This window comes from Elgaria multicarinata, chromosome 7 (genome assembly GCF_023053635.1).
Source record: "Elgaria multicarinata webbii isolate HBS135686 ecotype San Diego chromosome 7, rElgMul1.1.pri, whole genome shotgun sequence".
NCBI classification, from domain to species: domain Eukaryota; kingdom Metazoa; phylum Chordata; class Lepidosauria; order Squamata; family Anguidae; genus Elgaria; species Elgaria multicarinata.
Genome location: NC_086177.1, coordinates 99,149,522 through 99,293,700, shown reverse-complemented (window position 1 = coordinate 99,293,700; position 144,179 = coordinate 99,149,522). Strand labels below are relative to the sequence as shown.

The 144,179-nt window shown below is 44.1% G+C and overlaps 1 protein-coding gene across 1 annotated transcript; it reads right to left on the bottom strand.

The window, feature by feature from the left end:
- Positions 1-38,935: 38,935 nt before the first annotated feature.
- FER1L6 (fer-1 like family member 6) lies at positions 38,936-127,397 on the bottom strand. The gene is made up of 41 exons (XM_063131329.1): positions 127,387-127,397; positions 126,295-126,377; positions 124,086-124,215; positions 121,550-121,604; positions 121,310-121,441; positions 120,657-120,719; positions 117,116-117,194; positions 115,069-115,225; positions 113,609-113,795; positions 110,382-110,574; positions 108,685-109,031; positions 106,764-106,872; positions 101,637-101,823; positions 95,921-96,041; positions 93,790-93,890; positions 92,310-92,400; positions 87,796-87,915; positions 85,403-85,555; positions 82,374-82,560; positions 80,834-80,958; positions 79,860-79,994; positions 76,413-76,562; positions 72,716-72,826; positions 71,810-71,971; positions 69,428-69,611; positions 68,314-68,432; positions 66,315-66,437; positions 65,065-65,104; positions 61,850-61,968; positions 61,357-61,488; positions 59,246-59,371; positions 58,262-58,389; positions 55,611-55,781; positions 55,234-55,394; positions 52,484-52,626; positions 51,255-51,343; positions 50,189-50,287; positions 45,087-45,328; positions 42,900-43,063; positions 40,129-40,229; positions 38,936-39,122 (listed from the first exon to the last, which is right to left on the bottom strand). The coding sequence occupies exons 1-41, from the start codon at positions 127,395-127,397 to the stop codon at positions 38,936-38,938; spliced, it is 5,517 nt and encodes a 1,838-aa protein (XP_062987399.1).
- Between the last annotated feature and the right edge of the window lie 16,782 nt (positions 127,398-144,179).

The window sequence follows — 144,179 nt, the reverse complement described above, 5'->3', positions numbered from 1 at the left end:
CAATCCACACACTGCCTCCTGCACAGGGTAGAGAACTGGATTGCATCCCAAATTCCCTTTGCCTATTCATATCATTGCAAACAACATTAGGGTGAGTAGCATCTTATTCTTTCTCTTCCTTCTGGCCTTTCCCTTGCTCTATATTGATCACTAGTGCAGAGAGATAAACAGGTCAGCATCGATTTGGACAGGGGAAATTCCTTCTAAGAAAGAACTCCCCCATCCTGCTCCTGGAAGCCAGGGATGCTGTTCTTCTTAACACATGAGCACTGCAGGCTCTGACTGAATATCATTCTGCCCAATCAAATCTCATGCTGATTCAAACGGAGACAGGAATGTCAGCAGGAAAAAGCAAAATGAAAGCCTTAGTAAGAGTGTGTGTGTGTGTGTGTGTGTGTGTGTGTGTGTGTGTGTGTTTTAAGTACAATCATACTGTGTTTGTTTTGGCCTCCCGAAAAGCATGTGTCTGAAAGATTTATGGGATGGGATGTATAGTAAAGAAGGATGTAAAATCTGCTTTGTGGAAAGATTCCATTTTAATGACTTATGAGGGGCTCGGGCAAAATGACACAGAAGTCAATGTTAATTGGATTCATGCACAGAGGAGGCCTTCACTGTGGAACCTGCTGCGTGAACAAGTCTAATGGGCTGATCCTGCGGAGTTGTACATTATTTGTCTCTCCCTCTAATGGAAACCTTCCCTCCAACTCTGGCATCATCTAGAGAACCAAGAGCCACTGGGGAACTGCACCCCAGCAACCCAGGAAGAAAAATCAGGGCAATACAGAGACTGACCTCACTTCCCCTTTCCCTGATGGAAAGAACTTTGCAACTAAGAGCTGGTGCCCGTGTTTGGCTTCGTCCCCCACCCACCCCAATCCCTTTTCCTTTTGTGTCATGTCCTTTAGTTTGTAAGGCTGGGCAGGACTTAATAATAATAATAATAATAATAATAATAATAATAATAATAATGCATTTTTATTTTCACAAGAGTTTGGGGGAGGGGTGGTTTAAAATTTTAATGTGGGTTGAGGGTTTTTAATGGAAATAGTTTTGTGTTTTATTGTAAAGCGCCACGATGTGAGAAATGGCGCGGTGGTGCTATAAAAACATTTTAAAATAATAATAATAATAATAATAATAATAATAATAATAATAATAATAATAATAATAATTCCTCCTCCTCCTGCCGCTCCTCCTTTAAAACACCTGGGTTTCTGTGCAGGACCATTAGGCAGAGTCATGGCAGGCAGAACCAGAGTGTAACCCAGAGCATTGGTGTAGAACCAGACATAATCTGGCTGGTCAGGAATGGAGGCGGGGCAGAACCTTGATGAAGGCAGAAAAGGCCTTTTTTTAAAAAAAGCTTCTTTCTGACCTCCGGTAACGCATAAGAAAACCACTCTTCTTCTCTTGTTTCTGATGCATTAACTGTTCAGCTTTCCTGGGTTCCTGCTTTATTACAGCCAGCTTTTGGCATCAGCTAGCTGTCACTGATGATCAGGCCTCCCGGGTTCTACCATTTTGTTAATGGAACATGGATGGCTCTTCTCCAGGCTCAATAGCTCTCGGGTAGTTACGATAAACAGTGGGACATAAGCTTCATTTTCCTCTCTTATATTTTCAAAGCAAGATTAGCTTTTATGTTTCAGCATCATTGTTAGTTGTGCGGTGTGTGCATTCCTTTTTAATTGCTTCTGGTAGCTGCCCATTCCCATAAAATTCCAACCACCCTTCGGTGTTTCTGCAATTAAGAAGCATCATTTGACAACGGAAGGTTTGGATAATCTCCTCTGTTTTATTTTTGCATTCAGCCTACATTGTACGTAACGGGCATTTACTTCCATATACGGTGGGAGCATCTCACTGGGTTCTATGAAAGCTTGGCATGTGGTTTGTTTTGGTGAGTGGCCCTACTGCATCTATTTGATGATGACCATCAGCCTGTATTAACGACCCCGTTCAGACAACACGCTAAACCATGCTGCTTAACCACCAATGGTTGAGGGAATGCATTAAGGTTAATTGAATGCTGTCTGAACTGGGCCTATATCTTTCAAACGCCTCCTGAAAACTAGGGATGTGCTCCGCTCCGATTAGGAGCGTAGAAGCAGTAGCGGATTGGCCTGCTCCGCCTTACCCAGAGGCAGAGTAGGAGCGGACCGCGGACCCCCTAGAAGCAAGGCGAAGAGAAGCGACCATTTTTCGGAGCTCCGAGTTCAGGCGGAGCGCTCCGGTCGCCATCTTGAAAACATTTCGCCATAGGATTGCATTGCGGCAAATAATCGCGCATAACTAGGTTGTTTTTGAAGCTATCGTTCTGGAAATTCTTGTGCACAGAGAGTCGTGGATGGGGGTCATTTTGAGACCACTCTCAACTTTCTGCGTGCTGTGGTTCACGTGCAATATTTTTTAAAAAATCGGGTCAACCGCGCGGCTCAAACTGCGTTTCGGCTTTTCGCCCATAGGATTGCATTGAGGGAAAGAATCGGGGATAACTGGGGGGGGTTTAAGCTATCGTTCTGAAAATTCTTGTGCACAGAGAGTCGTGGATGGGGGTCATTTTGAGACCACTCTCAACTTTCTGCATCGTACGGGTCGCGGGCTAGACGTTTTTAAAAAATCGGCGGGAAAAATACCTTTTTCAAAGGGCTGAGGGGCAGAGTCAGCTCCCGGTCATGATGATCCCAAAGTTGGAGGAGGGCATAGGCAAAACAGGTAACTTGGGATTCTGGGAAACTTCTCTTTCTTCATCTGAACGGGCTTTTCCCCGTGTTTTTTAACACAGTAGCCCCACCAAATGCACAAACACAACCTGAAATCATATACTAAGCCAAGAATAAGAGATAGAAAAACACAGCACTGCTCCCCACCCTAACCTTGGGGAACAACTGAATCGATGTGGTGCAAGGGGATGAGCTCCCCTAGGGCATCTCATCGTGGACGTGCCCCCACTCTCTCTTGCACTGGAAGGCCATAGAGCCTTCCAAAGAGAGTAAAACGGTGGAGCAATGCCTATCATGAGTTGAAGTGAATGGTCACTTTTCAGTGGTGGAGCAATGCCTGTTCTGAGTCGAAGTGAGCGTTTTACTTCTTCTCGGAGCTGTGGCTGTCAGTGTCTTGAACTGGCAGCTACTTCCCCCTCCCCCGGGCACGTCCCCCTATTGCTGGTAAAAGACAGATATAGCCTTTTAAAAAAAGTTCTTCTTGTTGTTTATTGAGCAACACTGCTGCTTTTAATTCCACCCCTCCTTTGTTTATTGATTGATTTATTCCATTTTATATGCATTACTGGCTTATCCTTGGCTCACTTCCTTATGCCCCCAGAAATGCCAGCTGCATGCCTGCCTGCCTTCCCTCCCTCCTCCCCTGCCCACCTCGCAGGGATGGTGTGTGTGGGGTGCCCGATTTTCAAAAATTCGCCAAAAATCAGGGGATGATGGGATTGCTTTGAAACTTGGCATGCGTGTGTATATCCCCATGAGGTGTCATGGTGCCAAACATGAGGTTTCTAACTTGAACAGAAAAAAAGTTGTATAATTTTTTAGCTTTCAATGCAAGCCTATGGGGGGGGGGGAAACGGAGCTCCGGATCCGGAGCTCCGGGCGGAGCGGAGCGGAAGTGGGCGGAGCGGGGGCGGGGCGGAGCGGCCCGATCCGGAAAATGGCGGATCTGCAAGTGAAGCGGAGCGGGGGGTCTATGCACACCCCTACTGAAAACACATGTTCTTAGACAAGTTTTCCATGGAGTATAACTTTTTCTGGTTTTATATGATTTTTTTTAAGTTTTAAATTTACCTTTGTAGATTATGGTTTTGATTGTGAACTGCCCAGAGAGCCTTGGCTGTTGGGCAGTATAAATATGTAATAAATATTTTCCTGGTCCATCCTGTGATGTCCTGCCCACCCGTGTCGTCTCAACTGCACCTCAGACACCCACAAGCATCTATCTACGCCACTAGCACCCAGGACCTACTTCAACCCCCCTGTGCTAATGATGTGGAGGGGGGTTAGGTCTATTGCTGCTCCTCCTGTCTCACCTTTATTCTTCATGCCCCACAGCTCAGCAACCTAGCCCTCAGTTTTCCATTCCGCTACCACCATTAATTGTTTTCTCCTCCATCACTTCTCCACAGACCACACCAGTGGTTTAAAAGTAATTAGAATTTATTAACGCAAGTAAGTGCATGTACAAACTTAATGGTTTCCTCAGTTGAAATGCATATGGTTACAAGGTTCTAAGCATATTGGTTTCTGTCAGTTCCTTCTCTTACAAGTTCCACTGTATAATACTACTGTCTATATATTCAACTATCTCATATAATCCTACACTTCTGTTCTTCACTTCACAGAATCATAACCTACACCCCCTCTCACGCACTTAACTATATATACATACATTTCTCCAGCTCCTCCCACTCTTACTCAGCCAATCAGCATTCCCCCTCAACCATCCAATCAGCACTCAGGCATTCAACCCTCCTTATGAACCCAACCTGTGGATACAAATCATAAGTACACTGAGACCTACTTACTACCTGGAAATTTATACATAATATAACCATTAACCTTGCAGATATTTACATTTATGTCATATAAGGCAGCAGAACATCACACAACCAATTTAAAAATCTCAGCAGCAAAGTGCTTGTCCTGAGGCCTGTCTTCATGGCGCCACTTTGCTGCTCTTTCTCTGTGAAACCCTGCAATATCGTTGCTGCGGGGTACGGGCAGGAAATCCCCACACCAGCAGGGAGTGCAGGATTTTCCAGCCATCTGGGTACAGGAGCTTGCCCAGGCTTCTTACTGGGCTTCCAGTGACCAATTACCAGTTGCCATCTGTCACGGGCCGCCTCCAGCTCAATGCCAGAGCGAGGTCACATGGCAGAAGGGCTGTAGTGACCTTGCTCTGAAGAAAATGTTGGGTTATGTCCCCAACTTTTTTATGTCGCAGCTTTGAGGAGGCTGTGAATCGGCGGCTGCGTCGTATAAGGCAGCATTGATTCACAGCCATTGTGGGGCAAATAGGACGTTCAGACCCCCTCCTCCGCCCCCAGATACAGAAGCATGCAGATTCATGCTAGAAGCATTTCTAGATAGAGGATCTCAGGCAGCTGAGCTAAAGAAGAACCTCTTCTGAGAACTTGGGGCCTTGCTAGACCTACCTGCGAATCTGTGCGGGAGGAGGGGCCAGCCCACACTAAAAGTAGCGTGGGCTGTCGCCCCTGTCTACACATAAGACGCGACAGGCTGCAGAAAGGACCCGTCGCGTCTGCCATTTTTTTTTAGTTTAAAGGGGCCATGTGCGCAGGAGCGCACCAACAAGAAAGGTAGGCTTTAAAAAAAAAAGAAAGGGTTCCCCGCTCCCCCCTGCCCCCAATTCCCCCCCGCGATCTCTGATCCCCCGCCTGCCCGCCCACCCACGATCTCCGATCCCCATCCCCCCTGGCTCCATTTCTCCCCCATCCCTCCCTGGTTCTGTTTCCCCTCCATCTCCCCCTGGCTCTGTTCCCCCCCCCCCGTCTCCCCACCCTGCCTTGATGGCCGCAGCACTCCTGTGGAGCACTGTGTGCTGTCCGATGCTTTTCCTGGCTACTCGTGAGTAAATGTGATAGCCGGGAAAAGCGGCAGAACAGGCTACACGCCCGTGGTCTCGGGCTCAGCCCGAGACTGCGGGAAATACCGGGCCAGAAGCGGTGCCGGTTATCCTGGGCCAAGGGAGGGTTACCCCTGCCTGAGCCCAGGACCCCCTGTGTGTCATCTGGATGCACAAGGGCCGAGCCAGGGCTCGTACCGGGCTACCCTGTTGTCTAGCAAGGCCTTCGGAGAGCCATGGACAGTTAGACAATATTCTGGATTGGTGGTCTGATTCCATGTTGGGCAGGTCCATAGAGCTTCTAGAAAACGATGAAATCTCAGGTCTAACTCATGCATTGCTAATTCATGAAATTAGCAATTGTGTGAATGGCTTTTCCAAGCAAAATAGCACCCCCACCCCCCGAGGAGTAGCCCAATCCAGATTAGGGCCCTTGTGTATGTGCACTAGGGGTTTGCTCCCTGCTGTGGTTGCAATCAAGCTCCTCCTCATGTTTGCTATTTTCATTGGAAGAGGGAAGCTCCCATTTGCACCAATGGAAGCTTTTCTTCCATCGTAAATAACATCCGGATTGGGACCAGAGTGGGAGGCAAAGCCCCTGTCTGACAGCTTGTCAACCCCTGTCTGACAGCTTCCTCCCCTCCCCTGCTACTTACTTTTCAAAAGCCACTCACAGCACTGCTGACTGCATGAATTGCATCATATCCGGTACAGCCCTGAATCTCAAACAACAGAGTGATCCGCTTGCATTCTGTGCACACAGCGTTGGCATTGGCAGTGGTGTGAAATGCTATTATTACTGGAGATGTAGATAACCAAGATAGCAGAATCCAGCTCTCAATTGCCATGGCGTGCTTCTTTTCTTCTTTTGCCTCGTGTGCTGTGTATGCCATTCCACTGATTTCTTTTGCTGAGCTGCCTTGATTTCCTTCCAGTTAACTCTAAGGGGTAAAAAAAAGGAACATTTTCATGTAATACATTTTTAAGGTTGAATTTTTAAGGTTGAATTTTTTTTTTCATACTAAAGAACAGAAGGTCAAACCTTTTCAGGAGATAGAATTTTCACAGCTGCGAGAAGAATCCTAAGCACCGGCAGGCCAGGGGGCAATTTCGATGTTACTTTCTAAACCTGGGTACAAAAAAAGGAACCACTCCTAGTAAAGATCATCTTCTTGGCTCGCCGCTCTGACCATGTTACTCCGCTTCTGAAATCTCTTCATTGGCTTCCAATTCACTTCAGAATCCAATATAAACTTCTCCTGTTAACCTTCAAAGCTTTTCACGGTCTAGCTCCTTCCTATCTCTCCTCTCTCATCTCACACTATTGCCCCGCTCATGCTCTTCGCTCCTCTGATGCCATGTTTCTCGCCTGCCCAAGGGCCTCTACTTCCCTTGCTCGGCTTCTTCCATTTTCTTCTGCTGCCCCTTATGCCTGGAACGCGCTTCCAGAACACTTGAGAACTACAAGTTCAATCGCAGCTTTTAAAGCTCAACTAAAAACTTTTCTTTTTCCTAAAGCTTTTAAAACTTGATGTTGTGCGGACTTTATACTGTTAGTTTTACCCTACCCAGTGCCTGTTTACCCTACCCTGTGCCTGTTTGCATTCTCTTCCCCTCCTTATTGTTTTACTATGATTTTATTAGATTGTAAGCCTATGCGGCAGGGCCTTGCTATTTACTGTTTTACTCTGTACAGCACCATGTACATTGATGGTGCTATATAAATAAATAAATAAATAAATAAATAATAATAATAATAATAATAATAATAATAATAATAACTGCTATGCATGATTATTGAGATGCCTGGCGCATTCTGTTTAATGGGATTTACTCCCAGGTAAGAATGCACAGGATTGCAGCCTTACGCATCTTGAATGCACAGGCTATATCATGCAGTGCCATTAAATGATATTGTATATAAGGTGTTGTCAGATGGTCGTTTAGTCCTAGAAATGACAGCGCGTTTGAGAAAAGCTTCAGATTCTGACAGCTGAGTTATTCCTCTTTGGATAAGAATAAAGAATTCATTACTGTAGTGCACTCTTCCTCAACCTCGTCTTCTCCATATGTTTTGCACCACAGATCCCATCATCCCTGACCATTGGCCATGCTGGCTGAAAGTGAAGGGAGTTATAGTCCAAAACACCTGGAGGGCATCAGATTTGTGAAGGCTGAAGTAGAGAATTACATACTTCCCCTAAATATATGAAAAGGAGGAGAGGGCTCCTGTATCTTTAACAGTTGTAACGAGAAGGGAATTTCAGCAGGTGTCATTTCACCTGGTGAAACTCCCTCTTCATCACAACAGTTAAAGCTGCAGGAGCTCTGCCCTCTTTTGTATCTGGTCAAGAGGGCAGGGCTCCTGCAGCTGTTGTGATGAAGAAGGAATTTCACCAGGTGCTGCGTGCATGCAAATGACATCTGCTGAAATTCCTTTTCAATACAACTGTTAAACATACAGGAGCCCTGTCCTCCTTTTCATAGGGTCACCCTACCCTAAATGGAGACAGTGCCCACTGGACCATCGGTTTATCCAAGTCATTTTTGTGGCTGCATAGCTTCCTTTTTCATGACCTGACTTTTTGGGAAGAAAGAATTGGTTGAAGAGCAGCTTCAAGGATGCTCCTCAAAACATGGCAATTGTTACTGGCAAACAGGTCTGGTCCAACAGCACAGGCAAAGATTTTAGACAGATAGCCACTCTACTCCGGGGTGGGTGAGGTCTTTCACCTCAAGGTTGTCTTTATAATATTGTCTGACGACTGGGGTTCAGATGACCCCCTCCACACACAAATGCATTGAACAGGCTAGCCACACCACTGGCTGCAGACCTCCCTGGTGGTCGTGCTCATTGCCAGCTCCAGGTTTTTGAGGGCCCTTGGTCAAGATACTTCAACAGGCCTCCTCCTTCAATCAGTCTACCTTCTCACTGCCATTGCTCTTCCTCCTCCTCCTCACCATTGTTACCACTTGCTTGCTTGGCAGGCAGAGGACCAGTGAGTAAGTTGGCAGTGGCATCTACTGCTCTTCCTTCTCAGCACCACCATTTTCTAGGCCGGAGTGGGAGACAAGTGAACTTACACGCTTTAATGGAGAAGTGTAACTCCAGCCTCTGCTGGGGGGTGGGGCTGCCCACCATGCCTACCCTTTACACCGGCCCTGGCCATGCTCCCTACCATACACATCTTTAGGGGCTACATACCCGAAGTATACATTGAGTTCCTGCACATGAAGGTGATCCTGATTGGGCCAGGATCCCTCCTTCTGTGGAAAAGCTCTACATAAATACATTAGTACTTGTGTAGAGAGTTGTGCTCCAAATTAGGGTTGTGTATCTGATTTCGCTGCAACGTGAATCCCAATCTGAATCATGCCCCTTCAGACCATTTTTGGCGCTTCCTGAGGTGGGCTTCCCACTAAAGTGTCCAGAATTGAAGGTGGACCCTGCCTGAGACTTCGTTTGTGATTTGGCTTTGGAAAGGCAGACAGCGGGTCTTCCTAAATAGCGTATTTTGCTTTCTTTCTCAAAACTTTGATGGTGGAGAAGGGGAAGTAGTGGGGTTGAGTGACTGACAGGTCCGCCTTCTAATCGTAGACCATGTTTTATCAGGGGCTCTCCAATCACTGTGCTTTTGGGGATGGCAAAGATGGATCTGTGAGATGGCCATTTTTCCAACACCACAAGACTTCACTATGAAAAAGGTCTTAGAAGAATGGTCAACAAAGAACATAGGGGTATAAGCACATCCTTTTTGGATTCCCTCACAATGTAATAACCCCCTATTATCTAATATTTGAAACTGTTCCATGTTTTCCCACCATTTCTCCTCTATTTCCTTTCTGGGGAAAACCTGCTAATGAAGACTAGCTGCATGGTGCCTTCTGATTGGTATTTCTAGGACCTCTTTATCTGGAAACCCCACAGTGGGAATGTTTCTGTGCCATGTCAAAATAACCTCATTTAAGCATGCTTTTTTACAGAACTAATTGCAAGTCTTGATTCCCCATGGGTTTCTTTGATTTAGCTGCTGTCTGGTTTTGTTATTGTTGCTGGTAGGTTTCATTTAAAATTGTTTTAGGTATTTAATTGCATATGTTGCGAATGAGGATCCCATGAGGTGGATAGTGTGGGACATAAATACTTTTATACAGTAACTATACATCAGTGAATGGATGAATATAAATAAAATGAGTGATAAAATGAGAATCTGTAACCAATTCTCCCGAGTGGTTAATTTACAGAAGTGTATATATAAATGCTTGGCAAAGTGGTTGCTGATATTGACTGGCCAGCTGTGAAAGATAACTACTCTGTTGCTTACCCACATTTCTGATTCAGTACTGAAATGTGGTAAGAACAAAATTCTCCTCACCCTTTTGTAGATTCCAGGGCCAAATTAGACAATATGGAAAATACGTGAATGCATTCATGTATTGCTTTTAAAAAAACATACAATAGGAACCATGGGGGGATCAAGGTGGGGGATTTACTCTTCCCTCCTCCATTCTGGCACTTCAAGGACCATCAGACCAGCATTTTATAGCACACTCATTACTGGGCACTCATGGATTTTCATGAGTCCTTTTCACGACGTCTGTCTTCCATGTTCCTCTCGCTCCTTCTGGTCATTCTCCTGGGGGAAAAAAGAGAGAGAGCCCAGAAAATTAGATTTTTCCTCCTACAGTGAAATGTGCCACCATTTCCTGCTGTGTGCAGGGAAAGCAGCTCCATAAAAACGCCCACTGAATGGGCCATGTGGTCTTTGTTTACTTCCTGTTTCTCCAGTGTGTGAAGGAAGAGGAAGTTGCTCATCCCTATTGTGGGACAGCAGCATGAGGCAAAGTGACAGGAGAAGCTCTAAGTAACCCATTGTTTGTGTTCACTCCATGTTTCATTTCTATGAAAGCCATAAGTCAGTTGTAAAGCACATGTTTTGCATGCAGAAGAAAATGTGTCCAATCCTTTAGACTGTAATCTGCAAACCAGCTAACAGGAAACTTTTTTTCTATAGTGCATCTTTATTGTCTTCTTCTCCTCCTCCTCCTCCTCCTTCTCCTCCTCCTCCTCCTTCTTCTTCTTTTTCTTCTATTTGTTATATTATATACCTTATATACCACCCCTTCACCGAAGCTCTCTGGGTGGTTTACAAAGATTAAAACATTGAACATTAAAAACAAGTATACAAAATTTTAAAAGCATAAAAACAGACAATATCCAGTTAAAAAATCTATTCTGGGATCAGTTAAAAAACTCAGCATATTCTGTTAAATGCCTGGGGGAAGAGGAAAGTCTTGACCTGGTGCCAAAAAGGTAACAATGTTAGCCCCAGGTCAAGACTTGGGGAGATCATTCCATAATTGGGGGGGGCACCACTGAAAAGGCCCTCTCCCTTGTTGCCATCCTCCGAGCTTCCCTCAGAGTAGGCACCCGGAGGAGGACCTTAGATATTGAGCGTACTGTATGGGTAAGTTCATGTCGGGAGAGGCGTTCCATCAGGTATTGTGGTCCCAAGCCGTGTAAGGCTTTATAGTTAAAAAACCAGCACCTTGAATCAGGCTCGCAAATGTACCAGCAGCCCATGCAAGTGGGCCAGAATTGGTCTTCTTTCATCATGGAACTCAAGGCAGCGAACATGAAGGGTCCCAAGGGATCCCCCATCAGAAAATAAACAGACCTGCTTACCTTCAGCAAAGTGGCTGCATCCATGAGACCAGGCAATCCATGGATTGTCTCAAAAACCGAGGCCCAACTCTGCTTCTGGGTAGTAAACGGGTGAAGGGGAAAGCCTAAAGGTGCGAGCTAAACCCACCCCTTCGATCAGCCTTCCCTGACCTGCTATCATCCAGGTTTCAGTCAGAACCAGAGCTTTATCACACCAGCGTTATACTGTGTAATCACAGCGAATTGCGTGTAAAGGACTCCGAAGTTTTCCATCTTATAATCTGCTTTTATTGTGAAGTACTCTGAAGTTTTCCAGTTTATAATCTGCTTTGACTGTGAAGTATTCCCTTGCATCCTGCTTTAATTGTGCTTCAAAGGCAATAGACCTGCCCTATTTTGATACTACTTTTTGAGCGAATCATTTGTTGTTTTCTGAGTGGCCACTGGGGGCGCAGGAGCAGGATTTGATATTTTTAAAGAAAAATTAAACAAATGCTTACATCTGCATAAGCTTTAAAGATAAAGACATCAAAATTGGCACAGTAATAGATATTAAGGAGAGCTTTAAGCATACCAAATTTGAATTGGATTGGGTTATCCATTGATTTTTTATGATTTTTTTACATTTCACTCCTTAAAGCCATTTCCTGGTATGCAAAGGATCTTAGGAGTGCTGCCGCCCGGCTAACCACCACCACAGCAGTGACTGCTTAGCGTTGTAGGGGATAATTCAATGGAAACAGGTACGTGGGATGAAGCTACCAGTCAGACCACTAAAGGAATTATCCAAGGTGTGTGAAGCACCTTGGAGAGCTCCTTTAGAATTCTAATTGAAACCTGGAGCAGATTCACTGCCCCACTGATATTGCAGCCACCAGCTGCCACTGGATTTATCTACACTGCTAATGAACTCTGGACTTCGTAAGCATATCTTCGGTTCCTAAAGACATTAAGATTACACACTGCTTGAATAGCATTCATTCAAGGGCACTTTGGGAGGGTTTGATAGACAGTTTCTCAGCACACATCGCTGCCCTTTTCTCGATTACTGAAGAGCTGCGGTCAGAGCACTGGCATACAGCTGTAATGGTTATATATTCCAAAGGTGATTTTTTTATCAGCATAATTATAAAAGGTTTGAAATGTCAGCGTCACCCTACAAAAAATTAAGATCTGAATTCCATATATGGTAGGCAGGCACCTCCTGGGATCTTCTCTGCGAAAGGTTTGCTCTTATCAAATAAGGCAGATAATAGCCATGTCCTTTCTGTGCACCAAGAAAGGTCTGTTCCACATGGCTACTGTGATAAGGGCCTCATTTCCTTCTCTTTATCTCACACCGGATAAAATCCTCAATTTGCAGCAGTTCTTTTGCCCCAGTGGCCACAGAGCGAACGCATGTGTGAAGAGTAAGATGAAATGGAATAACAGTGAGGCAAACTCATACCTGGTGTAATTCTGGCACTTCCCATGGAAATAAGTCAGAAAATATTCTTGTCTATTACAGCAGGTTAACAATGAAGTAGTAGAATTAATGATTCAAGATTACCACGCGTCAGTATGTCCAGGAATACAGAGCACCTCAAAGAAATTCTTTAAGAATTTCTCCCAGAAATCCAATATCCCCACTTTGCAGCATGTTTAAGGTCTCAGAACAAATGCCTCCCTCCAGTTTCTTTCCCCCGCAAAAATGTGTGTGTGTGTGTGTGTGTGTGTTTGTGTGTAGATTTCATCAATATTATCAGGGGGTGAAAAGCCTTCCTTTTGTTATTTTACTGCTCACATCTGAGCCTATGCCAGACTATAAATGGTCTTCAATGACTATGTACTAATGCCCAGAGTATGGGAAACAAACAGAACTTGAACTCTTAATACACGAAGGCAAATATGACTTGATAGGTATAACTGAAACTTGATGGGATGACTCCCATGACTGGAATATAGCAATTGAAGGGTATAACTTGCTCAAAAAGAACAGAAGAAATAGAAAGGGATGAATGATCTCAGGCTCTGATTCCTGCATTTGGGGGATTTCAGGAACAACACTGGAAGGGCCAGGTTGCTCTTCTAATGGTCCCAGTGGAGGCTGTCAGCCAAAGCCTGCAGTTCTTCGCCTGGCTTTGGCTGGATCCCGTTGTGCTGGCTCCCCTATTTGAGCTTAAAGCTCTTACCACCAGTAACTACACCTTAGAAGAGGCCTTTCAACCTATAAGAATGGGGGGGGGGGGGGAAACCACACAAAAGTCTGGAAACCACCAAATGACCAGTAGTCAGGGAAAATGAGGGGTGGTTAAAGGCAGGGTGTGTGGCTGCCTTGGGTAGTTTGGGTTCCCCTCAGAGTGCCAGATTTTGTCTCCTGACCTGACATTCTGCACTGCTGATATAATGGAAGGATAGCCCATACAATGCAAGGAAGATGTCTCCAAGTGCTTTCCCACGCTTTCTGGGGTAATTTTTTTATTGTGCACTAAATCTTAACTATACCTTCCACAAAATACATCATCATCATCATCATCATCATCATCATCATCATAATTTATTACCTGCCTCTCTGGATCAAGGCAGGAAACAGCATTAAATACAACAATACAGAAAATATAACTAAAGAAAAGGAGAAATAGCTACAGCAGTCATTCTCTTCATTTTTAAAGGGTGGGGGGAAAGAAAAGAAACAATATTCGTGTGAAGTTTGGTGCCAAAGGTATGAATTATGACCATGGGATGTCTAGCTTCACAGCTCAGAATAAGCCATAGTGTGTCAGTTTAATCATGTTGTTCTTCAAATAAATTCATATCTGGAAGGTATTTGCCATCCATGAGATTGTGGAGTCAGATATGTAATAAAGTGCTACCAGGTTGCTGATGGATCAACCTCACCCCGGGAAGCACGTATTGTATGAGTCAGTTTCTTAGAGATGGCAATATACATAACTTTCTTAAACCATAAATCTATGGAGCCACAGGAGGCATTTTTCCAACCTTGAGCGATGACCAATCGAGCAGCAAGTAAGAGGTAGGCCACTAGGGATTTACATAAAAGTGTTGAATTAGACCCTTCAAACAATGATCATAAATGCAATTGCAGGGATAATTCTGTATGTTGAACTGTGATCATACTAATCTCATCAAGAACTTCCCCCCAAAAGCTTCAGGCATGGGTGCAGCTCCACCACATGTGCCAGTATGTCCCCCTTACCAGGCAGCCTCATCAATAAGCTGGGCGGGCTGGAGTTAAATACCATCTCTGATTTACTTTTAAAGAGTTCTCACGGGTAAACACCAGTACTTAATGAAATGGGTGGGAAGACCAGAGATTGGACTATTTGACAGTGTCAATCTCTGTGCCCAAGTCAGATTCCCAAACATTTTCCAGACTTCTAAGGGGTGAAAATTGAAGATGTAAAAGTAACCTATAAATGTTAGATGCTATACCCTTAGAAGAATATGTTGAAAATAAAAGTTCAACGTGCTTTTTTAATTCCAATGAATGAAGGAACCATTTCCAGTTGTTCCGTTTTCTGCTGTAGTGTTATAGATCTTCAGAAATTCCCTCAAATATTTGCCTGCGGATCATGGTTTTACTGCTGAAGCTAGAACTGCTCGTTCAGCAGTTCCTGGCTTCTGCAGATTGAAATCCCTCATTTAAAAAGTTCCCCTGCAAATTTTAAGGTAATGTTGGCATTAATGGGAGACCTGGATCTCGCTGTAGCAAAGCCGTGCACAGCTGTTCAATCATTCCTGCCCACTTAATTTGCACTTTACTTTGATGAATGTCTCCCAGCCATGGAGGGTGCTTACAATCCCAGCTTATATATTGCGAAGAAGCCAAAAACCTTTTACTCTCTGTGTTCTCGCAGCCACGGTCCGGTTCAGCTGAGCAAAGCCCGGCAGCAGTTTAAAACCAAGGATGCTGAACTTACCTGCTCCGTGAACTGCTCAGCCTTTTTATATCTTGACAGTAAAGGATGCTAATTGGCTTTCATGGGTTTCCTTGCATCTTAGTGTAGTGGGGGAAAGAAAAATAGGACACAGGAACTATGGAGAGGCTGCAGATTAGTGGTAAGGCACATGTTTTGCATGCTGAAGGTCCCAGGTTCAATTCTTGGCATCTCCAGTTAAAAAAAAAAGGATCAGATACCGGTCAATGGGAAGACCTATAACAAGGGTGAGGAACCTCAGGGCCAGGAACCAAATCTGGTGCTCCTGGGGTCCTGACATGACCCACCAAGTTTCCCCAAGAGGCCCTTTCCTCACAGCCTGCCTTTGTTTAATGTTTTCCTGGCTTTTGTACCACTCCCCTCCATTCTAATAGCTTGGAATGCCTCTCTTAAGGCTTCATTACTGGCTGTAAGAGCATTTTGCATTTTGGCCACACCCCTTTTTGTCTTTGGCTCCTCCCCCATTGCCTTCAGCCTGCCCACCACTGGAATTTGGCCCCCGGGAGTTTCTACAAAATTAAATTTGGCCCTTGGGCTGAAACAGGTTCCACAGCCCTGACCGACACAGATGTAAAGAAACGGGGGCATGTACAGCTGTATCCACTGTGAGCTTTTCTACACGAGGCATTTAGTGCGCACTCGTGATTCCATACTCAAAGATGTTTACATTGCAATCCTCCAGTTTCACATCTGTTTTTTTCAGAGCACTTTCTTCTTCTTTTTTTAGAAAGGGGGAAATGGGGTATTATTTCTGAAAGCGCAGAAATACATCTCTGGTGTATTTGCGCTATTCCGCTATAGTACCACTCCACCCAGAGGTTATGTAGCAGAACAGCAAGAAAGGAAACTCTCTTTGTGTAGAGCTCAGATTGCAATTCTGCAATGAAACCAAAAGCAGACACAGTGATTAATAGCCTCATGTAGAAAAGCCCTTTGTGTGTGTATATGTCAACCCACCACTTTACCATGAACTCCTTAGATGGCCTTAGGTAAACCACTATCTCAACCTCAGCCCCATTGGCAATATGAAGATAAGCATGCTGAGCTACCTTTTAGGGTTGTTGGAAGAGTTATTGAGATAATGTATGTGAAGTGCCCTATGTATACGAATATGAGCAGTCTTAGTAGTAGCAGAAGTATTCATATTATCGTAGTTTTTGTTAAGATGACATATGCACCTGTTATGCACATGTATGATCTTGTATGCCCATTCATACCATGTTAACACATTACAGTGGGCACATTTTTTGATGAACTGGCCCTACAAGGGAAGTGCAACGGACTAAGGGAAAAGCTGGCAGAATGATACAAGCCAAACCTGAGTGTGCAAAGACTGTTACGGTCTTCATTGCATTCATCCTTCCAACAAATATGAGAAATGGGTGACTCTAATTGCTGTATTATACAAATGGGAAACTGAGACGGAGATAGTGTGATTTTGCAAGGATATGCAGCAAGTTGTCGTATGAGGTGGGAAGTGTGTGTGTGAATCCAGGTTTTCCCTCAATCCAGCATGCAATGTTGTTCTGCTCCTAGCAAGATTAGAATGGATAGCTTGAACAGCATGCTCTGGCAAGTGTATTTTGGCAGAATTATGCAACGAGCATATGGCAGTACAGTGCTTAATTGCTCTCCTACCTTCCAAAAGGTCACATTGTCAGAAAACACAGACACACACACACACCAGTCTTCAGAGATATCTATGTAGCTTTGCAGCTGCACCAAAGTTACACTGGGATGCTTTGTTATTTAAATGCTAATCTTCAGGCACTTCAAGAAAGTTATAATTAACTCTAATTGTATATTTTCAAAATAGTGAGGCAATGATTCTCCTCACTGGTGTGTGGAATTATCAGAATCAGAAGCAAGCGGACACCATCAGAAGAAAATAAGAAGAGCCCTGCTTGATCAGACCAAGGGTCCATCTAGTCCAGCATTCTGTTCACACAGTGACCAACCAGCTGCCCACAGGAAGCCCACAACCAGAACATACATGTAACAGCACCTTCCCTCCCATGATCATCAGTCATTGGTGTACATAGGCATACTGCCTCCAATACAGGACCTAGCATATAGCCATCAGGACTAGTAGCCTTATCCTCCATGAATTTGTCCGATCAAATTTGCCCATCATTACTCTTCAACCACACCTGCAGTCATTATAAAACTGAGCACCAGTGTAGAGATTTATACAGATTTAAAACAGCAAAGTTAAAAGACTAAGATGGCAAAAAGATAAATAACTGAGAAATAAAGATGCATGTAATGATAACCCATGATTCAATAACACCCCATATTCCACCCATACTCTACCCATACTCTGGATTATCATTACATGTGAACAAGGCCATTGTATCGGAAAAATGAAAAGATGCCAGAGACCAGTGGTAGAGCACATGCTTTGAATGCACAAGGCCTCAGGTTCAAATAGCAGCACTGGAAAACACCATTGTATGAAAGCATGGAGAGCTTCTGCAAGGGGTGGGTACCCTATGTTGTAGGACTGCAACTCCCACCATCTCTGACTATTGGGCATGTTAGCTGCGGCTGGTGGAAGCTGAAGTCCAATAATATCTGGACGGCCACAGATTTTCCAAAGCTGGTGTAGGCAGTTCTTTGCTAGAAGGACCAATGGCATTCAGTATAAGGCAGTTTCCTATGCTTCCAACACATCTTCCATCCCAAACATCTTGCAGAGAAGCACACTTGTGCTTTCCTTGATGCACTCAAGTCTGGATTATGAATGTTAATCAGGGCAAGGCTAGTGAACCGATAGGATGGTCTCTTGGTAGAGTTGATCAAATTGCCTTTTGGGGCGGATCTACACTAGTGCTGATTACATTTTTTCCTACCACTTAAAACTTTTTAATTTGTGTCATTTTTAAACGTCACAGGGCACACTCAAGTTATGAAGCGTTACTAACCTTTTGCTTCATTCAGTAGAGCAGGAGACACTGTTAGTTTTATCACTGTAGCTTGGTCTTTCTCTTTCTCACATGTCTCTTTGCTCCACCCACTTCATGATCTCCGTGCAGTACATAGATATATAATAGTGAACATAGAGTTACTCTTAAGCTTGCTTACGCCCATATACTGAGTTAAGATTAGATGCAAGTAGTGCGTTTTTTAAGCCTGGGGTGGGCGAAACTTCCTAGTAAACAGCTTCATCTCTGAGAGCTGTCTGTGACTCTTAGAGCTTTATCACACCAGAGTTATACTGTGCAATCACTGTGAATTGTGTGCAAAGGACTCCGAAATTTTCCAGTTTATACTCTGCTTTTATTGTGAAGTACTCTGAAGTTTTCCAGTTTATACTCTGCTTTTATTGTGAAGTACTCCCATGCATCCTGCTTTAATTGTGCTATAAAGCCAAAAGACCTGCCCTATTTTGCTACTAGTTTTGGAGCGAATCATTTGTTGTTTTCCGAGCGGCCACTGCAGGAGCAGGATTTGATATTTTTAAGCTTCAAATTAAACAAATGCTTACATCTGTGTAAGTTTTAAAGATAAAGACATCAAAATTGGCACAGTAATAGATATTAAGGAGAGCTTTAAGCATACCAAATTTGAATTGAATTGGGTCATCCATTAATTTTTTAAATGATTTTTTTACATTTCCCCTCTTAAACCCATTTCCTGGTATGCAAAGGATCTGAGGAGCGCTGCCGCCCGGGTTGTGATTTAGCTAGCAACAACAACACAACAACAACAATGCCAACAGCTTAGTGCTGTAGGGGATACTTCGAGGGAAACAGGTGCGTGGGATGAAGCTTTTAGATTTCTGCCTGAAACTTGGAGCAAAATTGCTGCCCCACTGACATCGGAATCACCAGCCTCGACTGATGCAGCTCTTTCACTGGAAATATAAATGCCCCCAGGAAAGCAGTTGGCTGACCATTGACATTTGAAAATTCAGTGATACAAAACAATAACGCAGTAAGGGGGCACATATGAAGACTTGCAACAGTATTTACACATAACAACAGAACAAATAAACCAATAGAGGGAAGGTAAATACACCAATGAAATAACGTTACAAGCATAGCATCATGTGACCCAATAAGTTATCGTAACCCTTTTGCTAACGTTTTAAACCATAAGTGTAGATCGTGCCTTGGTCTCTTACAAGAATATGTATTTGTGGTTCTATGAAATTATGGACAATCTGCCACCTTCAAGCCACCATGAGTTGTCTCTCTCTTCTTATTAAAGTCAATTGAAAACGTTGGTCAAAAAGGACTTCGTCTAGATACTGATTTAGAATTCATGGCCCCAAGCCAACTCTAGTTGCACTTTCTTGTTGATGACCAATGGTTCTGGGTGGAGACATGTGCCTGCCATCCACTTAAGATGCACGCATAAAGCTCAGTTGGGACATGATAAGCATTGTAATGTACATCCAGATCATATATCTACCTTGCTGGATTGGAGTGAACATCTCTTGAATGTTCCTTTCCATTAATTTCATTTTAGTGTGCGTATACATTTTTTAAAAATGTCACGTTCATTGACTGAAGTTTTCACTTTAGTTGACTAGAAAATACCAAGTGTGGAAAATAACCACGGTTTGCTAGCTGTTTTCATCTTGCCGATAATTGGGTACCAGAAACTGTTCCTGCTGCAGCTACGAATGAAAAATGCCACACATCGGCTGCAGGCAAATTCATCACGGACAACTTCTTTCTACAGGGAGCTGACCTACACAGGCGAGAGAATTAAATTACTTGGACTGTTGCTTTTCTCATTTCAAAAAACACTGTTTGTTCACTATCTTGTATAACTCATGTATAGTTGCCTCATGTCGCAGCTTTTTAAACTGCATCTGAGCTGGGAAATGTCTCCTAAATGTTTCTTTCAACGCTGATATATAGCATAGCTTCAAAGATTTTTTTGGCATATGATTAAAAAAATAAAAAATAGGGCATGCTATCGCTTCAGAATGCAAATGTCACTTCCCAAATCCTTTTTCAGCTGCTCACGCTCTTCTATGTCGCCAGCTGACTCCCGACCTTTTTGGCATCGAATGATCCCGCAAGGTCTGGAAAGCATTCATTATTCTGATTTATATTCAGACTGTCTGTTCAGTGTATGTGTAGGGAGAGCCCTCCCCCAATGCATTTATTATTGCATTTGTGTTTTTTAGCAGGAGGATTTATTTATGTATACGTCCAACACTTCACAGCTACACCACAGTGGGGCTCAGCATGTTATGGACTTCTTCCTGTTGGTTTAGCCCATCCCTCCCCAACCTGGTACCTTCCATATGAGTTCAACTGCAACTCCCATCATTCCCAGCCAGCATAGCCAAAGATGGAAATTGTAGTCCAACACATCTGAAGGGCACCAGGTTATTTCAACCATCTCTACAAATGTGGCTGTTTCTTCCTAGTGTCCTCCAGTGCTTTAGGTGACCATATGGGAAGGAGGACAGGGCTCCTGTATCTTGAACAGATGTAGAGAAAAAGGAATTTCAGTAGGTGTCATTTGCATGCATGAAGCACCTGGTGAAATTGCCTCTTCATCACAACAGTTAAAGCTGCAGGAGCCCTGCCCTCTTTAACTAGAGTGACCAGATACAAAAGAGGGCAGGGCTCCTACAGCTTTAACTGTTGTGATGAAGAGGGAATTTAACCAGGTGCTGCCTGCATATAAATGACACCTGCTGAAATTCCCTTTTCTCTACAACTGTTAAAGAAACAGGAGCCCTGTCCCCCTTTTCATATGGTCACCTTATTAGCGCTACAGTGACCATTCTTAAAACAATGCAGGAACCAATGTTAGGTTCTGGAAATGTAGCTGGTGGCATTTTTTTTCTGTATACTCTTTCAAAAGAAAGCAACTATATTTGAGAAAGCTGCATTGCCTCGTTTCAAGTTTCTGTAGAAGACATCGTTAAATTTAAGTTTCTGCTGTAAGATGCTTTGGTCTTCTCCTTTAACTACTTCTTCCCCTGGTTTCCAGGGACTGCTATAAATCCAGCTTAAACTAAAAATTATGGTCAGTGCATCTACCATATTTATTACACTGCCACTTCAAAACACAATCTCTAACAAAATCTGAAACATTACATTTTATTTCCCAAATAAACGATGCCCCACCTGCTTTTATTGCCTTCAGAACTATAAAAACTCTAATGATTTGCAGAGACATTTCTTTACTTTGATGCTAAGTAGTGATTCAATGATAATGGCTCTGGAGCGATATACTGGGGCTTTGGCCACACGGTACAGTATAGGATCCAATCCCATGCATGTTTAGACAGAAAAAAAGTCCTACAACTCCCAGCATCCCTTGGCTGGCTGGGAATGCTGGGAGTTGCAGGACTTCTTCCTATATAAACATACATAGGATTCTACCTTTGGCCTGGGATATATTGGCTTCCATTTCCTTCCTTTGGCTTGATGATATCACAGAGGGCTTTACAACAGGAGTACGTAGACCTAAAAGCAGAAAGAAGAGTGGCAGACGTGAAGGCACTTTGGATTGAACCCTACTCTTCCCCCCCCATCCCAGATCCTTATAATGCAGGACGCCCCACGGTCCAGTCCTCTGTGTATTTATTTATTTATTTATTTATTTATTTATTTATTTATTTTATTACATTTATATACCGCCCCACAGCTGAAGCTCTCTGGGTGGTTTACAACAATAAAAAATGGTAAACATTAAAAGTATACAAAATTTAAAAACCATCGAAAACATAAAAAACAGTATAAAAACAACAGTATCCATTTAAAAACAACAATTCTGGGGTTCATTAAAAACAAACTTAACGTTGTTAAATGCTGTTAAAATGCCTGGGAGAAGAGAAAAGTCTTGACTTGGCGCTGAAAAGATAACAATGTTGGCGCCAGGCGAGCCTCATTGGGGAGATCATTCCACAGTCGGGGGCAACCACTGAAAAGGCCCTCTCCCTTGTTGCCATCCTCCGAGCTTCCCTCGGAGTAGGCACTCGGAGGAGGACCTTAGATGTTTAGCGCAGTGTATGGGTAGGTTCATGTCGGGAGAGGCGTTCCATCGGGTATTGTGGTCACAAGCCATGTAGGGCTTTATAGGTTAAAACCAGCACCTTGAATTGGGCTCGGAAACATATAGGCAGCCAATGCAAGCGGGCCAGAATCGGTGTTATATGCTCCCCTGTTATATGTATCCCCCTGTGATCAAGAGGTCAGGGATGTATGAGAAATTCGTTTCAGTTTGTTTTGATCAGGATTTCACACAGTTTGCACCTTCCGGACTGAACACAGACTCAGATGCAATTTGTGGTCAAAGTTCGTACATTTCTAAGTTTGTAGTGTGATTCGTGGACTAAAAAAAAAAGGTGCCCAACAGCATACATACATTTCAAAATGTGCAGAAATGCACTTTAATCACAGGAGAAGACAGTATGTATACATTTCAAAATGAATACATTTCAAAAACTGCACACAACTGATGTGTAAATTTAGGGGAAATATGCATGGAAATACGCCTGGATTCTCATGTAAAAAGGAAAAAAACCCACAAAGCTCACAAACTGATACAGATTCCAGTTAGAAAGAACTTTGAGATGGAATTCAGAGAGCTCCAATTTGCCTCTATCAAGAGGCAAAGACTGAACTCTACACCAAGCAGGATATAACACTTTAAAAACTTTATGAAAACGGTATAAGTAATGTGTCCTGGGCATGAACAGTTGTCATAACCATTATAAACCGTTATAAGCAGTAGTGTAGATTCTAATATATCCCTCATGCAAGTGAACCATATGTTACAAAGTGAATGTCATATTTTAGGACAAACATATATGTTTCCTAAAGGTATTCCCCACACCCTTTGATATTGTCCTCTATGTTGCCACAAACGAAAGCTATTTTTTTAAAAATATTTTATACACTTCTCCCCAATACCAAAACAAATGGTCCGCTTCGACATACAGTGATTTTTTTTAAATTATGAAATGCTACTAAAGGTCGCAATTATCAATTCATCTTTATTTGCTTAAACAAAAGGTCACCTCAAAATGCACGGGAAAATCAACATTCGAGAATTTTGTTTAAACATGCCTGCCCTCCATTATATTCTGGGAATGGGAATGTCAGATAAAGAGGTAAGGGGTCCAATCCTATGACTGATTTAGACAGAAAACAAGGCCAGCAACCTCCAGCCTTCCCCAGCTATGAGGGTTTCACTTTCTGTTCTGTTGGAGCCCATCAAAATACTAGAATCCGTGGTCATCCCATGAAGCTGATTGGTGGGAGATTCCAGACACATAGTACTTCTTCACACAGCACATGGTGAAATGATGGAATTCGTTACCACAAGATGTAGCGATGGCCACCAACTTGGGTGGCTTTAAAAGAGGGTTAGATAAATTTATGGAGGAGAAGGCTAAATGGCTGATGGCTATTTGCAACCTCCTGTATCAGAGGCAGTAACACTATGTACCCCACTTACTGTGGAACATGGGTGGGAGGGTGGTGTTGCACTTGTGTCCTGCTTATGTGTTCCTGGTCAACAGCTGGTTGTCCACTGTGTGAGTGGAATTGCTGGACCACATGAACCCTTTGTCTGATCCAGCATGGCTCTTCTTAAGTTCTTATGTTCTTATCTTCTCACTGCACTATATAATAAGAGTATCTGTTTCCTTCTTGTTATTGCTAATGGGATTTCTTAGATAATTCTTCCCTTCATGAAGATGAGGATAAGCTGTATTAGTAGCCCTTGGCAAAGTGGATTGAAAACATGTCTGCGGTATTTGAGCACTATATCTGTTGTGGACTACACTGTCCTGCCTAGATGAGATATAACATGTCACTACCACAAGGGCAATTCGGTCTCAAGGAACTGAGGAGAAGGGCGGGAACCCAGAGCCAGTGGACGCCAAAAACATTTGCCTCAGCTATAGAAGTTTCCGAAACGAGCTCTGCGCAGGCGCAGAACCCTGGAGGACTGCCAAAGTCTTGCTCAGATCACAACAAGGAGTAAAAGTGCAGTCAAAAACAAATGCAAGTTGGCAATATAAGACAAGCACAATAAAAATAGCAATTGAGGAAGACACGGCTAAAAAATTTGAGGTGCACATCCCCCAGCCTGATACCCTCCAGATGCTTTGCACTACAGCTTTCATCAGCCCCAGCAAGCAGGGCAATTGTTATTGAAGATGGCAGTTGTAGTCCAAAACATCTGGAAGGCATGAGGTCGGGAAAGGTTGCTCTACACACTTACCAGGGAATAGGTCCCATTGAACTCAATTCAACTTAGTTCTGAGTACACCTGCAAAGGCTTGCATTGTAAGAGAAACCATAAAGACATGCTTAGATGCTTCACAAGGAGGCAACTGCCTGGGGAGACAGGCATAATATTCGCTGGAAAAGAATTATTATTATTTTTATAAAAAATGACTCATGCATCAAAATTGTTCAGAAATCTGTCCAAAACAGATAGCTTCTATATAAGATGGTATCCCTTTGTTTTCCATGTTAATTGTGGTCCTTGCATTCCTAACTACAAGGGTGACCATATTGAAAGGAGAACAGGGCTCCTATCTCTTTAACAGTTGTCTAGAAAAGGGAATTTCAGCAGGTGTCTTTGTATGCAGGCAGCATCTTGTGAAATTCCTTCTTCATCAGTTACAGCTGCAGGAGCCCTGCCTTCTTTTGTATCTGGTCACTCTAGCTAAAGAGGGCAGGGCTCCTGCAGCTGTAACTGTTGTGATGGACTTTCACCAGGTGCTGCATGCATACAAATGACACCTGCTGAAATTCCCTTTTCTATACAACTGTTAAAGATACAGAAGCCCTGACCTCCTTTACATATGGTCACCCTACTAGCCACTACAACCTTTTAGTGGGAATGGAGGGGGAAAGGAAAAAGCCTCCTCCCATTGGAAAAAAGGGAAAAAAAACAAGAAAAAAATGGTACTCTATGACTTATGATGATACTGCCATGGGGAGACCAAAGGTGGTGCGGTAGGAAGAACCAAAAACAGAAGAACCACAAATCCAAAACCCTTCTGGCAGGGATTCTGTTGGGACTAGGAGGCAGATGGAGTACAGTGGCAATGAGCTTCAAAAATTTGGAGCCGGCACTGCACTGATGATAATAGCAAAAGGGGTGTGTGTTAAGGTGACCATATGGAAAGGAGGACAGGGCTTCTGTATCTTTAACAGTTGCATAGAAAAGGGAATTACAGCAGGTGTCATTTGTATATATGGAGAACCTGTTGAAATTCCCTCTTCTTCACAACAGTTAAAGGTGCAGGTGCCCTGCCCTCTTTTAAATCTGGTCACTCTAGTATAGCTCCTGCAGCTTTAACTGTTGTGATGAAGAGGGAATTTCACCAGGTTCTCCATATATTACAAACGACACCTGCTGAAATTCCCTTTTCTATACAACTGTTAAAGATACAGGAGCCCTGTCCTTCTTTCCATATGGTCACCCTAGGGGATGTTCTGTGGGCAGAACAGATCCAAAGCCCTTCCATTTCCCTGACATGACCTTACAAGAGAGGAAAAGCTAAAAAGTGCTATGTTAAAAAAAGTTATTTCTCCTCCCATTGAGACTAATCAGAGTGGAAAGAAAGAACAGAACAGCCAAAAAGGAATATAAAAAACTGGAAAAATGCCTTTCTCTCTTTTGCTGTACGACCTAGACTTTTTAGCTCTGTTTGCCCTGGATTCTCTCTCTCTCACCTGTCCACATTGGATTGTCCTGCCCAGAAGCAGATAAGGCTTATAAAATTCTAGGATGCATCAACAGAAGTATTCTCAAGCAGCCTCACTTGCAGTACTGTGACCACTTCTGAGCACTGAGGCACAAGAATGATATCGGCAAACATCCCTTCCAGAGGAGGAAAGAAAAGGATGGTAAGAGACTGGAAGATTAAGTTGTATGAAAAAATCTCGAAAGGGTTGGATATGTTTAGCCTGGAGAAAAGATGTGATCTGTAGGAGCTGCAATGAGCATGACACAGCACTCCAAAACAAAACAAATGATCAATGATAGCACATCCCGTTTATGGATTTATAGATTTTTTAAAAAATTATAAACAGATTTTAAAAATCTGAAACGTTTTGGCAGAAAATGCCAGCTTCAGTCACAAATAAGAGTGTGCTACAATACTGCTTAGAAACTGAGCCAGAAGCCATCAGGAACAGGCCAAGCTGCTGTGGATGATGGTGGATGGCTGCCACGCCACCACCTCACACACAAGGCTTTGATGCGCACACCTCCCTCAGGCTAAGCACCACCACTTACATACCTAAGGAAAAGCAAAAAGAAAAGTATAACCTTTCCCTTATAGCAGAGAGAAAAGGTAAGGAGATTTGGAAAAGGCTTTTCTGTGAATATAGCAGGCTGAAGGTTTAATGTAATGCGTTCATCTATGAACCAATAGAGCAGGAGACACAGCCAAACTGACATGTGCTTTTATGGTAGCAAAATAAAGAAAATCTTTACTGTTGTTTACAGTTCTTAGTTGCTTCAAATGCTATTCAATTCCTGCCTATTCTTAAGAATACTGGTAGAAACAAATCTAATAATAACTATCCTTAGTCCTTCATCTACTCACTCCTCACACAATTTCTGACAAGAAATCACACAGCTAAACACATCTACCCTCCAACCCCAATCATCAACCGAACCTCTCAGACCACTCAGCTCCCCCATATATAGACTCCTCCCCCCTTTCCACAGCATCACCAGCCACACCCACTCAGCCCAACATTCCGCACTCTCTAGACATACTCACTCAGACATACCTAAGGGAATAGAAATGTGGGTAATGCCACAGAAGCCTTTAAGCAGACTTGGTAGTCACCTGTCAGGACAGCTGTGGTGGTGGATTTCCTGCAACAGCAGGAAGCTGGACTAGATGACCTTTGTGGTCCCTTCCCACTCTGATTCCTTGGCATAGCTCTGTACAGTATTCTGTAATTGCCCCTGGGTCAGTTATGATGACAGTTCTGTCCAATTCAGCCTTCTTCTTTTCTTTATTATAGTTTCATCTATAGAATTTGTTTAGGGGTTTAAAAGTTCACCTTTGCTCCACAGTGTATTTCTCGGGCTCAAAGAGGGTACCTTGCTTTCCAGCAGCACCGATACCAATAACTTGTTCAATTAGCAAGAAGATGTAGTTCTGCTGTAGCTGTAAGGGCAACCTGTGTACTGAATTTATTATTTATTTATTTATTTATTTAGAAGCGACGCTCTGGTACGAAGTGAAAACTGCAAAATAAACGATGCAAAAACTGGTTGTCTAGAATAGCTCAAAGGGGAAAACGCAAACCGTTTGAAAACTATCAATAATGTATATTCTGGCATTGTCAAGCAATTGCAAATTTGCCTTTAATGTTTGAGCAGCTGTTACTAAATGCAGCACAAAACATTAACATCCATAGGAAATTGTTTTTTCTTGTACATTAGGGACATATGGAGTCCGTCAGGGAGCCTTGGAAACTCTCTTTGCTGCCTAACCATCTTCAAAGCTTGCACTCCTAATATGGGAATGGCCCAATTGTAGATTTCCCAACCACCTCATGGACCAGTGTGGATATTTTGGTTTTTGAAATACCTCGGATGTTTCCTCTGAGGAAGGACTGCCAAATTCACCTCAATGGGGACGCTTTGGGAGAAATGTGTTGGTAGCACTAAGGACCTCAATGCAATCACAATTGGCTTGCATTCATCTGCAAGAATTTGGGTTTAGTTTCAGGGCGTCATCAGATGAGTGTTTTATCACACGCTTGTTACTGGCGACTCTTGGTTCTTCTTGGGTCCTTTTGCTGCTGCTGTCCGCCTTCCATGTATCTCCTGCTCCTTCTGGCTTTCTTTCTGTCACAAAATAGACGCCGGTAAATCCGTTGATTTTTGCGAAACAAAATGTGCCGCCATTTCCTCCTGGTTGCAGGAAAAGCGGCATGATAAAAATGGCCACTGAATGGACCATGTGCTCATTGTTTACTTCTTTCTTCCCATGTGAAGAAAGAGGAAGTATCATGGGAGAGAAGTCAGGGGGAAAGCAACGGTAAGGAAATATGATTCCACCTCCATCTGATGACGCTCTCAGTGTAAGCAGATTTACACTGTAAACAGATAATTGTAAACAGATTTTAAGGGCTGAATGCGATTCAGCCCGTTAAAAATAGTGATGTTAATGAAACATATACTTTCCAGGTGATTTGCATGCAGACATAGAACTCTGGCCATATGCTTTCATCTATCTGTCTATCTATCTGTCTGCCTGTCTGTCTGTCTATCTGTCTATCTATCTATCTATCTATCTATCTATCTATCTATCTATCTATCTATCCATTGCAGTCTTCAGTCATAATGATCAGGACATACATGTCCCTTGGTGCATCAGAGCTCAGTTTAACCTCATCCTGAGTACTAGGGTGCCTGCTTTTCCTTAAAACATCTGAAACTGGCAAAAGACAGATCAGAATGGTGCAGTTTTCCTACTCAGCATCTTCCCTCTCACACCTTGAGGATGTCCACATTTTCAAGAAAATCTTTAGTGAGACATGTGGATTGTGGCTAAGGGAAATCCTGTTGAGGATCTTAGTTTGGCATTAAAATAAAAGATTAATTGTGCACTATAATATCCATTTCTAGTCATCTCACAGGCTAGACGCAATGGTCTTTTTATTTATTTATTGCATTTCTATTCCGCCCAATAGCCGAAGCTCTCTGGGCAGTTTACAAATTTAAACTTGGCAGTTTACTGGTCCAGACCCAAGACCTACCTTGGACTCCCAACCTGCAACATGGGACCCACTTTCACAATTTTCTCCATGCCCAACATGGTGACAACAGCTTTGCTATGACCCATCTGGATTGATTTCGTGAACCACTTTTGGGTTGTGACCCACTGGCTGAAAACCACTGGGCTAGAGCAACCTTCCTCAACCTGTTGCCCTCCAGAAGTGTTAGACTACAACTCCCATATTCCCCAGCCAAGGTAGCCTTCACTTTGGAGGGGAGCCCCACATTGGTGCCATACTGGTGGAGGAGGATGAGATTTGTAGTCCAAACACATATGAAGGGCACCAGGTTGGAAACATCTGGGGTGGGCTGAATTTGTGTTAAAAGGCAATGAGGGTAGCACTATCACTTTGTGTGAAAAGGTAAAGAGATAGCACCACCTACTGGTGGAGGTGCTACCTGCAGCAGGTGCTATTTACAATGGTCATCATAACTACTTCCTTTTCTCTGTCCTGAATTTCCCACTATTTAAAGCTCCATCACACTGGGGGTTAACACGCTCCCTACCTTTGCTTCTCCGCCCGTGTTTTCATTCCTGAGTTACTTCCTCTTTTCAAAAGAGAAAGTACACAACGAGCATGCGGCCCATTGAGTCCGCTGTTCTAATGGCGCTGCTTCTCCTGCACACAGCAGGAGAGAGCAGCAATTCCAAGTTTTTAAAAAAAATGGACTTAATGAGGGGACTTTTTGTCACGCAAGGAAGGCCAGAAGGGGCAGAAGGGGCGCGGGAGGCAGGCGACATCATGTGAGGGACCTGAGCAAACTCCGTGAGTGCCCAGTAACGAGTGTGCAATAAAACACTCGTTGGATGGAGCTTCTCGTTTCACGGGATGACTCCAGGTTCTAGTATTATGAGAAGACCTTCCTCTGTCCATTTCCTTCACACGATGTATAATTTTATACACCTCTCTCACTTGCCTTTTTTTTTAGGCTCAGACCCCTCCCCCTCAAGGTTGAACTTTTCCTCAAAGGAGAGTTGCTCCACCCTTGTGGTAATTTTGGCTGCACTTTTCCATACCTTTTCCAGCTCTATAATACCCTTTTCAAGATGTGGTGACCAAAACTGTCCCTGCCTCCTTGGGCTAGCCATGCCCTCTGACATCCCGGCATCATCTGCAAAGGAAGGCTTCCACATGAGCAATTGCTTGTGTCTAGGGTCTCCATGTGATCCGCACATCCATGCAACTGGATGGCCCAACTGCGTGGAGCACCTACGTGCAAGCAACTGCTCATGTGTAGGGGTTCCTCTGCAGGCGACCGTGCTCAATGTGCAGACCACAGGATTGGAGCCAGCAGCACAGCCAGACTCCTGTGTCCCCACCTGGGTCTCCTGCACATGAGTATTGCATGAATAAGGCTACTGTCATGGGGAAGAGCTGGTCCGGGGCTTACGACAATATTCAAGGAGTGTAGAAAGAAGCCACACACAGCAGTGAGAAGGAACAGAGGGATGGCCTCAGTCTGGGGAGATGTCAGTGGTTAGCTGCAGAGTTTTCAGGTCTCAGAAGTTTTGTAAATAGCCAACCTCCCCCTGCATAGCCAGGTGGCCTGCGCCAACCCCTGTGCAATTAGGGATGTTTGGAAAATGTATTTCAGTTCATTTATATGCAGTTCACTTCTCCTGAACCTGAACACTGAGCACAATCTGTAGTGTATTCCCAAGCTAGTGATGCGTGCATAAAAAAAATATGCATGAAAAAGGTGTACTTTTCGGGACGGGTAAAGTATGCACAAACACATTTTAATAAACGGAAGAAGAATTCATACATTTGAATGCCAACCCAAGCTTGTGCCCAAATACACACTCGTGTACTTTGTGATTTTCACACTAAAAGAAGAAAAAAGAACAACTTTGCAATCTGATACAGACACAAGTTGGTCTGAGCTTCAAGATGGCTCAAAGAACCTGAATCAGAACCTGTATTTCTGATTTTCACATCCCTATGTGTAATTCAGTCTCTCTCTCTCTCTCTCTCTCTCTCTCTCTCTCTCTCTCTCTCTCTCTCTCTCTCTCTGTGTGTGTTGTTGTTGTGGTGGTGGTGGTTGATAGTGAACCTAGGACCCTTTAGCGGAAGGTCCTAGGTTCAAACTCTGGCAATTCCAGTCAGAAGGATCAGGTAGCAAATGATGTGAAAGACCCCTATCAGAGATCCTGGATTGCTGCTGCCAGCACACACACACACACACACACACACACACACACACACACACTCACACACACACACACACCCTGCATTTTCATATTTTAGTCAAGGGGTGGTGGTGTGAGTGTGCACTTTCCTCATTCAAATTCCACACTGCTCCCATTCGAACAAACTGAAAAACAGGTCACAAACAAAGTGATGAGCAAGCCAAACCGAGCTTCAATGTGAGAATTTCATGAGAATTTCGGCAAGCTCAAACAGTCTTGGTTCTCCCATTGTTAGCACCTCTGACCACTGGCCAAAAGCTAGAAGAGTGTTGCCATTTAAATCCTCGGCTTCTGGCTGAAAGGGATCACACCAGTGACGTTAAGCAAAGTTTCCTCTGCCAAGCGCCAACCAACCAGCGTCTTCTTCTCTGGAGACAATTAATAACCTTCCAGTAGGCAGTGGCAGATAGAATACAGTGAATAATGAATGCAGATAGAGAAAGATGGATTTCTTTGAAGCTGCAATGGTCTGGAGAATGATTCTTTATAAGCTCAAAGACAGGCCCTTCTGCCTCTTCCTGCTGCTTCTCCCTGGCCCGAACTACAGTAGCATCCATGAATTGCAGCAACAAGTGGATCTTCTAGACTACGGGGGGATGAGACTTGTGGCCCTTCAGATGTCATTGGAGTGCCATACCCATAAGCCCCAGCCAGCATGGCCAATGGTCAGGAATGCTGGGAGTTGCTCAGATCTGCAGGATAGGACCTCCTGGGGACATCATTACCTGCAGAGGTCCATTTGCTGGACATGTGTGATGCTCTCAAAGCGTGGAATTAATTCTTTCAAGAACTACGATTGGCCCCCACTCTTTTGGCTTTTAGAAAGGACATGAAGAGAATTTAGTCTTTTCAATTATGTAGCTGTTTCAGGGTGACAGGGAAATCTGAAGGTACTCCACTAAAACCCTCTGTCTGATGTGGAAAAGTGCACAAGCACCCGAAACACTCTGATCCCTTTCCCCCCTCCCCTCCTTGCTTTTGAATTTGGAGACACAGAAAGCCTCTTGTCTGGCTGTCCAAGGCTGTCCTGACCTCTTGGCTCCTTACCTGCCACAGTCACATGCTGCTTTTTCCTTAAACACGTCTGCTTTGAGTTTAGGAACCAGGCTCTGGAACACAGACATGAAGGCGCATCGCTTCATTGTTTATCACCTAAGTCCCCTGACTGGGCATTTTGGGAGGGCCAGAGCATATTCTGGACTGTCTATTCGCCCTTGGGGTGCTTATCAAAGAACAGAATGCAACATTTTGTATTGGTCATAGGCTGCCAAAATATGGCATTGTTTATGTAAGAATGGTTTTCGTTTATGGAACTTGTATGGGACTTGTGATCAGTCACAGGAAGGAGGAGGAGGGAAAAGTACGATTTCATCAGAGCAACTTTGAAAGTATAAAAGTATGCTGTATGTGGTTGATGGGCAGAGAGTTCAGCCTTCGGCTTGCTGGAGATGAGCTTTCTCCTACGTATGTAGTTTTAAATAAAGCCTATGAATCTGGACCCATTCCCTTCCCTACTGGATATCGGGAAATTTCCCTAACAAGGGCTTTAAAGTTTTCCTGTTTTAATGCTCTTTTTTATTATAGTTTTACGGTTTTATTGTTTTAAATTGTGGCACTTTTTTTTTTTTTTAGCAAAGAAGGGGGTATTTAAATGTTGTTGTGGATGATGATGATGACAATAATGATGAAGACCAGCAACATCTGGACAGCTACATGTTGACCACCTCCATCCTAGAGTTTGGGATGTATGAGAAATTCATTTATGTTTGGTTTTGAGCAGCATTTCCTCAACTCGCATCTCCTGGATCAGAATGTGGATCTGAATGCCATCTACGGCCAAAGTCTGAACAGTTCTTTGCTCGTGATGCAAAGCGCGCCACATAAAAAAGGATTTGAAGAATGTATATATTTGAAAAATGCACATGAAAAAATGTGTACATTTCAAAAATGCGCACAAACTGTTTAATCAATGGTGGGGGTGGTGCTTAAATTTTTAATGAGGTCGCAATTGATGCATCCTTTGGGGAAAATGCACATGAATTTTCATGCTAAATCCCTCCTTCAAACGAAAACAAAGCTCACGATCTGGTATGGCCATGAGTCAGAATGTGTTTTGAGATGGAAATCAGAAAACCTCTACAAGCCTGAGTTTTGCTGATTTGCATATCCCTACCTAGAATCTGAGCCGCCTGTTTGCTTGCCTCCAAGACACCGAGGGCCTCATTAAGGGTGATGCTAAATGCCTGTAAGCATTTAACAAGATTACACAACATGTAGTCCCACCAAAAATCACACACACACCCCTGCACACACACACACACTGGAGCTGATATTATTGCTGGGAGGCAAATGTCAATTGACACCAATGGAATCCCGTGTGTCAGCCAGGTCCTAATCTGTTGTTTAAATAAAATGTTCATGTCAAACGCTTACGTGCATTCAATGCCACATGCATCTTGGCTATGATGCTCTTTCTTGAGCCAAAAAGCGCTTCATTATCCCAGGCCGCTGATGCTGAAAAGCACACTTTGATGGTGCTGTGCCATTAGTGTGTTCTTTAACACACTAGGGGGAAAAGGCATCAATAAGCCTTAAATAAAATGATCTAACTCCTCCCTTGTTCAACTCTCCAGACACTAAGGTCATTATCTGAAGCCTTCCTCCTGCCAAATGAGGTGAGGCAGGTGACTCCTAAGGAGAGGGCCTTTTCAATGGTGGCACCCTGGCTGTAGAAGACCAGAGAGACTCACCTGGTGCTTACATCAGTGGAGGCTGGTGGCTGTGTTTGTTCTGAATCTGCTCCAGGTTTCACTCAGAACCAATCAAAATTCTGAAGTTGCTATCCAAGGTGCACCAGACTTCGACTGGTTCTGACTGAAACCTGGAGCGGATTCACAGTCCCACTGACATCACAGCCACCAGCCCCCATTGGCCTATGTTGTGCTCTTTTAGGTGCTAAGTGAAGGCCTTTTTACTCTCACAGACAGTTTAAGAACTATTTTAAGTGAGGTTTTTTTAAAAAAAAGATTACTGCACTTTTATTGCGGCTGGTTTTACTTTGGTTTTGATCTGCTGGAGTATTTTTACTGTGTGCGTATCCTGGTTTTTATTATGTGCTATTATTCTTGTGTTTGTTTGTATTTCACATTTGCAATGTATCATGCACCACCCAGAGAGCTTGGGTTTATCAAAAAGAGAAACCCTTCTCATTTGCCCATCTGTGAAAGAAATGAGGTGGGTGACCACACATGAGCATGCCTTCTCCACAATGGCCCCACACCTTTGCCATCCGAGGTCCGCCACGCTCCCTCGTTGCAGGCTTTTAAGGTGGCCTTAAAAATGTATCGTTTTACCTTGATCTTCTCTTGATATGACTGCTGTTGCTGCTGTTATTAACTTTGCTGCTGCTGCTGCTGGTTTTATTATTGGCTTTTATTGTTGCATTTATTACTATTTTACTGTGTTCCATGTTTTTATTGCTTTAACATTTTAACTGCTTTTATATATTTTATTGCTGCAAGCCATCTTGAAATGGCTTCTGCCTCGAAAAGGCAGCCGAGAAATATTTTAGATAGATAAATAAATAAGTGGGTTAAACAAATAAATACATCTTGGTTAAGAACTAGTAACAGCCGTTCCCGCATCTCAGTCTGCTGCTAAAGTCACCTGTCTGAGTGTCACTGGCTGATACCTGTCTCTTGATAAGGTGAAGGTTTTCCTAGCATGGAGACAGGAAAATATCACTTACAAAATTTCTGTGTTTTGAACAGATGTTACAGGAACAGAACCTGTAAAAAGGGTTAGCGACTCCATCAACCATGTCAGAAAAGTCAGTTCAACACCCCCCTTCAGCTGTGCAGCCTTAGTTAAATTAGGCAGTTAACTTTGCAAAAGCTTCTTGTGCAGATTTGGGCTTCACATCTGCCGTCTGTCTAGCTTTCTTTTAAAAAAGTACTCCATTTATTGTCAAACAGCTGGAGAATCTGTTGACAGGCATGTGGAGAAGATGGAGAGTGTCTGGCTGAGCTCAAGAAACGTGTTCCATGTGAAAGGAGAAGAGGAAGAGATGGATAGGTGACTAAGTGACAAATGGCCTGAGAAGGCTGGCCGTCTGTGACAGAAAACAGATGATGAGAAAATCCAGAATGTGACACGTTTTGAACAGCAGGAGCCAAATTATTCAAGGTGCTGGTGGTGCTAGCAAGAAAGAAATGAGAAGGAAGGAAGGAAGGTCCAAATGAAGTTTGTAGAACCTGCATTTTGTTTTGGTTGTGATCAGGAGCAACGGAACGCCAAGGGGGAAGCAACTGTTTAACCATGATGTGGGGAACCTCAGGCCCAGGAACCAAACCTGGTCCTCCAGAGCTCCCCAAATGGCCACACCCCCTTCCTCTGGCCAGACACCTTTCCCCCCCCCCAACCACCGATCCTTGAGTGCTTTCTCGGCTTTTGTGCGGCTTTCCCCTATTTGAAAAAGTTGAAATGCCTCACCTAAGGCCAACAGAGCTTTAAGGCTAAAATATGCTTGGGGGGGGGGATTTTTGGCCACACCCTTTCTGCTTTGGCCCCATCCACTATGGGAATGCAGCCCTTGAGAGATTCTCTGAAATTGAATTCCGCCCTCAGGCTGAAAAAGGTTCCTCACCCCTGCTTTAAGCCATCCCCTTCCTGCCATTTATCTGTTCAAACGTAGCAGCCCACTCCAAATGCTTTCCAATTCGTGTTTGCAAAAGACATGGGAGCCCCCGTAAGCCAAGTCTGAATACAACAGTTCCTGCGGGACACTTGTACTACTTTCATCACTGACTTGCACAGATGGCCCTATTATGAGGCAGAGTGAGGCACCTGCCTCAGGCTGCAGATACTGGGGGGCTGGTAGTGGAGGTGGCATTCGGAGAAGGGAGACTGGCCTGTGCCCCTTAAGCTAGCCTACTGCCCTGAGATGGAGTGGAGGATGTTGTCTCATCACCAGTACATGTGGAGGGGTACCATTTTGCCCTTTGCTCAGGCAGATAAATGTCTTGGGCCAGCCATGCTGTTTGGTTTTTTTAGATCAAAGCTTTAAAGCCAAATTCTGAGTTTGATCTATAGCTGTGGCCAATCCAGCAGCTCACGTTATTTACAAACATTCCCATTATCTCAGTTAGGCCATGTAACGTAACAAGCATTTCACCCTAACTCATACACATGTACTTAGGAGAGGGTCCTCACGTGGCTTACTTTTGAGTGGATTTTCGCATCCTTGGCTTAACTTTTTTCGACCTATCAGAAAGAACGAATTAAACTGCCCTTCTTATAATTTAATATGGGCTGTTCACACAACATGTTCAGTGATTGAGCTTGGGTTGCTATTGAACTGTGGGCTGTTTGTTGAACCGTGGGTTGTCATGGTGTCTGAACCCAGGATATTTTCTACAGGGTGGCTTTTTAACCATGCAGTGTGGCTTGTTAACCACCGTGAACAACCAAAAAACAAACCATGGGTTGTCAAGGCGGCTTGTTCAAGAAAAATAAGTCATGGTTAACAAGCCACCCTGTGGAAAATATCCTGGGTTTAGACAACACGCTAACTCACAAATCAACAAACAACCCACACTCAACTACTGAGTGTGGGTTAGTGTATTGTGTGAACCAACCATTATGTTTATCATTCTGTCATGCATCAGCTCTGTCCATTTACTACACTACATACCATCTCCTAGTTTTCTGTGCCTTTTATACAAAGGCCCATGGATTGTGCAAATGTTTTTGCATTTGCAGCAAATGTTCCCTCAAAGCATTTCTGAATTACCTTCTCTCTCTCTCCAATAATTTCCCATCTGTCCACAACTTACTTTTAAGAACTATTTTTGTCTGCGCTTACATTTTCCCCCATTTGTCACTCGCGAGTGTGTGTATTATGTTGGGTTTCTCTCTCACAAAATGAATTGAGCCATCAAATTTAAAGGTCCTCTTGCTTGTTTTCATTTTCATAAAAATCACATTGCAAACATAACATTACAATTATTGGTAAAAATTTGAAAAAAAATCCCAAATACAATACAAGCATTCCAGAATTTCACATACTCATTTACAATGAACGTAATTTCATACTTAATACACGATAGTTAATTATTCATACTGAAAAGTAAAAGCCATGATGCATTTCACCATCAGTGCAACACGGAGCTGTATGCATGCTGTTCTGTATGTATCATACATTTTTTCCAATTTCCACCCTAACATCACAACATGTGCCGTTTTTTGCATACATAGTACATGTGATCCAGACCTGATATCTCCCCCCACCCACCTCCAACATATAGACTGCAATCATTCTATCTGGTCTGTAGTGAGAAAGTTATGGGTGAGTAAGTTCAGCTGAAATCACAAAGACAAAACCAAAAGTGCTAATAATCCCCACTTAAATCCTTAGATATGATTTAAGCAAGCTTCTTCTTCTTCTTTTGAACTCTGCTCAATACTACTAGCCTGGAGTTCTGTGTGTGCTCCAGCACTCGCATAGAGCTCCTACATAAGCAGGATCTCCCATTCACTTCAATGGAGGGAAGAGCCATACATACATCTCTTTATGTACTGTATACAAAGACATCCTTTTCATTTAAGTGAATGGGAAGGCCCTTGGCCACTGGGGCTTCTGTATCCAAAAGGAATTAGTGAAATGGCACAAATATTGATGAACACTTCATGCGGATATTATTATTATTATTATTATTATTATTATTATTATTATTATTTGAAATCCAGATTTTGACAGCAGATCCAGCTCTTGTTGACATCTGATGGACTCCTGAGACCTTAGAAAGAAGTGTCATCCTTGTAGCTGGCCTCACTAGGCTTGAACTGGAGAGGTTGTGGCAAAGCATCTTATCGAAGCCTGCCTGACATACTGGTGTGGGAGCCCTGGACTGGAAACAGTGAGACCTACCAGAATTGCAGGTATCCAGTCAGCATCAAGCAAAATAAACCAGTTGGCCTGGATTATTTCCAATCCAGAATCAAGGCATTCCGAACTGTTACACTGAACTTTTGAAACCCGAACTTCAATTCAAAACCTGATTTATTTATTACATTTATATCCCACCATTCTTCCATTGTGGAACTCAAGGCGGCTACATGCGGTTCCTAAGAGGTCTCCCTTCCAAGCACTGGCCAGATCCAGACCAGCTTAGCTTCAGCAAGGTGACTGACTCCTGGGCCATCTGAACATGCCCTGGGACCAAAGATCTTATGACAGTGGCCTAGTTCTGAACCTTATGGTTGGGCTGTGACTTGGGAGATCAACATGTTTAAACCTGAATCTGCCCCAATCATGATGAAAGGGTTGAGGGTCAGGGGATCTGATAATAGCAAAAGGACTGCCCCTTCACTGCTCTCTGATTACCTCTTTGCAGACCCTCTCCCCAAGTACTTTCCTACAAGCTGAGTTCACTTTGAGAACCTTGGCTAAGGAGAAAAATGCCAGTGAGGTGTACTGTGGAGAGGAAAGCCACAGGAAGGGAGACGGTTTAGCATCCCAGGCTCCCTTGCTCAATCTCCTCTGGCTGTTAAAACTGGGTCTCAAACTCTTTCTCCTCAATTGGAGCAAATCTGGATTTAAACACCCTAAATTGCTCCTATCTTTGTGTTGGGTTTGGCCCTGAGACAGCAATCAACAGAGCTATGTAGTAAAGTGTTAGTAATATATTTGGACTAGCCTAAAAATGTAGCATTGTGTGTTATTCTGAGCACGGGTAAAATGCCATCTTGATTCATTTTTACTGACTTGCTAACAGCATGCATGATTCAGAGATAAGTCTTCTAAGAACTCCCCACAACAATCCTACGACTGATAGCGCCGGGCAGAGTGTAAATGAAAAGCACTAAGAATATAACCAAGATAATCAAAATTAGCCCAATGATGATGTATTTCTTGTAATTTCTCCAGATGAGGTGATACAGGCACTTGAAAGGATTCACAAACCAGGAGAAGGAAGTGTCAGGCCGGCTAAAAAAAAAGAAACCATAAAAGGAAAAATCTCATTAGTATTGTCAGATTCATATATATCCAAAAGTAATTGTATCGTCATTTTAATCATTGAAAATCACCGGAATTGAAAAGGGAAATGTATTTTATATTTCATCTCTACAAAAATTGGAACAAGATATGGATTTTCCAATTACATGTATTTCTTCTTTTAAAAATGCATACTGTAATAGCACTTTTTTTTTTAGATCTCTTAGATTCTTGCCAGATGTCTGAGTAATCAGTTAAGAAGTAGGGAGAAAAATAAGACTTAATGGAACAGCAACCTTATCCTGGGCAATGGAAAATTGTAACAACGAATACTTTGCACTCCACTTGCAGCTTAGGATCAGTTCACACCTTAATATTGTGGTCTGGAGCCACTTCCACATGGTTAGATGTCACGCTGCATAGGGCAACTGGACGTTCGGACACCACAGAAGTGTTAATATAAGAATGCAAAATTCACATGGATAGAGGGGCCACAATTAATTTGGCGAAACAACATGGGTTTTTCCATGTATCTGACTTCTGCTTTTCTCTCTGATGCCTGACCTGCAAGTCCTGGATTGAGCCTACTGTCAGCAGAAGAAATTGTGCTGGGTGGGTAGATGGGGAAAACTACATTTCCCAGGACTCCTTGTACCTCTCTCTCTTCCTCCATTAAAATTGGAATTGGAAAGGAACTTTGGGGCTCGTAATGGTCACCGCATTTTTGAAATGAGCATTGCAAGCCTCCCAAATTGATATTTCCGAGCTTGAGAATAGAAACGTTGGCTGTATCTCTAATAATTAGCATGTTTAGCGTGTATTAGAGTGTTCAAAGTGCTTCACATATATTATCTAGTTGCAAATAATGACTTAACCAATCTGCTCTGTTTCCGCAGCTATTCCCAGTTTTAGAGCAACCAGGCCCAGCTATTGCTCACAGAACTTCAATTCCTCAACTGAGTACAATAAAAAACTGACATGTAGCAACCTCACTTACTTGGGCTTTTCCAGTGGTTCTGGTTCCTTCCGAGCTTTGCCTACCGGATTTTTCTCTGCTTCCTCTGCTGTGACTAAATGAAATTCAGCTTCCACTTTGCCCTAAGTTGAGAAAGATACATCCATTTTCGTTCAGAGTATTTCACCCTCATAATGAGTTCTTCACTGGGATTATTCCACACCCACACCCACATAATTCATTAAAATATAGGAACTATAAAGTCATACGTTAAGATGACTCATTAATTAAATCACTTTGCACGTAACACTGTTACATTTATTAATAATAATCAGTGATGTGGAGAACTCCCTCTTGGTAAACTCGGATTTGGTCTTGGAACTGCCCCTCTTTCATCCCTGACCCCACAAATTATATTCCTGAAACTCAGAAAAGAGGTGAGTTTATTCCTGGCCCAATTCAGCCCCTATGACGCACCCAGTGATGTCAGAATAAGCCCGACAACATTCAATCCTTCCTCCAACACCTCCACGTGTTCCTTCTCCCCTCCCCCACATTTACCTTCGTTGCTGTTCAAATGGAAGTAGGAAAGTGAAAAATGGGAGTTCTCTATTCACCCTTCCCTCTCTGATGCCAGGCGTGCTGCTATGGCTGCACAACAGGTACAAGAAGGACTGGTAAATGTAGTTTTGCCACAGCTTCTGATGTCAGTAACTCTGAGGAAACTACATTTCCCAGTGTTCCTTGCCTCTCCCTCCCTTGCTCCATTAAAATCTGAGCTGGAAAATTGGGGTGGGTGGGTGGGCTTGTAATGTTGGCCTCCAAAATCCATAATTCTGAGCTAGGGGACAAAAATGTTGGTTGTTCCACTAATATTTAGCATGTATATCGTGCCATAGGGCATTCAAAGTTCTTCACATACAGGTGCAGCTGTAATTAAAGACACGCTGTCAATAAATATGGCTGCGGAGAAAAAGCTTGGCGGGTGAAATCTCAGAAGCCAGAAAGGAACTAAAAGCAGGACAACCGACAGTTGGGGGTGGGAGGGGGGAGTGTTGATTCCATGCCCAGCTGCTAAACTCTCTAGGCCAGGGATTGAAATCTCTCCCCATGGCAACTTGAAGTCTTAATCAGCTTGCTACCAGCTTCTGAGATTTCACCAATCAAGGTTTTCTCCAGATAGGGATGATGGTTTAAAATGTGCTGTTCTGAATACATAACAACAGAGATTTGGGATTTTTAATAATCCCAAATTGGATGGTGATTCTGCTGTATATGCATGTTCCTGATCATAATATCTTACTGCCTCCACTTGCAATTAAGAAAAGATGTTAAAGCAAGGATATTACAGCCAGGATATTAAAACAAGGATATATATACACATACACACACCTTTGAAATAATGATCAGAAAATTAAAAGAGATGAGACTCTGTATAGCCTGTGTTGTGAAAAATGTGGCTGAGAATAATAATATCATTATGCCTTAAGAGGCCTCAGAAGCCAAATGTAATAATAATAATATCGTTATGCCTTAAGAGGCCTCAGAAGCCAAATTTAATAATAATATCATTATGCCTTAAGAGGCCTCAGAAGCCTCTTAAGGCATAACAACCATATTGTGCTTTGCTCCAGGTAGACCGCACAGGGAGCTTCGGTTATTGGGCGGTATAAAAATGCAATAAATGAATAAAATAAATAAAATAAAATAAGAAAGACAATGTCCTTTCAGTCATGGTAGCTAATGTCCTTATGTTTCTTTCCCCCTAAACTACAAGACGTAGGCCTCATATATCCATTTGTTAAGGGCAGGGGTGGCCCTACCATTGGGCAAAGTGTAGCGGCTCCCTCAAGTGCCAGGTGCTGATGGATGGTGAGCAGTGGTGGGACGTTGGGAGAAATGAGCGGTGTGGGCAGATTGGCTGCCCTGGTCCTTCTAAGCTTATCTGCTCCAATCAGGTATAGTGGAGGTTGCTCTCCCATCACTAGTGCTGAAGTAAGATTCAACTTCATTATGGTGTAGCGGCTAGAGTGTTGGATTGGGACTGGCGCTATCTGGATTCAAGTCCCCACTCTGCTGAGACTGGGCCAGTCATGGAGTCTCAACCTAATCTACCTCACTGGGTTATTGTGAGGATAAAATGGAGAGGAGAGAAGGGTCACCTTGGGCTCCTTTGAGGAAAGGTAAGATATAAACGTATCAAATACCTAAATAAAGTGCTACAGCAATTGGCTTTTGTATGTAAAATTGGGGGGCACCATATTGTGCTTTCCTCCAGGCAGAAAAATATCTTGGGCTGGCCCTGTTTAAGGGTGTATTCTTCTGCTCATTTTCCTAGGACTTCTCCCTTTTTCTTCAACTCCCAGCTTCTAACTGCCCTACTTTCTAACCTCCTTCCAATTTTCCAAACTGCTCTCAGAATCCCACTGCCCAATCCCATCTAAGGAAAGAAACCCTAATAATATCATTCCCTCTATTGGCAATGTTCAAGTGGTGAGTGCCATTCCTTTCATAGAAGAGACTTGTAGCTTATGTAGCTAAAATGGCATAACCCATGCACAACACAGAGGTATCAATCAGCTTAGGCGGGGACCCAATTTGCAGAAATACACACAAAAACTCTTAACCCTTGCCCCCAATAAAAACTGAGCATGCTAAGTGGCCACAGAATGATGGCCGAATGTTGGAGAAAAAGAAAAGAATAATGGCGGAATAGAATGGAGTGTTTGGAATCCTGAGTAGCATCACTGCATTTTAACGTTTTCTGGCAGATCCCACTTGCTGAAATTCTAGGACCGCCGTAAGTTATTTACCGTTAGTTCTCCAGCTTTGATAAAAGGCCACCAGCCTCTGACCCGCTTCTGCTGAAATATGGAAATCTTGTTCTCCTCACTCATTGAGGTCACCATGCTGATGTCACAGCGCTTGGCAGATTTGGCTGCCCTAGGAAAGCCATTCAAGTTCATTTCAAGAGAGCCTGTGGGGCAGGGGGATAACATTATACATCGTTCAGGGGCCTAATGGGCAACACAACTATCAAAGAACAGCTTCCAGCTCTGATAAACTCAGTCAAGCTCGAAATACTTAAGAAGATTATCGTCTGATTATATCTCCCTGTAACTGCTTGTTATGATGATTAGACGAAGATGTAGGATTGCATATTAACACAGAACTGCCTCCCCTGCCTCTGCTAAGATGCTCCTATAGGTAACTCTGTATTCTCCCTTAAAGGGAAAAGCTGTAACTCAGTGGTAGAGCACATACTCTGCACGCAAAAGGTCCAAGTTTCAAACCCTGGGATCTCCAGATAGGGCTAAGAGAGATTCATGTCCGAAATGCTGTAGACCAGTTGCCAGTCAGTATAAACTGGTGCCCTCCAGAAATTTGGGGCTATTATTATTCTCTGGCGCCCTCCAGTTATTTTGGGTATCATCAGCAATCATCATCAACATTTCAATACTTTCTTATTTGCTAAAAAATAAATAAATAGTGCATGACAATTTAAAACAATAAAACCGTAAAACAATTTAACAAAACCAAGAGCATTAAAAACAACTACATAATTGAAAAGAATAAATTGTCTTCATGCTCTTTCCAAAAGCCAGGGATGGGGGACAATAGTAGTTCTTGAAGGAATGCATTCCACACTTTGAGAGCATCACACATGCCCAGGTAATGATGTCCCCAGGAGGTCCTGTCCTGCAGATCTGAGCAACTCCTAACATTCTTGACCATTGGCCATGCTGGCTGGGGCTTATGGGACTCCAACAACATTTGAAGGGCCACATGTCTCGTCCCCCCACAGCCTAGGAGATCCACATGCTGCTGCAATTCATGGATGCTACTGTACAATAGTTCGGGCCAGGGAGAAGCAGCAAAAGGGCTTGTATTTGAGCTTTAAAAAAATCATTCTCCAGACCGTTGCAGCTTCATAGAAATCCATCTTTCTCTATCCGCATTCATTATTCACTGAATTCTATCTGCCACTGCCTACTGGGAGGTTATTAATTTGTCTCCAGAGAAGAAGAAGCTGGTTGATGTCCCCAGGAGGTCCTGTCCTGCAGATCTTAGCAACTGCCAGCATTCCTGACCATTGGCCATACTGGCTGGGGCTGATGGAAATTGAATTCCAAAACCTCGGGGGGACACCAGGTTGGGGAAGGCTGGTACAAATGATACTGAACTAGATGGACAAGTGGTCCGATGTGCCCATGGACCAATAAGATGGACTAGATGGACCAATAAAGCAGTTTCCTATTCTGTCTCAACGTTCAATCTATCTACAGGTTTTGATGTCCATCCACTGAGTTTGAGCAGAGGTGGGGGTTGGCCAGGGGACAACCAGCTGGGTCTGGGAGTCCTGCGTTAATGGGGCCTTTATGGCTGCCATTGATGCAGTGGGGAATTCAGTGGGGATGCAGTATGCAAATTCTGGAGTCTCCAGAAATTGGCACCTCCCCCCTTGTATTCATGGTGGCTGCCATTAATGCACGGTGGAAGTGCGCAATTCTGGCAGCCAAGCACTTGCTGGGCCAAGCCAAGCCTCAGCAGCAGCTCGTGCAGCCTGGGGGGGGGGGGGGGCAATAAAGAACAAGCTTCTGCCAAGGCAGGCACAGGTGATTTCACCCACCCCAGGGGTTGGCCTGCCTTCAATAAACTGAAGGACTTTCTGAAATGATTTGTTCTTCCTTATTGCTACTACATGTGCTACCCCCATCTGGCATCAAGACCACAGTATTGTGCCCCCATGCAACAAATGCAGCATGTGTATACCTGCATGAGATTGCCTTACTACAAGGGGATGGCCACCTGGGATGCCTACCCATGGAGGAAGCAACCTGAATCTTTCCTATTTAACAGAACACCCAGCAGGCCTCAGATGGGTGGATTATTATTCCATCCAAGCTGGACATCCAAGGTGCTGTGGGAATCGGCACCAAGCAGCAACCCTGTTAGGCTTTAGTTCATACCCAGGCGGCTCCACTTAGTTCAAGGCTCACCCAGGAAATCGTCGGAAGAAAGCCTTTCGAAGTCCCACACCTGGAGCACCAGTTCTGCGGGTATTTTGCGCTCCGTCTTTTCCAAGGAGAAGATGTTCTCCCTTTTGCAGACAACCACTTGCTTCTCAGCCGGGAGATAATGGAATGGGTACACGAAACGCCAGTTGAAGTTCCCTTCCCCAGTCAAGGAGTTGTAATGTACATCCGTCTCCTGCTTATCATCTTCAAGGCCTTTCAACCACCTGTTGCATGTGACGTTGGGAAGCAAGTAAGAATCAAATGGGGTCAAGAAGATACTCCAAAGGGAAGTCCAAAAGGTAAACTTGTACAACCCTCTGTACCAAGGCAAGGCATTTTATGTCTAAAGCATTTTGGACGAGCATCTGTCCAACCTTTTCTTTTCTTTTTTAACATTTCCATGGAAGACAGTTCTACCATCTATCAAGACAGCCTGTTCCATTGTTCCATTGACCTTAAAGTTAGGATGATCTTCCCAACATTTGACCCAAATAGTTAACATTTGTATTAGGGGTGTGCACGGACCCCCCCACTCCGCTTCACTTTAAGATCCGCCATTTTCGGATCGGCCCGCTCTGCCCCGCCCCCACTCCGCCTGTGCCCACTCCGCAGACGGCGGCAGAGCCCGGTAAGGGACCAAGGGGGAGGGGGCCTTACCTGCCTCCGTCCGCGGTCCGTCGCCGTCTTCAATTGAGCCCGCGGTTCCACCAGGAAGTCTGGGCCACAAGTGCGGCCTAGACTTCCTGGTTGAACCGCGGGCTCAATTGAAGAAGCCGAGGGACCATGGACGGAGGCAGGTAAGGGAGAGGAGGGGGGGTTTACCGGGCCCTGCCGCTGTCGCCGCATGGGCGACAGCGGCAGGGCCCGGTAAACCCCACTTACCTTTCCAGCGGAGCTCCGGATCGAGGCGAAGGATCCACCTTCACCTCGATCCTCTTCGCCATGCTCCGCCGGCCCCCCAATCCTCTTCGCCTCCGCCTTAAGGTGAGGCGAAGCACCCCGCTCCGCTCCGCAAGTGCGGCCCAGACTTCCTGCTGGAACCACGGGCTCAATTGGAGATGCTGACGGACCGCGGACGGAGGCAGGTAAGGGGGAGGAGGGTGGGGGGCGTTACCGGGCCCTGCTGCCATCGCCGCATGGGCGACAGCGACAGCGGCAGGGCCCGGTAAACCCCACTTACCTTTCCGGCGGAGCTCCGGATCGAGGCGAAGGATGCGCCTTCACCTCGATCCTCTTCGCCACGCTCCACCGGCCCCCCAATCCTCTTCGCCTCCGCCTTAAGGGCAGGTGAAGCCCCCCGCTCCGCTACTGCTTCTCCGGTCCGATTAGAAGCAGAGCACATCCCTAATTTGTATAGCACTTTCCATACAACCCTTACAATCAGCTTATAAGACAGGTCAGTATTATTGCAGATGGAGCGCCAAAATGAAAGTTATATTCAGATCATTTAATTTGGGGAAGTGGACATATGTGGAGCACGGGGAAGGGACGTGTGGAAATATGATGGTGGGAACAACCAACCCTGGTGACATGAGTAAGTTCAATGGACTGCGTAAAGAGAGCATATACTAGGGATGGGATGGTTCCTGATCATGCAGACGAGCCTACATGTATGTACAGTTTATACACGCCAGTTTATACACACCAGTCTTAAAATCTCTTCACTGGCTGCCAATTAGTTTCTGGGCAAAGTATAAAGTGTTGGTTATTACCTTTAAAGCCCTACATGGTTTGGCTCCCGGTTACCTGCGGGATCGCCTTCTCCTGTACAATCCGCCCTGCACACTCAGGTCCTCTGGGAAGAATCAACTTCAGTCAGTCAAAGTTAAGCTGATGGGTATTACCCAGAGGACCTTCTTTTCTGCTGCTCCCAGACTGTGGAATGGCCTGCCGGAGGAGACTCGTCAACTTAACAGTCTTTTAGCATTTAAGAAAGCTATCAAGACTGATCTCTTCTGGCAGGCCTATCCAATGGAATTTCAGGATGTTTTTAGGATGTTTTCACAATGTAGATTTAATTGTTTTATGTATTTTATATTTACTGTTGTTCCCTGCCTCGATCAAAATGGAGAGGCGGGTAAGAAATAAATTTATTATATTGTATTATTACTGTTATTGTTATTAGAATCTGTTTACACGATCTCCTGCAATCTTCAAGGTGGTTTGGTCTACAATGCCCATCATTGCTGAACTTTGGTGATGGGGTCTGTGTCTGACGGGGACTGTAGTCTAAAATATCTGGAAGGCTGGTCTACTGAATTCGACTTGGTTGGGAATGGAACAATACTGTTCTCCCACACTTTCCCAGAAAAGGTTCTGCTTAAATTACAGAGACTAGGGTCAGCTTTCCATAAAAGTGATATAATAATACAAATATTCTCAAGTTTTCTAGACCACCCCTCTCTAGGGGCATGTAGTTTTCTAATAACAAACTTAAGGATCTCTGGTAATTTTAGGAGGTTCTGCGTTGAACCAGGAAGTGCGGACCAGAAACCAGAATAGTGCCTGAAACTTTCTTAAACCTCAAGTCAGAATTCAGCTGTGCTGTGCTGCCTGTTACTTAAAACACATTCCCTTCATCTCTCTGCTGATTACGTTCTACAATTGCACTAAAAGGTAAGCCCTGTCAGGAATGTTAACAAAAGTGTTCAATGATAAAATCCTAACACGAAGCTATTAAAATTCCTTCCACCACCATGCGTTTAAGGAGCAAAAACCGCTAGTCATTGAACTGTGAATTACAACACATTTCCCAAAACATTCATCTTTGATATTGGTTTCCCCCACTCTCCTTCCAAACATTACTTTGTATCATGTGATTCCTTTATGAGCAAAGTCAGACACAATTTGGGAGAGTTGTGAAGCTAGTTTAGAAGCACCTGCTCACTACACCCAGCACAAAGACACCTTGCTTGGCACCACTTGGCTAGCACCCATGTCATCACTGCAACTCCCTTTTCTCAACACACACACATAATCCATAAGATGCTTCAGGGGGAATCGTTTGCTTTTTAAATATGGAGAAGGCTGGTGTGTGTGTGTGTGTGTGTAACTTAAAAATAAAAATAAAACAAGAGTGGGCATCCCACCTGAGGCAGGAGGGAGAAACACAACGGAAGACTCCAGTGTTTGACTAGATAGAACACATATGTCTGTCATATGAACTGGGATGCTCTGGAGAACCTGGGTTCAGACTTTGAGTAAAAAATCCACTGTGGTTTCTCTTTAAATATTACATCTGTCTTCACCTTCAGCTTATGGGTTGCACACATGTGATCCTGGCTCACAACCCTTTCCACACTGCATGTAGAATTTGGAATGAGTATCTGGTTATGTGAGAAGGCCCTCTCATTAGGCTGGCCACTTACGAATCGTCCAAAAAGAGGACAGAAGAGGGTGCTGATTTGCATAGAATTTGCAAAAGCCAATTTATATGCCAAGGTGCAGATTTAGGGGGGAAATGATTATATTTTCCATTTCTCACCATAGTGTGGAAGAGCATAGTGTGACCACGTGACCTGCATGCCTCACTTGGTCTGCTGTCCAGGTGCTAACTGTGGTTGGGTAGCTTCAAGGCCCCTACCTGCTCTCCCTTCTTATGGTTCTTTACTTTTAAACCAGACTTGGACTGGGCCACTCTTCAAATAGAGATCACCTTTGAAATAGAGGACAGTCCTTTGCCAGCCTTTCAAATAGAGGACTGTCCTCTGTAAAAGAGGGCAGATAGCTACCTCAACACTCATGCAAGCTTCCATATAGGGCCTAAAAACTGAAGCTTAATCCTGGTAAGATGGAGGACCTGTGGAATTATTATTATTATTATTATTATTATTATTATTATTATTATTATTTCCGGAAGATAGTATTCAACCAGTCCTGGATACAGCGCAAGCACGAATTTACACAAGAGTGAATGTGTGCAAGTTTGGGGAATTGGAAAAAGTTTGATTCCGCCAATGAGCAGACAACAAAACAAGAGACACCTGACAATCCACAAAATGCAGAGAGAATGGATTTTATTATAAAATGTGTATGTCCCTAGAATTCTGGGAGTTCTAATAACTATGGGCTGGGAATTATGTAGAGCTGTGCACGGACCCCCCCAAACCACTTCGTGGCCAGATCCGGAACTTTCAGATCAGGCCGATCTCCTTTGGGTCGATTCAACTGTCCCCCGCTCCGCTCTGCAGAGCGAGATCCAGAGGGGCAGATCAAGATTTTGCCCCCCTTCCCTACTTACTTGCCTCCACGGCAGACGGTGGAGGCAGGTAAGTGGGGAAGGGGGCCAAATGGTGGCCGAATAAGCCCCTCTCCCCCTGCCCCCTTACCTGGTTCCGCCGCCATTGCTGCATGGACTGTGGTGGTGGCGGAGCCAGGTAAGCCCCCCTCCCCCCACTTACCTGCCTCCATTGCAGTCTGGCACAGGCTTCAACTGAGGCCCAGGCCTCAGTTGAAGCCTCCACCGGACCGCGACGGACACAAGTAAGCCCCCCTTCCCCCTGCCCCCTAACCTGGCTCCACTGCCGTTGCCGCACGGACTGCAGCGGTGGCACCAGGTGAGCCTCCTCCCCCACTTACCTGCGTTCGGCACTCCAGATGGAGGTGAACCACTTCACCTTGATCCGCAGCTCCCCTGACCCAATCAGCCTTTGGCGGAGGCGGATCGGATCGCTCCACTCCAGATTCGCAATCCGAATCGGAGCAGAGCACAGCCCTAGAATTATGAAAGTTCTGGTCCAACATGTTTGGTGGGTGCCGGGTTGTTTGGGAGGGCTGCTGTATGAGGAGGACCTGTACAACCGGTCCCCTGCTACTTCAGAATTTTCAATTTAACTTGTGGAAGTGCAGGGCCTCATTTTCCATGTGTGCCGCTTCTTCTCTGCCTGCTTAATTCTAGACAGAGGCTGAATCCCTGATGAGCCATTGCAGCGAAATGCCGAGGCCACGGAGTTGTTATCCATACGCACACACAGAATTTGCTAATGTAGCCGTGACTCATTTTTGATGGCTAGCTCGGGCAATGAATTAATTCACCTGCCCATGAATAAATGAGGAGATCACAGGCCATGCCTGGGTGAACTTACCCTTTTACATAGATGTCACTTGATTTTTGTCCTGTGAAAATATTCTCATCCTCTAAAATGACATCTTCTGTATTCCAGATGATTACTCTCAGTTCATAACTAGGGAAGGGAACGGAGAGACAAGGGGATAAGAAAGAATAAAAAAGAACCCAAATGGAATGCAAAGTTACATCAGCTAAACACGGCTTGCTAATTTGTAGTCAATTATTATGGTCACATTTTGGGGGACAGATTCTAATACGGCATTATCTAAACAAAAGAATAGAATGCGGGTTTAAGGAAATGGGAATCTTGTCTCTTTTGCCTTTGATGTTAAAATAAAACAAATTACTGCCTTCATGGCTGACGGATGGAATGGAACGGCCCAGGGTATATCTACACTGTGGGTGGGCAGAAACAGTGACTTTGCTAAAAAATAACAATCATAATCATAAAATCGATCCAATAATTAGAAGAGAAATTATTTCGTGAAATGGCCCCTCCCTTACCTTTGTTTCTCGGAAACCTTTTGCTGATTGTACTTAGGATTATGTTCCACTGAACGCAATGGGGGCTTGCTTCTAATTACATGTGCAGAGCATGTACTCCTAACCTCCAATTTCCTCTTTCCCCCTCCTCCCAAACCCACCTGGCATAGGATGCCTTTGGTCACCTTTGGGATCCGCTTTCGAAGAAAGCAACGCTGGGAGTTTACAAGACGTTCTTGTAATTGGAACAAATAAACATTTAGCTCAGCATTCGTGCGGTCATATAATAGGATTCTACCACGTGCCACCCCGAGGAATTGAATTTGCTCTAACAGGGCTTCTAATATGATGAACTAAGGTTTTATACATTATTGGTATTTATTAACTATAGATCATCCTGGCTAGAAAAATGCTTGATTTATAGCTTAGATTAAAAACTTCTTGATACAAATTAGCTGCCATGAAGGCTACTTCTTTAGCGCTTCATTAATTCTCCGTGACAAAGTATATATGTGAGAAATGCAAAAATCCCTTGTGAAAGTAGTCTAAGAAAGATGCCGTTTATTAACAGGAGGGGAGGAGTGTGTGGAATGAATTACCCCTTGGGTTTTCTGGGTGAAATATCAACTGGTGTTCCCGGGAGAGGCATGTCCTTAGGAAATATATCCACCCACATCTGCACACGGCCCTTTAGGGAAGGAAACAGAATGAGATTCAGAATGAGACTTCAGTTTGGTTGAGAAACACAAAGTTTAAATTTCAGCCTCCTTGCCCTCTCTCCCACAGCCTGGGAAGAAATGCACCTCCTTGTTCCACCAGCAGGAGCCTCTGCTTGATCAAAGTCTCTTCTACGAACAGCAGGATCGAATTCTGCAGGGCTGTTCAGATGTAACGTGGCTTTTGGTGCCAGTTGGTGGGACAAGCTATGGGTTAACTGAGGGTTGTTTAACCCATCAACAATCCCAATTTCCTTGGTTGGGACATCACAGTAAAAACCCTTAAATGCCACTTTCAAAGGTTATTACTGGAAAAAGGAAGTGGCTCACGCACACTGCACATCCATGCAATGTGTGAATAAATTCACCTACGAATTGCCTCTGAAAGCCACCAGTACATCTGAACAGGGTCTACATCTTCTGTAGGGATGGATGAATCTGTTAACTTCAATTCGTCTCAGTTTCTTACTTTTCCTTCATTAGGTTCATTCTGTCCCGTTCACACATCAGTCTGGTTTTTTTTATGAATATATATTTTCATGTGCATTTATCTAAATGTGTGCCTTTTTGTTTGCACGTTTCCAAATACATGCATTTTTATACACTTCAGATTTCCCCGAACATAATGTGGTTCTGTGCAAATATTATAATGTGAACTGAACAAATTTCTCACCCATCCCTAGCCATGAGATCCACAGAGGAAAGGTGGGAAGTGAATAAAAAGACAGAACAAATACAGTGAAGCCCGGTGGCTCTGATATTAAGGGGCAGTAAATCCCCTCCGGGGCCAGATCTACACTAAGCAGGATACAATACTTTAAAAATGGTTTGAAAACAGCATATGTAATGTGTCCTGGGCCTGAACAATTGTCAAAACCATTATAAACCGTTATAAGCAGTAGTGTAGATCCTGCCCAGGTTTCAGTATGAACCAGTCAAAGCTCTAAAAGACAAATACAGTGGAGGCTGGTGGCTCCTTTAGAGTTCTGACTGGTTCCAACTGAAACCCGGAGTGTATTCATTGCCCCACTGACATCAGAGCCACCAGCCTCCACTGGATAAATACTTGCAAGGTTTCCATTTCTGCTATCTATCTAGGTTGAAGCATTTACCTGTTCCATGCCAGGCTTGTCTTTATGATAGAGAGGCCGCGTCTCAATATGTTCAGGTACCAGTTTGCAGCCCACCTCTGGGATTTCATTCCAGGAACGTAAAACCTTCAGAGCAAGGTGTTCATATGATTCTACCGGTTCCTCTGCATGACAAAGCGCAGTACAAAAAGGAACAGGTGGAGTGGAGTTGGCACAAGAACTTTTGATGAAGTACAACAGTGGAAAAATTTGGATCATCTTGACAAAGAGGCATGGTATAAGAGCATGTGGTCTACTGCAGTTTGTGAAAAAAAATGACACATAAGTTACGAGCCCTACAAGGCAAAGATGACCCACTAGTATTTAGTGCTATATGGTGGAAATTCATTTCACACACAATTGATTCCGAGATGTTGACATATATGTTGAACACAGCTAGGGATATATGGACTGAATAAATGGGATGAAATTTCCGATATAGAATAAATCTATAGTAAATTCATAATAATATCAAGAATTTAAACAGGTAATAAGGGCAATAAGCTTCACTCCATTGTTGTCTTAATTCCCCCCCCATTATTATTATTACTATTATTCATTTAGGGGAGGGAGATAGATAGATATTATATTATACTATATTATAATGTTTGTGATATGTTGAATATATGAAAATCTTTAATAAAAACATTATTATTATTTTTAAAAATGTATGTGGTCACACAGCTCATTATTTTTATTTTATTTATTTATTTATTTATTTATTTATTTATTACATTTCTATACCGCCCAATAGCCTGAGCTCTCTGAGCAGTTCACAAAAATTAAAAACATTCGAAGTATAAAACCACAGTACAAAACCACAGTACAAAATACAATATAAAAGCTCAACCAGATAAAAACAGCAGCAATGCAAAATTACAAATTTAAAACACCAAGTTAAAATTTATTTATAGACTGTTAAAATACTGGGAGAATAAAAAGGTCTTCACCTGGCGTCTAAAAGCATATAATGTAGGTGCCAAGCGAACCTCCTTAGGGAGCTCATTCCACAGCCGGGGTGCCACAGCAGAGAAGGCCCTGCTCCTGGTAGCCACCTGCCTCACTTCCTTTGGCAGGGGCTCGCGGAGAAGGAGCCCTGAGGATGACCTTAGGGTCCGGGCAGGTACATTAAAATCTGCTTCAGTCAAAAGATGCTTCTACTCTACATAGGACTAACATTAACACCAAAGGGAGAAATCTCATAATATAGAGTCTTCAGTACCTGTGTATGAGAATGTCTAGGGAACAGTCAGAAGTTTCCTGCAGATAAGGAAACTACTGTCTAAAAGACTATGAATTGCTGTGAAGTAATATGGAATGATAAAAAAAAGAAACCACCCTGAAATATATTCTAAATATTTCTACTGTTTTCTGACTCAAAGAGCCTCGTGTGGCTCAGAGTGGTAAGCGGCAGTTACTGCAGCCGAAACTCTCCCCACGGCCTGAGTTCGATCCCAGCGGAAGCTGGTTCTCAGGCAGCCAGCTCAGGTTGACTTAGCCTTCCATCCTTCCGAGGTCAGTAAAATAAGTACCCAGCTAGCTGGGGGAAACTGCGACCGGGGAAGGCAATGGCAAACCACCCTGCTACAAAGTCTGCCAAGAAAACGTCAGTGAAAGCAGGCGTCACTCTAGGAGTCGGCAATGACTCAAGTGCGTGCATGAGAGGTTCCTTTCCTTTCCTTTCTTTCTAACTCAAGTAAAAGGTTAAATATTGAGACACCCCTAAGAAAATAATAATTGGGCAGGTTGGATTTCCAGTCTAAAACAGAAGTGCAGAACAGCCTGAGAGTCAAATTACATTTCAGAGAAGCTCTCAGGGGCCACATTTCATGGTAGGTGGGGCCAATGGCAAAAGGGGCAGGGCCAAAAACACCAGCATATTTTAGCTTGATGCTCTTTCCTGCTGCAGCTCCCCACTTGATCTGCAGCAAGTCGGGCCATTTCGCAGATTTTCCAAATATTTTCTGTATTCCCCCCCCCCCCGCAGGTTCCAAAACTTGCACAAATTCCTGAGCAATTTGCACAAATTGATTTTAAAGTGCACAAATTGTTCAGAACCTACAAAAAAAGGTGTGCAAAAATGTTCCCAGACTTTGGGGGAAAGTACTCCACGGAACTCTGTAGAATTAAAAGCAACAACCTGGATTTCCCAGCAACAGACATCCCTATTTGTAACTCTGGCCTAATCTACACCAAGCAGGATATTGCCCTATGAAAGCAATATAAAAAAGGCAGGAGCCACACTACTGCTTTATAGCAGTATTGAAATGCACTGACAACTGTTGCGGCTCATTGACACATACCATATACCACATCCTGCTTGGTGTGGCTCCTGCCTTTTATATACCACTTTCATATCGCTTCCATAATGCAATATCCTGCTTGGTGTAGATTAGGCCAAAGTCTTAGGAGAGGCATTTCAATCTTTTAGAATAAGGGGCAGAAAACTGTACAGAAGCCAGGAAGCCGCCAAACAGACAGTAGTTGGGGGACAGGGGATAGGGCCAGGGGAAGGGGGCTTGACAAAATTTAGCTTCCTGGAGGGCCAAATTTGGCACCCAGGCCTCCGGTTCTGCATTCCTGATTTAAAATTACTATACAGGGTAAATAAATAAATAGTGGTAGTCTTTTTTAATGCAATGCCCTCAGTGTGCTTTACAGAATGACAGAAAAGGTTGGGAGTATAGAGACATCTACTTGGTGCTCTAGATAAATAAATTACACGCTGTTACCATTCTCATCCTCCTGGAAAACGGTTTGCCCTGTGAAGACCTTGTTCCCGATTTGTATGTTTCCAGGTTGCATGTAAGGTCCACTCAGACGGTTATCTTTGCATAGCTTGGTCAGGATCTCAGTTGGCTTGGTGGCATCTCGCCAGGCGTTATATCCTTCACTGCAAACGAGAGAAGATGGTTTCAGACGGATGTTTGCGGTTGTTAAAGACCAACATTCTTTTCAGATGAGAGCTACTCAAAATGTCTATCCCTGTGAAAAAAGAACTACTGTAGATATACCTAAAAGCAGCATCTAAATTCTAGAAGTTTCTGAATCTACACAGGCTGTTCATTCAGCAATTACTCTTAGACGGGATGTCCAGAGAGAAACTCACATTTCGTATTGACTCTGTAACCCACAGGTAGCTCGATGCCTGCTGTAGAAACGGTTTTCCAAGTCAATTTTGGTTTCTCCAATGAGGTCATCTGAACCAATCAAGTCATGGTCATAGATCAGGACGGAAAGCAGAGATTCCTTGGGGAAAGTTGCCTGAATTTCAAATGACCTAATACCAGAATATGGATAAAAGTATGTCAGTTGACTCAATATTAGGCTATAGTTGGTCGCGAATAAGTCTCATAGAAATCATTGGGTCTTTCTTTTCAATAAAGATGCTTAGGACTGGGGTGTTGGAGAAATTAGCATAGATCTCAGTGTTTAAACGAAAAGGTCATCACAGAACTCCAGCGATGTTTGAGCTCTACAAAGTTCTTCTTGGAATGGCCTGGGATTTTTCTGAATTTCCCAGGCAATATAATAAAATAAAATTGTGAACTATTTGCACCTCTCCAGGCCAGGGCCTCCACTAACAACACTCCCTCAACCACATTCTCCCACCCCTTCCTTTAACTTGGTGGGGCGAGGTAGAGAGAAGAAGGAGGTCATGTCTTTTAGATTGTAAGCCTGTGGGCAGGGACTGTCAAGAAATACTTTTGTAAGCCGCCATGAGAGCCTTTTTTGGCTGAATGGCGGCATAAAAATCCTTAAATAAATAAATAAATAAATAAATAAAACAGTGTAACGGGTGTGGAGAATGATGGGAGATCTCCCAAGGGATCTTGCAACGAAAGGGGAAGTAGGTTGGTTGGGTGGATGGTTATGCTGTCGGGAATGGGAACAGTGCAGACAAATTTGATCCAAGCTGGAGAAGAATTCCAGGTCTCTTAAAGTTGGCTGTATCATTTTGAGATGGGCTTTATAAGCCTCTGCAATTTCTCCTCTGAACCTTGCTTGGGAGAACTTTGCTGGCATCTCTACAAATCAGTTATAAAAACAGCAACCAACAAGAACCAAATTCAGGAGATGTTATATCACAGCTTCCACAGAAGGCATAAGAAAGAGGCAAAATGGTTAATTCCTGAAGATATCATTCCAGTTGTTCACCACATTTGCATCAACAAACTCTTCTCTTAGCTTCTGTGGAGCCACAGCAAATTTATCAACACTGTTTGTAACAAAATATATTGATTAGGCAAGATATAAATTATTTTGGGGAAATCGTTGGGATAAGTCATACAGTAAATACATCTTTAGGTTCCACAATTATTATTATTATTATTATTATTATTATTATTATTATTATTATTATTATTATTATTAACAATATTTATATACCACTCAATTATCTAACACAGATTCCAGAACGGTGAACATAGGTATACACAGTAAACCTGTCTCCTGGACAGGGACAGCTTGGCCACAGTACTACAGGCATTGGTAACCTCAAGACTGGATTACTGCAATGTGCAGTTTTAAGGCTGCCCTTAAAACTGCTCCGGAAGCTGGAGCTAGTGCAGAATGCTGCAGCTCTAAATATGAATAAAAATTGTGGTAATGGGTTCAAAGAAACTGTCAACTAAATAAGTGTCTCATCAAGCATTTTTTCAATTCAAAACAACTTTTGTTTGGTTAAGTACCTATTGTTAACGACCTGCTGTTACATTGTTAATCAATTCTGGCACTATTGTTAAATAAAATGTTGCTTTGAACCCATTCCCCCAATTTTTGTTCATATTTAGTATTGCAGATTGTATGCTGGTTAGCACTACTTTGTTCTGTTTATTCTAACTGCTGCCTTCTGTTTTGTATGCTTAGAATGCTGCAGCTTGGTTGTTGTCCGGAGCTGCCCCTTTCCAGCATGTAACTCCTCTGCTGAGGGAACTGCACTGGCTGCCTATTCGCTACTGGGCCAGGTTTAAGATTCTTGTACTAGTATACAAAGCCCTAAACAACTTGGGACCAGGATACCTGAGAGAGCGCCTTCTCACCTATCAACTTGCCCGGTCACTGAGGTCATCAGAGGGCCTGCTCCTGGTGGTTCCACATAGACCTATCATGCGATTGGAGTCCACCAGGGGAAGAGTCTTCAGCGTGGTGGCCCCCCTCCTTATGGAATTCCCTGCCCCTAGAGGTCAGGCAGGCGCCAACTTTGCATTCCTTCTGGCACCTCCTGAAAACATTGTTGTTCCAGAAAGCCTTTCCTTAACGACCAGCCGTGGTTTATTTTGCATGCTGTTTCTTTTAAAAATGTACTTTTAATGTGTTTTTATTCTATTTTATTTTGTCTAGTGCTCCAAACTTCTGAATGGGGAGAGGCATATAAATATTGTAAATAAAATATATTCCTGCTTGTCTACAAATACCAAGCATTCCCTGTTTAACCCTAGACTGAAGAATTGTATCTTAGTTGGACTAGAACATGAGATAATTCTAATGCTTGTATACCTGATGTATATCTGATGCTGTATACCTGTTCTATGAGTAAAACACTGGCCTAAAATAGTGGGAGTTGCTGGATGAACAAGAAAACTGAAAAACTTGCAATTAGACAATGTGACGCATGGTCAAGAATTTAATCAGTGTTCCAAAGCATCTAAACAGACACGCATCAGTCTTGAACAAAATCACTTTGTCCCAAATAATGGGGGGAAATGTATGTACCCAATCCATTCAGTTTGGTCTATCACACAAATTAAAGGAACTGACCTTCCAAAAATTGGGTTTAGCTGCTTGGGAATGTAATTGTCTCGATCTTTAATTTCTGTTTTTCCCAGTCTGAGCACAATATAAGGGTCGGATTTGCCATCTGGGTCAGCTGGACTAAGATTAAATGCCTGCAGAAAAAGAAAAAGATAATTAAGAAATGCCAAACAATACCAATAGAGATGCTTTGTCAAGGCAATACTGACATTGGAAAAATATGAGGGAGAACAGGAAGCATGTATACCACGTGCTTCCTCTTCCCTCCTTCTGTTCTGTCCAAAACAGATCTACTCAAGATAGTTTGGATATCTTCCCGCAAGGTAGGATCCAAAAGCTCTTGTTCAGTATATATGAAGAATCAGCAGGAAAAGGATGCACAGGTTCCTTACGCTTCCTGTTCCCCTTGCATTTTTGTTATATCTAAAGCCACTCTGTTCAAAGGTTACAAAGAAAGAAGGAGGAGAAGGAAAGAAGCATGAACAACCTGCCCTTCTTAGGAACATTGGAAGTTCCATTATACTGAATCAGACCATGGCTCCATCTAGCCCAGTACTCTCAACACTGACTGGCAGCAGCTCTTGAGGGTTCCAGGCAAGATTCGTTCCTTGCCCTACCTGGAGAAGCTGAGTTTCGAACCTGGGACCTTCTGCATGCCAAGCATATGCTCTTCTTATACTGAGCTATGGTCCCTCCATCTTACTTCCTTATGTTTACCATAGCATCAAACGGCACTTGGGATCTCAGCTATGGTGAGATCCATGAACTCCAGAAAACTCACTTGGGGCTCACAGATTTCACTGTTATTAAGATCTACAAGTCCCTCATTAAACATTACAAAAGACGGTGATCGTGGAAGTGAGGTTGTTCGCTCTTCTGCTTCCTTTTCCCCTTTGAACTGATTCTTACACAAGAAACAGAGAATCCTCATTATTTTGAAACACGGAATCTTAACAATCGTTGAAAGCTATAATTGGGGTTATTACTTACTGCCACAACATAAATTCTGATTAGAACTTTCACTGAGTGATTCGGAGGCAGGCCCTGCAGAATCCTAGGCTGGCCTCCGTCTCCTGAGTAGCATTCTTCTGGGTTCTTGTATATGCAGAAACAGCCCTGTCAACACACAGCATGCATCTAGTTACTACTAGCAAACCCCAAATCAGAAAATGTAGACAAAATGTCAAGCATGTAATTAGCATTTGGCAAATGCTGCTAGGCTTTTACTTTGGATTGTACTTGGATACTGTTGTTTTAAACTTTTACATTTTTATTGTATTTTATGATGCATTTTGTGGTTTTAATTTTGTGGCGCACACACACACACCCAACACCAAGAGCTTCAGTTGTTGGGTGGTATAGAAATGTAATAAATAAATTAATCCAACCTTATCACTATTCTATTAGTCCTCTGTTTCAGGACGGAATCATATAGTATTCTTAGGCCCTTCCTGGCAAGGTATCCAGGTTTCCAAGAACTAAAGGTCTTGTGTTAAATGGATAAATCAACAGTTGTGGGTAGTAAACTATATGGTTAATGCTCCAATCTTCAAACCAGAGTTTTCCAATTAATTTGGTGAGACAACTCCAAATTAAACCCCTAAGCCTATAGATCCATCTACAAACCTAAAGTCTAGTTTGTGGCACCCACTCTGGTAGTAGTTTACTAAACCTAGTAAATGGGGAACATATTGTATGAATTTTTAACTCCTTTTTAAAGACATTTTGTCAGTCTGTTCTAAGTCAGCAATGAGGCTGAAACATGCAATTTTAACATGCAATGTATGTGTGTTGGCATAAGACAGGGTGGTCGGGAGAGTGGGGGGAGGGTCTTCAACTAGGCCTTGCAGCAGCCAGTTTCACCCCTTAACCTTCTGTGCCTCCAACTATCTGATTCTTCAGCAAACCAGGCAGATTAGACCCTGTGGATCAAGACTGCCCCTCTAGGCTGCCGTTCTAGCCTAATCACAGTCAGCTGTCCTCACAGACCAACAGTAGGGTGACCCTATAGAAAGGAGGACAGGGCTCCTGTATCTTGTAACAGTTGCATAGAAAGGGGAATTTCAGCAGGTGTCATTGTTTTACATGGAATCATTGAATAGCAGGAGGTTGGACTAGATGGCCTTGTAGGCCCCTTCCAACTCTGCTATGATAGCAGAGTTGGAAGGGGCCTACAAGGCCATCGAGTCTTGGGCACCTGGTGAAATTCCTTCTTCATCACAAGGTTTAAAGCTGCAGGAGCCCTGCCCTCTTTTGTATCTGGTCACTCTAGTATAGTCCCTGCAGCTTTAACTGTTGTGATGAAGAAGGGGTTTCACCAGGTGCTGCATGCAAACAAATGGCACCTGCTGAAATTCCCTTTTCTATGCAACTGTTAAAGTTACAGGAGCTCTGTCCTCTTTTCCATACAGTCACCCTCACCAATGGGGAGACTCCAGACCTTATAAAGCCCTCACATTCTGAGCAATTTATTTCACTGAGGAGCCAGTATTGCCCTGCCTGGCATCTTTGTCTTCTGCCTCTGGCCCCATGGATCCTCATTTTCTTTTGACAGAACAAGGGGACAGGGGAGGCTGCAGCCAAGCCTGGAACTGAGTTGAGGCCTAATAGACAAGGCATTGCACCACCTCCCCTGGCTTATACAGCTGCCCTTGGCTCCATCTTGGGTGATCTCTTGACTCTGCCTCTGGTGATCCACCCTCTGCCCCACCAGGCACCAGCTGTCACTGCTGCCAGGATTCCCACCTGGGGCAGCAAACTGGGCTGTGACTCCACCTCAGGCAACAGACCAGTGGAACCAGAAGTGCTGAGAACCACTCCAGGGATCAGCATCCTAACCAAGTCTGAGACAGATTCTGAGTAGGAAAACACCTCAAAACCCAACAACACAAATTTAAAAACAAAACTGAAAATAAAAAGGCCTGGGGAAACTGAAAAGGTCTCCACCTGGCTCTGAAAAGAACACGCAGACGGCAGGCAAGGCTAACCGCGCATCTCCCCGTGTACGCATGCACACTTTAGAAGGTTACTGAGAAACATGAATTTCTGTGCAACACAGATTTCTATATATCACAAAGTAGTTAATTCACCCCTAACCATACCTTAAATTTCCCTACTATCCTCTCCTCATAGTCGCTGTGATCTTCTTCTGTCGATTTGCCTCGGAAGAGTTGAAATGTTTTCACCCAGTCTTCAAAGTTGTTAAATTCACTCTCCAGGTCTCCATCATAAATCTTTGGAACAGATTGAACAAGAGTCAGCATTTCACAGTAAGAAAAAGGCCTAGCTTGCTCCACTGGCAGAACAGGGCTTCAATTCATTAAGTAAAAGAATTTGGAGCAGGCAACCAGGATAGAATCTTGTCCAAACTCCACTACCATTTGTGTCCATTGGTTGTGCATTGAAAGCCCTGCTATATCCAAAACAACTGCCTGCCATGTGGAATCTGCTTGATTGGTCAGTCCCATGGTGGCTGCAATACACACCAGGCTGTTTTGTTTTACACATCAGCTTTATCAGCTCTGCTGATTGTCCAAGTCAGATGTCCACATTAGCAGGACAATCAAAATCTGAAACGATCATAATAAACTCTACCTCCATGGTTGCTAGATTTGGAGGTGCCTCTTTCACTTTCTTCTTGAGCAGTTTATCTTTCTTCTTTCTGTCCGGTTCATCGTCAATGTTGAATGTTACGTGGCCAGCGGTCTCCTTTGCTATAAAGGTGAATGGACAGGTTTTGCAGTTATAATGTCTATGTCAAAGGATGGACTTCAAGGCTTACATCACCCCGGGATTTAAAGATTGCGGTCCAGACACTTTACATAGCTGGAATTGTAATTGCAGTAATAATATGATGGCAGAGTCTCCTGAACAAAAATAAGGCAGTGGGATGGTCACAGCATCATGCAGATCTAGCATGGGGGACTTCAAGCCCATGGGCTGAATATGGCCATGGTGGCCCTCCACCTAGCCTGCCTCATGCCTTTCCCTTGCCCCAGTACTGAAAGAGAGGAAAGGGCGTATCTCTGATTTGCAGCAGATCGATGGCTCATTTCCATTGTGCATCAGATCAATAAGCGTCTTTCCCCTTGTGGCGTTACCCACATTTCTATTCCCTTAGGTATGTCTTTTCCAAATCTCCTTACCTTTTCCCTCTGCTATAAGAGAAAGCTTATACTTTTCTTTTTACCCCTTCCTCAGGTATTTAAGTGGTGGTGCTTAGCCTGAGGGAGGTGTGCTCGTCAAAGCCTTGTGTGTGAGGTGGTGGCATCACACCCTCTCTCAGTACTGAGGGTGGGGAAAAGGGCTTATATCCCATCTGCTGAAGATGAAGGATAAGTCCTTTCTCCTGCTCAGTGCTGAGAAAGGGAGCCTGCATGGATGAATGGTGTGTGTGTGTGACTATGTACGTTTTGTTCAGCTCTTGTGCAATTTGCTGGAGCCAACCCAGAAGCAGTGTTAGAGCAGGACAAGCAACATTCTGAGCAGGGAGTTGCTGACCCAGGGTCTCCTCTAGAACAGGGAGTGTGTGCTTGTGTGGTTGTAGTTTGAGAGGCAAAGAGAGGCCACAGCTAGACCTAAGGTTTATCCTGGGATCATCCAGGGTTTGCCCCTGCCTGAGCATTGGATCCCCTGTGTGTCACCTAGATGAACAGGTTTGACCCCTGGACGATCCAGGGAAAAACCTTAGATCTAGCTATGGCCAGAGTTGTGCTTCCTATGTGATGTGCTCTCCCAAGAACCACCGACTCCCGAGTTCCTTGTGCATAGGCAGGAGGGAGAGAAGGCTGGTTGGAGGATGGCAGGACACAAGAATCAGGTTACAGAGAAGTAGCAGCATTAGTCTGTTGCAGCAAAAGCAATAAAAGGTCTTGAGGCACTTAAAAACTAAGGGCCTGTTCAGACAACATGCTAAGCCATGATTAGGCTACTAACCCTTTTGCAGCAAATGGTTAGTGGGTGTGTTTAAACCACAGTTATGTAGCCACCATGGTTAGGAGTGGTTCACATGACACACTAAGTCAAGGACTACGCCACACACTAAGCCATAAGGTTAAGCTCAAAATGCTTAACCACCGTGGCTTAGCGTGTCGTCTGAACAGGGTCTAACACATTTATTATGGCATACTGTAAGTGTTTGTGGGTGAAAGTCCAGTTTAGATAAAGTGTTATGCAAAGTAGCAGGAACATCAGTTGCCTTTTACCATCCACCAAAGTTATTTTCAATACAGGAACAGAGAAGTGGCTTTTTGCAGCTTGGCTGGCCCATAAAGATATTTCACTCAGGTGGAGATGCAAATTCCCTGCGTGATTAAATTTCAGCAAGCTCTTAGCTGTACCAGTAATTTAACGATTACAATTTCATTCATCTGCAGCTTTCAAGGAAGACAATAAATTAGATCATATATATGATTTGATCTGCTCTTGCCCTGTCATCCAGCTGTCCCAGTATGTCGGCACTACAGCCTTCAAATACCAGACACACGAGCAGAGAGCCAAACCAGATGTGACATCAGTTGCCTGAAGGTTTTGTTATGAAAAAAGCAGCCATGGGAGAATCTGAGCAGCATCAGAACCCTTGAGGGTGGGAGGAAGAATTTAAACCTACACACAGTCGCTGTGATCTTGATAAAAATGCTCCCTGGCTACTATCTACATCAGGAAGGAAGCCTGGGAGGGATTTACAATGGAAAGCATGGGGTTAGTTTTCGTCATAGGGGTGAAAATATGAAGGGAATATGGTGGAACCCCATCACACGTCCAAAGAATGTGTGAGGCGTTGCCTGGCCTGGCTTGGCCCGCTTGCTATTGGGCCTAGTGGCCATGTTGCCCACCCCTTCCAGCACCATCCCTGTGATTGGTGCATGTAACAAAGAGTCCTACAAGAGCATATGATAGGCCCACAGAGGAGCTTCACGCATGTATGTTGGTATGTGCACAGAACCCCTTCTGCAAGATGGCAAAAGAAGGATTTGGCAGCAGGGTGGAGTGAATGATTAACAGGTACTCCTCCACTCTAATGCACGGGTTAACATGTGGGACTTATCCTAGAGATGAGTATATCAACATGGTAAGTGTAAGTCCAAATCTCCAAACCAAGTGCTTCTGTGGCACTCGCTCCCAGTTCTTCCTCTTGATGGCGACTTCTGAGAATGGCTTGTTGGATAATTGTAAAGAGATAATTGATAACTTCAGGGGTGGGCCAGGGGCAAACAAGGAAGAGCTTGTGCCAGGGGAATGAAGGACGTGTCCCATGAATGTGACATCTCTACAAATGGGCAAAGTGGTAGTTACACTGTGCCCGGGCAAATATGGCACTTGAGATGTTCGTCTGGACTGCAGTATGAAATCCACACACTCCCCAAGACAGATCCCGTCTGTCAATTACACACAACAGGACTCTGCTTATGAGATGCTTCTGCCGGTGGAGGGTTTTTTATCGCAATTTTCTCCAATTGTCCTTCTCCCCCGGTACCCACTGAAAATCTGCTCTGGAAGGTTGGAGGACCCTCCGAAACAGTGGGGGGGGGGGATGATGGTGACACAGGAGGCTGGAAGGGCAAGAGGGAATCTGCAAAAACTGGATCCCCCCCCCCACATTCCACCCATGGCAGCTTCCAGTGGATCGACACGAAAGTCCTTTCACAAATCAAAGGAGCCCTTCTGTTTACAGACAGAGCACTTAGGATGCAGGCTATTCACAGAAAAGTACGATAAAAGCAATATTTGCAGTTCCTTCAGTTAACAGGCTTTCATCATTAACCATGTTAATAAAAACAATGTTAATAAAAATGCAAATATTTACTCACTATTTCCTGGCTTTCCATCACTGAAATCAGGCCCTTTTACCTTTCAAAAGGAAATAAAAGGAGCGGACAGGCATTTAAAACATCAACGGAACTTTATGCTAAAGCCACTTGCATTATAACCCAGCTCTAAAATATCTATTTTTGTCTATTAAGATAGGAGTAGGTTTGCTTCCCTCCTTTGAAGAAAAGAGAGATATTTGAAAGGGAGCAATTCTCAGCTCATAGAAAACAATTTTCCCCCATTGGAGAACTATAATTAATGGTATTGAAATAGGTGAAAATCCATTAAAGAAAAATATTTTCTAAACTTTTTGATTCTTGAATTTCACATTTCTCCCCTGCTACCACCTATAGAGAAACAGTAACTATGCAAAACCTTGTTTTCCTGGCTTGCTTGAGGTAAATGGGGAGAATCAGGTATATAATTCCTTCTATTTCCGATGTTCAGGCTGTGAGTGTCTTTGCTTATGTCCCCAAAGTGGCAATGTCTATGCACAAGATGGAGATATCAGCAGGTCTGGTGGAACCTCAAAGTTTGAAAAAGTACCAAAACAATTTAAGGAGAAATAATCTGAGGGGGAGAGAGACCCAAAACCACTCAATGAGGACTGAGTATGTTCAATGGACATTGAGTGGTGACTGTTGGGGGTGGGGGGAAGGAAAGGGAAACTGAGGTGGGTATGGAGTGGAGTGGCTGGAATCCTGAACAGGATCACTCCATGCTGCAACATTTTATTGCAGTTCCCACTTGTAACCATATATCATCATACATAATTATTTGAAGGAACGCCTCCTCCCATATGTACCTGCCCGGACCTTAAGATCATCAACAGGGGCCCTTCTTCGTGAGCCCCTGCCAAAGGAAGTGAGGCAGGTGGCTACTAGAGGAGGAGGGCTTTCTCCGCTGTGGCACCCCAGTTGTGGAATGAGCTCTCCAGAGAGGTCCTCCTGGCGCCTACACTGTACTCCTTTCGTCGCCAGCTGAAGACCTTTTTATTCTCTCAGTATTTTAACACTTTTACTGTTCTAACTCTGTATTTTAATCTTATATCAATTTTGCTGCGTGGTTTTATCCTGGTTGTGCTTTTTATACTGTATTTTGTATTTGTGCTTTTAACCTGTTGGTTGTTTTATTATGGTTTAAATTTTTGTGAACCGCCCAGACAGCTTCGGCTATTGCGCGGTATAAAAATGTAATAAATAAATAAATAAACAGCTACTTATACATGATAAAGTTTCAGGGTTCTTACCTTTTGGACTTTTTGTAACGAGGCATAATACTTTGACCACCAATCAATAACGTTTTCAGCAGATTCATCGGCGATTGTTCTCTTCTTTCTCTTGGTAGAGCGACGAATTGATTTTCTCAAGCCCTAGGAAGGAAAAAGCTTGGGCTGATGAAAATGGCTATATTTCTGTGCATCCTGATCCAGAGATCCTCTTCTGTGCATGCACACACCTTCTGGGAACCTGCCGTGTCACTGGAAGAACAAATCCATGGCTCCGTCTTCCTCACATGGAAAACCATATAGGATCCAGATGTAACATCCCAGGCAGAAAAAGGCACCCATGCAGAAGGGGGAGATGGTCCTGCAGATCTGTTTCAGCATGTGGAAAGATGCCGATGTGGCAGGGACAACTACCTGCATCTTAATATGAATGGGGAAGCACCCACCCACATCAAAATACCATGCACAGAAGTAGCCATGGGCAAGACTTCAGTTCACATGGACTGAATTCTTCAGTGATGAAAACTTCATTGCAGAAGTACTCACTTTTCATCATTGTTTTGGCACAACCAGGAAAGACCTAGGTCTCACTTCCCCTTGAAGTCTGGATGCACTGCCTATCCCCATTTATGTACTTGTATATTGTAATTTATAAAATAAAGGACCAAAACAACACGAAGAGCAAAATAAAATTTTAGTAGGGCATTAAAACTGAAGAATGACCAAATTTGATACAGAATTTGATACAGAAGCCTGACAGAAGAGAAACAGACTGTTCTGAAAGTAAAGAATGGTCCAATCTCACCTCCCTTGGGATGTTGCTCTCAAAAAAAGGCCCTGTCTTGAGTACCCATCACCCTGGTCCCTCTCTTTGTGTAGTGGGACGTACAACAGGACCTCTGAAGATTATTGTAAATTACAAGTAAATTCATGTGGAAGGAGGCAGTCCTTCAGATAGCCTGGCCCCAAACTACTATAGGTCAAAACTAGCATCTCGAATTGTGTCTGCCTTTACTGGAGGTATCAAACGTGTGAAGTGAGCCATTGTAATTTTCCCCGGTTGTGACCAGAGCCTTGTGCGGAGATTATTGTATTAGGATCTCACACACTAGATCCTAGGTTTTGCCATGAAGCTGATTGGTGGAAGATTCAAGAAAGATAAAAGGAAGGACTTCTTCACACAGCACATAGTTAAACTATGGAATTCACTACTACAAGATGTGGTGATGGCCACCAATTTGGATGGCCTTAAAGGGGGATCAAACAAATTCCTGGAGGAGAAGGCTACTAGTTCTGACGGCTATATGCTACCTACAGTTTCAGAGGCAATTGCTGGGGAACATGGGTGCGAGGGTGCTGTTGCACTCATGTCCTGCTTGTGGATTCCCAGGGGCATCTCATTGGCCACTTTGTGAACAGAACGCTGGGCTAGATGTACCCTTGCTCTGATCCTGCATGGTTCTTCTTATGTGTCTATGTTGTATTGTTGGGGGGGGGGGAAGACTTGTATCTTTTCTGTCTTGTGAACTGGATTCCTGTTCTGTATCACACATTCTGATTAGCCCTTAATCTGACATAAGAACATAGAACATAAGACATGCCATGCTTGATCAGACCAAGGTTCCATCTAGTTCAGCACTCTGTTCATACAGTGGCCAACTAACCATTGGCCAGGGATGAACAAGCAGGACATGGTGCAACAGCGCCCTCCCGCCCATGTTCCCCAGCAACAGGTGCACACCGGCCGTTTTATTCTCAATTCCTTTTCATGCATCAGCATTTACACAAAACACCTCTTTATCCCCCAAATAAGTCATAAGGCAAGGAGACTTGCAGTCATAAGGGTTGTGACATTTAACATGGAAGAATATTCTCTAGTGGACAATGCAAAGAGCTCCAAGATAAGGAAGCAGCCTACTTTTTCTTTCCCATCTTTTGTAGGTTCAGAGGTAGAAGATGATGCAGGTTTCAGTGAAGGTGTTGGTGTCAGTTCAGGTGGTGATGGAAGTACAGGTGGTACTGCTGGCTCAGGCTCGGGGACTGCTAAGACAGGTGCACTGTGTTCCACATCAATGTAGACATGATCTGATGGAGGCTGTTGAGACTGTGGGGGTTGAAATTGTGCTGGAGCAGGTGAAGCTGGAAACCCATAAAAGTATAGAATTAGATGAGAACAGTAAGAGAATGCAATCAATATACTAGATATTGAGAGATTTATGGCAGGGTGGGCAGAAGGTAGATCAGTTTGTAGATCTCTGGATGGAGTTGAACAATAAGGGTTTCTGATCCCCGGTTGTACAAGAATAGCAGGAACTTAAAAAGCTTTTTGCTCCTAAGTTAGGTTGCTGAAAAAACACAGTTGGGAACACAGATAATCTTCTACTGTCACATCTACTAGAACTAGACTACCAAGATCTCAGACAGAAATCTTTCACTCCTCCCTGACATTCCTTAAGTGGAGATCCCAAGGATTCAACCAAAGACGTCACTGTGCATGCAAAGCCAATGTACATTTATTTGACAATGTTTGCAAAAAAAAAGACAGGAGATCTTGAAAGTACTTGATAGGTTGTCACACAGAGGAGGACCGGGATCTCTTCTCGATCATCCCGGAGTGCAAGACATGGACTAATGGACTCAAGTTACAGGAAGCCAGATTCCAGCTGGACAACAGGAAAAAAAATTCCTGACTGTAAGAGCAGTACAATAATGGAACCAATGACATAGGGAGGTAGTGGGCTCTCCCACACTAGAGGCATTCAAGAGGCAGCTGGACAGCCATCTTTCAGGTACACTCTAAGGTGGATTCCTGCATTGAGCAGGGGGTTGGAGTCGATGGCCTTATAGGACCCTTCCAATCCTACTATTCTACAATCTCTGTTGGGGAATTATAATAGATATCTACACAAGGAACCTCTTGGAACACACACAGAGATATTGAAAGAAACCTGTTGTGTTGGGTCACACAAAAGGGCCCATTATTGCCACATTGTATATTGACCATGTTGGGTCTAATACAACCCCCTGCAAAAAAGCAGACCATATAAATAATCCAAATATTTCCCATGAGAGCTTATCCATGTAATAATATATAAAGATGAGGCTCCTGGGTGCTATCGCTTGGCACATCTTACCTTTGTCCAGTTCTACAATGTCAGCCTCTTTTGCTGCTGATGCAAGCGGTTCCTTCGGCTTATACAGGAACTGCTTAAGGCAATTGATGGTGTGCGTCCCAACCAGAGTGCTCCGGCCGAAGGCTCTCCAGTCGACAACACAGATGCTGAGCGGAGGGTGCAGCAGTTCGTTTTCAGGTAGTTCCTAGAAGAGGAGAAAGCACGACTCTCAATAATAATCCATGATTTGTCTTCTGTGACATTTATCAGCATTCACTCAAGGGGCTCGCTGAGAATGTTGCATTAACTTGAGATATATTTTCTATCTAATCTAGAAGCGCAGAAGAAAATCTATGAGAAATTTGATTTCACTAATTAAATTTATTCCCCCCCAATTTCTCTTAATCTTTTTATAGATGAGTGGACTCATTAAGATCCTCCAAATTCATTCAGTGGCAGAAAAAAGTAAAAGCGCCTCTATTGAGAAATTTCACTAATTCTATTGAGCTGCCTTCAAAATGCCTGCAATCATGTCATGGGGTTAAAAAAATTACTATATGCCACGTGCTGAGTGGTAAGACTAATTGTTAGCAGAACCACAGCACACAAGATTTAAGTCTTCCCTTGCCAGCTGTGATCCCACACTAGAGGCACTCAAGAGGCAGCTGATCAACCATCTGTCAGGGATGCTTTAAGGTGGATTCCTGCATTGAGCAGGGGGTTGGACTTGATGGCCTTATAGGCCCCTTCCAACTCTGCTATTCTGTGATTCTATGATTCTATGATCTTGGTGAAACTTCCCAATTATCATTAGGGAAAATACTGGAGTGAACGCTGAAGGGCATTGGTGCCAATGGGAAGGTTCCCCCCCCCACAATGATAACTGCTAGGAAGGGAAGACTAGAGTGTCATCAGATAGGGGGTGGGGATCATGGTTCCCTACTGTGACATTGCCTCCTGCTGCTGTCCTACAATAGGACAGACAGCTTCCTCTTTCTTTACACAGGGAAGACAGAGAAAGAAAGCAACGACCACGTGGCCCATTCAGTGGGCATTTTTATTGTGCTGCTTCTCCTGCACATAGAAGGAAATGGTGGCAAGTTCCGTTACAGCCCCACAAAACATGGATTTTCCGGGTCTTCTTTGCAACGGAAAAACAAGCAGAAGGAACGGGAGACACGTGGGAGGCGGATGGCGTCGTGAAAAGGATCCATGAAAAACCGTGAGTGGCCAATAAAAAGTGTACAATAAAACACTTGTCTGATGAGTCCCTAGATCTCGCTTTCTCATACTGCAGCTCCGGTAACCATCTCCACTCCTGCCCCCGGGCACTTAATTTTTTTAATACCCACAATGTGATTACTAATCACATCATTCATGTTGTGTGTAGTGAGGCACTCAGGGTGGCATAAATGGGTCCCCCCCACCACATTTTATCCTCTCAATGACCCTGCGAAGGTAGCTTTAAGTAAAGAGGGGGTGACGTACTTTAAGATCAGAGTCAAAATCTGAACCCAAGTCTCTCCAGCTCCAATATAACACTTTCATTCACTGCATGTTGCTGGATCTGAACTACCTCCTAGGTTATTCGTTGTGAAACATCACCTCCACGTTTTCCAGGTTTTTTATGGTATTTTTAAAAAGGGACTAAAAATCTAATTAGCGGAGAGTTGCATGTATGTAGCCTAGCTACAGTCATCCATTTGATAATAACCTTTCGTTTGGATTACTGTAATGCAATATACATGGGGCTGCTTTCGAAAATGGGCCAGAAACTTCAGATGGTCCAAAATAGGGCAGCCAGATGGTTAATACGAACTGGCCATATTATGCAAGTACTTTTCCATCTGCTCTGACTGCCAGTCCATTTCTGGGCCCAAATCAAAGTGCTGGTACTAACATTCAAAGCCCTAAATGGCTTGGGGCTAGGCTACCTGAAGAATAATTTCCTATATCCACCTGCCTGGACCCTAAGATGAGCTTTCAGTGGTCCTTCTCTGGGAAGCCCTGCCAAAGGAAGTGAGGCGATTAATTACTAAGAAGAGAGCCTTTTCTGCTGTGGCACCCCAGTTGTGGAATGAGCTTCCCTGAGAGGTACGTCTGATGCCTACATTGTGCTAACTTTGGCACCATGTGAAGACCTTTTTATTCTCCTAGGTACTTTAGATTTTCAGTTTGTTTTATACCTGGTATTGTACTTTAAGTTTGTTTATTTTTTGCACTACTGCTAGCTTCTGTTTGGCTATTATCTTTATACTGTAGTTTCATCATCTGTATTTTATTGTCTTCCATTTTATGGTTTTAATGATTGTGAACTTCCCAGAGAGCATCAGCTATGGAAGAAAAACGTAAAGAAACATAAAATAAAATAAAAACATAAGAAATAAATAAATAAATCTGTACCACTTCAAACCAGTCTGCCAGGACATTAAAATTGGGATTGTTTTTGAAGCTCTGGATAACACATGATTTCACTCCTTTGCTGGCGCACTCAATGAGTACTTGTGGCCGATCCACGGAAAGGAGCTGCACCTTCTTCAATTCACGAAGGCCCCAGAACAGAACCTGCCGTGGGAAGAGTAATAAGGCTTAACATGTACATAATTCACTTCAAGGGCTTCAAAGGGATCCATATCCATTATCTGAGTAATACTTACAAGAACCTTGTAAGGCAGGCCAGTATAGTTATTCCCATATTGCAGACATAAGGAGAGAAGGGATCATTTCCATAGTACGTGTCTACAACAGCCCTATAGCCCAGGATAGTCTCTGGATTGTCCCTGTGCGTCCACGTGATGTACAGGGGATCCCGGGGGCAACCTTGGATGAGCAAGGACTTTCCCGGGAATATCAGGAACTGCAGAAAACCCATTTTCCCCCGCGGTTCTGGGACCATCCCAGGAGGGTTATTTAATCCTCTTGGGTTTGAATGACATAATAATAGTCCCAGGTTCTTATGACAAGACAAGCTGAGGCCAGATTTGAATAGGCAATATGGAACCCACAGGCACCGTAGCTCCCCATGGTTCTCCTGTAGCTTTAACTGTTGTGATGAAGAGGAAATTTCACCAGGTGCTGCATGCATTCAAATGACACCTGCTGAAATTCCCTTTTCTAAACAACTATTAAAGATACAGGAGCCCTGTCCTCCTTTCCATATGGTCACCCTAGTGAAGGCAGAAAAAGCAGAACTCACTGCATGGCAGAAAAATGCTCACTTGCTCCTAATTGAAAATATTTCCATACGTAGCCTACAGGTGGGCAGAGAATTGTTGGTGAATGATGACATTATATTCTTTATTAACTCACCTCTACTCTGTATTTACTTAGAACGGGTCTGATGTTGGTTGGGACTGGGTAGATTTGGCTGACATCTGCAGGATCCACAGGCGGGAGGCTTTCGGGGCCAGAATCAGGAACCTGTAAAATGAAATCATCTCAGTATTTTATTGTTCAGCTGTGGCGCTTTAAAAAGTACCCTGGAGATTCTTACTGTAGACAAGCCCACCACAATCTTGGTTTATAAGGAACAGTGGTTATTTTTCTATTTATACCGAAAAGATCAGATATAGGATGTTTGTACAGTATGTGGTGGGTAAAATGTGTCTAGTGAAAGGTTATTATTCATCCTTATTAATTTGTATAGTCTGGCATTTTAATACAGCCACAGTCTATGCTGCAGTCGCAGCAATGCGTCTGAAATTACATCTTCGATTTTAAGGGCAATATGGAATTATCAGTTGTGGTTGGCCTGTTCCGTATTCAATCCCATCTGCTGAACATTAAAGACTCTAGAGTCTTTTGGGCATTCACTCTGTTTGCATTAATTGTACCTAAAATTAGGCGGAAATTTTGGAAGCGTGACAACATTCAAAGGCTTTAGAGAGCCTTTTTGTTCTCCATAGAGCAAATCATTGGGTATAAAATCTCTGATAGTCAGTGTTACTGAACTACCAGAATCCACTGGTTGAAACTAATGGCCTAAAAAAGGGAATTAATTCCCTGATTGCTGCAGTGGTTCATGACTGGAAGATGTTCCTTGCTCTCATCTTCCACCCACCCTGGCCCCATATTCAAACCCAAGTGGTCCTACAGAACTTGGGGTTTCATTCATTTACTCATTTATTTCAACATTTCCGCCCCATCTTCTTATGAAAAATAAAACAAACTCCAGGCAATTTACCAATAAAAATATAAAACATGCTAGATTAAAACAATGCTAACATTAAGATGAAACAAGCAAACGGCAGGGAAAACAGCATCATACAAGCCGTTAGCAACAGCAAATTAATGACGCAATTCTATCCGAAACTCCGCGTGAATGTCAGCTAAGGATGGCGTGAAAGTACACGTTTGCCCTGGAACTCCCAGGTACACCCATGGAAAGCACCATAGGTGTAGGAGTACTGGCAGAACTCCCATCAGTAGCAGGGGCCAAAACGGGGAATTCTGGAGTAGATATGTGCACACAAGCCGAGTTCCCCCCTTAACGGGAAGCGATGAATTGTGGGGGCAAGCAGGCTGGCAGCAAAAGGAGAAAGGCTGGTAAAGAGCAGCTGTACACCCCCAGCAGTAGCATCTCCTTCCCAGGAGGGGACTGCTGAGCCAATCAGTGTGAAGATGGGGTGGGGCCAAAGAAACAGGGCCAACAGAGTGAGATCCCTCCTTTGTTCTACCTCCAGTTCAATCTGAACCTCCCAAAGGCAGACCAGGACTGCAGTTGCCCATACAAACAAAGCTTGAGTTCCCCTTCTCTAAATTCCACCTCGAAGTTCATTCTATCTCATGTCCGTATCAGACTGCAATCTCTGCCTTTTCTTCTCATGTGAAAATGTATATTTTCCTAAATGGACGCATCATTTGTGCCCATCTTTGAGATCTACTCATTATTCTCTCATTGATTAAAGTTTGTTTGTGTGTGTGTGTGTGTGTGTGTGTGTGTATGTATGTATGTATATATATATATATATATATATATATATATATATATATATATATATATTATCATGCATTTTTTTCAAAAGTAGGTGTTTTGTTGAACACATTTTGGGGGTCTGCAAAACATGCTGCAAGCTCAGAAATATACACACGTCAATGACACATTGCATTCTATTCAGAATTTGTGAACTGGGTAAAACAGATTAAAAAATGAACTGAACTGAAATAAATTTCTCATACATCCCTATTTTCGGGGTGGCTGGGTCCATCTCTCCTTTGCTCCCTGAAAGGCACCTAGATCAAGCCCCTTAAGTGAATCAGCCTGAAGCTGATTTGGTTAATTTCCCTTCCATTGGTTTCAAAGGGAGGGGAAATTAAGAAAAAGAAGAATGTTTTTGGATTATGTAAATACCATCCATTGGTGAAGACATAAGGTAATCATTACTACCCAGCAATGAAAGTGTTTTGAATGTTTACAGTTATAAAGTTAAATTATTTCTCTGGAAAAGGTTAAGGAACTGACAGACATTCTTCAGGGATATATAAATTTTGAATATTTTATTCCTATTAAATGGGTTCCATCTGTTTTCTTTTATTGATCGAGATAAGGTGAATGGTAGCTTTTATAGCTGTACAGAAAAAAAGAGACTTTAACACCTTGCTGGAGCGCACAAAAGAACTGTCTCGATATACTGGAGAGCCACAGCAATAAAAGGCAATAAATCATATCATTTATAGAACAGCCTTTACTGAGAAGAATCCCAAAGTGGTTGCAAGTAAAACAGAGAAAAAGGCCTTCTAGACCTTTGAGGACTCATAAAGCAGGCACTAGTTAATTACTAAGGATGTGCACATCAGTCTATGTCCAGTCCCTGACACTTTTGCACATGTTCACCCATAAATCTGCTCCATCCAATTTCCACCCTAACCTGTGCTTTAAAATAAAATCCACACAACTCCCACTTGATACATAGTTAAATATGCATTTTAAACTGTTTTCTCCCAAAATGTACATTTCCAAGGATCCAATCCTATTGGCTCCGTTCAGACAACACGCTACTCAATGGTGTTGTCTGAACTGGTCAAGAGGGCAGGGCTCCTGAAGCTTTAACGGTTGGGAGGAAGAGGGAATTTCACCAGGTGCTGCATGCATATAAATGACACCTGCTGAAATTCCCTTTTCTATGCAACTGTTAAAGATACAGCAGCCCTGTCCTCCTTTCCATATGGCCAACGTACAAATTGCATTGAGGGGACCTATTCAGGCTAGTCTAAAATGTTTAATAAACAAACACACACCTGTTTAAAATTGCCTCTGTGCGTGCGCGGGCATGTGATTAAATGGTTTTTATACCACATACAAAGTATTTTTAAGGTTTTTAATCTTTGTAAACCACCCAGAGAGCTTTGGTTATTGGGCGGTAGAGAAATGTAATGAATGTAGAGCTTGCCAGAGGATCCGTGGTGAGAGGACTTGAAGAGGAGTTGCTCTACCTGGGTCATCTTCAGGTATGTTTTTGCCTTGCCCAGTCCAGCCCATCTCCAGAATAAAGTCCACCCGAGTTCTACTTCCCCCTTCTCACATTTCCTAGCCTTTCTGGGCAGAGAATTCCAGAACCTGGGGCAGCCACTGAGAAGGCCCTGTCTTGCATCCTCCTGATAATGGTTGTACCCAGAGAAGGACCTCTTCACCCCATTTCAATAGTAAGATTGACTAGATCACATTGTTAAACAGTTTCGAGTCTCATCAGTTTCACAACTAAGAGATGCTTTCCACTTCTTTTTAAAAAGACTACATATGTGGAAATATACTCATCCTTTACAAAGATGAGTTGTGTTGTTCTGCCTTGAAAAAGCTCCTGCGAAGAGCAGATCTACACTGGAGGCTTCTGCTCTTAGTTTAATTTGCAGTCCTCCAACAATGTCTGTTCCTTTAAGCAAGTATTACAACCGGAGACACTGACTTCAAGATGCAAACATTACCATACCTGCATCTCCTTGTAATACTTAAATTTCCTCCATACATTCACCAATAAAAACATTGATAAGGAAATTATCCTAAGCTCACCTGCAGAAGCTCAAATGCAGCAAGAAGATCTCCCCCAGAAAGATTTCCACAGTAGATGGGATGGTAAGTAAGTTTTGGTGGCTCATATTTCTCACCAGCCAGTGTCGTTACAGGGGCAGCCATGGTTGCACCAATATATTCAGACTTCCCCTAGATGTTTCAAACACACACAGCATAATGTCATTTATCTGCATCTTCTACAGGACCAGTGTGGCATCAGGCAGAACTTTGGGGCAGAATAAGCAAGATGACCCCCAAACTGAGCAGCTTGGGGTTATCATATTTTGAACGTCAGTGACATAACACACTAAAGAGTAGGGGTGTGCACAGACCCCCCGCTCCGCTTCACTTGCAGATCCGCCATTTTCCGGATTGGGCCGCTCCGCCCCGCCCCCGCTCCGCCCACTTCCGCTCCGCTCCGCCCGGAGCTCCGGATCCGGATCCGGAGCTCCGTTTCCCCCCCCCATAGGCTTGCATTGAAAGCTAAAAAATTATACAACTTTTTTTTCTGTTCAAGTTAGAAACCTCATGTTTGGCACCATGACACCTCATGGGGATATACACACGCACGCCAAGTTTCAAAGCAATCCCATCATCCCCTGATTTTTGGCGAATTTTTGAAAATCGGGCACCCCACACACAACATCCCTGCGAGGTGGGCAGGGGAGGAGGGAGGGAAGGCAGGCAGGCATGCAGCTGGCATTTCTGGGGGCATAAGGAAGTGAGCCAAGGATAAGCCAGTAATGCATATAAAATGGAATAAATCAATCAATAAACAAAGGAGGGGTGGAATTAAAAGCAGCAGTGTTGCTCAATAAACAACAAGAAGAACTTTTTTTAAAAGGCTATATCTGTCTTTTACCAGCAATAGGGGGACGTGCCCGGGGGAGGGGGAAGTAGCTGCCAGTTCAAGACACTGACAGCCACAGCTCTGAGAAGAAGTAAAACGCTCACTTCGACTCAGAACAGGCATTGCTCCACCACTGAAAAGTGACCATTCACTTCAACTCATGATAGGCATTGCTCCACCGTTTTACTCTCTTTGGAAGGCTCTAATGGCCTTCCAGTGCAGGAGAGAGTGGGGGCACGTCCATGATGAGATGCCCTAGGGGAGCTCATCCCCTTGCACCACATCGATTCAGTTGTTCCCCAAGGTTAGGGTGGGGAGCAGTGCTGTGTTTCTATCTCTTATTCTTTGCTTAGTATATGATTTCAGGTTGTGTTTGTGCATTTGGTGGGGCTACTGTGTTAAAAAACACGGGGAAAAGCCCGTTCAGATGAAGAAAGAGAAGTTTCCCAGAATCCCAAGTTACCTGTTTTGCCTATGCCCTCCTCCAACTTTGGGATCATCATGACCGGGAGCTGACTCTGCCCCTCAGCCCTTTGAAAAAGGTATTTTTCCCGCCGATTTTTAAAAAACGTCTAGCCCGCGACCCGTACGATGCAGAAAGTTGAGAGTGGTCTCAAAATGACCCCCATCCACGACTCTCTGTGCACAAGAATTTCCAGAACGATAGCTTAAACCCCCCCCAGTTATCCCCGATTCTTTCCCTCAATGCAATCCTATGGGCGAAAAGCCGGAAACGCAGTTTGAGCCGCGCGGTTGACCCGATTTTCACAAAAACATAGCCCGCGACCCGTACGATGCAGAAAGTTGAGAGTGGTCTCAAAATGACCCCCATCCACGACTCTCTGTGCACAAGAATTTCCAGAACGATAGCTTAAACCCCCCCCCAGTTATCCCCGATTCTTTCCCTCAATGCAATCCTATGGGCGAAAAGCCGAAAACGCAGTTTGAGCCGCGCGGTTGACCCGATTTTCACAAAAATATAGCCCGCGACCCAGACAACGCAGAAAGTTGAGAGTGGTCTCAAAATGACCCCCATCCACGACTCTCTGTGCACAAGAATTTCCAGAATGATAGCTTCAAAAACAACGTAGTTATGCGCGATTATTTGCCGCAATGCAATCCTATGGCGAAATGTTTTCAAGATGGCGACCGGAGCGCTCCGCCTGAACTCGGAGCTCCGAAAAATGGTCGCTTCCCTTCGCCTTGCTTCTAGGGGGTCCGCGGTCCGCTCCTACTCCGCCTCTGGGTAAGGCGGAGCAGGCCAATCCGCTACTGCTTCTACGCTCCTAATCGGAGCGGAGCACATCCCTACTAAAGAGCCCCCCTGCCTTAAGGTCTTTAAGTCCTGAGTCTAAAATTATCTAACTGCACTACTAAACTGGTCGTCCAAAAGTATCGTGATTATTAAGCGTTTGGGATAAACACAAGGGCTATTTAGGGTAGGACACAGCATTATTAGGGTGGCCAGATGCAAAATGGCACAGGGCTGTTGCATCTTTAATAGCTGCTTAGAAGAGGAAATTTCTGCCGATGTAGCTTGTATGCCAAGCACATCTCCACCTCCTATGAGCATAAAGATAAAAAATATATGTGTGGAGAGTACCAAGTTAAAAAGCCACAATGGAAATAGCAGGACTTCTATTAGTCAAGGGCAGAGTTGCTAACAAGCCAGTGTATTTTGCTGGTCTTCCCAGTAAAACAATGTAATCAGTGGGGGCTGGGGGCTCCGATGTCATGGGATGATGAATCCGCTCTGGGTTTCAGCCAGAACTCTAATGGAGCTAACCAAGGCACTGGACCCTCCCCTCACCAAATAGATCCAGCATCTTGGATAACTCCTTTAGAGTTCTGGCTGAAACCCAGAGCAGATTCACTACCCCACTGACATCAGTGCCACCAGCCTCCACTGAATGTAATGTACGTAGGAGACTTACCGGAATCCAGATTTTGCCAATTTTCCCTGGTGACACTTCCAATTCCACGAGAACCTAGGCTCAATCCATTGCCCAACTGGTTTTACCATGGCTGCACTCCATAAACGCCAAGGTAGTAACTTCAATCACATTCATTTCAATGGGTCTACTCTAAGTGTAATGGGTCTACAAGAGGCAGCTGGACAACCATCTGTCAGGGATGCTTTAGGGTGGATTCCTGCATTGAGCAGGGGGTTGGACTCGATGGCCTTGTAGGCCCCTTCCAACGCTGCTATTCTATGATTCTATGATTAAGTGGGAATAACATTGGGTACTGCTCCAAATTCCAATCTGATTCTGTTCCTGTTTCTTAGGAAATCAAAAGCTGGTGCTCCTAGTGAACAGACAGGGCATCAATGCTTTGCTTAGCTCCTTCCTCATCTTGGGTAGAAGCAGAATAAATTATATGGAACGCACCTAATTATTCATAATTGATACATTGTCTGTGACGCTGTGCTCTATTATAAAGGGTCAGAAATTTGCATGCACAGTTAAAAGATTTTTAAAAAACCAAAAACTCTGCATGTCCAAACATCAGTTGCTATTTGGCCAATCATATAGATATAGATAGACAGATAGATAGATAGATTTAAAAATTAATTAAAAGAGGGAAGACATCTTTACCACAGCATCATCGTCGTAGAGCTCTATAACAATCGCTGGGGGAAATTCTGTAATTTCTTTCCCATCCCCGTGAAGCACAATATTATTAAACAGCAGCATCTGATTCCAGGTAGGAGACAAAGTCTGTTGAATGATCTGAAGGGGGAAAGTAGTGCATGAAAAAAGCAGCAAAAATACCAGTAGAAGCTTGCCAGACGTCTTCACTCTTTATGGGCAGGCACAGTGAAAACAATGAAAGGTCCATGGTTTTCATTAAAGGGTGAATGGGCATTCTGTGTCATTTAATAGACCGCTTCCATGTCCAAAGTTACTGTCCAGTCCTTAAACTTCTTCATTCTCAAAATAGCTTTGTAATATTATTACTATTACTAGAAAAATCATTCATTGCAATGGGTGGAACGCGGGTCAGGGAAGGGCTTGTACATTGGACAGATTCCTGGAGGAGAAGGCTATCAATGGCTGCCTATCCTGATGGTTCTATGCTACCTCCAGCATCAGAAGCAGCAAGCCTATGTACACCACCTGCTGGGGAACAGGGGTGGGAGGGTGCTGTTGCACTCATGACCTGCTTGTGGGTTTCCCCTGGGCATCTGGTTGGCCACTATGTGAACAGAATGCTGGACCTTGGCCTGATCCAGCATGGCTTTTCTTATGTTCTCCTATGGCATGGGGCAGGGACAATGCTTCCAGCTGTGGTGGGGTTGTGCTTGAGCCTGTGTGGATTGTGGTTCCAGGGAGGAACCCAGGAAGTGATTTGAGGGCAACACCCACAGCTTCTGGCTTGAGGAGAGAGAGGCCACAGCCTGGCAGAGCTCTGTAGAAAAGGCTTTGTTTAAATAAAACGTAGGTTTGTTTGAAAGGCAGCGCCTGTTTGAGTCAGTGGGGTGGGGTGTAGTGCATCCACATTTGGAACATCCCCTAACACACACACACACACACCCAAAGAAATGCAACAACAATACTTCCTCCTTTACTTTTGTGGTCTGGCAGTGTGAAACAAATGTCACTTTGGCAAAAGGATCCGAAAGTCCACTGCTATCAGCCGCAATAAGGCCCCTGGCCTGGTACATGTGAGCTCTCAGCTGGAAGACATTCTTGGCTGTGTAAACACAACGGAGAGAAGTACAGTATCACTTGAGGGGAATCAAAGTGGTCCAACCTGCCTCAGTGCAAGAAGTGGGATGGAGTCAGAGAGTTGGAAGGGCCTCCAAGGTCATCTAGTCAACCCCCTGCAAATACTACTGGAAATCTACTATAGCATCCTTGGCATCATCCCACATCTGCTCCTCACTAAATGAGTTGTGAGATCAGGTCTTGACAGTAGAGTTATGGCAAGGAGAGGAGAAGGTGTCTAATATGTACAACCAAGGCTAGATCTACACTACTGCTTTATAGTGGTATTGTAGTGCACTGATAACTGTTGGGGTACAATCCACATCCCATATACCACCTTCATAGTGTTATATCCTGATTTTTATTCCACGTTCAGAACGATTTGACACAAGGTGTAGATCTGGCCTAAAAAACTCTCCAAGTTTCTGAAATGACGATTACAATGCGTTTGTTCTGCTTATTAAAGTCCCCTTTCTACATTACAACAGTACACAGAAGCCAGGGTCTTCTTAATCCACCACTGTGGATTCCCACCATCTTCTTAATCCACCAAAGTGGATTTCCACCAATTTTTTCATCCACCACTGTGGATTACCACCATCTTTTTCATCCACCACTCTGGATTCCTACCATCTTCTTCATCTACCACTGTGGATTCCCACCATCTTCTTCATCCACCACTGTGGATTCCCACCATCTTCTTCATCTACCACTGTGGATTCCCACCATCTTTTTCATCCACCACTCTGGATTCCCACCATCTTCTTCATCCACCACTGTGGATTCCCACCATCTTTTTCATCCACCACTGTGGATTCCCACCATCTTCTTAATCCACCAAAGTGGATTTCCACCAACTTTTTCATCCACCACTGTGGATTCCCACCATCTTTTTCATCCACCACTCTGGATTCCCACCATTTTCTTAATCCACCAAAGTGGATTCCTACCATCTTCTTCATCCACCACTGTGGACTCCCACTGGCTTCTTAACTTACTGCTGTGCTAATGCTTGGAAACCCAGAACTACTTGGGTGGCGCCAATTGCTTGGATCTGTTCCACCCAAGCACTGCATTCCCTCCCTTGAGTAGAGACAATTAATGGAGAAGGACCTGCACAATTGGCACCAGACTTGTGGCTCCAGACTTCCAAGTGGTAACGCAGAGGTGTGGAATTAGCTCCTACACCATTAGAGTAATGCATGAAGGAATGACCTCACTGGCAGTTGAAAGGGTTATACTTGAACCCTAATATATTATTATTATTATTATTATTATTATTATTATTATTATTATTATTATTTTTAAAAACCAAATCACTTTTTGAGAAGAAAATGTGATCATGCTGTATGGATATCTTACTACTTGTATCCCTTCCTCTAAACTTAAACTATGACTTACTTTTGTAGGTCAGACTGGCAGGTGGAGGAGCAGTGTGGCGCCCAGCACTTGCTGCCAAAGCTGTTTCTGTTTCATATCCAATGGGCAAGTTGTCCAAAATAGTGTGGGCATATTTGGCTGAGCCAAGCCACAAGTATGTGTCAACCTTTCCGTGGACATTCCAGCCTGGAGGCCGTTTTCCTGGCAACTGAAGAATGGAAGCAACCAGCAGGTTAGGTTAAGACATACACTACGAAACATTTTTAAATGTTGGGACAAGAGTCATAGAATCATAGAATAGTTGAGTTGGAAAGGGCCTATAAGGCCATCAAATCCAACCCCCTGCTCAATGCAGGAATCCACCCTAAAGCATACCTGACAGATGGTTGTCCAGCTGCCTCATGAATGCCTCTAGTGTGGGAGAGACAACAACCTCCCTAGGTAACTGGTTCCATTGTCATACTGCTCTAACAGTCAGGAAGTTTTTCCTGATGTACAGCCAGAATCTGGCTTCCTGTAACTTGAGCCCGTTATTCCGTGTCCTGCACTCTGGGATAACCAAGAAGAAATCCTGGCCCTCCTCTGTGTGACAACCTTTCAAGTATTTGAAGAGTGCTATCATGTCTCCCCTCCATCTTCTCTCCTCCATGCTAAACATGCCCAGTTGTTTCAGTCTCTTGTTTCCAGACCCCTGATCATCTTGGTTGTCCTCCTCTGAACACGCTACAGCTTGTCTGCATCCTTCTTGTGTAGTGACACAGAACAAGGTTTAATTTCACATATTTGTATCCCCTCCCTTCCTCCAGGGATCTCAAAGTGACATATGTTCCCAGAAATCTCCATTCAGTTATGAAGCCCACCAGGTGACCATGAGCCAATGATTACAGCTCACCCTAACCTGCCTCACAGGTTTTTTAGGAAGATAAAATGGGAGTGGGGCAGGAATGGGGTGGGTGAAGAACTATATATTCATTTATATCCTCAGGATATGAATGAATAGTACATATTTCTGTCTTTAAAACTACCAAACTGCTGTTCACACCAAACACACACACAAAAAACACACATCTGCCTCCTCACCTTAGCTTGGGGAGGGGTAAGTCATGGCTTGCCCATTCAGACACAGGGGGGCTGTTCACACAACACACTAACCCACACTCAACCACTGGCCCACACTCAATCCACCCAAAAACCTCTGAGGCAACTTAGGCTGAGGAATAATGACTGGCTCACGGTTACCCAATAGGCTTCATGGCTGAATGGAGAGTTTTGGGAACATATAGTTGAACCATGGCTTGTTTGTTAAACCATGGATTGGCGTGTTCTCTGAACTCAGGACATTTTTCACAGGGTGCTTTAACCATGCACCGCATTAGGGTAGTGATTTGGACCGGAGCTCCCACGCCTGCTATTTACTTAACAAACAAACATACAAGTAATTGTTAATTTAGTTTACAAGGCTGATCGAAAGCTGGATTAAACAATTACAAACAAAATAGCAAACTTTTTAAGAGCTTCTGACTGTTTCCGCCTCAAACTGTGCGTAAGACAGCTAACTCCCTCTCTCCTCCTTGTTTCAGAAAGGAGGAAATAAAACCAAATGATAACTGTTAGCTTAACTGGACTTGTTTTTAGTCTGCCAGTGTGACTAAACATGTCCAATAAGTGAGATCTTTTCCGCTTTGTACTTTAATCAAAGAGCAAACATTCCGCCAAGAGAGTTATCTGAAATGGGCTCCTGGCAGGTTTGCCTTGGAAGTGCTTCCGAGAGTTATCCTGATTAGCAGGTAGACATTTCGTCGAAGAAAACATGCTCACTGTTCTTTCATTTGGAGTTTCAACAGCTGCTCCTTCAATTGTTTGGCTTAATTAAACAAGGCCGTTTATAGAATTTGGAAGAGATTTTTTTATGAACAAGTATTTAAAAAAAAAATCCCAAAGCCTCCTCCTTAAAATAAATAATGTATGAATGTTTACCCAGTTGCCCTATTGGGACTAGAAAGTCTGCTTCTGCCTAAAGTCTTTTTAAAAATTATTCTGAATCTTCAGTAATGACTATAAGAAAAGACAGAATACGGCAGTAGAGTTGGACTCAGAAGATGCTGCTTTCAGAAAGCTCAGTGGAAGTAATTGCAGAGAAAATGCACCTTGTTAACTGCAGTGAGCTATGTGGCAGCGGCAGCATTGTTCTCAACTCCCACCAAATGGTGGCTGACGTTGGGAGGTATATAGGTAAAGACCTATGGAGTATAGTTCAAACTCCCTAAAATGCTAAAAACGCAAATTATCTTATGAGATGTTTTTATAGATTCAACGATGGAGGCCCGATTGGCGCCAACATTGATTGCATTTCGACGCCAAGTAAAAACATGGCTTTTTAACAAAGCCTTTGATGGTTAAACTCACTGGCACATGGTTTTAACTGCATCTATTGCTTTTAAATTATATATTCTTTTAACTTGGATCATGGTTTAATTTGTTTTTAACTGTGTATATTTATTGTTTTATACTGTATGTTTTTATCTGTACGCCGCCCTGAGATCTTAGTGATATAGGGCGGGATATAAACTAAATAAATAAATAATAAATATATTTAGCAAATGTGCGCTTTCACAACAGTCAGAGTGACAAATCGACTATTACAATATGAAAAGTACAAAATCAAGGTTCCAAATGCAATAGCAAATCAAGTAATAACAAATCAAGATGGGGTCCAGGGGTCCATCTAGTCCAGCTACCCATGGAAAAGCCACAAGCAGGACAGGGGTGCAACAGCACCCTCCCTCCCATGTTCCCCAGCAACTGGTGCACATAGGCATACTGCCTCTCTCATCTCTCTTTCTCTCTCTTTGGCTCTCCTCCCTCCCTCCCTCTGCCAGCTCTTGTGAAATTAGTTCAACAGCTGCTAGTTCCCCGCCCATACTTTTTTTTATATATAAAAAAGTAGGTTCCCCCCCCCCCTCCCCAGCATACATTTCTCTGGCAGTCTAAATGGAACACCAGCAACAATGATGTGCTACTTAAAATCACTAGAAGTTTCTCAGACTTACTTTCAAGAAGTGGGTTTTAATTTTTCCACAGTGTTTGCCTCTCTGCTTGTTCACAGGGGAATATAGCAAGTCTTTGGCGGGGACCCTGGCGTATGCAACTCTTTTGTTGTTGCTCAGCATCCAGATGAAGACATCAGGCACCGTATGCTGAGGCTGGAAAGAGACAGGCATGGGCTTTGAGCGTTAAGGATGGCATCAGGCTCCCAAAAGGTGTGTTTCCTTAGGAAATCAGCGGTGTTTTTTTTATTTTGTGAATGCCTGAGTCAAAGAACAAGAGCTCAGCGCTTTTGTAGGAACTGTCAGGCTTTTCGGAGAGAAATAAAATACAGGCATAGTTTGAAAATGACAGAAATTATTCAGCCCACATTTAGGGCATGACACCATTGGTTTTCTACAGGATTCATATGCATCCCATTCAGAGTGAAACTAAAGCCTATTCAGTCATTGCTATATTGCATGAAAACAGAGCTCTACACAGATAGCTGAAGATGTAAAAGCTCTTTCAGACATTGTCAAGACCACATGGAGATTGGACACACATGATCCTGCTCCTCTCCTAATGCTAAGCCCTGTCAGTTACGCCCTGATCGTCTTTGCCATGCAACACAATCCTATGCATGTTCACTCAGAAGTAAGTTCCACTGATTTCCCAAGTGCGAAGGACTGCAGTCTTAGCTAACATCATATTTAATGCAGATGCATTTTAGTATTTTTTAATTATTTATGTAGTCTTCAACGTTCATATTTGTTAACTACTTTTCCACCATAGGCACTCAAAGAAATATACTGATTTAAAATTAAAAAAATTAAGCCTGTCTCAACAAATATTAGGCCTAATCTACACCAAGCAGGATATTGAACTATGAAAGTGGTATATAAAAGGCAAGCGCCACAGTGCTGCTTTAGAGCGGTATCGAAGTGCACTGACAACTGTTGGGGCCCATTGACACAGACCATATACTGCTTTCATACCGCTTTGATAGTGCTATATCCTGCTTGGTGTGGATCCTGCCTTTTATATACCACTTTCATAGTGCAATTTCCTGCTTGGTGTGGATTACCTGATGGAACACCTGATGGAACGCCTCTCCCGACATGAACCTACCTGTACACTGCGCTCAACATCTAAGGTCCTCCTGCGAGTGCCTACTCTGAGGGAAGCTCGGAGGATGGCAACAAGGGAGAGGGCCTTTTCAGTGGTTGCCCCCCGACTGTGGAATGATCTCCCCGATGAGGCTCGCCTGGCGCCAACGTTGTTATCTTTTCGGCGCCAGGTCAAGACTTTTCTCTTCTCCCAGGCATTTTTAACAGCATTTTAACAGCATTTAACAACGTTAAGTTTGTTTTTAATGGACCCCACAATTGTTGTTTTTAAATGGATACTGTTGTTTTTATACTGTTTTTATGTGTGTGTGTTTTTTAAAAATGTATACTTTTAATGTTTACTATTTTTAAATGTTGTAAACCGCCCAGAGAGCTTCGGCTGTGGGGCGGTATATAAATGTATGTAAATAAATAAATAAATTAGTCCAGAGTTACAAATAGGGATGTCTGCTGCTGGGAAATCCAGGTTGTTGCTTTTAATTCTACAGAGTTCCATGGAGTACTTTCTCCCAAAGTCTGGGAACATTTTTGCACGCTTTTTTTTTTGGCGGCAGGTTCTGAACAATTTGTGCACTTTAAAATCAATTTGTGCAAATTGCTCAGGAATTTGTGCAGATTGTGGAACCTGCAAGGGAGAAATGCAGAAAATATTTGGGAAATCTGTGAAATGGCCCGAGTTGCTGCAGATCAAGTCGGGAGCTGCTGCAGGAACTGAAAGGAAGTCATCCCTAGCTATTGCTGATCATCCTCACTTTTTCTGATGCTCCTGCTGTGAGTGTCATCGCTTATGTAGCCAAAAAGGCACCACCCACTCATGGGGGAGGGGCAAAAGTAGCCTTATGGGAACCCAGAGGTTTGCAGAAATTTTAAAAAAAAGCTTTAGGAATCTCCTCCACCCCCACCTTAAAACAAAACAATAAGGACTGAGCATACTCAGTGACCACAGAACACTGACAAGCTGTTCGGGATGAAAATAGGGAAGGGGGTGGGAATGGCATGCCGGGAATCCTGGAGAGTAGAAGTCCACTCCACACTGCAACATTTTGTTGCAGGACCCACTTGAAAATAACGTATTTCCAACGTATTCTCTGTTGCTGTAATGCTATCTCCCAATCAGAAGTCGAATCTCCATCCTTAGGAATTCATTTGACTATAGTAGGGCACAAGATATTCAAGATACAGCTTGTTTGGCATAGCTTCTTTATAAGCAAAGAGAGGAATGCTTGAGGCACAGGGGCAGATTTTGCTAGGAGGCTCCAACAGCCCAGAAAGTAAGCTGGAGGAGTTACCTCATCCACTAAGAAGCGAATCTTCTCAATAAAGTTCTGTGTCTCACGCATCATTTCATCGAGCGGGACCTTCTTCTTTTGCTGTTGGATGATCCCTTTGGCATCTTTGGACATTGCTTCCTACAAAAACAAAGAGGCAGTGTCAATTCCATGCAATGCTAACTCCACGCTATCCACTGGGGCATACAAAGAGCAGGGATGCACATTTTGAAATGCAGGAGCTCATCATAACAGTCCCCACAGCCACCTCCCCAAGGAGACTCCATATCTGTGCACACAGATCTGTAGGCACATGTGTGTGCACACACACACACACTAAAGAGCAGCAGTATATAGCACAATACCCATTTTTTTAGGATCAGATGATTTATTAGGATCAGCAAGCTGGCCCAGTACAGAGCAATGGTTAACACACTGGACTTTGACCAAAGAGACCTGAGATTTCATGGAACTAGGGATGTCGCGAGCACCCAAGTGGGTCCAGGAGTCCGGTGGACACCACCCCTGCGTCCACACCCCCAGACTCAGTCAGGCGCACTTGGCAAAAGTGTGGACCCCGTTGTGCCAAACGGAGCATCCATACCTTTACCCTTGAGTAAATGGGGTCCTTGCACCATTGACGTGACAGGGGGAAGTGTGCAATTTAGGCAGTGAGGGCAGAAGGCTGCAGAGCGCTCGTTGGGCCAAGCTGAGCCTCATTAGAGGCTTAGCCTGACGAGTGAGGGAAGGCGGTGACAGAGTGAGCATCTGCCGAGATGGGCACAGGTGAGTTCAGCCATCCCTAGATGGAACATGTCCTCAAATGTCCAAAGACCACCGCCTTAAGGTTATCTAGGAGTTTATTTTCCAAGCACCAGGGAGAAAGATTTTATCTCAATGTCAACAAACCAGTTCTAGCACTTTTCATCTCCATCAGGAACAGGTCTTTTGTTAAGCTAGTGGGGCTCAATGTCCCATTCAAGGCTGTCACCCCCAAAATGCTTTCCATGACAACAGGGATAGCTGACAACAATATATTGCTAGTGGGAAAATCTATTCTCTTCCACCATCCCCAAAGCTATGGTGAGAATTGCAGTTAAGTGTAGGGATTGGGCACAGCACCTGTGCAGAAGCACCCTAAGAAGATGTGGGAACTGGTTTGGAGTCAGATAGGAATGGGGTGAGTAGGTTGTCAAGCCGCCAAGATCACAGGAGATTGGTGAGAGTAGCAGAGAGGAGTTTGTCCAGATGCAGACTAATTAGAGGGATAATAGGAACTATTGGAATGTAGGATCATAAGGAGGAGGATTTAGGAGTAAGGAATCCAAGAATTAAATGTCAGGTCAGGAGGGCGGAGCAATGCTGTGTCATGAAGCTTTCCAAAAGGCTGGCAGTCCAGGAGAGGATCTTCTAGAAAGACACTCTCAGGATAGGAATGAGGCACTCAGGCTGCAACTTTCTATCATAGTGCACCTGCAGTCTAATTAATATTGTATTATGCAAAACTGACTAGAGAACTTAGCTCCATGATGCTCGTGGTAGATTCCAGTTGTAACCTGTGGCACTGTTGTTCTCACTGTGGCTTGAAAAAGTAATTAACTGTAAATCTATCTTGACGCTGTGACTACGAAAGAGACCAGATGCTTGGCGATTGACACTAAGCTCAGTGGGAACTGGGAAGTCTTGGAGAGGCAGTTGATGTCATCATCCCTGCTAATCAAAGAGTCTCGGTGCTTTGGCCCTGTGAGTCCTGGGGCAGATCCACACACAGGCTTCGGGACGCCCTGAAGGCGCTTTAGGGCGCCCCGAAATTGATGATGTAGACCCTACCTTAATCATTCCAAGAAGAGGCGGAGAAGGAGGAGGAGGAGGAGGAGGCAGCCCCGCATCGCCCCTCGCGGGGACAGGATGAAGAGTTGCCGCACCTGGCGGCTTCGCCGAGGAATCAGCTGCCGCCCACCTACCCGCTGGCCTCCTTTTGCCGTGAAAGAGCCACCCGGGCCCACCCAGGTCAGAGAGCTCGGCAGAAGAAGCCGCCGCCGGCTTCCGCCCGGGTCATAGAACCGAGCTTCTTCCGCCGAGCTCTCCGACCCGGGTGGGCCCGGGTGGCTCTTTCGCCGGCAAAAGGAGGCCGGTGAGTAGGTGGGCGGCAGCTGATTCCCCGGCGAAGCCGCCGGGTGCGGCAACTCTTCATCCCGTCCCCGCGAGGGGCGATGCGGGGCCTCCTCCTCCTCCTCCTCCTCTTCTTGGAACGATTAAGGTAGGGTCTACATCATCGATTTCGGGGCGCCCTAAAGCACCTTCAGGGCGTCCCGAAGCCTGTGTGTGGATCTGCCCCTGGCTCCACCACACTACTGGCAAGAAGAGATGACTACATCTTTCTTTGTCTTTTAAGAGAACTTCTTCCCAGTGAGTAGTAGTTTGAATCAAAGAATTCCTCCCCCTGCCACAGTCACAATAGGATAGATTAGATGTCAGTAGAGGAACTTATCTCTCTCTATATTTCTATCAGCATGATTGTGCATCACCAGGAGTTGAATTATTCAGAGGAAAACAAATTCTTCATTACAAGAATGATATCACGTTCTTTTTATCGTCTCCTCTTATCACTCCCTGGGTTCTGTGGAAACTTGCAAAACTGGGTCAATATTGTATGGGTTTTTTTTTATCAACATTGCTATTATGATGATGATGATGATGATGATGATGATGATGATGATGATTGCTTCTATGGTTACTTGTAATTTTTCTTATTATGTTTTTGTTTAATTGTTATATTTATTCCTTTGCAACTGATATGCCTTGAGCTGCTTTGGGTACAATCTTGTGGGAAAGCAAATAAACAAATAAATAAATAAATAAAATAAACATGTATGGAGATCATTTGAACTATTGTCACTGAATGGCTCAGTGCTCAATGACGCAAATCCGAACGGCTGAGTCGCCCCCGCTGAAAATATCGTGTTTAAATGGAGATGAACCCGGCCAGCTCAAGGCGTTTTGGTTTGCCACCCGAGGCAGGACGGAGCTGGCTGATTCTCTATACATTCTTAATTTCTCTGGGGAGCCAGCCATGCCGGAAGCAGCTCCCAAAACAGAGGCATGCAAACTACTTCTGGCACAGCAGGCAACTTCTCAGTTATGTCAATGTCACCGTAGGCGGCAGCTTAGTCTGACAGGAGGAGCCGCTCTCGATATGAAACGTCAGTTTGTGCGTTTGATCTCTGATGACTCTTTTACAAATGTAGATTTATCACTTTGCATCTCCTTCCAGAGGAAATGCGCAAGTCCTCACTTTGAATGTTAATGATGTGTGCGGAATCAAGAGTTGTGACCTCAGGTTCCGAATGATTGCCTGTTCCTGAATGGACCTACCCTGGAGATCACCAGTTGAGGCTCTCCTTCATGGCCCTCCCAGGTGTGACACAGGTGACGACCATGGAAAGGGCCTCTTCACTGGTAACCGGTTGTGGAATGCTTTCCTCATTACTCTGATGCAGCCTTCCCCAACCTGGTGACCTCCGGATGTTTTTGACTATAACACCCAGCACTCATGCCCATTGACCATATTGGCTGGAGCTGTTGGGAGTTGAAGTCCAAAACATCTGGAGGGCACCAGGTTGGAGAACGCTGCTGCAGACAATCCTGACCTAGAGGGGCAATGGACCAATTAGGTATAAGACAGCTTGTATGTACCTATGTGCTCTGTTTAGGAGATGTTCTTTATTTCGGAGCCCACAAGGCCCCTCATATTTTAAATCTTGAAGAACCAAATGCACTTGGCTCTTGGCTACGACAAGAGTGGACATTGTTACACAAGTTCAAGTGGCTTTTTCTTGACTTGTATGGAAACTCATCATGCCAAATTTGGAAGATCCAATTTATGAGGTATGTGAGCTCTGCCCGTTCTGCTTCAGGGCACAATCCTATGAACTGCACCCTCACTGCTTGGAAGCCCCTGAACTCAGGAGCTTGCGAGGTTCCTATACCTGCTGTGCTGAAGCCAGCAGGATGGGAAGAGCAACGCAGGTGATCGTCACCTCCCCTGCCCTCCGATCTCCTGTATTTTTGCATTTTCAGCCCAGCTAGCAAGGTGCCTCGGAGGGTGGGGGAAGGAGGCTGGAGGAGGCTCAAGATACCTTGTATCCTGGCCTCTCTGGTCTCCACCCCTCCCTGTCTACTGGAACACCCCCTTTCCTCCTCCTCGGGTGCTTTTCCATCCTTTCTGCATGGCTGTGAGGGGGAAGGGCCTGGAGTCAGATCTCCAACTCCCCCTTCTGAGGTTGGAGCGCTGACTCCAACCTCAGATGGGTTTCCCAAGCCATCCTATGGTCACTGGGATGCTTGCCAAGGACCATAAGATTGCTCTCTAAATGCATTAATCTTCACAGACAGCTCTTTCCTGTCATTTCCCTGTATATTATAAAGTTACCACCATTTATGAGACAGAGGTAACTTATGGTGGACAGATACAATAAGCTGTAGTGCCTTTCGAACACATTGCAGCAGGGATCCAAGAAACATGTCTCACGTACCAATTCTTGCTTACACAATGTCAGCCTCTTTTTGTCCAAAGCCGTCCGATTCATCAGCTTGGGTTTCTTTTCAGCATTCGCAATGAAAGCCCTGGGATGGTGACACAGAAGCAATTTTTGGAGTCAGTAAAAGATGTTATCATAATGATGGATAATAAAGCTCCTGCAGCAAAGTTCATTTATATAGCAGACGAGATGAGCCAGAAGATTTTGAGAGCTGGGATTCAAAATATATATTAAAATGGAGGCATCATTTATAGTTGTGAGAACCATAAAGAAGTGGAACACAATTTATATGGTAATATTTCAATATAAAATTAATTAGTTTAGGGGATATGTAACTACATTGCATCTCATCCACTGCGCACTACAGAGGTTTGAGCAAGTGAAGTCCTTTGTATTTGTGTTGGTGTTGCAGATTTATGCATAATATATTTGCAAGGGACGTCACTGATTATTTCCAATGAATGTTATGTTCTTCTGACAGTTACAAAAACTGGACAGGCAATCTGGAAATGCTGGGAAATGATCATAGGAAACAGAATTGAAAATATTTCATTGAATAACGGACTCAAGTTAAAGGAAGCCAGATTCCGGCTGAACATCAGGAAAAACTTCCTGACTGTTAGAGCAGTGCGACAATGGAATCAGCTACCTAGGGAGGTTGTGGGCTCTCCCACACTAGAGGCATTCAAGAGGCAGCTGGACAACCATCTGTCAGGGATGCTTTAGGGTGGATTCCTGCATTGAGCAGGGGGTTGGACTCGATGGCCTTGTAGGCCCCTTCCAACTCTGCTGTTCTATGATTCTATGATTCTATGAATAAAGTTGTAGCCAGAGACAGCTACATCTTTTTGCATTCAGCACAGGTTACAAAGCTAATCAAGCAAGGAACCCTTGGGGACTTCTGTCAGTTCACTTTTCTTTTCTTTTTTTTAGTGAACCAACCTGATTCACATTTCTTGACTAATATGCAGATCAGAATGCAATTATTCTTTCAATTTTGCACTTCCCCACATTTTAGGATACAGTTCTCGGTTCAAAAAAATATTACCATAATACCCAAATGGGTGTAAGAACGTGTGTTTCGGGTTCAAATGCACACACAAAAGTAGATTGTAGGATAAAATGCGTACACACATGTACATTTTAGGGTAGAGTGTGTAAGAAAAAAGTGTATTGCATGAGTAGAATGTATGTAAAAATATGTACAAAAAATCAGTTGTGAAAAATAAGTTAAAAATAATTCAAGTGCGTGTGTGTGTGTGTGTGTGTGTGTGTGTGTGTGTGTGTGTGTGTGCAATTGCAGATTCGTGTGAAACAGGACAGGATAGGATGAACACATGCAACACTGACACGGACCAGAAATGAATCCTGGGTACAACCACTTTTGTACATATCATCGATTACTTACTCACCTCCTGAGAACCGTTGCTTATCTATAAAGTACACTGTGAGCTTCTCCCGTAGATGCTCTTACCTACTTTGGTTGATAAAATCAGTTAGAGTGGACTTCATTTTCTCTTCTGATGCTATCTCTGAAACTTTGATCTGATCTTTCACTTGTTCCAAACCTTCTTCCTAAGGGAACCAAAAAGAGCAGTTACATAAAGAACATAAATGTCACTCGGAAATAGCAAGTGATGCTTTAAATTAATGCAATGAATAGGGGGAAGCTATCACTGGCTAATTAGCATGAGTGATCCATGATAATTGGTGCCAACTAGTTGGCATACATAACGCATTCAACTGAGAAATGAATTTATTTGTTCTTTAGTTCATTGTAGACGCAAAACATTTTATTTTAATTAATGGAGAGGTCTCCAGTGAGAGAGGGTTCACTGCTGAGTTCGTGATGTAAACAGTCTGGGGAAGCAGACTGAGGAACCAGCTGCCAATTTGACAGAAGCAGTAATGCCATAGGGAAGGGGGTGCTTAATTGTTTCCCCATGTACCACCTTTACAATAAAAATCCTTCCCCTCAAGCTGCTTTCCAAAGGTGGGTTGGGGGAATACAAGGGCCTATGTCTGGACAACCATCTGTCAGGGATGCTTTAGGGTGGATTCCTGCATTGAGCAGGGGATTGGACTCGATGGCCTTGTAGGCCCCTTCCAACTCTGCTAGTCTATGATTCTATAATTCTATCCCTTGTGAGCACTGAAATAGTTTTGGGGTCTCTTTTGAAAGTTAATATTATCAACCTAGGGAAAGAGTTGAGCACTAGGGCTGTGCAACTCTTCAGATCCAGATCTGAATCCCAAATCGAAGCAGGGCAATTCAGACTGCTTTGGCCCAAATCTGGATCAGCCCCGGATCAGGCCAAAATAGTCCAGAGTGGGTTGGACCAGGTCCAAAGCACTTTGGAGTGCTTTGGCCTGATCTGGGACAATGGCAAGCCATGGCCCCCTGCCCGCTGAGCCTCTGGGACTTACCTGACTTGTCCTTATGCCTGGCAGCTGCCCATCTTGCATGAGAGCCACAATTTTTAAGGAAGCTGGGGGTGTCTCTGTTATGATAGATCTACTGTTGCAAACAATGGCAGCTGTAAAGGGCCATTTCTGGAAAGGTATGTCCCAGCGGCTCAGGCAAGGGGGCGAAGGAGGAGGAGTCCAATGGACTCTCAATTGGCCTCGCACCCAGGTTTCCCAGGGCCCCAACAGTCGTCAGATGTTCGACTCTCGCTCCGGATCCAGATGCGAAGCAGGCTGAGGTGGAGCGGGGCCGATTCAGAAGCCCCAAATCAGGGGCTCTGTGGGAGGGAACCTTGAACCTCATTTGAGGAGATAGAGGAAGTTTTTTGCTACCAAGCATCACTGGGCATGTCTAGATGAGCCCTATATCCCGGAGTAGTCCCTGGATCATCCCTGTGCATCCAAATGATGCACAGGGGATCCCAGGGACAATCAAGGACTTTCCCTGGGATATCAGGAACCACAGAAACCCCAATTTTTCCTTGGTTCCAGGACCATCCTGCGGAGCATGGGCCGTGTAGCTGCTGCTCCCAAGTCATCCCATCCTCCCTGCGAGTAGCGGGGCACTTGAAATGGGCACAGAGCTACACAGTGGCAGTCCATGCCCATCAGGGGTGCGGAGCGGGGTCAGGACTTTGGGGGGGGTTACCTTTTGTTTTGTGGAGGAGTGTAAGTGTGCTCCTTCTCTTCTGTGAAAAAGAAAATGGCGGCCGCGCGACATCCTTCCAGGATGTCGTGCGGCTCTCAAGACCTGTACGCCGCCCTGAGATCCTAATGATATAGGGCAGATACAAATGTTTTAAAGAAATAAATAAGATGCCCAGGAAGGATTGCGGAAGCTGGTAAGTCTGCAATCCTTCCCCCTCCCTCCCTCTACACCCTATGGGGTAGACATGCCCGCTCACGCTATTGCAGAACAGAAAGTGAAGAGGACAGCTATTTTGTGATGCGAATGAGCATTCTAGCCAGCATAAACCATAGAAATGCATTGCAAAGCCAACTCAAGCACGAGCTGCTTAGGGACATTCACATGTAGGAAAAAATGCCCACAAATGTTTAGCAATTGTCTGGGAGAAGCGTGTTTCAGGAAGACAAGCTCTCTCTGCGTTACTCACTCGTGGATATTCCAGCAGACTTACCAGGAGATCTGCCATTTTCTCGAGGATGTTCGAGAAATAGAGCCTGAAGGTCTGGTCACCCCAAAAGCTCTTGATGTAGACGCAGGGCTTCTTCTCATCATAGGGCAAGTAATGATAGTTTCTAGCAAAAGAGATGAGATCCCATCAGGACTTTGGGATGTGCTTCTGAAGTGAGGTGGATGCACAAACCAGTTTAAAACAAAACACTGGTAAAGCCACAAAGATGGTCTGGTTCTCTAACCCTAAGCCAAGGACATTTAGTCCCCCAAATCTGAGATGTTGAACTCAAGGCTGGGTCCAGGTTTGTGGGGGCCTGGATAAAGTATCTTCTAGTGTCCCTCTCCCAGTCCGACATCAGGGCTTAAGTGACTGCAGTTGAAGCACTCTGAGCAGCACTGGGCAGCTGTGTCTAGCCACCCTTTTAATTCCCCAAAATGCCCCCAGAATGACACTCGGTTTGGGGCACTGTGGAAAACCGAAAGGCTGGCCAGATCTTGCTGCTTGGAATGCAGTTAAGATCAGATTTAAAGACTATATGAGAGTATCATAAAAGGATATTTGTGGATATCTTCTGAATTAATGTAAAACTTAATTCAGCCTTCCTCAACCTGGTGCTCTCCAGATGTGATGGCCTACAACTCCCTACCCAGTTGAAATTTTAAGCTGTCTGGCTGTTATTTTAATAATGTATTAGTTTTATATGTTTTCAATCGTTTTATGTATTTTATAGTATTTTTGTATTTGATGTTGTTCCCCCCTCGATCCAGAGGGAGAGGTGGGTAAGAAATATTATTATTATTATTATTATTATTATTATTATTATTATTATTATTTCTCCCAAACGGAATGGCTGGCTGGGGGATGTGGGGAGTCGTAGGCCAGCATATCTGGAAGGAACCAGGTTGAGAAAGGCTGTCTTAAGGAGCAATCCTATGCTTGTTTAGAAAGAAAAAGGCCTACAGCAACCATCACTCCCCATTCCCATGTTGGCTGGGACATGCTGTGAGTTGTAGGACATTTTTCTGTCTAAACATGCTCAAGATTGCATCTTAATTCAATTTCTTTGTTCTTTGACCTACTTCTAGACAACAATCATGTGTTCAGTGGCTGGGGGGACACCCCCTCCTTTTGGATTTTTGAAAGCCTGGTTAACTGGCAAAACTTAGGAATGGAAGAAAATGCCTTGGACCCAGTGGGGGCTGGTGGCTACAATGTCAGTGGGGCAGGGAATCCACCCCAGGTTTTGGTCAGAACCTGTCAGAAATCTAAAGGAGCTATCCAAGGGGAAGAAGCTCTTAGATAGCTCCTTTAGAGTTCTTGCTGGTTCTGATTGAAACCCAGAGCGGTTCACCCACTGAGCTTCATGGCCAAGTGGGCATATCTCAAACTGTCCAATTTTTTAAAAAAAATTGGACAGTTTGAGATACAGATTACAGCAGCACCTCCATTGTAAATGACAGCTCTTATTCTCTCCCTTGACAGTATTTTCTCTTGAATCCCAGCTCAGAAATTCCTTGCTTTGCACTTCCTCCTCCTCTTCGTCTGCAAAAATAGAATTCTCTACAAAAAGGAAGCAAGCTGGAGAGGCCAATTTGGCTGGAGGGACTCTATGAAATGGGCCATCCGTCAGATGTACAGCCTGGTGCGTTTATTCCAAGCCTTGCCCTGCCGGCGTGCAGTTTTAGAAGGCCCTTTTCAAGGCAACTTTGTTGGCCGTCAAAATCTTCTGCAGCTGTTAAATTGCTTTCCTTTCAGATGTTTCGCCTTTAGAAATGCACTCCCATACTACTAATTCTTACTCTTTCCTTTGGCTAATTGAAATGTATCAGGCATATCACTGTGCAGCTTTATATGCAAGAAAGAGGGAGAGAGAAAGAGAGAGAGAGAGAGCGTCTACAGAATGGGCTTGTTCAGACAACACACTAAGCCATGATTAGGCTGCTAACACCTTTGCAGCAAGTGGTTAGTGAGTGAGTTTAAACCGTGGTTATGTAGCCACTACGGTTAGGAATAGTTTACCCAACACTCTAAGTCCTGGTTCACACAACACGCTAAGCCATAATGTTTAACTCAAAACACTTAACCATCAAGGTTTAGCATGTCGTCTGAACAGGGCCGATGGTGGCGGTTGATAGCAAGAAGATGCTAACTTGTGTTAGAAAAAAGTTGAGTCTTGTTGCCATATTTGAGGAAGCCCTCAGGGACTTTTTTTAAAAGTATTGATTACATTTATCCCCTGCCTTCTTAGCCTTGCAAGGAACCCAAGGCGGCTTACATGATCTTCTTCTCTATTTTATCCTCACAACAACCCTGTGAGGTAGGTTGGTGAGAGTAAATTACACTGTGTTACATCCCTGACAGTGGAGGCAGCTGGCTCCGATTTCAGTGGGGCTATGAATCCACTCTGGGTTTCAGTCAGAACTAGCCAAAACTCTAATGGAGATATCCAAGGTGCTGAAACTATTTTGAGGGCAGGATTCAGCATGTTGGAGAGCTCCTTCAGAGTTCTGGGTGATTCTGATTGAAACCCAGAACCAATTCACATCCTCACCAAAATCAGAGCCACCAGCCCCTACTGCCCCCTGACGATATCATCACGGCGGGACCCAAAGTGGGTTTGGGGTTAACCAAGCTATGTTCTGACTGGGGTGTGGGTAGCTCAGTTTGCGAAGCCCAATTCCAAAATGAACTGGAAGGATCAATCCCAACTCAAAAGTGTAATAATTTCTGCAATGCACTTACTGCGTAACTTTTAAGGTTGGGAGCCACAACTTACCCATTATGCTCTCGGTTTGGGGTTGAACAAGAGATATAAGCCCCAAATGAGCAACGTCTGTACTGTCAGGCACCATTCATCACTGGGGGTGTCTATACACCACTGCTTTGTACTCTGATTCCCTCAAAACCCTGCAGCATCACTGCTACGAGATGGAATTGAGAAAGCTAGATGGCAGGAGGGAGCACAGATTATCCAGCCAAGAAAAAACCCATGCTGGCAGCCATTCAGCTCAACCTGCACTGGGATCCACCCCTAGGAAAAAACCCCAAACCAAAGCTCCCAGAGACAGATGAAAGGAACAACACCGTGGCATTGGAACAATTGGAAAAGTCATGGTAAAACGACGTGGCAGAAAAGCGGAGTTTCGGGGGATACAAGCCTGATGTGGCTGCGAATTAATGGATGCGTCATATAAACAACGCAGTACCACCGGGCAGCCACTATGGGGTTAATAGAATGTATTACTGTACAACCCCCTCACCCCCCGTTAGTGGTAAGGCTCTGTAGTAAAATTGGTACTATCCATCTGTAAGGAAACTGAAATGCGTAAGCAAATGTGGAATCTCTGTCTCTTCCATAAATTTTGAAGGGGGAAAAATCATTCAAATTATACTGAGCCAAATTGCAGGCACCCCCCCCCCCTTTAATCAATTATTGATTAGGATTTGCTAGAGGCCACTGGGTGCTGGTGCTGAGTCATGGGCTGCCAGGTGGCAACCTTCGAAAGAGCATGATTCTGCTATATATTCCATGCCAGAAACTCCTTTGGCCACAAGCATTCCATAAGAGAAGGGGGAAATGCAAAATCCGTAATACTTTTGCGCCTACATCAGAGAGATCTCATCAGCCTTTAATGAGAAGAAGGAATGGGATAAATATTGTAGCCGTCCAAATACAGCCGTTGCAGCTTTGAAAACGGTTTCTATTGCATCTCTTTAAATCTGAATTTCTATCTGGAGAAAACATAAAAACCCACCAGCTGGCTCTCCAAGATAATAGCCAACCATCTACATTCTCCATCACTGTCACGAGGTAAAATAACTACGTTCTTGGCAGACTCTACTTTTTATCGTCTTCTTTTTTTGGAAGACTGCAGTTAAAGACTGTTTCTCTTCCATTCTAGCTATGCTAAAAATGATTTCATTTCCATTGTGTTGTTCTTCTCAAGAGAGAGTCAGAAACAAACATTCCTGTGCTCTCTGAGGTTTCAGGATATAATATCAGGTCTAGAGATAAAGGGTCAGTGCAAATGTAACATTCCCAGTTTCCTAAGCCTGGGCTGTCCATCGCAGTGCTCCTGGTCGACAATGTGCACACAAACCCTGTTTGTGGCCCCCTGCACTCCCCACCCCCAATTTAAATTTTATTTATTAAGAATTTTTAATTAAAAATGTTTTTAAACTGGGAAGGTAGTATGCTGCAAAGTGAAATGCTGCCCGTCCCCCCAGCACTATTTTAATTTGGTTTCAAATGAGTGGTTTTGTGTTTTGGAACTAAGACCACCCCCCACTCTGAGTGTTTCGTTACCAGCCATGCCCACCATCTTAGCCATTTCATGAATGAGCAAGCTCCCCCATGGCAGCCATTTTGTCAGAGTAGCCACAGCACTCTCTTGTAATTCCAAATGCTTCCACTGACCCAAAAAGTTTGGGGACCCCTGTATGGCTAGGAGAACAGGAGCATGTTGGGGGTCTGGGTCTTCCTTGCACCTCTAATGAGAATTCCCCCTTCCATTCCGTGATTTGTTTTTAACCATGGTATACCATTACCACTATAACCATGGTTAGCACTGACCAGAATTCAAACCAGGGTTATGAGCGAATTAACATTACGGCCTGTTCAGACACCACACTAAGCCATGGTTGGGCTACTCTTGCAGCAAATGGTTAGCGAGTGTGTTTAAACTGCGGTTATGTAACCACCATGGTTAGGAATGGTTCACATGACACGCTAAGCCATAATGTTTAGCTCAAAATGCTTAACTACCATGGCTTAGCATATCGTCTGAACAGGGTCACTGACTGTTATAATACTAAGACCCTGTTCAGACGACACACTAAACTATGGTGGTTAAGCATTTTGAGCTAAACATTATGACTTAACATGCCATGTGAAACATTCTTAAACATAGTGGCTACATAACCATGATTTAAATATGCTCACAAACCATTTGCTGCAAAAGGGTTAGCTGCCTATCCATGGCTTGGCATGTTGTCTGAACAGGCCCTAAGTGTAATATGAAATCTTACTAATCTCAGTGGACTTAGTTGCTCCAAGTTCATTGCTCAGAAATTGTTCCACTGGCCCAGCTGATCCACACAATAGCATTGTCAGGTCAGGACACTACCTCCTGGTTCCAAATTTAGGCAAAAAATGGGACCGTTCACACAATCAAGCCACGCTGGACTGCGACATGTGCGGACAGCCATTTTGGATATTAACGCTGCTTGTTGCATCGTCTGAACCCCGTCAGAGTGGATTGTTGGTGTGGTTAATCAACCAACCAACAAACCACAACCCTAAAACAACCCATGGCTTCTGGATGGTTTGTTAACCATTCCAACAACCCACCCTTGCCAAATTTGGACAACAAGACAAGCTGCAGTCACCGTCCGAATATTTAAAAGCAGCCCAGCAAGTTCCAGCAAGCGCTGCAACCTGCCATGGCTTGAATGAGCCGTGGTGGGTTGCGGTGATCATGCAAACCTGGCCCATGTGCAGAAGAAGTGGCAGAAAGGCACTGGCATCTTCTCTAGCAACTAGTATCACTGAATAAAGAAGGTTTGTCTCTCTGCTCAAGAGTCTTGGTTCTAGAGATTTTTGTGAACCACCCAGAGAGCTTCAAGCTATTGGGCGGTATAGAAATGCAATAGAAAAATGAATAGAGCTATAGAGCAAGGCCAGCTTGTTAACCATGTACAAGCTTCAGGGCTCTACCTGTTTCCCTCAGTGATAAGTGGCTTCTCAGGGTGTGTGGTGGAAACTAGTGGCACTGCAACGTCATGTGAAGCATCTCCTGTCCCTTCATGTAACAACGGGGCACTTTCTTCTTCTTCGCCTTCGTGAGGCTTCTTTTTCCCCCCAGCTCCTGGTGTCACACCATCGATGACATTACCAAAATTCCCTGGAGATGAAAAAAAACCAGACTTACACGTGGGAAAACTCAAACTGAATAAGAGGTAAAGCACTGAACATGATTATAACCAGGTCCTTTCCCGTCCATTTCTTTTTTAAAACTATATTGAGAAATTTTTGAGTTCTGAATTTTTCAACATTCATTTGGTTGACCCTGTTTTTGAAAACTCATCTTGTTTCATTTTGAGGATCAACGTCAGGAGTCTCCATAACAACAATTTATGCAAGGCATTCTGGGAAAACACATGTTAGCTGCCAGTTGATGGCTACCAAGGGGTGCTCTGATTCTGCAGGCAGCAGCACACACACACACACACACACACACACACACACACAAAATTAAAAAAGAAAAGGACTGGCATCTCCATAAACCCTCTGTAGATTTTTGCCCTTCTGAAAAATCACCAAAGGGTCTCCCCTCTTCCAAATCTGCCACTTACAAAAATGAGGCTAAATGCAGGGAAGGGGAGGGGGATTTTTACTCAGCAAGTTTTACAGAGTGTTTGAATTCTCTGAGTTGTATCCAATGTTAGTCTAACTTTAGCCCCATTCATTTCAGTGGGTGAACTCTAAGAGCTTTTCTACAGTAGGCATTAATTGTGCACTCGTCATTCCTTATTCACAGTTGTTTATGGGTTCTTTAGATGACATCGTGATCCTCAAGTTTCACTTCTGTTTTTAAACAGCACTTCTGACAAGGAGTTTTTAAAGAAGGGAAAATGTGGTATTACTTGTGAAAGTGAAAGAAAATGCTTTGCATAAATATGCTATTCCTCTATACCACAGTGCCACCTAGAGGTTATGTAGGAGAAAGGCAAGAAAGGAAACATTCTTCATGTAGTGCTCTGATCTCAATTTGGTGATGTAACCAAAAGCAGATACAGAGGATTAACAGCCTTGTATGGAAAAGCTCTAGGTAAGACTAAAATTGGATATAACCATTCAGGACCTTGGAGAATTCCCAGTAAGAGCCCCATGCCAGACAGACATTGCTCCAACAGAGCTTTGAGCTCATCTGAGCACTGAAATACCTTCCTGAAATGCCCAAGCCCCACCCTTAGCAGAAAACTACCAGGAATTTAAAGGGACAGAAACCCGATTTTTAAAGTACGCACTCTGCACTGCAGCCCCTAAGTATAGCCTCTTTCATCTCTGCTTTCAGCAAAGGGAGGGAACTTGGGACGTTGGCTCCTTGCTTGGAGAGCCTGAACACCTGGCTTTATAGGCAGAGCCAGGCATCAAGTCCTCCCCACCACCACCACCACCACCGTGGGCCAAACTGGCCTCAATCTGGGTCTTTGTGGGATCTCTTCCTGGCCCAGTGTGTGTAGCCCACACTGGAAGAAGATTTCTCTCTCTCTCAGACTCTCTGGGCAACCTGTGGCCATCCCGATGTTGCTGGGCTACAGCTTCCATTAACTGTGACCATTGGTCATGCTCTCTAGGGTTGATGGGATTTGGAGCCCAACACCATCCAGAGGGCTCCTAAATTCTTGTTAGAGTAGAGCTTGGGCACTTGAAGAAGGTATTGAGGTGCTTCATTGAGCTCATAGCAAGGTTGAAGCGATGTTTGCTGGGAGTGCTCATTGGGACTTCTCCCAGATCCTGCAGAATTTAAACTCTTTGTAAAACTCACTGATCAGTGTTGGATACCTGGAGGGCTACAGGTGGTCTCAGGTATCCAGGAAATGGGACACTACAAACCCGTTGTCTAATCCTTCTTTAGAGGAAGGGACCCAATCCAAACCAGAACCCAGGAGAAGTTTTTTTAAAAAATCAGGAACAAGAGCTTGCTCTTTACGGTGCAAACACACAAATGAGTTTCAGCCACTCTTAAGTCCCACATTTAAGTAAATATTAGACATTTCCTTGTTTGCCTACAAGGCCTTTCCCTATACACCCAGTTCCTCAAAAGAAACACACAGGTTCATGAACACGCACAATGATAATGTAGGGCTTTTACCTTGCATATAAACAGGGTGGGATAACCCTGGCAGGGCAAGACAAATTAATCTGGGTGAAAGAGAAGCTACACTTTAATGACCTGTTGGTCTTTTCCTTGTGTTTGTATTCTGGTCCTAAGTAGGAATTAAGGTGTTCCTCGGGGCACACTAACTCCTACTCTGCAATGAAAAATTGAAACTGAAGCTGGCTACAAAGTGCATCTGATTCTCACTTGGGTTATTAGTGTCTGGCATTCCCACACTCATCAGATCCGATCCCACCTTTAAAGATGGGCCAAACAAAATAATTCCAGGAGAAATGTCACAAGTGTCGTTAACATTCTTTTAACCTTCTCCCAAATCTGTAGAGAGGTTTTGCAGAGAAAAAACTACCAAATTCACGTCACCTTTTGCTCCCTGGAGGGCTGTCCTACAGCCTGCTGTTGCCACTACTGCATTCCCACCCATCCAGAATGGCAACATGGAAGCAGGGTTGCCAGTCCAGGTGTGTGGTGTTGCCAGGGGAAGGGGAGGCTTTAGCCACCTCACGCCCCTTGCCCCAGCCACCTGAAGTGGGTAGCATCACTGTTTCCACCCTGCTAATGGCGATGCAGAAGCAATGTTCCTGGTCAGGGCACCGGTTGTGGAGAGGAGGCCAAAAGTAGAGTGCAGGGTTATTATTATTATTATTATTATTATTATTATTATTATTATTATTTATTTATTTATTTATTTATATAGCACCATCAATGTACATGGTGCTGTACAGATTACACAGTAAATAGCAAGACCCTGCCGCATAGGCTTACAATCTAATAAAGTTGTAGTAAACAATAAGGAGGGAAAGAGAATGCAAACAGGCACAGGGTAGGGTAAACAGGCACCGGGTAGGGTGAAGCTAACAGTATAGAGTCAGAACAAACTCAATATTTAAAAGCTATAGGGAAAAGAAAAGTTTTTAGCTGAGTTTTAAAAGCTGTGATTGAGTTTGTAGTTCTCAAGTGTTCTGGAAGAGCGTTCCAGGCATAAGGGGCAGCAGAAGAAAAAGGACGAAGCCGAGTAAGGGAAGTGGAGGTCCTTGGGCAGGCGAGAAGCATGGCATCAGAGGAGCGGAGAGCACGAGCGGGGCAATAGTGTGAGATGAGAGAGGAGAGATAGGCAGGAGCTAGACCGTGAAAAACTTTGAAGGTCAACAGGAGAAGTTTATATTGGATTCTGGAGTGAATTGGAAGCCAATGAAGAGATTTCAGAAGTGGAGTGACATGGTCAGAGCGGCGGGCCAAGAAGATGATCTTAGCGGCAGAGTGGTGGACAGAGACCAGCGGACTGATGTGAGACGAAGGAAGGCCAGAGAGAAGAAGGTTGCAGTAGTCCAACTGAGTGATAACCAGTGCGTGAACGAGAGTCTTGGCAGAAGAGACAGACAAAAATGGTTGAATCCTGGCAATATTATACAGGAAGAAACGACAGGATTTAGCTACTGCCTCAATATGAGGAATAAAGGAGAGCGAGGTATAAAAGAGAAGGATGGAGAGGGGGAGAAAAGAAAGACAAAGACAAGCAGGTGGCAATAATTCCCAAGGACTCACTTCCTTGGCCTAGTAGTTGCTCCAATGCTAAAATGTTTTCCTGGATGCATGCTGGAAGGTTCCCCCTTCACCATTGTTATCCAAAAGGTGCCTGGATAAAATCACTCTACTGCTCATTTATGAAGTGTGCATGTATGTTTGTGTGCACACACATGCACGTGCAGCCTCCAAGACTGATACTGGATACAACTCTCAGGGGTAAAAAGTTTGTACGCCTCTGATTTTAACTAGGGGGCTCTCTATACACATCGGAAGCCCCAAGGTGGCTTTGCGGTGGTGTTGCATCGATTACACGATGCAGCAGCCTCCTCGAAGCCATTGTGGGGCTTTCCAGAGAAGCCCTTCGTTTTAAAAGTCATGGACTTATCCCAACTTTTCAGGATGGAGCAAGACAAATACAGCCCTTCAGCCAACTAACCTCACCCCATCCTTGATGTGGAGGCATGGCCAGGCAGATGGCAACCCCTGATTGGTCACTGTCCGCCCAGGCGGAGAACAGGGGGAGGGGCAGCGAGCTGAATGGCCACTGGAACGCCCCTGTACTGCCTTCAGCAAGGGGAGAAGTGTCTCTTTTGCTGGGAAGTTTTGCAGATTGCAGATTGCAGAACTTTTTGCAAGATTGCAAAACTTTTGCAGATTGCAGGAGGAGCCTGTAAATGTTCATTTATCTGCCCTACAGTCATCTTTAGAATTGCTACAGAAGATTTTATGAGGTAAGGCTGTGTGTCATAGTTTTTGAAAGCGACAAAGGGGGGGAAACCAGGGAGGGGTGGGGTCCCAGTACCGATGACCACCATAAACTTTGCCCTTGTTCCTTGGCATGGGGATAACCCAGCGAAACCATTCAGGAGCGAAACCATGGGGTTTGGGGGGGGGATGTGGTGCCATCAAGACAGCCCCTAGGACAGCTTTGTAGTAATCAACAGCCCATTTTGGCTAGGGTGCATAAAATAAGTTAGGCAAAGATGCTGAGTATATAACTCCATGGCACACAGCATGACAAACCGATATTGGAATGCATTTGTATTGGATCTATGTCCAGGCCAAGATTTTTCAAGATTTATCTATCCATAATAGGGAACCTGCTTTTCAGAATACTTCTGTGTTGGTTCCCCGGTGAGCTGGTTCCCCGGTGAGCAGGTACATCTCACCAACACACCAGCTGTAGCCTCCAACATTGGGGAGATCCAACATGCTTCTTTCTGCACCCATGACAATATTTACCTTGGTCCAGGGGACTGAATGAGCAGAGAAGAGGAGGAAGCAGGTTTACATCAGACCCTCCAGACATTTCATTTCATTGCTTTGCAAAGAGAAGACAAATGTGTCAAGCTGATAGCAACATCAGCTTTGAGATTTTCAACCATGCGCTGGAAGAAAAAAATTCCCATACTTACCAACAGATACCTCAAAGCTTATTGGTTTATCTCCAACTTTCCTATCAATCATTGTAGCTTCAAAAAATGCCCCAAAGAGAAGAAATTCCTCAAATTGTTCTTCATGGATCTGGTAAAGGGAAAAGAAAAAGAAAGAAATTTCATTTATTGCAAACACTGCACTCAGTGATGGCAGGTATTTACTCAAATTATCTTACGAAGAGGAAATTAAGGGAACCACATTAATTTTAGTCTTCTGTTCATGAGTCGTGTCAAATTTCTGGCTAGCAATAATCTGTCATTTTCTTGGATTGTGACCTACTTCCCATGGCTGAGTTTGTGATAACCACAAGAAAACGCTTATCCATGTTAACTCCTGTCCACTCCAGATTGTGCCAGTCACTCAGCTTGTATGCTTTCTACCGCCCTGCACAGGTTTGAGCTTCTGCGTGTAATGCACATCCTCTACCATACACCTAAGATTCCTCACCTAACTTTAAAAATAATGCACCTGAAAGAAATCAAGCATGAGCAGATGAAAGAAACCAGGTTAAAAGAGAAAAGTTCAGATTCACCTCGTCCATGGTTTTATAGTGAGGGTCTGTCTTCATTTCTGAACTGAATGAAAACTGAAACAATGCACCCCCTTTGTTTCTAATTCATTTCTATGAACAAAGAAAGTCTTTTTTCACAGGAGGTGTTCCTGAAATTTACGAGAGACAGCCCCTTGTGTTTTTTCACAAATTAAAACCCCAGTCTAACGATACGGTATACATTTTAACCCAGGTGCACTTTATGCTGGTATTGTTAGTATTTTGGGCCTGCCTGTTTTTGCCTTTGGACCTGTTTGCCACTGGGATGTGGCCTCCAAGAGCTTCTCTCTAATGGAATCAGCACTTGGAAGGAAACATGCCGTGTGCCCCTGATGTATCAGTACTGCCTCCAGCTTCTTGTGGTGGTGGTGGGTTGGGGTGAGACATCCTGTCCCTCTGGGCTCAATACATGCCACATGGAGACGGCAATTCAAGTGGAGGATGCTGCTCCTTCTCCTTCCACATGGCACTCCTTGAATATTTAAAGAGAGTAGGTGAACTGGCAAGGACATTGAGGAGGAGGAGAAGGAGGAGGAGGAGGAGGGCCAGAGAGCTCTGGGCATCAGCAGCAGCAGGCGTCCTTCCAAAGCATGGGACAAGTGCTGACCTTTGATGCTGGCCCTGCGTATAATTCAAAATAAAACTTCAGTGGTATTATTAGAGGGATCTACGCTTGCATATGGACACAAACCCATGACAAACTTTTAAGTTGTTTGGAGCACACGTTTGACTGCCATGACTTTCCCAAAGGAACTCTGGGAACTGTAGTTTGGTGTGGATGCTGAGAGCTGTTTGTTAGAGATCGCCAAAGATCTCCTTGCCGAATCACCCTTCTCAGGGCTCCTTAAGGCAGAAGCTATGGCTACAGTCTCCTACATGGTGCCCATGCACACCTCTCTTGGTACCCACTAGGCTCCCTGCCCCTCCTGATTTCTATTTTATTTCTTAAGAGGCTGGCATACAGCAAAGAAAAGGGATGCTCTCCAGCACCATCTTTATTCGGGTTCAAAAGAGTGTCTTTGTGTTTTGGAGCTCAGACCCACCTCTGCCTTGTGCTTAGCTTCTGGGGGAAGTGACTTTTCTAAGTAGTTACAGGACTGCAGCCTTTGCCTCACTAATTTGCCTTCTGGAAAATTAGTGTTTTGTGGCCAGCCATGTCCACCATGACAGCCATGTTATGAATGGGCAAGCCCCCCAAGGCAGCCATTTTGTGACAGCACCCACACAACACTCTCAAAATTCCAAATGTGCCCACCGACCTGAAAAGTGTGGGGATTCCTGAGCTATGGTATCTAAACCAGGTGGGCCTCCAAGCCTAGTTAAATTAGATCCACATTTTAACAATTTACCTCAGGTGGCACATCAAAAGGTTCCACTTCCACGTCTGTTGAGTTTGTTTTATCTGAGGGGGGAGGGGACTTTCCATCTTCTGTCCCTTTGTCTTTTCCTGTCCCTTTTGAGCTTTTGGACTCCTTGTCCTTGGAAGGCAGCTTTATGTCCTTGATGATCTTCGAAAACTTTGACTCATGGGCACCTCCAGAGAGGATCTCCACAGCCAGCTCGATCAGGAGGCGTCCCCTGAAGGAGACGCCTTCCCCGTAACCTTCATTGAGCTCCTGGTGGTCATCCATCAAGGTGTGGTTCCTGGGTGAGCCATAAAGATTGATCCAAGCGGGCCCAAAGGTAGGCAAGAAACCTGAGGAAGACACACGTTCAACAAACAATAAGATGGGCACACACATGCACAGTTTCAAGCAGGCACGCCTATCTGCAAACAAATTTACTTTTTATTATTTATTTATTTATTATTGCATTTATACCCTGCCTTTTTCCTGCAAGGAACCCAAGGTGGCGTACATAATCCTCCTCCTCTCCACTTTTATCCTCCCAACTACAACCCTGTGAGGTGGGCTGAGAGTCTGTGACTGGCCCAAAGTCACCCAGTGGGTTTCCATGGACGAATGGGGACTAGAACCCAGATCTCCCGACTCCCAGTCTGACACTCAAGCCACTACACCACACTGGCTCTCATGGGTAGGTGCAGCAGCCTGTTGCCTGAAGAAGCAGATTAGCACAGCTACTCACTAGTAAGTTATTTATTTATTTATTTATTTATTTATTTATTTATCTATCTATTTATTTATTACACTTATATACCGCTCTCATAGCCAGGGCTCTCTGGGCGGTTTACAGAAATTCTAAAATTGAGGTAAAAACAAGTATACAAAATTTAAAACTCTAAAACACAGTACATACACACATAAAGCATTAAAAACCGATTAAAAACTAAACATGTGGGTAATTAGGATGTCTAATCTACAAGGTTTAAATCTACTTGTGTAAACTAACTACACAAGTAGATTTAAACCTTGAATTTTAAGGGACAATGATTCTCACCAAGTCTGCTTAGTGCATGGAACACTGTGGGAAATGTACTACTTCAATGACATGCTGATTTTCCATAGCAAAACCCTGTAACGCGGAGTATGACTCGTGTGAGCAGAGGAAATGATTTATTTGTACTTTACATGCCTTGTGGTCCAAGTTAGAGTTTCTATATGAAGTTCTAGCAGAGCTGGACCCTTCTGGGAGTGTGGTTTTTCTTCTCAATAAGGCGTGTGCTCCCAACAGGCCTGGTTTTAAAGGGAAATTGCTGCTTTTTTTTTTTTGCCACTGCCACCTCAGCGCTGCCAAATTTTGGCAGCAACATTGGTGGTGCAGCAGTGCCAATTTTGGTGGCAGCAGGGAGAGGTGTGACCCTGGTGAGATCCAGAGAGGACATTGCCACCTGGACCCTTGAATTTGCCCATCCCTGATAGATAGGGAATATCTGAAACATGTTAAGATACAAGATATACTTATTTAAATAAAGAAATGTCAGCCTCCAAATGCAAGCATAGATTAAAAAGTTTTACTGTGCATCCAAAGATTCTCAGGCTTGTGTTCTACTGGTCTTGCAGGAAAAAGAGTTCTATAAGGATCTTTACAGCACAGGTGCTTTTAAGAGTTCAGAGTTCTTTTAGCCAACACATGTGCCACTTTTTACCTTTATCACCATCCTGTTCATTTGATATCTTCTTCAAGTCTATGAAGTGAGTGGCTAAGGCCACGTCATTCATGCTTCCTTCATCCCACACCTGGATTTTGACCCTTCGGCACAGCGGGGGGAACATTTCCTTAAAGACAACTTGTTCATGCCACACGGGGTCAGCACAGTTCTTCTGTACTGTGGTCCGTCCCTAAAATGAAAGACCAGAGGTTATTTGGGGAATTTGCCCCTAAATCAGTGATGAACCTACTTCACAGAGAGTGGGGGTGGAAGGTTACCTTGAAGATGTGAGCGGCTTGCCTAGGAAGAATAGGCCAAGTGTTTCAAGAGCGTGGGCAGATCTATGCTGGCTGGAACTTGCTCATGAAGAGCTGGTGTCTCAGCAACATGTAGAGGCCTTCTGAAGGCTGGCAGGTCTGGACTTGCGCTTAACTCTGCTCCCTCTAAGGATCTGTCTACTTCTTAAAAGGCCATTGTCCAATTCTGGAGCCACTGGCTCCTACAACATGGAGGCAGTAAGTACTGTATTGGCCAAGTGCCCTGAGTCAAGTGCCCTGCATTGGACAGGTACCCTTCCATCAGCCTAGAAGGTCCTAGGGCAGCAAATGATGGGTTACTGGATGATGTTCCTCTCCTTCTGAGTTCTCCTCTGAACCAGAGGGGGTATCAAAGCTGAAGAACATGATACCTCTACAATCTTCAAGGGAGCCCTCCACCTCCTGCTACATTGATCTGCTCCCACAAAGTGAGCTCCCACCCTCCACCCCACCCGAGTGAGAGGGTTGTGGTAGAAGACAATGGAGCAAATTAACAGTGTGATCAGAATTGAGGCAGTGGGCCTGCTCACATGAATTTGAGCAGGGATGGCTAACGCAGTGGCAAGCATCTCAAAGTACTCAGCTGCACATGATACTAATTATGTGCAATAACTCTGGATCAAGCCCATTGAAGTGAAGAATCCAGATGGATAGCCTTGTCTTCTCTGTCAGCACATTCTGTACATCAAGAAGGCCTTCCAAATAAAGGCCTATTTGAAAACACCATTATCTAAATTAGTATGATTAGTGACACTTCATAATGTCTGTACTTTTCTGCAAGACAGCAAAACAGCTTCATTAAAATTAAAATTGCCCCTGATTTTTAATACATGTGGATGTTATCAATTCTGTCTGTCTGCAAGAGGAGAGATGGAAGTTTACACACACGTCTTTTTAGCAAAAGTTTGTCTTTTAAAAACAGCAACAACAAGTGCAAAATAGAATCAAAGTTGTGTTCAATTCAATGATAGCTGTCATGGGTTTTTTTAAGGATGCAGACAAACTCAAGAGAAGCCAGTGGAGTACAAACAGGGAAACAGGACATTTTGAGTACAGCATATAATGAGAAGTGGAAGAGCAATGGAGCCATGGTCTGAAAAAGGGTCAGGTGAGGGCTATATGAAAATTCTTGCTCTCTCTGTTGTCAGAGACAGAAACACCAAAAGATAAACGTTGCAGCAGAGCAGATTGGAACAGAGAAACTTGAATTCAAAACCCTGTTCTACTATAAAGTTCACTGAATAATCTTGGACACATCTAGGGTTGTCTGTAACTGGGAAATCTGTTCATTTTTTGGTTTGATGGAGTTCCACAATGTGCCTGACTCAGTTTACATTTGTGGGCGAAGCTGCAGGTTTCCCCTAAATTCCGGGAACTTTTTGCGGGTTTTTTTTTTTTTTTTTGTAACCTGTAATTTGCACAAACATCTGTACATATTGCAGCCGAATTTTGCACAGATTTGCACAATTTGCACAACTGGAATTTGCATAATTTGTGCAAATCAAAAAATTATAGAAAATTTGCTAAGTGGCCCAACTTGCTGCAGACCGAGTCGTACTGAAGTCGGGGGGGGGGGCAAACCAATGAACTTTTGTTGAACTCAATCCTTCAAATGGATTCCGCCAACATCCCTACACATCTCTCTCTCTCTCTTTTTCTCTCTCTCATTCAGCTGAGCCTATCTTACAGACTTGTTCTCAGGATCAAATGAGATAACCCTTGAACACCACCCTGAGATTTCTGCAGGAATGGTGTAAGGCCCATTAATTTAACTGGCCCTTCCTCCTATGTGTACTTGAGATTGTAATGTCAGTTGCATCATGTTGACGGGCTGCAACATGACACAATAGCCCTATTCAGAATAACCCCTCATGAGTTCCATCACCATGCATGTGGGGGGGGGCACTGCCTTGAGTAGCCATCCCCCCTACTCCATGTTAGAGTACAAACATCTGCAGGGAGAGTCTTTGCACAATCCCAGGGGATGTAGCTTGTCAATGCAGCCCTGCTCCCCCCTCATATGTTGATTGGACGTGTGAGGAGTCCTATCTTCTGAATAGAGTTACCAAGAGAGAATAATTTATCCTGAACCAAGAGAGAATAATTTATCCTGAGTTCCCACAATACACTGTTCTATGCTCCTCTTCTTATTTAGTTGAGCTTCATGAGTTTCCTGAAGCATCTTCCTGTCCACTATTGGAATCAGGATGCTGGGATGAATGGATCCTTCATCTGATCCAGCAGGGCTCTTAAGTTCTTCACAAATTGGACTAGGTCAATCACAATCACAGAGGAGGAGAGAGAGATAATGGGGGAAAATCTATTTGGTCTATTTCAGTCAGCATGTGAAACTGTGACCAGATTTGTTCAGACTGGGGATATTTTAAGAAGGGTTCAGCAAGAGAATGTCTACACAGTCAAACACTCTCCCTAGGGATCCCTGGGAATTGTAGTTCTGTGAGAGGAGTCCTAGAGAGCAATAACAAAGAATATTTGACACCTCACCAAACTATAGTTCCCATGATCCTTTAGGGGGGAGGGAGGCATGACAATTAAAAAATTATAAAAACAAATTTACTTTGTATTATGTATAAAGCCAAAACATAATTAGGAACTTAAAATTCAGACTGGGATTCCTTTCAATATTTAATCTTTCCCTTTTTATATATATTGTGTTTGGGAAGAAGATGGCATTAATGTAATAAGCTGGCGTACCATTTGACAACACCAAAATCGATTTTATTGCTAATGTACACTGAAGTCTACAATTCACTCAAAATGCATGGCAGCAATTTGAAGGGTTCACGGACTTCTCGTTGACAGTAATAGCATGAAGAAAACAGAAATTGCAAGCAGTCAACTGACAGGAAAATGCGACATTTTGTGAGTGCTACGGTCCCTGTTTACCATTTGACCCGCAAAGGTGACCACCACAAACGGATCGACGAGGTCCTTACTGTCACCCATGAATGCTTTGGTGACGTTGGCCATGATGCTAGAATTCATTTTGGGGAGCCCCTCAGCTTTGTAGATTCTCACGTAAAATCTGGCCCAGGGCCTTTCTGACGGAAATCCTTTAGGTATCAGGAGGTTCCTAGAGAGAAAAAGGAGAAAGGAGAAACATCATCTGATGAAAAGGTTGTGATTTCGAAAGGACGTGTGCACAGACCAAGGGCCAAACTCAGTGAAACGTCGTTCCTACAATTAGCAAATGTGTGAATGGCTTTTGAAAAATAAATAGCAGGCATGGGGGCAGGGGGAATGCAAATTGGGACCTTGGCAGTGGATCTACTTTAACCTTATGCCAACCCTGTCATCCTAATGAAGATCAGTCCTATGCCTGCTATTTGCTTTCTGAATGCCATTCATGCAGTTTCTTGCTCCTTCTCATCTATGTGTTCTATGTGTGGGGAATATCACATGTAGGGTGGTTACTTATCCATTGCCAAAAAAGAGGAAATCCTTCACCCAAAGAGAACAAAATTACCATATATTTACTTAAAATTGGCATATGCTGATTTATAGCGAGATATGCAGATTCAGAAAGAATAGCTTTGATTTAAATAGAAATACCATACATCGAACCATAGGGAGGAAGACTGTGACCATGGGCATGGCTAGACGAGGGGGGTGGAGGGGGACAATCTTATGATTTTATGATCGCAAGATCCTCCCCCCTCAGTCTACGTGCGTCGTGCGACGTCCTAGGAGGACAGAGGACATTGCAGCCGCCATTTTGGTTTATTTTTTAAAAAAGGAAAATGAGCGCACGGGCGCTTGAACAAAACTGTAAGTTTTTTTTTTAAAAAAAAACACCTCGCACTCCACCCCCAATGGGCACGGAGCTCCGTGCCCGGCTCCTTGAATTTACTCATGAGGAGCTGGGACAAACTGGGATGGCGGGCCACACCTCCCACCATCCCAGTTTGTAAAAACCAGGATAGAAGGTTAGGGTGATATCCCAGGGAAAGGGAGGAATCATCCCTCCTTGCTTCTGAGATCCCCTGTGTGTCATGTGGACGTACAGGGACAATCCTGGGGAGATCCCCAGGGTATCGCCCCATCTAGCAATGCCCCATGTAGGCCCAGCTCTTTCTCCTTATGGTTCTTTACCTTTAAGCCAGACTTGGCCTGGACAACCCTTCAGTGGGGCTGAATTTGGCCCCTGGGCCTGAGGTTCTGCACCCCTGCCATAGAGCTGGGCCCCTGTAGCAGGATGGATTTGCCCCCTTGGGTCAAGAATATGATAAGACAGCCTTGTAGTTCCATCACCGCAAGCCATTCTGTAGGCCTATGCACTCCAGTTGCCCTATATACCCGGAATCAGGGGGCCCGACAGACAGAAAGCAATGAAGCCATGGCTGTACTTCTCTATCTGTTCTTCTGCGTCGCTGGCTTTCTGGAGGGCTTGTATTGTGTCTCCTTTCCCTGCCACACTGATATCGCACTTCAGATATCCCTTGGCTCCTGTCCGAATGTCGCCAGGATCCGTGAGAAGGGCCCACTTGTCACAAAACTGATGACCTGGAAAAGCATACAAGCATGAATGGTACACAAGAGAGGTTTTGAAATCTCTGCCTCTCAAGGGGACGTGCGCATCAGCAGTCAACAAGTTATGGGCAATAACTACTGTATCTGCCATGCAAATAACATTGGGAATGCTCTGGAAAGCATCCTGCTTTCTCAAGAGCTGTCCAGTATCGGTGAAGCAGATCGCTTTCAGCCTCACAAACGTAAATACCACAATTCCTTAGACGGCAACATCAACGTATCTTTATCCTAGGCTGGATCTTTATGATATACATGCAGCCATTGTTTTTGTGGCAGCCTCTTCCTCTCCATACATGTCTATTGCTCCACCAATGGAGTTTGATGGCTCTGATTTTGGTGGGGCTGTGAATCCATTCTGGCTTTCAGTCAGAACCAGCCAGAACTCTAAAGGAGCTATGCAAGGTGCCAAACCCTATTCCTAAAATAGGTCCATGGGCTTGGATAGCTCCTTTAGAGTTCTGGCTGAGACCCAGAATGGATTTACAGCCCCACTGAAATTGGGGCCACCAGCCTCCACTGTTCCCCACTCATCTTTGTAATATCTAATATAATTTATCCTTATCATGACATCATGAGATTAAGCATTGCTCACCCACCTCATCCTTCACCATAAGCAGCCAATGACATGCAGCAGGGACAAAGACATGCCCAATGTCTAATAACATCATTGTGAGTCAATTACATTATACATTACAGGGGAGGTCAAGGAAACTATTTATTTATTTATTATTGCATTTATATCCCACCTTTTTTCCTCCAAGGAACCCAAGGTGGCGTACATAATCCTCCTCCTCCTCCTCCTCGTTTTATCCTCACAACAACAACCCTGTGAGGTAGGTTGGGCTGAGAGTCTGTGACTGGCCCAAAGTCACCCAGTGGGTTTCCATGGCTGAGTGGGTACTAGAACCTGGATCTCCCAACTCCCAGTCCAACACTTTAGCCACTACACCACACTGGCTCTCAACTAGGCACACAGCTGCCATTTTCTGCACCAGGATGTGTGTATTGCAATGAGCAGTTTTGTCATTAGTGCATGTGTCGATGACTGGTTTTTATGAGTGACTGATTTGTCTGAAGAATATCGCATTATGAACACAAGGGCTGGACCTTGGACTCAACTGTGCTCTGAAGCTGGGATACCCTTCAGGGTAGGGACAGACTTATCAACAAGAGGAAGACACACTTATTGGCATGACACCCTGACCAGATGTACAAGGATATACCAGCTCAGATCCTTAGATCATCTTCCCCTGAAGGAAGTTAGGTGAGTGGCTACATGACAGAGGGCCTTTTCAGTTGTGGCACCCAATTTATGGAATGCCCTCTACAAAGAGATTCACCAAGTGCCTACATTGTTATCTTTTTGGCCCCTTTCTTTTTCACCTCGGCATTTTAGAGATCTAGTTCTAAATTTTTGTGGCTGTTCTTATATACCTTTATCTGTTCCTGTGCTATTTGTTTTTGTATGATGCGTTTTATTCTTTTAAAAATGTGCATTTTCTATTTTGAACCGTTTGTATTGCATGTTAGTCTTTTAACTGTTTGTAATCTGCCCAGAGAATGGTTGCTATTGGGCAGATTAAAAATATAACTAATAAATAAGCTTCCATGACTCATAAAGAGAACAAAAACACAGCACTCTGTGGAGTTTCTAACACTGAACTGGTTTTGATCCAGGGTTTCAGTGAAAGACTTACATACTCTGTTCACCCAGGGTAATCTGCAATCCAGGCATGTGTGTGTATTCTTTTTTTAATGACAAGCCATGTGCTCAGAGTTCCTATGACTCAGCCTTGAGACGTACTTGTGCACAAAATGCATCATTTAACAAAAGGACTGTTGGACTGAAAATGCATCTCTTACCTGGCTGGTTGTAAACTGTCCCCAAATCTACTTTAAAGGAGCCAATCAATATGCTCCCTATCAGCTTGTTATGCATAACCTGTTAGGGGGAAATGCAAGAAAGGTTACACTTTGGGTGTGTGTAAGACGCTTTCCCAACAGAGATCAAGCACTATTCTTGTGGATGACAGAAGTAACAGTGTTTTCAATACCAGACAGTGAATATCATACATATTAAAACCTATCCCCAGCTCTGCTTTCGTTGTTGTCACAATCTAAGAACCCAGGATATGGCTTAGATACTGGGAAAATGTGGCATGCCCAGAATGAACGTGCTACCAGCAGGAAAGACATATGGATGCACTGGAATGACGAAACTGATGTGCCAATGACAGCATGTTTAATGCAACAGTTACCTTCCCTGAATGAGTGTGCTGCCCAGTTCGTCTGTTTGTAATTAAAATGTTGCATTAGTTTTATTTGGTTTTAATGTTTCCTATTAGGTATTTTACTCCATATCATAATGTATTTAAATGCATTTAATGTAAACCGCTTTAAATATGGTCAATGTTATATAAATCTATTCAATGAAATAAATAAGGGAGCAATCCTAAACGGTGTCTCAGGGGCCATAGGATACTTCGGACTCCCAGATCCGTGGTCGGAGACGGGGCTTCGACCTCGGTGGGGGGAATCCACGCTCCGACTCCCCTCCCCCTTGCAGCTGGAGTGGAAAGAACTGTGCCAGCTACTTCTCCGAGGTCAGGGACATGACCTTGGAGAGGGAGGAAAGGGGGCTTTCCAACGGGTAGGGAGAGGAGGAGACTGATGAGGCCAGGATATGAGCTATCCTGGGGACTCTCCAGCTGCCTCCCCTCCCCTCCTGAAACACTTTCGCTAGATGGGCAAAGAAGCCCACCGAGTGAAAATGCCAAGCAAGAGGACAGGGAGGTGAAGATCACCTCTGCTGCTCCCTCCTGCCCTGCATAGGATGGAATAAAATAAATAAGTAAAAATGTGCCGTATTGAGGAGAAACAATTTAGAGTCCCCTGTCATGAACTAAGGATTAGCTATGCATTGTTTGCACTAAAAGGAGGGAGAAACAATTCTAGAAGGCTCTTAAGAGTAAGAACACGATGTATTTTTAACAATCCGGTAGGAAATGCCTTTGAGCCTCTTTTGCTCTGTTTTGAACAAGATCAGCCCAGAATGCAATGCAGATGTTATGCCAGATGTACATTCTTTCCGACTTAGGTTCAAGCCTTGGCACAGATGCTCAGGGCTAGTGCCAGGGGCTGGCATAATCAGGCACTTGGCAAGAGGGCCCACTGCCAACGCCTGGAGCCTCTGGGCTTGGCTGCACCTGCTTCTTCTCACACTGCCTGTGTTCACCTTCTTTCTCTGAATGAGGCAGCATTGAAGGGAGGAGCTTCTGCTTGTCTTTCCTTCTGGGTGGCCATGAAGATGGGGCCCATTAGAAAAGGGCCAGTGAGTGGGCAATGGGTGACAGCAGCAAGGAGGACCTGGGCCCACTCAGGGAAGGGACCTCGCTAAAGATTTCCAAACTCTGGATCTGCACTGCAGGCATTCACTCATTGGTTTCAGTGATCATGTGGCAGGGGAGTTTGCAAGGGCAACATAGGGAGATCCTTGGTCCATCCAGGTCAATACTGCTGAGCCTCACTGGCAGCAGCTGTCCAGGGTTTCAGGCAGGGGTTTTCCAAGACCTATCTGGAGATGCCGGGGATCGAACCTGGGACCTTCTGCATGAAAAGCAGGGGCTCTGCCACTGAGCTATGGTCCCTCCCGTGCCCATTCCCACCATCATGCACCTACTACAGTAAACCTTCCCCTTCAAAAATGGGAGTGGGGAGAAGGAGATGAAAAATGGATACCCACAGGTGTGAGCCTACGAGTGATGAACCTGACTCTTATTACGTTTGGCTGGATAAGACAACTAGGTTCCCTCCAAGTGTTTTTGGACCACAACTGCCAAAAGCCCAGCCACCGCAGTCAATGGATTGTGGAGTCTGTAGTCTAAAATCTTGAGAGTTATCAGGCTGCCTACCCCTGATCTTAGATGCGCCGGAGGGCCCCATGCCAACTCTTCCACCATACAAAGACTGAACCCTGGTTATGGAGAAGCCCATATAAGCTGCAGGTATGAAAATGCTAAGAAGGTGGAAACGCTAAGAGGGTATGAGCAGAGAACGACGCAGGCCAATGTTCAAGGTCTTCCACCCACTGTAGTTTTTATGTGTGGCTTGGTACAATGGGGTGGTCCGTAGGATGTGGATCCCACAAAGATCTGTAGTTAGCAGAATAGCACCAGCTATTCAAATTACTGCATGGAATATATACGCAAATCTATAAAACTGACGGTCAGATATCTTTTGTTCAAAGGCCAAGCAGGTAATTTTAAATTAATATGTGAAATTTAACCTGCTGGCTTCCTTGTACCTCTTTCAATCATGACCATGAAGTTGTTCATGGCTCCAAGGGCTAATAACACCATTGGCTTTGTTTATTTGCAGATTTGATACAGGTTTCATACAGAGCCAGACAAATAAAGATTTCTGCCTGGCATGATGCAATTTGTTCCCATGGAGCACATAGCTGTCTCATTCTTTCCATTTTATTACGTTGGCAGTCTTGGATTCCCAAAGCAGTGCAGCTAGGACAGCTAAAACGAATTTCATTGCCGGCACGGTGAATATTATCGATGCAGAGGGTTGATGTATCTTTTAAAAGCTCCACTCCCTTGCAGCTTGAGCACAGAGATCAAAGATCACATCTTCAATCAAAGTAAATCCCAGAGGCTCAATGATTTCACAGAGAGACATGGTTTTCAGACACCAGCTGAGATTCTGTCCTACTTCCTACATTCTAAGATCTGATATTTACAGCCTCGTCTTAAATGCTAATATAAGAGTAGGGTGGCCACTTACGCATTGCCAAAAAAAAAAAAAAAAAAAGGACAATAGAAAGCATTGATTTGTATAACATTTATATGTATATGTGCAAATTTAGAAATATTTACTATTTTTTGAAATAAAAATGCAAGACATCTCAACGTAGTACAGAATACCTTCCAGGTGACCTGCATATGCCTGCAACTCAGTTTGTTGTTCAGGAGTAGCTGTAGATGGGCCTTTATCCTTAAAGATAAAGACCTGCACAGGGCAGGCCATCAAATAGAGGATACTTTGAAATAGAGGACTGTCTTCTGCCAGCCCTACAAAATTGAGGACTGCCCCCTAAGTAGGACACCTGGCCACCTTAAAGTGCAATATAAAATGCAGGAACCAAATAATAGAAAAGAGACAACATAATATTATTTGTAATGGTATTTTCATTCTAAAATGAAAATCCAAAGTTGAAAACCACAGGAGCAAATTATTAGCCAATCCAATGAGTTGTGCATTTGTACAATTACTTGTCCCTGTTCTTCTACATATTTGAGAAACCCCTTGTCTCATTTCTCCTTCCGCCCTTCTTCTCAAAAGCTCCTGTCTCAGAATAACAATTCAAGTTCTTGCCAGCTAGGAGGTGTGTACTCACAGAGATTTTGATGATTTTGTCAAACAGGTGCACTTGGGGCCCAATGAAGTCAAACAGAAAATACTGAGGGAGAGAAAAAAGAAGACAGTTCAGCCAATTAGTGAATTATTATTAAAAACAATATAAATAATAAGCTACAGCAGTTAACATGGAGGAAATCTGTAAATTTTCCACCACAGGTCAAATAGCAATGCGGTGGCTGGGGGATAATTGGGGAAAAGTTACTTTCTCCAACCATGTAGCACCCTTGTTCTGATTTGATCAGGGTGGGGTGGCTCTGGCTGCTATTAATTAAAAGCAATTATGGGTGATCCCCAGTAATGCATCCCCTGCTTCTCTTCTACTTGGATGCCAAGTTAAATAATCATTCCTTCTTCCCCACAGAATCCTGGGAATTGTAGTTCTGGGGAAGTATATTAGGGAACTCTAACAAAATGCCCAGCACACTCAAACTATACTCCCCACGATTCTTTACAGAACATCATAAATTGACTACAAAATAACTGGGTAGTGCAGGCAAGCCTTGAGGTGAGAAAACTGATGCATTGAGCCCTATCCAGGGGGCAGAGTTGGCATTTCTACTATTTTTTTTACAAAACAAAACACAAAATAACATTTTGCAGCAGCAGAATAACATTTCATCATTTACATACTTCATTGTAAAATGGTGAGTTGGTTCCTTCTTTGACTGTTGTCTGCTTCTTTTCATCCCCAATTTCCATAATCACCACGGGATCTATATTCTCACCGACAAGCTGTCGAGCTTCAATGATTGTTATAGCAATCTGTAAGGATGAAATGCCACATATAGCTTCCTCTTGGAACTTAAGAGTACGGACAGAAGTATGGGGTCATTCATTATATAGACACTGGCCATTAATTTGGTACTTTACCTGATAATTCTGGGATTTCACCTCCCCTTCATGAATCTTCGACTCCACTTTTGCTCTGTTTCCATTTCAGGACACAAAGACATGCATCAGCATTTAAGAAGTTGTACTTGTTCATCTTGAAAAACTATAATGCGATTCACTACTGACACCAAGATCAGTTATAGTTGAAGGTGATCTACAGAGCTCATACAGAACAAGGAAGGACCCAAAGTTCAGCAGTCAATAATTCATAAAGTCTTGGGTTTAGTCCCTGAGCCTCGTGTGGCGCAGAGCGGTAAAGCAGCAGTTTCTGCAGCTGAAACTCTCCCCACGGCCTGAGTTCGATCCCAGCGGAAGCTGGTTCTCAGGCAGCCGGTTCGGGTCGACTCAGCCTTCCATCCTCCCGAGGTCGGTAAAATGAGTACCCAGTTAGCTGGGGGAAAGGTAATAACGGCTGGGGAAGGCAACGGCAAACCACCCCGCTATAAGGCCTGCCAAGAAAACGTCAGCGAAAGCTGGTGTCCCTCCAAGAGTCAGTAATGACTCAGTGCTTGCACAAGAGGTTCCTTTCCTTAGTCCCTGAAAGACCTCAGGTAACCGGGCTGGAAAGTCCCCTCTGCTGATTGTCTTGTGTCCCACCAAATCCCACCCACAAGCAGCACTCACCACCTGCGAAACAGAGATTTACTGCTTCCAGGGGCAACTGGAAATGAAGAAAAACACTGGTTTCTGGAATGGGCAGGTCGATGGAGCTTGCATAAAGCTGCTTCACTGGCCTGGCCTGATTCAGAAATGAGCATTTCTACTTTTTTCAGAGTTTCCTCTTGGAAGCATGAAATCTCTGTTGCTCAAGCGGTGGGTCCCGCTTGCAGAATGGAATCAGTGGGACCCACCACTTGCACAAGAGAATCGGTGAGGGTGTAAGTGCCCCATTGGATTCTGCCCAAGTATTACATAGATAGTAACCCACAATAGTTCTGGGGCCATGTATATATGGAATGGCCTCACTGCATTAAAAATGACTTCTCATTCCACCTAGCATGACCACTTTACACATTGTTCCCCAAAGAGGAAATGTTTCACTAAAAAGTACAAAAGAGAATACATAATTGCATAAAATGTGCATGCCCCAGAATGTAAAAGCATACATTTAGAAATAATTACTATAATTTAAATAGAAAAAACAACAACATTTCACTCTGGTGGGGGAGACTATGAACAGGTGACCGACCACCTGTGTGCCTACTCAATCTTCTGCTCTCCGGGTGCTAACTGTGGATGGGCAACTTAAAGTCCACTAGACTTGGACTGGGCAACCTTTCAAATAGATGGTGCCTTCATATAGAGAACCTGTCCTCAGACAGCCTATCAAATAGAGGACCATCCTCTGTAAAGCAGGGCACATGGCCACCCTCGGTCCACACAAAGCACAGATGTTTCAGCACAACACCTCAGATTTGAACCGTAGCTTCTGTTGTTAAGAAAATTCTGGCTCCAGATGGTCTTTTTAGTCAGGATTGAATGTGAAGGCCTAGATAAGGGGTGGGCAACTTGTGGCCCTCCAAATGATTTGGCCTACAACTCCCTTACCATTGGCTATGTTGACTAGAGCTGATGGGAGTAGTAGGCCAAAAAATCTGGACGGCCACAAGCTGCCCCTCCCCCATCCTGGATAGGTCATTGGCAGCTCCTTCAAACACTTAATGTGAAAACTGAGATCATATATTAGCAGACGCATATGCATGCTACATTTTATAAATGGCCCAGAGGCCAAGTTACTATGTGAAGGCATGGCAGGTCTCTCTTAGTTAGACTGACTGACAGACCCAGAAGCTTTCATAGAAATTAGGGAGTATCACCTGACCTGGTTTGGCCTATCATTCTTAAGAGGCCTCCCTGCCCATCTGCTTGATCTACCCACAATTCCTTCTGCATTCCTCAGAATTTCAGTTGAAGACTTATTTTGGACAAAAAACCTGACAGTGTAGATGCTTTTTCTGTTTCCAAATTGCAGTTCCATCATCCCAAAGAGAAAAATATGCTACGTACTTTAGATGTCTATTTGCTTGCTAGCCAGACACATTTCTAACTTCACTTTATACAGCTGTCTACCTTTGGCGTATGAGAAATATCACTGCATATTAAGTTTGCAGCTTCAGCTATAAAGCACAGCGAGAAGGTTGATCCAATTTCCACTGTAGTCAGCAGCTGCCTTCCTACTGACAACAGTGAAAGCTAAATCAAGACCATTGGTCTCTTTTTCCATGAAAGCACTTGTGACAATCTCTGGCAATTACTATCCATCCTCCATGCCATGTGTTGGTGGCAGGGCCTGTTCCTGGTTCTCCTCACATCACTCTCTCGAAACCTAGACTTCCACCGGGTGGCAGTTTGTCTTCTGGGGACAATAGTTTGCTGACAAGTACATCCTGCCAGATCTTCAGATAAACACAATGAGCAGGAGATAATCTCTCTCAGGCACATTGGTTTTCTGTCATTGGCTATGTCAACAACATTGGTGCCTCTTCAGCCATGTTGTAATCCATTGGCACAATACCTCTTCCTCCAAGGCCCTGAGGTACCAAAGCTACTGGTGGAGGCACCGTCATCGAACACCATTTCTCCTTCTTCCCCATCTTGAGCAGCAAGGATTTCTTGGTGCAGGCTGTCAGTGTCCTCATGTTCACCTAAGAAAGAAAGAAAGAAAGAAAGAAAGAAAGAAAGAAAGAAAGAGTCACCTATAAACATAGAGGGTCTGTGTGGAGGATTTTCAGACCAAGGGCCACATTCCTTTGTGGTTTACCTTCCAGGGTTGGCCCCCTTACAAAACGTGAGTGGAAACTGCGTGAGTCAATGATAAATGTATGTGGGGTCAACCCCACATACCTGTCTGCCCCACCAAAACACACTCATTTGCGTATACACCTATTCATAGATACACAAATCAACACATATGCATACAGACAAAGCCCCCAATTGCAGCAGAGGAGGGGAAAGAGTATCACTCCCACCCCACCCACCCCCATTGCTCCAATTGGGGCTTTTTATATAATGTCCAGGAATGATTATGCTTCCCCCTTTAAGGTACTGATTGGAGCAGTGGAGTGGGTGTGGGAAAGTGCAATTTCTGGGCCTCCAGAAAGCGTGTTTTCCTCTCCTCTCCTCCAATTGGAGCCTTACAGAGGAAAGCATGTAATTCCCGGACATTATAGTAGGGTGACCATATGAAAAGGAGGACAGGGCTCCTGTATCTTTAACAATTGTATTGAAAGGGGAGTTTCAGCAGGTATCATTTGTATATATGGGGAACCTGGTGAAATTTCCTCTTCTTCACAACAGTTAAAGCTGCAGGTGCCCTGCCCTCTTTTATATCTGGTCAGTCTAGTATAGCTCCTGCAGGTGTGTCACTGCCCTTCATCACTGGTGTGATGAAGAGGGAATTTCACCAGGTTCTCCATATATACAAATGACACCTGCTGAAATTCCCTTTTCTATGCAACTATTAAAGATACAGGAGCCCTGTCCTCCTTTTCATAGGGTCACCCTAATTATAGAAAATTATAGAAAATACCCCCTGACACCCAGGATAGAACAAAAACCTGGACAAATCTGGAGAAATCCTGACAGTTGGTCACCCCCACCACCACATGCAACAATTAGACTTGGAAAAGCCTTCCATAGGAGCCAACGGAAGACTTTCCATGCACACATGCCCCGCATGGGGATGAAGTGGGAGGGATCATAATGTGCAGGGAGGGGTGGGAATGAGGGGGGAAAGGTTTAGTCTTCCCTTCCTGGAGCACAGTGGTTCCAATCCAAATCAGGGCTGCACACGCTTACCCAAAAACTAAAAAAAGATTTAAGCCTCAGCTATATGCTATGCGATTAGCACAACATGAAGCTTGCCTCTAAGGCCTGAAGATTTGAACAGCTTCAAACAGGATTGTTTTATCAAGTTTGAATTCATAAAGAAAGGTCACTAAACCACTTCCTGTATTTTCACAGAGTGCCCACGAGGCCAATCTAAGACCTCAAATGGATTTGCCTGCATTCAAGAGGAGCACAGAAGAGACGAAGGAGACTTATCATGTGCGGAGTGAATATCCGTCTTCTCTGAATATCCACAGCAAATTTCCAGAAACTTGAGCCTAGAGCAGGGATGCACAACCTTTTCCACATGACTGGCCACATCCACATAAATCACAGTATTCACCTGTGGGGTGTGGGATTGCAACACTCAGAAGCAACTCCCACACTGCTGGCTTCACACGCAACTCACCATAAACTAGCACCGTTTTTTAAAAAGAATCATAGTACTTGGAGCGTTTTCAAATGTTCAAAGCTCTTCACAAGAATTATATAGCTGCAACATCCCTGTAAGGTAGGACAGTAGCATTATTCCACTCACCCCTTATTGCAGATTGGGGGGCTGAAGCTGAGAATGAGCGGCTTGCCTAAGGCCACCTAGTAAGTTCATGGCAGAGGAAAGAGCTTGGGAAATCAGCATTAAAAAATCAAACAGCCCCCAGGTGGTGTACAGGTATGAGTCACTTTGACTCTATGATCTGAATATTGGTAGAAAAAGCACTCCACTGGAAACACCCTAGCCAGGATTCATGTTTCATCAGGGCAGACATGCTATTCCTCACTTTATCACTTATTTTGGAGGTTCAACTAAAGCAATTGCTCTGTGCCATAGGGCATGACGTCATTTCATGCTTACTCTCCATCCTAACCAGCTGTAATGTTAAACTAATAGGTCTTACCCAGTGCTCCTTTGTTTGCAATCGTTAACCCCTTGTCTCCTTTCTTCTTCTTCTTCAGCTTTATTCCAGAAAACAGCCCTTTTCTGCAAAATATAAAAATAAACTCACAGTGGAATCTGCAACAAAATGTTACGGTGTGGAATGATGCTGTTCATGTTGCACTTGTTGCAGTCAGTCATAGGACCAGAAGAAGAGCCATGCTGGATGAGACCAAGGGTCCATCTTGTCCAGCGTTCTGTTCACACAGTGGCCAACCAGCTGCCTATAGGAAGCCCAAAAGGAGGACATGTGTGTAATAGCACCCTCCCAGGTCCAGCTGTACCCTCTTCCAGGGAGCTCCATTCCATTCCTGTTCTAATCCCATTTTTCTTTCCCCTGCAACACTCAGCCAGCATTCTGCAGCCATTGACCATGCTCAACCTTCATTAGGCATTTTTTGTACCACCACCTGCTTCCACCCCTTAGGCTTCTTTATCTAAAGGGGTGTGTGTGCGTGTGTGTGTGTGTGTGTGTGTGAGAGAGAGAGAGAGAGAGAGAGAGAATGAGGATGTATTTCTGCAAACTTTCAAGTTCTCCTGTTATGTGAGGAGGATGTTGTTTGGGCTATATAAAACTCCACACTTGAAGAATGTGTTTGTGATTACATAAGAATATGGTGCCCAATTCTGTACTAAAAAAACTCTGCTTACTCTATGTTTGGAAGTAAATTTATTGTAAAGATATTACATTTGCGTAGGGCACGGTATATGTATGATTCTGTACACATTCCCTCTTCATCACAACAGTTAAACCTGCAGGAGCCCTGCCCACATGACCAGATAGAAAAGAGGGCAGGGCCTCTGCACCTTTAACTCTTGTGATGAAAAGGGACTTTCACCAGGTGCTGCGTGCCTACGAATGACACCTGCTGAAACTCCCTTTTCTATAGAACTGTTGAAGATAAAGGAGCCCTGTCCTCCTTTCCATATGGTCACCCTACAGAGGAGTGGCTCCTTGACATGGTTGGCCATCAGTGGTTTGCATAGCGGAGGCAGAAACCAACAAAAAACTAAATGGGTGGAGCATATCACGCAGAATACTTCGGGCCCTTACCCTCCAGACATCCATTCAGGTGGCAGCTACATCCCCTTGCTCATCCCCCATTCAGAGTGACGGTGGTGAAATACAAGAAGCATTGCCACTGCTCTGAATTGGCTTGGTTTGCCCTCGATGACATCATCATGATGGCATCATCACAAATGACTACATGATCCCTGATTGACTGGCACCACTCCAGGAAAGAGAATACTGAAGCATCATTTGGTGTGTGCACACACACACACACACACACACACACACACACTAAGGCCCTTTCTACACCATACCGGTGAAGAGGGAGGGGGAGGATCTCACAAGATCCTCCCCTTAGTTCACATGCGGGTGCGACATCCCAGGAGGAAGAAGGGTGTTGCACCACTTTTTTTAAGGAGCTGAACACACGTGCACTCCAATGAAATTTAAGTTTAAACCACTACTCCACTCCCCCCACCCCAATTTCTCCTTGCCCAGACAGGCAGCCACACCTGATGATCCTGAGACTGCGGGAAGAACTGGGTTTTCTTGAAAGGTTGTCACACAGAGGAGGGCCAGGATCTCTTCTCGATTCTCCCAGAGTGCAGAACATGGAATAATGGGCTCAAGTTACAGGAAGCTAGATTCCGGCTGGACATCAGGAAAAACTTCCTGACTGTTAGAGCAGTAAGACTATGGAACCAGTTACCTAGGGAGGTTGTGGGCTCTCCCACACTAGAGGCCTTCAAGAGGCAGCTGGACAACCATCTGTCAGGTATGCTTTAGAGTGGGTTCTTGCATTGAGCAAGGGGTTGGACTCTATGGCCTCATAGGCCCCTTCCAACTCTGCTATTCTATGATTCTATGATTCCCAGGGAGTACTTATCCTTGAGAAAATCCGTTCTCATCCCTCCTTCCTCCCAGGAGTCCCTATGTATCATTTGAACGCACAGGGACTAGACCATGACCAGCCCAGATTTTCAGGCTGGTGTAGAAACAGCCACACACACATCTATCATTTTAATAGGTCTAACTAGAAGAATAGACAGAGATAGTTGTAGACTAGCATTTGCCAAATTAAGTGGCTAAGTGGTGCTAGTTAAATGATAGAGCAGGGGATTGGAAGACATTGGGTTGGTTCCCAGATCTGCCTTCCACAAGAAGAAGTGCTCCACTTGCAGAAAGTATGTCTGCCTGATTTTTGGAGATCCCGGTGCCCCGTCCTCCACAAACACTACCGTTCACCCCATTCAGCAGATCTCTGTATGGCATTTTCAGGGGACTGGAGAGATGCTGCCATGGAAAGGAGGGGGTGGGAAAGTCTACTCCCACCAGTGCAGTTGATCCAGCATAAATCTGGATCCAACCCTATGTGACCAAGGAGGCTTGGGTTCTGATGAAAATGGGCGACCATGGGGATAGAAATTGATAGGAGGAAAGGAAAAGAAACACAGCAGAATCAAATATTGTTCCCTGATTTCAGGAGGGGAGTTCAAAGGATTCTGGGTTACTCAGCTCTGTGTTAGAGCAAACAACTTTGCTGTTAGAACAAAATATTTTGGAGTTGCCCATCCCTACGTTGGAGCAAAAGCAAAAAGTTTGCCAACCCTGATTTTCACTATATAAGAACATAAGAAGAACCATGCTGGATCAGACCAAGGGTCCATCTAATCCAGCATTTCAGTCATAAAGTGGCCAATCAGTTCTCAACCAGGACCCCACAAGCAGGACATTAGTGCAACAACAGCCTCCCACCCATGTTCCCCAGTAACTCATGTATATAGGCTTACTGCTTCTGCTACTGGAGGTAGCTCATAGCTATCAGGACTAGAGCCATTGATGGCCTTCTCCTCCAGGAATTTGTCCAATCCCCTTTTAAAACCATCCAAACTGGTGGCCAACACTACATTGTGTAGGGTCAAATTCCATAGCTTGATTATGTGATGTGTAAAGAAGTTCTTCCTTTTATTTGTCCTGAATCTCTCACTAATCAGCTTCATGGGATGACTCCACTGGGTTCTAGTATTTTGAGAGAGGGAGAAAAATGCACTCTGAGCACGTGCAGTTCTGCTTTCAGACCCACTTCAGTCACAGCACCAGCATGACCACCGGTGGACATTTGGGGACTCCCTGGGCTGCAGAGCCCTGAACTTTGGCTCCAAGCTCCGGCCCCAGCTGTGCCACTGTCCTCTGGTAATAAGAACACAAATTAAGGTTTCTTTCACTCCTGCTGTGGGCTGCATTGTTCACAGCATGATCTTAAGGAATCTGTTTTCATAAAAAAACATGTAAGAGCTTAATGGGTTGGCAGTATCCGTATGGAGTTGTTTTCCATAATATACCATTAATATCTAATCCACCCACAGCCGAGATGGCAGGGTGCAAATAGTCAAATTGCCAATCAAAGGTGTTGATTCCCCTGAATGTTTTCATTTTCAAGCAGTTGAAAGCACATTTGCAGAACAAAATGCCATGTTTATGACAAGTGACCTGATTAAATGCATCACAACCCCCTCCTCTTTTGACAGACTTGACAACAATGTTTGGCTAATCTGTTTTGCATGAAAAGACGCACGCTAACGATTGAAATTGTGAAAGGAGGTTTAAGCAAGATCTTTGTGCAGCAAGGATGAGTAAACCCTGCCGCGGGTCTGCAGCAAGAAGAGACCATTCAAAGAGACCATTCTGCCCACAGCTTGCAGGAATATGGTCACTGGGATGGTCAAGATTCCTCAAGCGTATTCCAGGCTGCCAGATTTTTTTTCCTGCTAGCTTCCTAAAAAGTAAGCTTCTAGCCAGGACCAGCCCTGATAATAGCGCCAGGCGGCGGAGCAGGGAGAGCAGTGAATCCCACCGTTCTCCTCACCCACCGCTGCCAGAAGGGCCCACGGCTTGTTTTTACTGTGGGTGGCTGCAGCTATGGCTGGCTCACCCTATCTGCTTGGCCACTCCCTCCCTTGCTTGCTTAGCCGCTGGTCCTGCCTTGTTCCCCAGCCGTGGGGCTCCTATGAGAAGCCGGCCCACCTCTCATGGGAGTTTGCCCACCCTCTCTCAGGAATTCGGCAGGCCTCTCTAGATACCTCGGAGCAGGCCTGCCTCTACCCTTTTCACATGGGAAAAAATTGTAGGCAGAATTTTATCCACATGCTCAGCAAGAACTGAGCCTGCTCCAAACCTGTAGTTACCTGCCCTGATTAGTTTATATTTATATGGACTCCTGAAATCCCAGGGCCAGCCCTACCATTAGGCAGAGACAGGCAGTCACAGATATTGGAAGAGAGAGCTGTGGACCACTTGGCCTGGCCTGTGTACCCATAGCTAGCCTGCTGCTTTATGTATGGTGGAAGATACTGTCCCATTAGCAGTGTTTAAGAAAGATCCCCCTCTGGGTCTACCAGTTGGTTTTTATGTATAGAAAGGGGGAGACGTATCATGTTACTCTTTTGCCTCATATGGCAAAATGTCTTGTGAAGCCTCCTCCCCAATGGAACCCACCCACCACAAAATATCTGGCTACAGCCATGTTGGCCTGTCACGTCAAGGAAGAAATACTGTGCTTAAGGCCAGCCAACGAGCTAAGAGCTGGTTTGCACATGGTTGCCTATCACTTGATGACTACAATATCCCATGAGGGTTTGCCATCACTTGATGACTGTGACATCCAGCGAGGATTTGCACATGCAAATAGACCATCTCAGATCACAGTCAGAACATTGCAATCACTTCTCACCCACCTCCCTACAAGCACAACGCTTTTCAGGATAGATGGTTCACACAACCAGCTGCTAGTGGTCAAGTGTAGGGAAATCAAGCGATGCCATGCACGTGTGAACCACACTTGGGTCATTGTTTGCAAGTACAAATGCACAATTAGACACATCAAAGAACTCAATCAACTCTTTATAATGGTTTATAACAGTTTTGACAACTGTTTGAGCCCAGGACGCACTCCATATACAGTTTTCAAACCATTTTCAAAGTGTTATATCCTTCTTCGTGTAGATCTGGCCTAAGTCTGGATCTAAACCACCATCCAGATTTAGCCAAAAGTCAAGTCCAAATGGGCTGGAAGCAGTGTAAATCAAAAACACACAAAATACAATGGATATCCTACAATAAGAGGGATCTGCTTATGTCTCATTGCTACTTTCTACTGCTATGTACAGAGATTCCCAGCCATTCTCCATAAGGATGGCTGAAAACTGGATGATATTAAATCTTGCTCCCAATGGAGAATCAAATTATAGCCAACCACTTCACCCATTATGGAAACAAAAATCTGGTTTGCCACCAAGAGGATCCTCAACAGGAAACTATAGCCAATCATGGCTCTTTGATGATAGTACCAGCATGATGCACATGCCTGTTACATTCACACTTTTACATTTTCAGGTGTACCCCTAACAATTGTAATGTGTGAAGTGGCTCCACTGAATATATAAAAAGACACAATTCGTTGAAATGGATGCATACCTAAAGCCAGCACTGTATATATTCTGCAATTCTGTTTTGAAACAAAACTTCTGGCCCTTGTGATTTCAAAAGTAGGCTTGAGAGCATACGGCAATTGTTTAGCCTAGTGAACTCAAGAGTCATAGAGGGCCTGAATAAGACCCATAACGTGGGTTAGCATTATGTATGAACCAAGCCTGTGAATGACTATGGGGAGGCAGTGCAATGGTTCCTTGGCCCTCCTCTTTAGGAAAAGCCGAATTAATGATGCACAATAAGCAATAATTAAGCAAATATGCTTACATGTGAAATAAACGGACTTGCTTGTTACTTATATAGTGTTCACACAATTCAGCTCTTCCCTGCAGAGAACGTGGCTTACCAGTTGTGCCTAAATCCCATCGAAAAGAATGTGGGGGGGGGTAGAGAAATGTTTCTATGATAGATGAGCAAGAGGTTTGTGGTACAATAGGAAATGAGCCAAATGAAGGGAACTACAACATCATGCCCTGAGAAATAATAGGTGTTATATTCAGGCACAGCAAATTAACCTAATTACCCAGACTTCCTTCTCCCTTTCTTCACTTGGACCAGATCTACACCAGGCAGGATATAACACTTTGAAAACGGTTTGAAAACTGTATCTGGAGTGTGTCCTGGGTCCCAACAGTTGTCACTACTGTTATAAGCCATTTTAAAGTGGTTGTGTAGATCCTGCCCTGGATTAGAACAGTATTCCCTAAACGGATGCCCTGCCAGTGTTGGACCAGAACCCCTATCATCCCCAGCCGGCTGGAAGGCTGGACTAGAAGGCATATTTTTTCCGGGGCCCTGCAGTGATATATATATATATATATATATATATATATATATATATATATATATATCTCCAGTTTAATTAACTTATGTTACCAACCCCTCTGTGGAGCCTGAATACACTGAAGTTCAATAGGCAACATAATTTATGAAACTTTCAAAGAAGAAGGAGAAGAAGAAGATCCTTACAAGAACATGCATGTCCATTTCTAAATGTCATAGTTTATACTTTTTTAATCAACACGCCACTTATCAAATATCAACATATGCAGAATTCAACATTTGATACATGTTAGCAACATTCTGAGATCCATTTCTCAGTAATACCAATTCAGTGCATATTCCACATTTAAACAGACATGCCTCAGTCTAACAGGAGCGACGCAAGCCTACAGATCAGATAATAAAGCAGAGCTGATGGCACTGATGGTCTTTTCGGATCTCCGGACCAAGACCACAGTGGGAAAATAAGTACTGAACTGAACTTCTCCTGTTGACCTTCAAAGCTTTTCACGGTCTAGCTCCTTCCTATCTCTCCTCTCTCATTTCACACTATTGCCCCGCTCGTGCTCTTCGCTCCTCTGATGCCATGCTTCTCGCCTGCCCAAGGGTCTCTACTTCCCTTGCTCGGCTTCGCCCATTTTCTTCTGCTGCCCTTTACGCCTGGAACGCTCTTCCAGAACATCTGAGATCCACAAGTTCAATCGCAGCTTTTAAAGCTCAGCTAAAAACTTTTCTTTTTCCTAAAGCTTTTACAACTTGATGCTGTTTGGACTTTATACTGTTATACTGTTAGTTTTACCCTACCCTGCGCCTGTTTACCCTACCCAGTGCCTGTTTGCATTCTCTTCCCCTCCTTATCGCTCTACTATGATTTTAATAGAACATAAGCCTATGCGGCAGGGTCTTGCTATTTACTGTTTTACGCTGTACAGCACCATGTACATAGATGGTGCTATATAAATAAATAAATAAATAAATAAATAAATAAATAAATAAATAATAATAATGAAGCAATGACCCTGTTCAGATGACATGCTAAGCCATGGTGGTTAAGCATTTTGAGCTAAACATTATGGCTTAGCATGCCATGTGAACCATTCCTAACCATGGTAGAGACATAACCAGGGTTAAACACACTCACTATTTGCTGCAAAAGGGATAGTGGCCTAACCATAGTTTAGTGTGTCTTCTGAACAGGCCCAATAAATGTAGTTAGGATACAGCCAAATCCTGTGCATGTTCACTTGGAAGTCCTACTGAGTTTGATGGAGCCTACTCCCAAATATCCCAACATAACACAAATTGTTGTGAAGCGCCCAGAGAGCAGTTAAATAAATAAAAACAAGTATATAGAGGACTGTAATCCTAACAAGCAACACATTTTTTTTACAAAATAATCAAATAATCCCGAAGTATCTTTTGGCTTTACCTGTGGGCTTGTGGACTGCTCCCTGAGGGCTCCATTTCCCTTGTGATTTTTTTCCTCCCAGTACTTGTCTTTTACATTCTGGACATATTCTCCACCTCATATCTGTGTAGTGAGATTTATTTACTTCTAAGTGATGGGTTAGTCAGATCTGCAAACACTATCCCAGAACGAAGAAACATGCTGCTTGTGCAAACATTAGATTTCCATGGCTCAGCTTTACAAATATTAGGTGCAAAAATTGGAGGTGAGAACACTCCAGGTTGTGATACTTCACAACGCAATGCAAAGGTTGCTTCCACACAATGAGGCACACTGAGGCACACTGCTTTTCTGTAATAGAATGGTCGTTCCACACAGCACTTATTGTAGTACTACATTATCCTCACAACAGCCCTGTGAAGTAGGTTAGGCTAAAAATCAATGGCCTTGTTCAGAAGACCTTAAACCACAGCTTTAACCACAGTGAATAAAGCAAAAAGCCTTATTCACTGTGATTAAAGCCGTAGTTTAAGTGTCTTCTGAACGGGGCCAATAAGCTGGTTCACATGATACATAGATGCTTAGTAAGCCACAGTGGCTTGTTAGCCAACCCCACACATTCCCGTTACATATGGCTGATTTCCCTAATTATCTCGCTGAGTGTGGGTTGTCGTGATGTCCAAACCTGGTGAGGATGGGTGTCTCAGGTGATCAACAAACCACCCAGTAACTCTACAAGAGTCCAAGGATTCTGGGTGATTTGTTAACCACACCAGCCACCCATCTTTGCCGGGTTCAGACGTCGCAACAAACCACACATGGAGAGGGTAATTAATCAGTCAGCATGTGCAGGGGTGGTTAACACTCCATCATGGGTTATTAAGTTGTGCAAGTTTGGTCAGTGAGTGGCCCAAGGTCACTTAGTGAGCTCCATGACCAAGTGAGGACTAGAATCCAGGCCTCCCAAGTTCTGTTCCAACTCTAAGAATATAAGAGGTGCCATGCTGGATAAGACCAAGGGTCCATCTAGTCCAGCACTCTGTTCACACAGTGGCCAACCAGCCATCGGCCAGGGATGAACAAGCAGGACATGGTGCAACAGCACTCTCCCACCCATGTTCCCCAGCAACTGGTCACACAGGCTTACTGCCTCGAATACTGGAGATAGCACACAACTCTCTCATCCCTAATGTCTACATACATGTCCTATTCAACAGAAAAGTCCTGCATCATGAGTTAGTAGCTTTCTCCTTGCTTCAGTTCAAGGTTTTCATTTATTTATTTATTTCGTTTAGAGTGAAACAGCACCTTTTCACTCTAAAAGAAAGAAAAGAAAATGAAAGCAAGCAAGCAGTTAAAACTGCCCGCCACCATACACAAGGGAAACAAAAGCTGACTGAAGCCCCCTTCTTATTCCCCTTGCACTGCTGGCCCCGCCCCTGGCACTGTACAGGCAATATAGCCCCGCCCCCTGATGTCCATGCATTGAGCACAGACATCTGAAGAGGGGGCAGCTGCTCACATATAGGGCCTCCATATGATCAGGACACCTATGTAGATGTTGAGGCAGCTGAGTTGAGAAACAGTGGAGATGGGGCCAGCAGCCCAGTCCTGCTCATCAAATAGAACTTCTTCATATGTGTTAAATGTTTAAAGAGGGCTTAATTAAAGAGTAATTCACAGCTAATCCCACAGGCATGCTGAACAGGAAGCAATAACGGGTAGAAACTGAAAATGGAAACTTTTAATTAAAGGCACTCCAGCCCTTAAAAACTTCAATAGAACTTTGCCTTCCTCATTGAAAAAACTGACATCACAATTGAGTTTTCTTTCCCTCTGCCGTGCCCACAAATTAAGTCTGAAAACACAGGAAAAGCACAGGGATAGAATTATTTGGCAATGATGTTCTCTGGGTTTTCTGTAAAGAGTGAACAATGATGGCAATTCCAAAGATCCAAAAGGTTCATCATACAATAATTATACTAATCAAATGTGCTCATATTATCAACTCAGAGGATGATTTGTAAGCCTTTATTTCTCCCTCCTTTCCAAGTATAATTAGTATGGAGTTCTCTTGATTGAAAATGAACTTCTCCTTTTGTGGGGGGGAAACAATCAACCAGCATTAGTTGATGATTAATTCAAATCTAACATCACTCATGAACTCAGCAGAAGGATTTAAGCAAGCCATTATCTCTCAGGCTCCGTCCTCCACCCACATCTGCAATATGGGGGGTAATAATACTAGTCTACCTTACAGGAATGTTGTAAGAATTAATGAGATGAGACACATGAATCTACTTTTGAACACTTGCAACCATATAAATGCTCCATATCATAAATCAGCCTAGTTTTATTCCCATGTCGAATAAGGTGGCCATCTGTCCTACTTTATAGATGATAGTCATATTCTTCAAGGAAAGTCAGAGGACAGTTCTCCATTTAAAGGCATCCTCTATTTAAGAACATAAGAAGAACCATGCTGGATCAGACCGAGGGTCCATCTAGTCCAGCACTCTGTTCACACAGTGGCCAACCAGCTGTCGACCAGGGACCAACAAAGCAGGACATGGTGCAACAGCATCCTCCCACCCATGTTCCCCAGCAATTGGTGCAACACAGGCTTACTGCCTCAGATACTGGAGGTTGCACATAACCATCAGGGCTAGTAGCTATCGATAGCCTTCTCCTCCAGGAATTTATTCAACCCCCCTTTAAAGCCATCCAAATTGATGGCCATCATTACATCTTGTGGTAGTGAATTCCAGAGTTTAGCCATGTGCTGTGTGAAGAAGTACTTCCTTTTATTTGTCCTGAATCTCCCACCAATCAGTTTCATGGGATGACCCTGGGTTCTAGTATTTTGAGAGAGGGAGAAAAATGACTCCCTGTCACATTCTCCACACCCTGCATAATTTTGTACACCTCGATCATGTCTCCCCTTAGTCTCATTTTTTCCAAGCTAAACAATTCCATTTGATGTAACCTTCCCTCGTACGGGAGATGCTCCAGCCCTTTAATTGTTTTAGTTGCCCTTTTCGGCACTTTTTCCAGCTCTACAATATCTTTTTTTAGGTTTTAACTATACATAGTATTCTAAGTGTGGTTGCACCATAGATTTGTATAAAGGCAGTATGATACTGGCAGTTTTATTCTCAATTCCTTTTTTTATAATGCCTAAGAGCTGTCCAGTCCAAGTCTGGTTTAAAGATCAAGAAACTGCAAAAGGAAGAGCAAGGCCTTGAAGTTCCCCCTATATTTCTTTGTCCCTGTCCCCAAACCCTTGAAGAAGAGGGCCTTAAATTGCTTGAATCATACAAACATATCCATGGTACCTCCCAGGTAGCTTATGCTCCTTGTAAAAAACGGAATAAGGCATTATTAACCCATCCCACTGCACATCTAGCAAAGATGTACAAGTATCTCACTCCTTTCTTTAATTCTTCCACCCGTTTTGAAATATATGCATACAAACGTTGAATAGAAACCATGCTCTGTTTACAAAGGAGGTGTTTCATTTGGACATCATGATAACTTTAGGTGGGAACTACATCTAGCCACAAGTCATAAGATATTTTTCAGGGCTGTGAAATTAGAAGGCTTACGCATGAAGAGGCGTTCCCACTGGATTGAAAAACGACTCCAGCTCAACTCCCTAATGATAGCACAAGGTGTTCGGACCACAAGCAATTCCTACATCCTTGTTTCCTTTTGTTGTTACAAAAGGCTGTTCCTGGGACCACTGTTACTCTTCGTCAACGCTGGAGAACCAGTTGTTGGAATCCAGCTCCCATTAGCTCCAGTCAATATGGTCAGGGATGATGGAAGCTGTGGTCCAACAATATCGGAGGGCCATATGTTCCCCATTCCATGTTAGGAAGTGGTTTCTGGTCCACGTTTTTCTGGTCCCCCAAAGAATTGTGTGTGTTTGTTTTGGGAGCAGTGGGAGGCAAGGACTATGCTGAAAATAAAGATTCTCTGCAGCATAGACCAGAGTCAAGTAGGTTAAAGGCTAGAGCAGCCTTCCCCAACCCGGGTTACTGCATATATTTTGGACTACAGCTTAGGGTGACCATACAGAAAGGAGGACAGGGCTCCTGTATCTTTAACAGTTGCATAGAAAAGGGAATTTCAGCAGGTGCCATTTGTATGCATGCAGCACATGGTTAATTTCCCTCTTCATCACAACAGTTAAAGCTGCAGGAGCCCTGCCCTCTTGACCAGATAAAAAAGAGGACAAGGCTCTTGCAGCTTTAACTTTTGCAATAAAGAGGGAATTTCACCAGGGGAAAGCGACGGTAAGGAAACGTGATTTTCCTCCCGTCTGATGGCACTCACAGTGGTGGAAAGGCTGCTTCGAATAAATTGATACACAACTTTAAATGAGACAAATTTCTCTCTCGGTTTGCCTTTTTCTTTTGCCTTTTCCCATGAATGTATCATTTTGCTATATTCTTGGAAACTACACAAAGCGACTTTTTAAAAAACCAAAAAGGAAAAATAAAACGGAAGGGAAAAACCAAAAACAGCAGGCTAAGTAGAAAACATGCAGAGAATTTTGATGAGAATTTTAATTTGCTTCACAGTATCAGCTCTGCGAAAAGGTCACTCTGGCAGGGAGCAGAGTGAGGTTTGTTTTGGATTTTTAAAACATGTCGGGCATCTTTTGATTTCCCTCTGCAGAAGGATCCCCCCCACTCCATCTAGTAGCGACATGAGGCAGGCTTCTTTTCTTGTGATCTCCATTCTCAGGCATTGGCTCTTTGTGGGTCGAAGCTGCAGCAAACGTCTCTTAGCTGAAAAAGAACAGCTGGAGGTTTCTCAAGTAAGTTACTTTTATTTATTTTTAAGATGAAGCGGGATATATGTGAGAAGAACAGACCTATGAACCTGGACGTTAACGATGATACTTGGATTTTATTAACCCATCCATCGCACCAGAAATGCACCAGCAGGGGAACCAGAGAGATTATAACTGAACAACATAGAAACATTTATAGAACAAAAATAAACAGTTCACTGCAGGCATTTGCTTTGCCCAGTGTCTCTCTCGCTGTGTGTTTAATATACCATTTAATATACCTTGAGATTTTTCTCTGAAGTTGGTGTATTGTTTAAACAACATTCAGGAAGTTCAGTTGGGTGTTTTCCAGCGTCAACAGCATGTTCCAGCTTTACCCTGGTAAATATTCTGATCAGTCACAGAGATGCTCTTGACTGATTCAACCAACAACGTGAAGGCACATTTTTCCCATTCCGACGCACATGGGAATCTTTTCGCCGTTGCTTAGAGGAGAGGGACAACAGGCTCAGAACTGGTTCGGTGGTTCTCCTGCTACAGCCTGTGGTTTTATAATTCTGCCTAGACTGCAGCATGTTCACAGCATATGAGTCAGCTGGACATGCGGAGAAATAATAATTTCAAATGCAGCAGGGAAAGAGGGGGCTTCAGAGACATCTTTGGCTGACTTATATAGAGAAGACACGCCATCCAAAAGAGGTCTCTAAAGCCTTCTCTTTCCCTGCCTCATGTCCCTGGTTTTAAAGGCTGACGTAAAAATGTTTCTGTGGAGGACACAGTAGAGCCGTACTCATAGGTGTGTGCAAGGAGTTCCTAAGTCTGGCAGTGTGCACATGTGTGAAGTTATGCACCACTGCTAGGTGAACCTATGAAAAGGAGGACAGGGCTTCTCTATCTTTAACAGTTGTATAGAAAAAGGAATTTCAGCAGGTGTCATTTGTAGGCATGCAGCACCTGGTGAAATCCCCTCTTCATCACAAGAGTTAAAGCTGTAGGAGCCCTGCCATCTTTTGTATCCGGTAAAGTGGGCAGGGCTCCTGCAACTTTACCTGTTGTGATGAAGAGGGAATTTCACCAGGTGCTGCTTGCATACAAGTGACACCTGCTGAAATTCCCTTTTCTATATAACTGTTAAAGATACAGGAGCCCTGTCCTCCTTTCCATATGGTCACCCTAGCCTTCACAAGTTATGTAATTGGGGGAAATTAACTGGATACATGCTTAACCCTGTCCTCCTTTTCATATGGTCACTCTAACCACTGCCATATTTGATTTTCTGAGCATGTATGAAAATGAAGGTACTGTGTGTTGCAAAGTGGTGGAATTCTCTTCCTTGGTTTCCCAAAGAATGTATTTCAAGCGTGAGCTGATCCCAGTGAGATTTTTGAGGTGGGTACTGACAGATGGAAATTACTCACCAGCCTCAGCCCAACCCTAGAGCAAATAAAGGCTGAACCAAACAAACAGCTCTGCTTCTCTGGCATTTGTCATCACTTCAGAGTCTGGGATACAGTAGCATTTGCCAGCAGCACAGCCATGGTATAAAAAGACGAGAACCTAAAACAGAGGGAATCCCCTGCAAAAACAGATTTGCTTTGCGGTTACTTTTCCGTTTTATTTTATTTTTTTCAAATTTTGACAGTTGGGAAAATGTTCACAACTTTAGTTTCTAAATAGGCAGCCCCATAAGTTAGCCTATGGGAGTAGCATGCACTAAGCTAAAACAGAGGACTTTGTTTCATGGATACTCCCACTAACTTTCATGGATACTCTCACTAATAAATAAATAAACTGCAAAAATCTCTCCCCTTTCATATTTTTTCAAGGGGAACTTCAAATGGGAGAACATAAGAATAGAAGACGAGCCATGCTGGATCAGGCCAAGGGTTTATCTAGTCCAGCATTACGCTTATAACAGTGGTCAACCATCTGCCCACAGGAAACCCACAAGTAGGACATTAGTGCAATAGCACCCTCCCGCCCATGTTCCCCAGCTACTGGTATACATAGGTACACCATTTATGGCTATTTATCTAAAGACCACAACCTAGGCGGGTTGAAAAGGCTGAGGCCCTGCATTATTTTCAAATGGGAGTGACACCCTCTACCACATAACTGTGGGAATAGTAAAGTCAGCCCAATTAAATCTCCAGGGAGCATACAGCAGCCTGCATTGGCTACTGACAAAGACTTAGGGCCTTGCTAGACCCTGCTGGATAAGCCGGCAGGGAGGCGGGGCGACGGCACGTTAACTTTAGCATGCGCCGCCCCGCCTCCTAGACGGCCAACGCACAGGGACGATGGAAGCCCTGCAGCGTCGGCCATTTTTTTTGTTTTGTTAAAGGGGCCACATGCGCCCCGAAGACTGCGGACAAGGTAAGGGTTTTTTTTAAAATTAAGCCTCCTGCCCCCTCTTTCCCCGCCCTCCCTCCCCCTCTCCCGTGTCGCCTTGTGCCAGCCCTCCCTCCCCCTCGTCGCCTTGTGCCAGCCCTCCCTCCCCCTCTCCCATGTTGCCCCCCGGCCCGATGGGCACAGCGCTGAGCACTGTGCCCAATCCGTGGCTTTTTGCAGCTACTCGCGAGTGCAAATAGCCACAAAAAGCTACGGAAGTCGCTAGACGTTCCGCAGCCCCGGCCTCAGGCCGGGGCTGCGGAAAAGGCGCACCATAAGCAATTTTGCTTATGGTGCGTTAAGGGAGGCTTCGGTGCGGCCTGGGGCCGGATTCCCCTGTGCGTCATGTGGACGCACAGCAGGGAAACCGTCCCTCAAAGCACGCTAAGGCCTCGTCTAGCAAGGCCCCAAGTGTTGAAACGCGTTTGGCCTTTTTATTCTATGTTGTTTCTGCTAGACATTTGTTTTTGTGCAATATACTATTGCAGTTTTAGTGCAACACTATTGTTAATCTTAACTTTATTCTTGTACATTAAATACTATTGTTCTACTGTATTTATGTCCTTAATTTTTTGTTTAGTGTGACAAAAGCAATGGCTACACTTCTCTCTCCCATGAGCAGAAACACACACATCCATCCATTCAGAAAGACGGCAATGAAAAGGCAGGAAGCCTTGCCCTCACTCCAAATTAGCTTCATGATGTCAGATAGCCAAATTTGACTGGTTATATGAAGTTGTGACTATCATTGTGCTCCCTTATAATCCCCAAAGAGTTGGGATCACGGTTTCCAGCAGGAAAATACAGCTGGAAAGAAAAATCAGAGCATAGAACAGGAATGAACGCTCAACAAAAAAAGATAAGCGAAGCAAGGGAACATCTTGTATTGAGCAGGGGGTTGGACTCGATGGCCTTGTAGGCCCCTTCCAACTCTGCTATTCTATGATTCTATGATCTTCATTGTTGACACTGGCTGCTACATGTGAGAGTACTCTGTGTAAAAATCATGGCTGGAACTAGATAATAATCTTCATCCCAACCAGCATTGACTGTGCTGACTGGAGTCAGTGGGTGCTGTAATCCAAAACATCTGGAGAGCACCAAGTTAGGGAAGGCTAATAAGTTTTTTTAAAAAATGCGCTCATTCAAAGGAATTACCGTACACAAGAAATGAACAACAGCTGCATTGAGTGTTGGATAAAACTACAAAGTAGAGTAAGGCAGTGGTTCCCTACCTTGGATCTCCAGATGTTGGACTACAACCCCCATAATCCACAACCACAATATCAAATTGCCATGAGTGATGGGATTTGTAGTCCAACATAATCTGGGGATCCAAGGCTGGGAACCACGGAATTTTCATGGGGAAGTGGATCGCCGTAAGAGCCAGACACTGCACTGGAAGATGCAATTTCAACTCAAGCCCTCGTCAGAAATAACGGGCAAGTAAAATGCGTTTTGTGGCATCACGCTGGTCTCCAAGACACATGCTTCCACTACCACAAAATGTCAATGTCCTTCTTTGTAATCTCAGAGGAGCAAACCGAAAGGAACTGAGAAACCATGAGGGAAGCCGAACCTGTGACTCCCCCGCAGTTCAGAATTACGCCTGAACACAGAAAGTGCATTTGGCTTAGAGAGGTGACATTTCCAACTGTCCCACTTTACGGAACGAGTTTGAAAAGGAGTCTGCAGAAAAAGAAACCAGTGCACAGAGTATGGCTGTATCAGTTCTCTTTGTTTCATTTCTTTGGATTTCAGTTCCTCTCCCCTTGCCTGGGAGTGGATACTCACCTCTGTGTTTTTCCTGTCTATATGAGTGTTCTCCTCTTAGGAGTTTAGACTGACTCTTTTGCTTTGCCTTTTGAACAATGCCTAATGAATACTTAAAAATGCACATTGAGCAATTCTGATGCAGTACGTAAAAGGGAGAAAGAAATCCCTACAAGATTGGGAATTATCCTGGCGTTGCACAGCACCAGAAACAGTTCCACCATCACCACCACTCCGATCCTCAGAAAGAAATGAGTGAGATCTCTAGAGTGAAGAGGCGGCTGTGTGAAAAATTTAGCTTAGAGCAGCCTTCCTCAACCAGGTCCCCCAACGATGTGTTGGACTGCAACACCCATCATTCCCAGGTAGCATGTTGGCTGGGAACGATGGGGGTTGCAGTCCAAGACATCTGGAGGGCACCATGTTGGGGAAGGCTGTCTTAGGACAACACTATGGCCTGGTTTGGACAACATGCTAAACCATGCTGCTTAACCACAAAATGGTTAATGTATTCCTTTAACCATTTTGTAGTTAAGCAGCATGGTGTAGCGTATTGTCTGAAACAGGCCTATGTATGTTTAGACAGAAAAGGTCCTACAACGCTCATCACTGCCCCCAGCAGCATTCTCCTCTGAACACTCATCGGATTGCTCTCTTAGCTAAGCCACTGGCCTCTCTCTCTCTCCCTCTCTTTGCCCAAAATGGAGACACTTCTGTGTAACAACTAGATTTTATATTTTCTTTCCTGTTTCCAGCCGGCCTAAGAGCTCCATGTGAAAACTGAAACCATCACATCACCTGCTGGAGCCTTGTTTGAATGTCTACAGACCCTTCCTTCCCCATACCATCTCAAGACTGTGATCATACAGACACCATAAATTCAACATCAAGTCAGCCCTTTTCCTGTCCCCCATCTGCTTCTAGTAACTTGACGAAGAAATCCAGATCTCGAAAGCTTGTACATTCTTGGCGACCTTTCAGTTGGCCTAATAAAGGTATGGATTTTGGCATTTCTCTTATAGCAACCTTTGCTTTTTGTGTAAGTACAACCATTGGCACCAAGTAATACAAAACGCAAGGTTCTTGTTAATTGACATGGTCCCGTTGCAAAACTACTCTGCAGCACCACCTAGTGTCTTTGGAAGCAGACAAAAAAACAGCCGGAGTTTCTTCTGTGCTTTTTGCTTTGCC

Coding starts and splice junctions, on each gene's coding strand:
- FER1L6 (XM_063131329.1), bottom strand. Junction 85,556..87,795: donor TTCGCTTCTTAGTGGATGAG/GTAACTCCTCCA, acceptor GTCTCTTTCCAG/CCTCAGCATACGGTGCCTGA. Junction 82,561..85,402: donor TTAAAACCCACTTCTTGAAA/GTAAGTCTGAGA, acceptor TCCATTCTTCAG/TTGCCAGGAAAACGGCCTCC.